The sequence below is a fragment of the Mytilus edulis genome, chromosome 5 (assembly GCF_963676685.1).
Source record: "Mytilus edulis chromosome 5, xbMytEdul2.2, whole genome shotgun sequence".
Classification (NCBI taxonomy): Eukaryota; Metazoa; Mollusca; class Bivalvia; order Mytilida; family Mytilidae; genus Mytilus; species Mytilus edulis.
In genome coordinates this window covers 14,940,293-15,049,354 of record NC_092348.1, presented here as the reverse complement: position 1 = coordinate 15,049,354, position 109,062 = coordinate 14,940,293, and the positions used below count along the sequence as shown (strand labels likewise).

Genomic DNA, 109,062 nt, shown 5'->3' with positions numbered 1-109,062 from the left:
TTATTTACTAATCTTTGCGTTTTTTGCCTTCTATCTTAAAACTATATTAGAAAGATAGAAAATTAGCTAGGCAAACATGATCAGCAAAACGAAAACTAGTACAATGAAGACAATATAGAATAAATGGTCAGACGACTCCTTTTGGAGTTATTGCCCTTAAAAGACGATGTTCACCTTTTTTTTTGCGTTTTGTCATAAATGATAGAAAATGATAACAGATAAAGATACACTTTAAATCACAAAATGATCAGCAAGTCAAGATCTACTAATAATTTAAATTTTGCCGATATAGTATAGTAGACTCACTTATTATATAGGAATGATTGCCTTTAAATTAGAATTTTATTTATCCTCTTTTGTGTTTTGAGAAAAAACTAAAGAAGTTAGAGAGAAACTAAACATGATGATAAATGATAAGCAATACAAGATCATTTAAACTAATTTTTGTCATGAATTCTATTCTTGTCTTCAATGTTGGTGAGTGTCCGTTGTTGAATATGCACATAGACCAAGGTGAGCGACACAGTTAGTTTTCAGTGTTGCTGGTCTATTGTTTATGTCTTATAATATCTGTTTCGGGTTATGTCTTTTGTTCATTAAATTGCCCTTCTTTATAACTATTGTCTTACGGTTGCATTTTATTTGTAAATAAGTCTTTTTGGTTTAGACATGAGTTTTATTACATTTAAGGACCTTTGTCAAAACTACTTTAAATAGTAAAAATATTTGAAATTCGTATCTATAAACATAAGACTTGGAAGGAAATCTACGATGAAGGATGAGTGAACGGGTGTGTGGTTTATTACATGTTCACCGATATCCATAGTTTGTTAGGGAACTATTTTGAGAGGATACGATGCTGCTGGACTTCAGTTCGGTTTTTTTTCATGGACAATTAAACATTATAATAATGAATAGAAACAGTAAAATTGAGAATGGAAATGGGGAATGTGTCAAAGAGACAACAACCCGACCAAATAAAAAACAACAGCAGATGGTCACCAACAGGTCTTCAATGTAGCGAGAAATTCCCGCACCCGGAGGCGTCCTTCAGCTGGCCCCTAAACAAATATATATACTAGTCCAGTGATAATGAACGCCATACTAATTTCCAAATTGTACACAAGAAACTAAAATTAAAATAATACAAGACTAACAAAGGCCAGAGGATCCTGACTTGGGACAGGCGCAAAAATGCGGCGGGGTTAAACATGTTTGTGAGATCTCAACCCTCCCCCTATACCTCTAACCAATGTAGTAAAGTAAACGCATAACAATACGCACATTAAAATTCAGTTCAAGAGAAATCCGAGTCTGATGTCAGAAGAGTATCTTTTTCTGTAAATAAAACTAAAAGCTGACATGGTTTATTTAAAGATAGACAACCAATCTATCGGATTCAAATCATTTAAAAAGAAAAATAATGTATTGCCGTATATGACCTTTTAATTGCCGATAGGGTTAAATGCATTAATTTATTTAAGGGGTAGGGTATTTTTTCATAAGAAAACTGTGTCCGGGATACATTTAAATTAGTTGATATTATCAACGGACGGTATTTACTATTGAATGTCCGGTGGACACTATTTCATGCATTGGCGGACATTATTAAATCTCATAATACTTTGTTACTCTGTTCTGACGTCAAATTATAAACTTGAGTTACTTCATTTGGCCCATACTTTAGCATTTTAAGTAATGTGAATTTAAATGTTAAAAATAGATAAAAAGCCTCAAGGTAAACAATTAATGGAATATGGTGATATGTTCTTTGTTTTTGTTTTATACGTTTTAGCACAAAACTGTTGAATACAACACTGATGCATGCAAAAGGATGAAAACGATTATAATAAGATTATTTTTTTTTTATCAAAGTTGCACTGGAAACAAATTCAAACAGATCAATATTTTAGCTTTTCGCATTAAATGTCGTAAATGGTAATATATATTCGAGATAGTAAATAATGGACACATATCTGTTATAGCTCGATACTATAATTTATGTATCAATAGTTATGACAGTTTACTCAAGCATTAGAATATGCAGCTGCGTTTCACTTTAAAAACATAGTTATGCCGGAACAATCTATCTTTATAATTTCTTTAATATAGAATTCCATTTCTATCGCGCAACTGTTACTCTTGAACTAGATTGGGGTGGGGTGGGGGCGTCTAAATTAAAATCCATATATTTTTTTAATAATTTGTCTAAAAGTAATCTATATCATGCTTTTTTTTTAATTTGATTAAATGTATAGGTTACCGGGCAATCATACCACATCTTCTTTTTTATATATTTTATTCTCACGCTAGTGATTGTTCAAAATTGTCAGATTTTGTATAAATTATGCATGGAAAACACAAATTAGTGCTACATTGAAAACGAAAACTGCAACATATTTTGAGATAAAGTATGAAAAGATAGCTCTAATGATATACTTTGATATAAGAAAAAGAAAAAAATTGGGTCACTAGACTCGTTTTCTTGAAGAAAAAAATCAATTACGTACACAGAATGAACACAATATGGAGCTCTTTTTCGGCAGAGTAAATGCATGATATATAACTGAGCATTGGATCTAAATTGTGTTGTGTACACGGTTCAACCATATACTGAAAATATTTCTTTCAATAATTTCTTTAAGCTCCACCTACAATGTTTTTATGTTTTATGTTTTCTGGTCTGTCCGTTCGTTCGTTAACTCCGTTCGTCCGTCCTTCCGTCTGTCCCGCTTCAGGTCAAAGTTTTTGGTCAAGGAAGTTTTTGGTGAAATTTAAGTCAAATCAACTTGAAACTTAGTACACATGTTCCCTTTGATATGATCTTTCCAATTTTAATACCAAATTAGAGTTTTTACCCAAATTTCACGGTCCACTGAACATAGAAAATGATAGTGCGAGTGGGGTTTCCGTGTACTGTGGACAAATTCTGGATTAATCACTATTTATCCCTGTCCCTTTTTTTCTAAGAGTCCTCAACCCCCGATCTTCTATAAACTGTTCTTGTCTATCAATGTCGATTCAGGAAAAATGGCAGTTTATTGACAGTTCGGTGATTTTGTACAAACTATAAGCTCTGATCAGCGTAACTCTCCATGTTCCGTGCCTGTTATTCCGAGGGCAGAGGTTGTCGTTTGGTGATGATCTTTTTCATATTTATTTTTCGTTCATTGTTTTGTACATAAATCGGCTGTCAGTTTTTCTCGTTTAAATTGTTCTGTTTGTCATTTCGGGGTCTTTTAGCTGACTATTCGGTATGCTCATTGTTAAAGGCCGTACGGTAACCATTAATTGTTACCATGTATGTTACTTGTTATCTGGCGGAGAAATGTCTCATTTATAATCATACCACATCTTATTTAATATATTTACACTGTATTTCACATTAAAGATAACAACGTGCATCAATTAATCAATCAATCAATAAACTTGCATTTTTGTTTTATATAAACTTGCCGGTTGTTATAACACAAATAATAAACTATTTAAACAAATCGGATTAATATTAAGAGTCTTATTTTAAAGTTAAAATCAATACCATCAGAAATTATTTTGACATTTTCCCTACAATAAATTAGATCCGCCCACCTCTGTGTCATGTTCACTTCCTTATGATCCGCCAGTTAACACGGTGACAGTCAAGGAGTAGATACATTCACAATGACAGCAATCGACAGAGAATCTATATATGATGCCTATGAAGAAGTACGAAAAGACGGCTCAGAAACTAACTGGTAAGATTTTTCAAAATAAAAACAAATCTCGCTATTTGAGATTCAAATAAACGAATACCGGCGTTTTGACCTTTGACTTTCGGTCACATGATATTTTTTTTCTTTAATTTGAAATATATTTTTAATATTTCTTTTTTTGCAGGCTGCTTTTGAGTTTTGACGATGCTAACAAAATAGTTTTAGATTCAACCGGTGTAGATTTTGAAGAATTTCGTGAAAAATTTACAGGTGAGCTTTCTTTTTGATTTTGTTCAATTCAATTTTTTCAAATACCTTAATCCCCAAAAATGTAATAAAATACCTGTCTCATATATATGCATGACGTATATAATGTTATTTTTATGATGAATTACAAATCTGTAAAACGTACAAGGCTTGCTCTAACAGATTAATAAAAGGGTGCGGTTTGACCCTTTTCTGTAATGTTTCCTTTTTTATTTCTTATTTAAAAAAAATCTGAAGTAGATATTTACACGCACATTGTACTATTATTCATTTAAGAATGCAATTTACAACCCATACAATTACGTACATGCATGTAAATCATGACCTGTCATTATATGTTAACACCATATATGGTAATGATATTGTCACTATATATAGGAGATACTTTTCCAAATGTAATCATGCGATTTTTCTGTTGTTGTAATTGAAATTCAATGAAATTATACGACCTTGTAATATTTGGTCTATCAGAATTAATTTTTTTAAATTTTTGATCAATTTGAATAAAACAAAATTAAAAATGAGACATTTTTTGTTCTTTTTTCTACATGCATACTCACGGTCATTTTGTCCGTGTACTAAGGGAAAATATCATAAAATATACTTCAATATAAAGATGAAATGTATCCCATAAAATTCAATTAAGCAATATCATTATACTTATCAAAAAATTGGTCAAGGAAACTTAGCTTCTCGTATATTGTAATGTAAAACAAAATAATATAATACCCGAGAGGGAGGCTCAGTATCTAAGGGGGCAATAGAACATAATTTGAAGGAGCGACAGCACGAGGGTTGTATCGCCTACCAGTGGAACATATATATATACAAGCGGTTATGTCCTATAGAATATCCGTGGTTATAATGATGGCGTTCATAAACTTTCGAAAAGATTTTGTCGATTCTTTTCATGTTGTTTTGTATCAAAATTACCAATAGGTTTTGCTTTCTTCCGTTTACAAACAACATATAATAACTGCATATATAGCTGTACTTGGCATACCCTTTGACCTATTAACCTTTTGTACAGAGCAAATATTTGAATTAAATTTTAACGTATTTTTAAAAGTGATAAACTGATATTGATGGTCCCTCGACATTAAATTCATATAAAATGGAGATAACCTGAAGCGGATTATGTTTAAAATATGTTTCTCGAGCTTAGTATGACGTGTTTTCCTGTAACATTGACCGTTTCAGTACAACAATTTTAGTTTAGTCATAAGTACATACTTTTATTATATAATTCTGTTGTTGATAACGTGTTATTTAGTTATTTCAATGATCACATAATTGTACGTCTCATTTCATTGACAGGGAAATAATTGTTGGTGTTTTAAATAAATGCGGTATTTCCTTGTATATCAATGCTTTTTTAATCAATTTCTTAAACTAGTTCCTTCCCTTTTATTTAGGCATATATCATAAAAAAAAAGACTACTTGTGGTAAGCTTAAGAGTTTATTGTTAACTCTGCTAAGCCTATTTTGATTCTCCAAAAGGTCTCCTCTTAAAGTTTTGATTGCACTTTGGGCATATCTTGATATCGATATATACTGAAGGTATAAAAATGAATCCAAATTAATGTGAAAACAAATGGAATTATCCAACCAACCTTTCACAAATATGTGTTGTTAGTCCTCACATCGGTCACTCAAGTTGAATATATGATATACGAATTCGGCCTTGAGTTTAACTGAGTGCGGACAATCTCCAAAAACATATGTCTACGTTTGTCAGGTCGTTGAGTTGTGAATCTAAGTAAATATATGTCAACAAAAAAGACTCTGTTTTTATAAGTTTCCTCCGTCCAGTTTGTCTTCCGATAACTTTTTTTTTCACGAAGATTGTTTAAACATTTTCGGATAAAGATTTTAAATTATTTATGGACAGTTTTAACAAGAATGTTGTTTGTGTAAGTCATACACTGAATTTTCAAAAAAATAAGTGCACCATGTTACCGAGATCTTTTTCAAGCTATAGGCTCAAGGCTCAAGGCTAGAGATCGTCTGAAATAGTGCACACAAATGACTAACGTTAGAGACCACTTCAAAAGTTGAATGTAGGATAAAAAAAACTTAATTCATATAGTTTTTTCACTGACCCCCCCCCCCCCCCCCCCCCAAAAAAAAAAAAAAAACTCGCAAACTATTTGAATTAAGTTTTTTATCCTTCATTTTGATGTCGTCCCTTAGCAAGTCTACCAGAACGGGCTTTGTGTTTAAGATTTTGTAGAAAATTATTTTTAAAAATTACTCTTGGTGAAAAGTTTTGTTATTGCACTTATTCTTGCAATTTTACAATCATTCGCTGTAGTTGAAGCCCTTAACTCGTACTTCCCGCTTCTTCTCTTCTTACGGGAAGTAAAAGTAAAGGGCTACCATGTATAAATCACTTAAATGTTTTAAGTAAAACATATCGAAAAATCTTGAGACACAAACAAGGGGAAAGAATGTTCATGCCCTAGTTTATGTGGCTTAAATAGCAAAAACATCTCTTTCAAGATTAAACTGGCAAGGCGAAAAGTTAAAAAAAATGGAAGATTATATATATATATTTTTAATATATGTGAATGTTTTCTGATTTTTATGGAACATTATAAGTCGTTTAATACTAGTGTGCCTCTAAATGGTAGACAAAACAATTTTGTAAAAGTAAAATAGGGAGGAAGTAAATCCAACTAAGAGACAGGCGAAAAAGATTCAGCATATGATTATATGTGAAATGATATTTTTTAAATAAAGCTCGAAATATTTATGCATTGAAAACATTCTTTTGTAATAAAATGTTGCATTCAATAAAATGTTGCATACGAAGACGACAGAATCGTTTTATTGTAGAGTGATTATTAAATGTTGTCAACTATACTAGTGTATATGAAAAACTTCTTTCAATACAATTTGTATAACTGAAAACGTGGTTGGAATATCAAATTATAGACCCATCACCTTAAGAACGTCAATATAGCATTTGATTATAAGATTAAGATTTGTTGGTTTACAAAGTTCATTTAAAATATTCTCTGCCCCAAAATAAATATATTGATAAAGCAAGCTATAATAACTAATATATGCACGGTACACTATAGTAAAAAAAAACATAATACACACTACAGTAGCAATTATGTAGAAGGGTTAAATTGAACATAATATTTAAAAGGCTTTTGTGATTGAATGACGAATTTCCGTTTTATAAGAACATCCTCTACATTTTCCTGTTGAAGTGTTAAGATAGGACTTGTAATATTTTCAGTATTCCGGTTACTAGCAAATTTCACCCGTGTAGTTAGCTTAAGAGCCAAATAATTTTTAAAGTTTTTAAAATGTATTATTTTGTGTTTATTTTGCATAGTTAGCAAAAAAAGCCGATAGAAATGATCTGTAAAATATGTATAAGATCTATTATTGCATGTATTTAATAAGATATTATGAAAGTACAATTACTAAAGTTTTTTCTTCATACATTCGAAGAAGTAGGGATGTGTGGTATAGGTCAGTAAGACACTAATACAACAACAAAAATAACCATTGTTGAAGATAGTACTTTGACCTATAATTGTTAACTTTTTATACATTTTGACTTGAATGGAGATTTGTCTCATTGGCCTCGTACTACATTTTCTTATTCATATTCGACATAAATAAAGTTGTTAGTTTTCTCTCGGAAAAAATAGTAAATATAACATGTTATGAAACACAAACATTGTGCAAGCATCATACCAAAGATGGAAATAGTGAGAAAGATTTATCTGGGATATCATTGATTAGTTTTTTTTACATTAATAAAAATCCTTGATGATACATACTTTTTTTGCAGATGAGGCACGACTGTTTGGTTACCTGAAAGTTATAAGTGGAGATGAGTTGAGCAAACGATCAAAATTCGTCCTCATCACATGGATAGGTCCAAAAGTTTCAGTTCTGAAAAAAGCAAAAATGTCCGCTGATAAAGGAGTAGTGAAAGAAGTTTTACGAGTAATATCTTGTTCTAAATATTCATTTAATTTCATTAGAGTAACTAGTTTTGCTGGAATAAACCGGTCTAAAGTTATTAATATTTATTAGAATTAGAGTGTCGATATTGTAAATTCATTGTAAAAGTGTGGCGAAAAATACCAGAGGGACACTAAACCTCAAAGATCGAAAATAAACTGACAACGCCATGGCTAAAAAAGAAAAAGACAAACAGACAAACATAATACACATGACACAACATAGAAAACTAAAGAATAAGCAACACGAACCCAACCCAAAACTGGGGATGATCTAAGGTGCTCCGGACGGGTAAGCAGATCCTGCTTCACATGTGGCACCCGTTGTGTTGCTCATGTTATTACAAACCCGTTCTAAATTGCTGCAAAAGAAATAAATATTTGACATGTAATACTCTTAGCTAAAGGATTGTATAACGTGATCAAATTGAAATGTTATTTATATAGCTGTTCTTAACATGTTACCGTTTATTTTCAGAACTTTGCTATAGAAGAATTATTTACTGACCGTAGTGAAGTTAGAGAAGAAAGTATTAAAGCAAAAGTAGCAAAGGCAGGAGGAGCAAATTATGGTACAGGAGCCCGATGATCTCAGTTAATAAAATGGCGGGATGAGAACGGTCTATAACAAACATAAAACCAAAGACTGTGAAATTGTGTTGATTTATATCCCTGTATGTCTCAGAGAGTTTTTAAAATTTTATATGAATGTATCTACAAAATTTTCTCCCAATAAGCTAACAACAGGGAAACAATTGGGTGCTGTAAATACAGGGATAGCAAGTATTAATGGGACATCGAAATCTACTGTTTTAATATATAGTAATATTTGATAAATATTTGTTTTACCCATTTCAACCATTCCTTACTTGTATTTTATATTGTAGGTTAATGTTCTTTCATATTCATATGTCTCATTCCAGTTATTTATGAATATTTTACAAATACTTTATTATTTTTACAATAGAATAAAGTCGTATATGACAATTATATTGTGTCAAGTGTTTCCTTATGCGTCCTAGGCATCCGTGTAAAAGGGCTTGAGATTGGCGATAAAGTGAACACATGTACTAGACATTAATTTAAAAGAAACTGTACATGTATTTGAATACACCACCGACTTACTAAATCAGCGGTACTTGTTTAAAATACAAATAAAATAAAATCTTATCAAAGTTTTATTAATTGTCGAAACATTGCAAACAAAGTAACACAAGCTCTAGTGAGCTTTTAAAATCGACATTATTATATATTACACACACACAAAATGGCATGCAAACAAACACACATATCAAGATAGACATACATATAAAAAGACACAAAACAACAGGTATTCAAGCTCACAAGCACATAAGCAAAATAAGATAATACTTCATGCACTTTACTATATAGTAACCCCCGCCAAAAAAAAGGGTAACTGGGGAATAAGTATGATCACTTAGTCTTCTCCCAATCGGCAGTAAAACGCATGAAAAAGTGGGACGTGCGGGATGTATCAAGTTTGAAGCCACATCCGGCCAGACTAGGCCGTTAGATCCGATGCCTCGTGTAAAGATAGTGCCAGCTCTTTGTATAAACGTTGCAAGGGCCAAAGGTGGCCTGTTGCAAGGCAACATTTCTGTCCCTATCCAATATACCCTCATTTTCCAGTGGCAGTCCCAATTTCCCCGACCCTCATCCCGGATGGCCTCTATTACAAGACCTATCTGTTGTAATTATTGTTTACTTGGTATCGTCCTGAACATGCTTGAAATATTTACCACTGGTCGTTAAGCAACCAGCAACCAATCGATCTATGTAGTAAACAAACATAAAAAAAACCACATCACAACCTAAGGTCTCTCCTGGACATTTGAAGGTCCCTACTATGTAGTGGTTACCTGAACTACACAAAAACCAGTAAAATACCGTTCCATCTCGGCCTCTAGAACGTGTTCTACAACTAATCTTTCAGTGTTTTAACTAGTTCCTTAACTATTATCAAAGAACTTACCGTAAACGTTTGTAATAAAATATATAAAAATAGTGGAATTAACTATTTTCGGAGTTTGGAATATTCTTTGGATGTTTTCGATACATTGTTTGCTTTTGGTGGTCTTTTTGACGATTTTGTTGATAGTTCTAACTTTTCAACTCTTTACACTACACCTCCACACAATATCATACATCAAAAGGTGTCATATTTAATTAAATGGTTGTTTGGTAAATCTGAACGCAAATATATTTGCTGTAACTCATTTAAAGCCTTCTTCACTAATGAGAAAGGTAGATATGCTAGATATACTTACTGGAGGTGTGATGAGAAGATTGAAGCTGCTAATTTTCTCCTTACTAATATTTATCTACGTTTTGGCAACACAACTTATCTGCAGATTGTAGGTATTCCTATGGGCACTAATTGCGCCCCTTTAATAGCAGACTTATTTGTGTACAGTTATGAATCAAAATTTATGACTAAACTCAGTAAAGACACGTCAAAATTGCATTTCATTGACAAATTCAACATCACTTACCGTTTTCTTGATGATGTTTTTTCGTTAAATAATCAATAATTTTCTATACAGCCGAAATTTACCAAAAGAAACTTAAATAAATCAAATTTAAACGCTAACTTTTTTCCCAGACTTATAAATTCACGACAAAAGGAACGATTTTTCGTCCCCTATTATTGATTTTCCTTTTTTGGACTGCCAATACGTATTGAGAAATACTCTTAATCGACACTCAAGATTTAACACACAAAAAGCTTGCAAAATTAAAAAAGATATACAAAGCACTTTATTTTATTTTTTGTAGGTATAAGCGAATTTATAAGTCTGGTATGATCAATGAAAGAATGAGATGATCTGTGATTTCACTTCGGTTATGATGAATAAACGAATCGATGCTATTTAAATCTTAATTGTAAGCACATCGAAGTTGTAACTGAAAAAGCAAAAACAGCTGCTTAAACAAAAAACACGTTCGTTCAAACTTTCATTGAACTCTTTTTCATTCCGCTCACAATGATCATTTTTCTCGAGCCTGCAACTTTTGTTGCAGAAAGCTCGACATAGGGATAGTGATCCGGCGGCGGTGTTAGCTAACTTCTTAAAAGATTAATATTTTATAGTGTGGAAGACCTGGATGCTTCATACTTTGTATATAGATGCCTTGTGTTACGAAGTTTCCGTCAGTCAATGTTCAATGTCCTTGACCTCATTTTCAGGGTTCAGTGACCACCTGAAAAAAAAGTTCAGTTTTTTTGTAATGTTGAATTCTCTCTTATTATAAGTAATAGGATAGTTTTATTTGGTATGTGCGTACCTTGCAAGGTCTTCATGCCCGTCAGACAGTTTTCACTTGACCTCGACCTCATTTAATGGATCAGTAAACAAGATTAAGTTTTGGTGGTCAAGTCCATATCTCAGACACTATAAGCAATAGGTCTAGTATATTCGGTGTATGGAAGCACTGTAAGATGTAGTGGTGTACATGTCCAACTGACAGGTGTCATTTGACCTTGACCTTATTTTCATGGTTCAGTGGTTATATTTGAGTTTTTGTGTTTTGATCTGTTTTTCTCATACTTTATGCAATAGGTCTACTATATTTGTTGTATGGAATGATTGTAAGGTGTACATGTCTAGCGGCAGATGTCATCTGACCTTAACCTCATTTTCATGGTTAAGTGGTCAAAGTTAAGTTTTTGAGTTTTTGTCTTTTTATCTAATACTATATGAAATAGGTCAACTATATTTGGTGTATGGAAATATTTTATGATCTATATGTCAGTCGCGCAAGTTTTATTTGACCTCGACCTCATTTTCATGGCTCATTGCTCAGTGTTAAGTTTTTTGTGTTTTGGTCTATTTTTCTTAACTATAAGCAAAAGGTCAACTATATTTGTTGTATGGAAGCATTTTTAGCTGTACATGTCTGCCTGGTATGGTTCATTTGACCTTGACCTCATTTCCATGGTTCATTTGTCTTTGTTTAGTTATCTTGGTTAATGTTAAGTTTATGTGACAGTTGTAATAAAGCTTTCTATTTAGGACTACCAACATAATATCAATGATTAGTAAAGAAGGCGAGACATTTCAGCGTGTGCACTCTTGTTAAATTAAGGCCTGTACAGTTATAATAAAACATTTTGAAGAGATGTTAGCTTGTTGGATAAAGAGAGATAACTCTAAAGGTACCATTGACACTTTCACCAATAACAGAAAAATTCTTCTTCCAGATTCGGGAGTAGACTCCCAGATAGGAGTGTAAACTTGCCGGAGTCGTTAATCAGTATTAAGCATTTTGTCTTGAAAAATCACACATGAGAGATAAAAATGTTTTGTCTTCGTTATCATTCCTTGTGTAAGCAGAAAACTTTGGGAAGAATGGTTATTTCAAATCTAGGTTAATAATTTTGTTCTCTTAGAAAACTAGTCTTCTCTAGTTATTACGAGGGCACTGGAGTGAGAAAAAAAATCGCCCTCCGCTTGGTATTTACCTTAGTGTGTGTGTTAAACATGTGAATATAAAGCTACTCATATTTAGAAGTTGGTGCATGCATAATAATCAATAATAATGAAAAATGATAAAGAGGGATATATATGATATAAACAGGAGAGAGAAAAAAGTTACGAGTATACATAAACTTTGCAGTTACGTGCATTTCCATTCCACGACTTACTAATATAAGTTAACGAACAGCAACATAACAAGTTTTCTTGAATCATCAGGTCATGTCATCTTTCAATTAAAATGCAGCTGCGATATGTTCTCTGGCTAAATAATTTAAAATTTGGTGACTATTAAACGCATCTATCCCATCGAAATTCACTCAGATACATGACAACAGATACAGTTAAGTCTGCATCAATGAGGATCGGTTGAAAACAAAACTTTTCGACAAAAGAGATGATTTGCTTCCCAATTTTGAACTTTCTATTTCTATGTAGCCATATTCCAGCAGCGCCAGGCTGCATATTGGGTATATGTAATGTATATTATGTATAAACAGCTTCACACTGTTATAGACCACGGTAAACTGCACAAACCATACAATGACTTGAAAACGCCAACATAATCTGTGATGCAATAAATACATTTCTTAAACTTTGTGATTACTGTGCTCAAAAGGGGTTCTAATCTTTTAATTATTGTTCTCAATTATTCATCAATTTCAAATGTATATTCTGCTTTGTTTCAATTTATTTCACATTTTGTACAAATTCAAATCATTTATGAGCAATATTTAGTACATCTTATAACATGTACGAGATTCTTTTGAACATATTTTTACTTGTATTTTTGCATTGTAAGAGTTTTAACATGTACAATATTATAACATGTAAAAAATTGCAACTTGTACACGACATATATATCTCCTGGATGGTACGATATGCTATCAGACCTAAAAACTGTATCCATATTGGTTAATCTTTAGTTTTCAAGGCCTTACGTATGTTGTGTGTTTGTAGACTGTTGTTTGTCGTTTATTGATTTTCTGTCATAGAGGGGTTGCTTCTCACAAGGAAGCCACGGTATTAATTAAAAACAAAGAGTTCCAAGTGGTGAAGTTAAAATCATAATTGTAACCACGACCAACATAGCAATATTTACAAACATACATTCTTTAGATTTAACATGTTTAAACAACATTCATATTTTTTTCAAGTCAAATCATTTTGAATATCTTTCGCCTCTTTTTTAAAGGAGTTCTAGCCATATGCTGATGTTTGAGTCTTATGTATAACTGTATAATATGGAATATCTATAACACTACATAAGAAGTCCATTACTGTCTTCTGATTATATCTAAAATCTTTACCGTGATAAACAGAACTAAGTCATGCAGACATGGTAACAGGTTGTCACAAAATACCGTGCATTAAAGATCATTAAAATTACTCCACTGGCTTAAATTTACCTGCTGTCTCAGTGTCTATAGCAGCCTTGTGTGGGTTCAGACATGTCCGTGCTCTTCCAATCTATTATGAGTGGTTTTTTTTTCTGATAGATATATATGTTATGGGTTTTGTTTTGTCGAATTCAGGCTCCTTACGGGGGAGATGTCTGGTCGGAATGGATCATTTAGTATGCTTTGTAAATTTATTGGCCCTGCGGCTTCTAATTTAATATTTCGCTAGTAAGCAGTCCCTAAGCAGTAGGGCTATGATTTTATTCAGTATGTTTGATGAAGTTCCTATATATTTTTGTCGGAAAAAAAGGGTGTCTACATCATCTTCTTAAGTAAGTATAGATCAGTATACCTTCTGTATATTTCCAATATTTCCAAATATTAAGCTTATCTTTATTTCAATATATTATGATTTTAGTTGCTTAAATCTTTTGATATTGATCAGCATTTTATTATTGTTGTTAACTGACGATTTTTGCAAAAATCGAGTTGCAGTTGAATGTATTTGTATATGAATCAAGACTCTGTAAGTGTTGGCAGGCTCTTTCCAATATATCATATTAATACCCTTTAAAATGAAGTCCGTTATTATACGTTACTTTTCTTCATATACTTTGGTATTAAACTACACCAGATTTGAGGGTCATTAAGGCGTTTAAAAAATAGTTAATTTCTTAAGCCCAAAAAAAGAACTTTTAGACAAAGATTGCAGGATTTCGACAAATTGACAATTTTTGGCGTGGCGTCAACTGTTTTGAAGGAAATATTCGTTTCTTAAGACAGATAATAACACGAAAATGACACAGTATATTCAAGTTAGTGAAGATGAACATGATGAACCAATTGAAATACCGAGTGAAACGGATGGCACTCTCCTTCTTTCAACATTAGCAGCGCAGTACCCAGGGGCCTGTGGACTAAAATACAGAAATCCATCAACCGGAAATTTCCGTGGTGTTCGACTAAGCGAAGGGCTATTGTATCCTCCAGATAATCACTGGGGAGACCATGTTTACATTGTAGTATTCCCTAAAGGTGCTTACTCAAGAATAATGTTTTGGGTTTCCAGATGACAAATAGACATGATAGAGAATCGAACTGTATTTTGATATTAATTTAAATTTTTGGTTGACTGTTTTAGACCACTAAACCAACTTAAGCCTTTTCCTCTAAAACTTTTTAAGATTTAACAAGCGTTATACCCCTTTATTATGATAAATTTACTTTCATTCCATTCAAAACTGAAATAAATACTGATAACTCGTGGATAACTCACAGTTTATCATGTTTGTTTGTATTAACATTAAGGCAAGCACCCAACTTACATTGTAATTTGGATTCTTTTTTGGAATTAATGATTTGTTTTTAAGGTTCCACTAAAGTCAAAATATAGGACACTTCATAACCTCCCCTACATGTTCAATGTATAAATTTAACAGTCATATTGTTAGCTTTTTTCAAAACTACCTGTACCCTTTTTATTGGGAAAATATGCGTCATTTTTATCAAATTGGGAAATTTATAATAAACCATGAACTTGACTGGAACTTCAATTTGCAGACCCCTTTAAAGAGGTAAACCCTCATTTGAAATAAGACCCCTTATTGTAAGTGATGATACATAAATAGATCCTCAAATCTGCAAATATAGTCATTTTAGGCATGAAAATGTATAAATGAGTGTTTTTTGGTATGTATTCATGCACAATTACTACTGAGACTGCACTGTTTGGGAAAAAAGTTGTCTTTTTGGGAATAATTTTAGGCCATTTTTTATTCAAATTGGGATTCTTCTCCAGGGGATAAAGCCTTTATTCTCCGGTATTGTAATTTAAGGCAAACAATATCACTGATAATGATTAAAGTCCTAAACTACATTTATTGGAACATATGTTCATCTAAACATACTTAACATATACACACTGTGTCAATTGTAAATAAACTTGAAATTGTTATGTTGTTCCCAAACCAGTTCTTGGAGGGAACACTAAATTTTCAAAAAATATGGAGGCCTGCGAGGCAACTTTATTTGTTTACAATTGGTATGGACGAATACTGTTAGATGTAAATTTAAAATCAACATTAGTTTGTACTGCATAATTTATGCAGTACAAACTAATGTTGATTTTTCAGAAAATGTATTGATTTATGTGTTTCAGTTAATTTCATGTATTTTAGTGAATGCATACATTTGTATATAAGGTACATGTACATTACAGAAATTGGACAAATAGTATGGCAAGGCTGTATGCCCAGACTAGAAAATATTGATCATTGACTGGTTTAACATGTTTAATGATTTTATATAGTCATATATGGACAAGTTTTGATATTAAGTTTATTGCGCAGACTGTAATAATCTCAACATTTTTGTAAACATTTGAACATGTTGAACTTCTGAAGATTTTTTTTGAGATTTTTTACATGTACATGTTATTTTTGTATAAAAATGTAAACCCTGAAAGTGTTATAAGCATTTCATTAATATTCTAATGTTTTAGATAACAAAAGAAAAGGAGAAGAACAAACAGAAAACCCTTCAGCAAAAACTGTGAAGTTAGAGAAAAAGTGCAGTGATTTGATTGTATTGGGTCTGCCTTACAAAAGTACAGAAGAAGACCTAAAAACCTATTTTTCAAAGTATGGAGAATTGGTTTTAGCACAGGTTAGTTTTAAATTGAATGTAAACTAAGATATGCAGCAATTTTGAATAAACTACATGTAATAAGCAGTGTAAAGGCTGGTTTAATTTGTGCATTTATAAGTGTCCTTGTTTTCAAAATTCCAATAGGGAACATACTTTATATAATTGTATCAATAAACCATTTTTTTCACTATCATTTATAAGTGAACAAACATAATATACTAGTTAACATACACTTATAAATTTACATGTGCATAAATATATTGTATCTCGTTCGACGTTGAACTAGCAGTAATGATTTTGATTAATATAAATGGAACATAGAAACTACTATAAAAAAAAGTTTTCTAATTATTGTTTGTTTACTTGGCATGGAAGTTGTAATGGGAGGGTCAGCAGGTACATTATTTTTCACACCCTGTTAACAAGAGGATATTCTGTATCTTCAAGATTTAACAATGCTTTTTGTAGAAGAATGGACAGATAACACTGCTGTAGTTACTTGCGATCTGATCATAAAAAAGTGTCAATAGAAAATGTCTATGAAGTACAAAAGGACTTCAAACCAAAAAAGGCATAACAAGTACTTTGATCATGTTGATAAGAAACATATATCTAAATAACAATTAAGTATTCAGCACAATTTGTATTGATAGATATAGGAAGATGTGGTGTGATGTCTGCTTTTACTGAAATGCTATTTGAATGATTAAGGGTGGATCAAAGTAATCACAAATGTATAATACTGTACACATTTACATGTATCAAGATATGATACCTTTTATAAAGCATAACATAATTTTATGTACCATGTATTGTCTTTTTAAAACTCATTATAGGTGAAAATTGATCCATGGACACAAAAGTCAAAAGGCTTTGGATTTATAAGGTTCCATGATCATGATGCTCAACTGAATTGCTTGGCACAACAGAGACACATGATTGACGGAAGATGGTGTGAAGTCAATATACCAAACTCTAATGTAAGTCAAAATCAGGATTCTTGAAATTTTTATCATTATGAATAGTTTTGTGAGTTTAAGTTCATGCTTAGAGATTTTAACCAGTGGCCCCGAACAGTCTCTATATTATAAAGTTCATGAGTGTGTTTTCTACAGTGCTGCAATTTTGAAAACAATTTCGATAAAGTGATACCTAGGTTAATAGAGAAGGAAAGTATTGTGTCTTACTCCATTATAGACAGGCAGCTGTTATCCAGTTGAAATTAAACAAAAGATTCGGAACTCTTTATAAATGAAAAATAAATTGATAAGTTGGTATATTTGGATTGTTTACATCTGTTTCTACTGTGATCTTTTCCCATCACTTGGTGTCTTGTCTACTGTTGTTTTCATCTTTTATTGTCGTCCATTTTCTTTTACAAAGATCATCCCTCAAAAACTACTGGGTCAAAATCAAAAACAAGATCATCATTTGAGTATTTAGTCGAAGAAAAAAATATGTCCAATGATTCTATCTAGTCAATGTAATGCAATTTATTGATAATATGTTAGATACATTTTAATATTTTATTTACAATGTATGTCACATGTATAAATTTGAATTACGATACTTGCCAAGAAATTATTTTTGTTATAAATTTTACAACAGATTGAAGTAATGCATTGTGATAAAATCTGATATACAAAAAAGGCTGAACTTTTGAACAAAGGAAGATAACTCCAACTTTTTTATTTAACTGGCATAGGTGGCAGAAACCAGTTATTTTACTATAAATCTTTAGAATTTCATGGATTTATGATTTTATTTTCTTGAAAATTCATTCAAGATTATATACAAATAAAATGTATGGTTTCAAGGAACTAAGATGTGTGCGTGCTTATGTAAATTATATATAGAAAACCTTTAAATTTGGGTGTCTGTCCAGCATGGAGATTTAAAAATTTATAAATGCATTGCAAATAAGGCAAAAAATGTGATGTTCTCATACCAATCTAATTCTCACATGCAGAATTCTGCTTAAAGCTGACAAGAATTTTAGGCAAAATTCAAGAGAAAATGGATATCTAGTGAATTAGAGCCTTGTCCGAACCTTTCCTTACCATCAAAATCTCAAGATATTTTTGTTTACAGAAAAATGAATATTTTCCCCACTTTGATTGGATGCCGTTAAGTGAGGAGACCACCATTGTGACATCTAATTGGACCCATGTGTGAAGGAAATCCCCAATCTGTGTATGCAACTACTTACTTGTGTAGTACACTTGCCTAGAATTTACATTCATTTATTTTTTTAGTCCATATGCTTAACTATAACAAAATTTCTGCGTGGGACACATGTTCTGGTACACCAAAACTGGTACAGTGTTCTCCCCAGATATTTCATATAGCATCCTGGTGAACAGGGGAAATTAGAATACCATCTTGTTTCTAAAATTATAGCATCACATCCATAACATAACCTATAGGAAAACCAATTCAGATAGCATCACATATAAAATTATAGCATCACATAACCATGATGCTAAAAGGCTTTGGAGAGAACACTGGACTGTACCTGCCACCATAGCAAAACACAATTCATTGTTTTATTTAAACATTTACAAAATCACAAAATGAAAGCAACTTGACAGTACCTATTTATTCTTCATTGCTCACAAGCACTTTGATTTCAAACTTTTATTTAGAAAATTAGGATAGAAAGACATAAACTTGATCATTATGTAGCAAAAATGGTCAGCAAGACAGACAAAATTTACAAATAAGTCAATACGGCTAAAATTGTCAGTCCACTCCTTATTTGAGTAATTGCCCGTCCCCTTCATTGACAATTTTACAATTTTTTGCAGTTTTGCCAACAGGGTAATCTGAAACTGTAATAGATGGATAAAACTTAATGAGGCAAAAAGGATAAGAAAGATAAAATCTACAAATAAGTTACATTCCCTAAATTGTCGGTGGACTCTTTATTAGGTGTTATCGACTATAAGTTCTGATTTTATCTGTTGTATTTTTTGTTGCATTTTTATACGACCGCAAAAATTTTAATTTTTTGGTCGTATATTGCTATCACGTTGGCGTCGTCGTCGTCGTCGTCCGAATACTTTTAGTTTTCGCACTCTAACTTTAGTAAAAGTGAATAGAAATCAATGAAATTTTAACACAAGGTTTATGACCACAAAAGGAAGGTTGGGATTGATTTTGGGAGTTTTGGTTCCAACATTTTAGGAATTAGGGGCCAAAAAGGGCCCAAATAAGCATTTTCTTGGTTTTCGCACTATAACTTTAGTTTAAGTGAGGGCTATTCCAGAAAAAAATGTATGGGGAGGTTGGAAGGCACTTTATATTAATAATTCATGGGTGATGGGTATCAGAGCAACTTTTCACACTATAATGCACTATAATTCTCAATTACAATTGTCTGGGTGACGGGTGCTGACAAAAACTGCCTTCCAACCCCCCCATACATTTTTTTCTGGAATAGCCCTGAATAGAAATCTATGGAATTTTGACACAAGGTTTATGACCACAAAAGGACGGTTGGGATTGATTTTGGGAGTTTTGGTTTTAACAGTTTAGGAATTAAGGGCCAAAAAAGGGCCGAAATAAGCATTATTCTTGGTTTTCGCACAATAACTTTAGTATAAGTAAATAGAAATCAATGAAATTAAAACACAAGGTTTATGACCATAAAAGGAAGGTTGGGTTAGATTTTGGGAGTTTTGGTCATAACAGTTTAGGAATAAGGGGCCCAAAGGGTCCAAAATTGAACTTTGTGTGATTTCATCAAAAATTGAATAATTGGGGTTCTTTGATATGCTGAATCTAACTATGTATGTAGATTCTTAATTTTTGGTCCCATTTTCAAATTGGTCTACATTAAGGTCCAAAGGGTCCAAAATTAAACTAAGTTTGATTTTAACAAAAATTAAATTCTTGGGCTTATTTGATATGCTTTATCTAAACATGTACTTTGATTTTTGATTATGGGCCCAGTTTTCAAGTTGGTTCAAATCAGGATTCCATATCAAGTATTGTGCAATAGCAAGAAATTTTCAATTGCACAGTATTGCACAATAGCAAGATTTGCCAATAACTTTATGTAAATAACTTCATTGGAAATTTGCCAATATAAAATGTTGCTGATGAAGCTTTTTTTCCTTATCTTATCTAAAATGTTTTTAGAAAAGGTATGTTGGACATTTGCCAGACATGACTATGATGTCATTTTCTATTTTTATTTGCCAATAACTTTATGTAAATAACTTCATTGGAAATTTGCCAATATAGAATGTTGCTGATGAAGTTTTTTTTATTGTTTTATACAATAAACAATGTATATTCACTTTTACTACCAACCAATCTTTACCATTCAGTGATAACAAGCACTTTACTTTACATTTTAATATTTTATGATGTATTTAAAAGAGTAGTTATTGTTGCAAACTCCATTAGAAATTTGAATTGATATCAGTTTGGAAAAAGGGAAACGGGGATGTGAAAAAAAATGGGGGGGGGGGGGGGGGGTTAAATTTTTCTCATTTCAGATTTCATAAATAAAAAGAAATTTCTTCAAACATTTTTTTGAGAGGACTAATATACAACAGCATAGTGAATTGCTTAAAGGCAAAAAAAAATTTTTAAGTTCATTCATTCTGTGTCAGAAACCTACATGTATGCTGTGTCAACTATTTAATTTTAGATTTAAATAAGTTTGAAGAAGAAGTCTTTAATTGATTTGTAAAATCTTGACATTTGTTTTGTGTAAAAAAAACCATGTAATGTCAAAAATTTGATCACAATCCAAATTCAGAGCTGTATCACGCTTGAATGTTTTGTCCATACTTGTCCCAACTGTTCAGGGTTCGACCTCTGCGGTCGTATAAAGCTGTGCCCTGCAGAGCACCTGGTTATTGCTATTATTTCAAAACTAAGTTTTAACGCCAGAAATAATGTAAGATTTATTTTGTGCAAAGTGACCAAATATTATTTTAAAGTTAAAATAAACCTAGTGATAATAGGAGATTACAATGCAATACGTAGAAGTAAAACATGTACATGTAAATATGTTGTTTTCATGATCTGATTATTTGAGAGACTTGAATGCTGTCATCCCTTCTAATATTATATAATTAAAATGATGTTCTTGTTACAGGAGGCTGGACAACAGACACAATCCAGGAAGATATTTGTGGCCAGAATATCTGAAGGTATCAACACAGATGATCTTCATCAATATTTCTCTAAGTTTGGTTCTGTAGTAGATGCTTTTATTCCCAAACCCTTTAGAGCTTTTGGATTTGTAACATTTGGAGAACCTGATGTTGCAACTGCTTTGTGTGGAGAGGACCATATTATCAAAGGTTGCAGTGTCCATGTCAGTATTGCTGATCCAAAGACACCATCTAGAGATAGGGAGCGTGGAGATAGAGGAGATGATCATAGACGGGACAGGGGTGGTGATCACAGAGGGGATAGGGGGAGGGATTATAGAAGGGATGATAGGGATAGAGAAAGGGAACGATATGACCGTAGAGGAGAAAGAGATGGTCGTATGAGGAAATCCAGAGATGACCACAGAGATCAACCTATGACTGGAATAAATGAGCCAGTGGGAATGAATGGAATGAATTTCTTAAACTCTGCCATGTTGGCTGCAGCACAGGCTGTCCTTTCTGGACAGGCACAAGGGGGTTGGGGTGGTATGCCTTCACAGAATGCAGGGGGTGCTGATTTGGGTCCAGGATACGGAGGAACGCTTGGTTCAAAGTCTGACAGCAACAGATCTTACAGTGGTTGGGGAACTTCAACAGGATATGACACAGGCAGTTCTAGTGGAACATACAGTACGAGTCAGACAGGAGGGTACAGTGGCTGGGGTGGGGGCAGTAGTAGTAGTCGCAGTAGTGGTTGGAATTAACTTTTTACATTTTTTGCAATTCACATTTTCATGTTTTTGTAAATACTTCATTGATGCAAAAATACAATTTGTACAAAAAAATAACCCACCTCTATATTAAGTATTAGTGATTTCAGATTAAAAAAATAGATCCAATTGATATCAATTTTCATAAACTTTGATTCTTTATAAATGTTTCAAGAAATTAGACATAAAGAATCATATCATTTGTGAAAATCATCTAAGAAATCAACCACTTTTATTCAGGTTCATACTATTATTCAAAGCTTTAAATTCTTTCTGTGCAAAAAAAAATGAAGTGCAAAAAATTTATAGGTTAAATAATATTTTTTGTCATTCAAATTCCGTTAATGAAAATTTCAACTTTTTAATTATCTACCAAGCTTCTTATAACTTGAAAATCACAACGATTTAATGAATTGTTACTGCAATTAATGCATTCAGCATTTATATAAATTATTTGGATGTAAAAAGTGTACATAGCTTGGAACACAAGGAGAGCTGAAGTAAGCGAAGACAGACAGTGATGAGGTTTATAAACATGAGATAGTGATGAAAAATACTGTTGGTACATTCAAATGAGAGAAGTTAAATGAGTTAGATATAAGTGATATAACTAGCAAGTCAATGGTTCTTAAAAGTGTGACACAAAAGAAGAGTTTGTATGGAACAGTGAAAAAGGAAAGTAAAGAATAGACCTGGGACAGAGAAAAATAAATTGACACAAATGTAGTTATTGAAAAGTATTTGTTGTGTATAAGATGTTGTTAGTGTCTAAAACATGTTATATGTTAGTGTATTAAAAGACCAGTGTGTGTATTTGTTGTAATGTGATCGATGAGAAATAAGTTTGAGTTGTAAAATGATGAATGAATATTCAACATATGATACCATCCATGAAATGATCTGACTATGAATGATTGAAGTAAGATTGGGATGAAATTGTTGACTTAAAACTGAGTTGTCCCACAATTTTGAAATTCTTGATCCAAAGGATAGTTTATACATGTACCTGTTGTAATATGTATGATTATCTTATGTGACTTTTTGTCTTACCTGAAGTAGTATGGGATACATAATGATGCTGATCTGACTGCAAAAGGTCAACTATATTTGGTGACGCTATGAATGTAAGTTGTACAGGTCCATCTGGAAGGGTTCATCTGACCTTGACCTCATTTCCTTGGATGATAGTAATTAAGTTTGTATGATAAGGTTTAGTCTCAGATACTATATCAGGGCCAGGCCTGTAGCCAGGAATTTCCAAAGGGGGGTTATTTGGACTCACGAACTCAACTTTAACAGTCACAAATCGAACAGAACGTTGACTTTAACAGTGCTTATTTGTTTTCTAGGGAGGGGGTTCGGACAAACCCCCCTGGCTATGGGTATGAGGGCCTTTTCCCATCATGGTTATGTGATGCTCTCTGAAATTATCTTCTATAGTGTTATGGATGAGTTGATATAATTTCTGGAAAGAAGAAGGTATTCCCTGTTTACGAAGATGATGTATAAGGAATTATTGAAATTGAAATTATTGTAAGGTGTTCATGTCCATCTGGCATGCTTAACAGACCTTGACCTCATTTTCCTGGTTCATAGGTCACCATAAAATCAATGTGGGTCAGTCCTTTTCTCTGATACTATAAGCAAAAGGTAACCTGTATTTTGTGTATTAAATAACTGAGGTGTACATGTCTTTAAGGTATAGTTAAATATGTAAGTCTCTCGGATGCTGACAAAAATAGGTAAAAATACGTTTTGTCTACTGTATACAAGGTTGGATCCAGCCATTTTAAAAAGGGGGGTTCCAACTATATATCCCCATTCAAATGCATTGATCGGTGATCGGCCAAAAATAAGTGGGGTCCAACCCCCAGACCCCCCCCCCCCCCCCCCCTCCCCCCCCCCTGGATCCGCCAATGGTATAGATTGATTGTATAGTGTACATGTCTGTCTTGCAGTGTTCCCTAGACCTAAAATTCATTGTCCATTTGTCAACAATAAGTTTTCGTTGTTGGGTCTGACATTTTTATATACTATAAACAGAGGCAGTCAGTGGGCCCTCCACTTATGAAAATTTCTGGATCCGCCACTGATTAACACCAGGGCAACTATGTTTGGTGTATGGAAGGACTAAGGTGTCCTTGTTCCTCTGAGTTCATCAGGCTTAACACCATATTCATGGTTCAGTGGTCATTTAGTTTTAATGGTTATGCTCCTTTCTCGAATAGAATTGCCTCCTGGAATGTTTAACTCAACCTTGGTGATCCTTGGATATTTGATCAATGCTTACTGCATTTCGAAGTATCTACCATATCTATTGTCTGGAATGTTGTAAGGTGTACATGTCTGTTGGGCAAGATTTTGGACCTTGGAGTCTTCCTCCTGGATCATTGATTTAGTAACAATGTTTTCTTTTTTTGAAAAACGCAAATTATAATTATGATCAGTTACGCAGGCGAGACATTTCGGTATCTACCTTGTGTTTATTTCAAACGATTTTAACAAAATTATCTTCACTGGTCAGGTTTATTAGTCGACTGTCCATGACTAGCAAGTTGATAGTCTCTTTGACTTAATCATACTTACTTTTATATATGCTATAAGAAGAGTGATGAAGAAGTTTTATTGGTATAAAGTTGTAATAAGAGTGAACAACACCAACAATTGGGCGAGAATAATCAGTGGGTGAGTTAGTCAAATATATATACTGGTAAGCAGCGTTTGAAGGAACAAAGGGAAATGAGTTTGTAAAAATTGCTTGCACTAGAATTTGAAAAACGAAATTATTAGATGTGTAAAAAGGGTACAAGAGTGAATATATATGATTCTGAAAAGTTAAACATTTCAAAGTTTAATTTCATAGTGAAGGAGGATGAGGATGAGGAGCATTGATAAAACAATTTTACATTTCGTTTTCGGATATGAAGTAGCTTCTTTTTTTTATTTTTTTTTTTGGGGGGGGATTACAGGCGACACATTTTGTATATAAAAAAAAAGAAAAGAAAACAGCGTCTTTGATACTCCCATGTAAAGACCAGATGTGAATAAGAAAGGTTTAATGATCGACGTCGAGTGAAGGTAAAATGATAGAATGATATTGGTTAGAGGATATTTGAAAGTGTTTTGAATGATCCACTGGCAGGAATAGCCTTCGATACAAGGAAACTGGACTAAAGTCTAGTCAAGGCGAAAAAGGAAAAAAAACTTCGGACAACTGTAAAATAGCAGCAGCTTGTTGATATTCCCGAGAAAAGAATTAGTGTATCTCGATCATTGCGTAGGAAATATCGTACGTGTGACATTATCTTTATACTAGATGTATGGTAATTAGTATGTGAAAAAGCGTAGTATGGTAAATTATACGGAGGGAATTGGGTACATATGGTAAAGAGTCCTTATTACAGATATTATTTGCCAAGCTGGACCAGTGAGTTTTAATTTGTGTGTTCAAACTCGTCTTTTCCGAAATTGATGACCTCACTAAACATTACATCTGTTTATAGGGTAACTTCCAATCTTTATACAAGTTGTATTCAATCATTCTTCTCTGAACCATATGGCCAAAGTTCGCTTCTATCATAATGTTATGTTGTTTAAACTTTGTGCTAGCTGATTGGCCTCCGTTGTTCTGGTTCCTGTCGACTACTGATCTTCGTGTTTAATAAGAGAATTGAACACCGGAGTTTATTTTGATTTCAAATTGATAAAAATTCAAAGCACACAGTTCAAAACTGTGGAAGTTAGTCCATCGTAAGATTGATAAGTACTTGCTTGACAACCAGTGGAAAATACTTAATTAAATTTAATTATCAGTCGTACTAAAGGTACGTTAACTTGGATATATATATAACCCCTCCAAGAGTTTAGTGATGACCAATGTGGTGTGTAGCGCTCAACTTACAAGATCGTTGCATAATTTAAGAGCATACCAATCTAATAGCTTCAAGGGAAGATGATGCACCCAATATCTTCGTGTTTAATATTAGAATCGAACACCTGAGTGTAGTTTGATTTCAAATTGATAAAAATTCAAAGCACACGGTTCAAAACGGGAAGTTAGTCCATCGTAAGATTGATCAAGTACTTGCTTGACAACCAATGGAAAATACTTAATTAAATTTAATTATCAATCGTACTAAAGGTAAGTTAACTTGGATATATATATATATAACCCCTCCAAGAGTTTAGTAATAGTCAATGTGGTGTGTAGCGCTCACCCTACAAGATCGTTGCATAATTTAAGAGCATACCAATCTAATAGCTTCAAGGGAAGATGATGCACCCAAATGAAAATGCGTTGTTTTTGTAACGTTGAATGATTTGTCAAAAAATCACTAACGCAAATTTACATCGGTGGGCATACAATTCGAGAAAAACGAAGACAAGTGTCCATCATTTACAAGTTCCATTTTATGACGGTTTGTATAGAACATAATCAAGTTTTGCAGACATAAGCCAGCTGCAATAGGATGTGATGTTAGCTTGCCGCGTGTCAATATATTGCGCGCATTATGAATAAAACTACTAATTTAACACCCAATGCTTTGTTTTGTATATTAATCCCTCTTAAGCATTTATAGCAACGACGTTCATTGTATGTTAAATTAGTAACTTCACCTAGTTTTTATGAGAAAAACACCACTGTGATATGAGAAAACCGTCAAAATCATGCCTTCTACTACAATCTCAGCATTTTGCGAGTTGTCCCAGTTCCTTCAACTTTAATTTCATACCAAAATTATACATATACAAATATACATATTTTGAAAGTTAAGCTATGCATGTGAATGAACTTTCTATACTCTTTCCCTATATGTTCCGTTGAAAATCAAGGCCACAAACTTAAGTTATCTTGATGTATCCTTTCATAATGCCAAATGTTTTGTGTCCATGTGTAACTGCTGTGTGTGCATGTCTTCTTTTTTTCTCTGGAAAGGAGGGGGTGTCTAGTGCTCGCAGTATTTCTCGTTAATCATAAACACGTATAATGTCATTAAAAGCATATAGACATCAAAAGGAGGATTAGCGTAACATGCACTACAAGGCCAAATTAGTATATTTAATTGTTTACATCTGTTTCTATGGACTTGAGTTTTACTAGATCTTAATAAGGTGCATAATTTAGGAATTTATGCATATTGTATGTATACGTGTTTTTACAAGCTTAAATCATATTATAGAGCTTCGAAATATTTGTAAACTGTTTAATTAAAGCCGTGACAAATTTTGGCAGCCCCGATATTCCAACACTTAAATAGTTCCGACACACTATTAGTTCGACATTCCATCAGTCTGACGTTTATGTTTGGAAGCCAAATAAAAGGTTCGTTTAATATTAAGAAGAGGACACTGTCCTTAGTGTGAACAGGTGACTAGCTTAGTACTAAAGTAGAAGAATTTTATCAACACTAAAAGCACAAACTACTTTGTTTTAAAGTATTGGCGAATTGATTAAATATACTTCTCCATACAGCATCTCAGAGATACAGGTTTACAATGGCGTAAGAAAATAAAGAAACCAATGAATCTTAGCTGCATATATATATACACAATTTATATATGTACTTAAATATAACAGTATATATAATGCCTTCAGTTGAAAAAGAACAGTAATTGTCAGTTTACTAGTAGTTTGTAGATAACTAACAAACTAATTAACTAAATTTATTCAGTATGAAATTCAGTGCAAATGGATCATCGATAAAATACACGAAAACATAGGGAAAAATAAATGAAAAAAGAGACCACAAATTTGTGACATATTATAAGATCAAGATATTTTATTTCCTAATCATAGGGCTCATAACAAGCATGTAATCACATAAAGTAAAAATAAAAAGCCTTTCTCTCCCACTCGCATACACTCACACATACAACTATCGTTCTGATTAAGGATGATTGATTTTACATTACAACATGTAATAAACTAATTACTAATTACTTACTTACTTACTTACTATAAATGAAAAAAAAAATACAGATAAAAATACCAATACAAATGTATTTTTTTTATGAAGAGAGTCGGTTGCCTACATTGTATATATGGAACGAAGGATAACTCTTACTGCCCAGAAAAGAACAATTCAAGTAATGTTACAATGAACTGGTGAAGACTATAAATAAGTTTTATAAGTTTCAGTTAAGCAAATATTTAGTTTCTCAATGTTTAAAATTAGGATAGCAATTCACATAATTTAGAGTTAAAATGAAGGCTATCGTTTGACATAAACCAAATAAGCAGATTACTATCGGATATTTGGGATAAATATGGGTATTTTGCAAAGAGTTCATCCAGAAAGGTTTTTCTTTCCTTATTATAAAGGGTACATTTAAATAAAAAATGTTCTTCGTATTCAACCGAGTTCATTGAACAAAACTGGCATGTTCTTTCTGATCTTGGCAGTGTAATATTTTTTCCATGGTCATCAATTTTTCGTTCGTAACGGCCTCTCTCTATGCGGAGACAATGATTACCTATTCTAAATCTAGTTCGTATAACTCTCTTATCTCTGTTCTTAAGTAATCTTCAAAAGTGAAATTATGTTTAAATTTAAAGTAGTTGCTCAATTTACTGTGATCATCTTTTTAAATTAAGTCTTTTTGATGGCTCCAATATGTTAAAAAATCAGTTTTGATACATTTTCTAAGTAAAATTTTGAATTATTTTTTACTGAGTTTTTTTACAAAGTGCTAAATTTAAACCAAGTTTTTCACTAAAAAACTTTATGTTTGCATACCACGATTGATTAGCCACAGCTTTATCAGAGGAGCTTTCAATATAAGCATCACTTAAGAGATCACAGTGGGCGAGTTTTCAAGGCGGTGCCAATACATAAACATTTGAATTACTATGTTAATATATAAAGGAAATATATCTGCCTTTTTCGATGTGTAAATTATGGTTAGAAATTTTTAATATTTCTATGTGACTGTAGTGACTATATACCTTCTTAATGTAATTGTTGCATTTCGGATTTCTTTCCTAAGCGATTATTCGAACAGAGGCATGTATTTATTTCCCTATCAACGACTACCTTTTTGGCTATCGTTTCAATCAAAGTTAAAATAAAATCCTGACGAAGGCACACTGGAGGTCTGTTACTGTCTAGAAAATGTATTTCGGAAAATAACATAGACGCAATGGGAGATGGATCTGTCATTACATTCAGTGACAATTTAATTAAATCGTGCATTGGCTAACAGTATACTTGCGCCATTGTAAAATACACCATCGTTAAAATGTAACATTCATATAATGATACGTTTATGTATCTCAACTTATTCGATTTGTTCGTGTATGTAACAACGTATTCGATTTAAACGAAATAAATCTCAGTTTTACTAAAAAAAAATATATATATACACCAGAGTTTTCGATATCACAAACTCACAAACTAGTCAAAAATAAAGGCAACAGTATTGTCACAAGTCGATTGAGAGAAAACAAATCTGGGTTACAAACTAAAACTAAGAGAAACCCATCAACTATATAACAGGAAAGCAACAAAACAACAGAACACTGAAGTGCAACAAAAAACAAACGACAATGCAACATACATAGAAACAAACTATTAAGGAACAACTGCCATGCACATTCCTGACCTGGTACAGGACATTTAAAAAAATGTGGTTTGACCTGGTATTGTGGCTAGCCAAACTTCGCGCTTTATGGCAATATTAAATATACCGCTAAAATGTCAAGATTATATACATGACGGGAATACACTTACAAATAAATGCAAAAACACACAAGACAGAGAAATACATGTACACAAATAAATATGTTAAAACATTAACTAAACGTTATCATCGATACAAGGACATCATACGTAAATGTATGTAAATCAACATGCAGACATCGTATATGTTCAGGTATTCACACATCCAATCTTTCATGGTAATTTTCTTGACAAAACACAAAAATGTCACCATAAAAACCAAACCTAGTTGTTGGCCTGCTACGGGTTACGTTCTTCTCATATACTTTATAATGGTGTGATACTAAACACCTAACGGGATTGTCAATGTCATGTTTTTGTGTTTATCTGTCATACCGACCGTGCGAGGGCTGTATAGCCAGTCAAAGTCTTTTTAAAAACCTCCTATCATCATGGAGGTTTTGATTAAGTGATTACTTGGTCGTTTTTTATAGCAATTTATTTGATCATTAGACCAAATAATTCATGATTACTACTAGTTTGATTTTTTGATTATCTTTAGAATAAATATATGGTTATATGATTATATTGGCAACAAATTCAAAGTTGTGATTATGTGATTACTTGATCATCCCCACGAGGGGCCTCTGTGTGATCAGTTTATATGGCACTGAAACCTTAATAGGGATATCCCCATAAATCGGTCTGCAGGTTGTCTTCTACTAGAGATATCTAGTTCTGGTTTGTATTATGGTTACTGTCTCAGGCATTGACAAAAATTCCCATTACTCCGATAAATTCTTCAAACATGTATGTAGCTGTAAAATTTATACAAAGGTATGTTTAGAGCTTGAAATACTGCATTGTCTGATGAAGAAGAATTCATGTTCCTTGGGCTTTTTTAATCATCACTCAGGGGTTGCTGTCTCATAATATAAATATTATCAGACATTTACTTCTGTCAAAAATAAACGGAGGATAGTTGTAAAAATTAATGATTTAAGCACTTATCTAGCACTGAGACTACTAAAACTGTGTTGAATCGAGAAATTTTTATGTAGTTTTCTATAGTTTTGGTTTGTTCTGTGACTATTTTAGAGGGGGGGCAAGGGGTTTAACTGTTATGCTGTTATGGGGCAATTTAATTCTTTGTTATCTGTTATTTTGAAAATATATTTGCTGTTAGCTGTTATTGTCTTATTCATTGTTAGCTGTTATTGGGCTTTTAGTTTTTTTGTTATCTGTTATTGTGATAATGTATTTGCTGTTAACTGTTACTGAAAAATGGAATGTTAGCATTTTCTTTTGACAGCCAATATTCGGTAGAAATTAAAGATCATTGGACATCGGGGTCTACCACTAGTAATATGTTGGTCACGTATTCGGAGAAGGATTTCATTAACATATACCCATTACAGAAGTGAGGTCCAGTATATCTTATGATTATCCTTTGTAATAAATTCCATTTTATTTTTGGAACATGTATTAAGAATTATCTTATTTTTTTGTATGAGGATAATGTTCCTTGTTTCCCGTACCAACATATTAAATCAGAACAATTATTAATATGACAAAAAGGAAACATATGGCCAGGAATATCTGACAAGAATCTCAATTAAGGACTTTGTCCTTACAACCACTTGAACAGTTAACCATTTATATAATATGGTACATTGACTCAGCTCTGTGATTCTTTTCAAAGCAGAACCAAACACATTGTACAATGAAAGTTCCAACCATGTACTGGGTCCTGAAGCAGCACATAGCTCATTACAAACAAAGATTTATTTCGTCTTCACTGAGCCATTATATTGCTCCCCTACTAAACTATGTATTCTACTTACTAGTACACTTGGTCCAATCAATAGCCTGATAGAAAATTGTTCAAATTGAGCATTTGAAAATAATGGAATAAATTACTTTTGGAGTGTCAAAATTGGTTCTAGGTACTTGATAAATTGCATGCTTATAATTGGTGCTTTTGATTTTTCTATCCTATATACTGACAACTTTGCCTCATAGTCTTATTAAGAAAAATTCACACACCTCATTAAATGGGCATTTAGAAAAAGTCAGAATGCGAATATATATATTCAAACTCTTTTAGGTCATTTTTTAGTAGCAACAAACACAAGAACTATGTGAATGGAATACCATAACAAGCCCTTGAATTTTTACTAGATATCATTTTTGTCTCTTTGACATATTCCTCATTTCCATTCTCAATTTTATTACACACTATTGAAATTACAAGCATGCGTGAGTTTCTAGAACTGTATAAAAACAAATGCTGAAAAAAAGTATTCTATAACAAATAAACAGCTACGCCATGAGCGCATGATACGCCCGTCGCCCTTTTTGAAAGATTCGATCATTTCTCTATGTCATATCAGATATTTATAAAAATTGAAAGGGAGCTTCAGTCAATATATATAAATAATACACCAAAGTTTCATGCGAACTGCTGAAATATTTTTTGAGTTATTGACCGAAAACTGGAAAATACCACCTTTTTTAATGAACAAAACCCCTTAACTCAATAACATAAAATCTAAAATTAATGAAAATAGAAAGGGAGCTTACAACAATAGCTATAAACAATTCAGCAAAGTTTCATGAGAACTGCTGAAAACTTTTTTTGTGTTAATGTCCGAAAACTGGAACCCCCCTTAGTAAAATCTAAAATTTATAAAAATTGAAAGGGAGCTCATGTCAATAGATAGTAACAATTCACCAAAATTCCTTGCAAATTTGTGAAAGGATTTTTGAGATATTATCAGAAAACTGAAAAAAACACCATTTTTATTGAATAAAACCCCATTAATTTCCAAACGTTTTATGCGAATTGGTTAAATAGTGTTGGAGTTAATATTTGACATGTTGACGACAGACGGACAACAGTATTCCATAATACGTCCTGTAAACGAGCGTATAAAAATATATTGAGTAGTAAACTCATTCTAGATACATAATTTTAAAAACATGTTCAGAGAAAATAGAATGCATTACAAAGGATTATACCCGTAATAAGAAATACTGGATTTGTCAAGGTTCCGACTTATTTTAATATTAAATTTACTGTTATCTGTTTTTGTCCATTTTAATTCCTTGTTATCTGTTATAAGCCAAATCAATTTGCTGTTTTGCTGTTATTGGGACCCCCCTTGCCCCCCCCCATTTTAAACTTGAGGTGTCCCAGCTACTTAGTAGGGTCAAGTGTTGCAGATCCCCAAATAACGATCATCTATTAGGGGGCAAAAAATGATTATATATATTGTTTAAATATTTTTCTTCTTCTTCAGATATGATTTTGGCAACAAACATAATAGCTAGTTATACATGTCCAGTGTTGAACAAATCTCATTTTTAACAGCCCGCTCTCTGGGACGTACTCCGGGTTTTAGATAGTTCAATATGTCAGCCCACACTTCTCCCCCACATGAAGTTGTTTACCTTTTCATTTTCTCGTTTTATATGTCATTATAGATTTGAATCACATTTAAACATGAGCAGTTTTGTCTCCAGTATCAATCATATTAGCGGGAAGTCATCCTGGGTGATGCAAGATGAAAATTATGACTATCATCAAGAAATAGCAAGGTAAGATATTTTTTGTTTAGATCACACTCAGTGGCTCACAGATAGACCGAATTCTTCTGTCCCTATAATGCATACATTTCCTAATTTACATTTGCTTTTTATTGCTTTTGCTATGTTTAACATTTCTTTCACTTTTTGTTTACATGTTCTTTTACTTTTACAGGTCAGCCTATGCAGATATGCTACATGATACAGAACGGGTAAGTGTCATCTCATTCTTGTTATCTACTCAACATCTTCAAGTACATAGGATATATATATCTATTAGATATTTACCTAAACATTGGATATCTTCTTCACCTTACCTGTACATGGGAAATCTAGATATCTACCTGACCTGTTCATTGGATATCTACTTGACATTTACCTGTACATTGGATATCTACCCCATACTTGACATTTACCTGTACATGGGATATCTACTTGACATTTACCTGTAAATCAGATTCCTGACCAAGGACAGGTGCAAACATATGCAGCGGGGTTAAATGTTATATCCTACTTGAGCCATGGTACCAACCCTATCTCTAATAATAAGATTTTAAGTATAAGTTTTTTCAAAGAAGTGAAATTGCCACACAGAAACATCATAATTTGAGGATATGTGTTCTTTGTTGGTAATTGTAGTAGGTTTTACAATATTGTCGTACATAATGTACAATACACAATGCATACAAAAAATCTATACCTTATATACCTATTATTTTCAAAAATGCTTATTTTAAACCCTTTTGTCAATGAAATGTAATAAAACATTGTATGCCCTGCCTACAGAAGAAAGGGCACATTTTGTTACTTTATCTCATTAGACAAGTGTAATATAATGATACCCTTTTGAAACAAATAAACATTTGAGTTTTATTCCAGGTAGATGAATAGGTCTGATGCAGATGTATTGGTTCATTAAGGAAAAATAATAAGTTCCTTACTCATCTTCACTATTATCAAATTATAATAATCTCAAAAATTACATGTAGTTGATTACAAGTGAAACACATTAAAAATCAGTAAAATCTACTAGTTTGAAAACAATGTAGTAAATTTGACATGTCTTATTTTCAGAACAAAAAATATTTCTTAGCTTTGGGAAAGGCTATTCAGTTGAAACGTGATAAAGGTGAAAAAGTACATGTCCTTGACATTGGTACTGGTACTGGACTTTTGTCAATGATGGCAGCTTCCTTAGGAGCAGATACAGTCACAGCTTGTGAGGTAATATAAAAAAAGAAGATGTGGTATGATTGTCAATGAGACAACTCTCCACAAAGACCAAAATGACACAGAAATTAATAACTATAGTCACCGTACGGCCTTCAACAATAAGCAAAGCCCACACCGCATAGTCAGCTATAAAAGGCCCAGAAATGACATGTAAAACAATTCAAACAAGAAAACTAACGGCCTTGTTTATGTACAAAAAAAGAACGAAAAACAAAAATGTAACACATAACCAAACATTTGGATTGGATAATGTCATCAACTTTCATGGCAACAATTCACAATTAATGTTATGGAAATGTTTGGGCAAGCGCAGACGATGTATGACAAATTTTAAATGTATGATTGGACATTGTTCTCTGTCCGTTTCATTATAAAGGAGATAACAATATTGTATTTTTGAGGTTTGGAAATACCCATTTACTAACTCATTGCCAGTAAACTTTATTTGTAACCATCAAATCATCAAATGATGCCGTCGAAGTTCAAAAAGGGAAAAGAACAGGACTTTTTTGTAATCCTTGGCTAGCAAAGATAGGTCATATACTGTTTAAAGGACACAACATCATATAAACCAGAGAGCATTTGAAATATGCTTAATAAAAGACTAAACATTTCTGCATAAAAGATATGCAAAACAACTATCTACAAATATCAAAGACCTTGAAAGTTGCTAAAAATAGCATGGATTAAAAAGAATATACATCAAATGATTTGTTAACAATGAAGGATTGAAAAAATTGTTGATGACATCATTTAGCATTTGCATACCTTAATATATAGATATTAAAAAAAAATAGAACTGATTTGTGATACAGTCAGATCAGTTGTTGTAAAACACTCAGTAATGGATTTCTGTATATATTATTTACATACCAGTATTCATTTTATCTTCTGTTATTTTCAGGCATTTAAACCTATGGCTGATTGTGCTAGGAAAATAATACAACAAAATGGTTATGGAAACAAAATCAAATTGATACCAAAACGTTCCACCGGTGTTTCAGTTGGTCCAGGTAGAAAGTTTACTCATAAGTTATGATAATGAAGCAGATTCTCATTCACAGCTTGGTGACCCCTCTCAATCAATATTTATGTCAGAATTTCTAACTAAAAATGAAAGAATTGCATTTTAAGAGTCCAAATTGAAGATGTAGTTAGTCTCACCTGTGACTAAAATCATAGCATGTCAATCATAGGAATTACGGTTAAGTGACAGAGAAAATAATTTATATAAAACTTTATATTTCAGAAAGTAGATGCCCTGGATGCCTCATACCTTGCATGCAGGTGCCTTGTATGTTATAAAGTTTGTCTTTTGTATGTCCATTGTCCTTTATCTCATTTGCATGATTCATCAACTGCTTAAAAACACGTTTTTTGTCATGTGAAATACAAAATGTACTCACATATCATGATATACAGGATCCTTGCAACATTTACACCGTGGTCAGATTTTTTCCAGATACTACAAGTGATAGGGCTACTATACTATATTTGGTGTATGCAATTATTGTAAGGTTTATATGTCTGTCTAGTCCTCATATGACCATGATCTCATTTTATAATTCATTGATCAACATTTAGATTTCATGTTTTTTTGTCAGTTTATCAAATATTTTAACCAGTAGGTCAACTAGGATTGACTGTAAGGTGTGCATGTCTATCAGATAGGTGTCATCTATAATTAACCTCATTTTCATGGTTCATTGGTAAATGTCAATTTTGATGTTATGCATGTGTCTCAGATACTATGATCAATAGGCTAACTATACTTAGTTTATGGTATGATTGTAAGGTGTCTTATGTTTTTTACGGTTGAAAATCTTACATTGTGGTTTCATGGTTGGGGATCATTGAGTTATCAGGATTTCTACATGATAGAAATCAGAATGGATTGACAAAAACCTTTTGAAAATTTCAATATCTTGCATTTCTTATCCTTAGATACTAAAAAAACAATGCCAGCATGGGTATCCCCAGGCACATTCTACAAGCTGATACAATACTGTTAAAGTTTATTGTGTTTTATGTAAGAGTAAATAAAACCTAATTGATGTACCTTGTGAGAACATATGAAAACACTGTTATTTCAATATAAAACAATTTTATAGATGGAGATATGTCACAACGTGCTAACATCTTGGTAACAGAAGTGTTTGACACAGAACTAATTGGAGAAGGTGCCTACGGAACATATACTCATGCACACAAAGAATTACTAGAGGTAATGGCTGCTTATATTGGTTTTGATAATGTTGTGAAGATAAAGAATATAAATATCCCATTTATTCTTACAACAATTTCAATATGCTTGTCCTTGGTATGATATGTAATGGGATTCAACTAAAATAATGAGATTTTGACCACGATTTCATGTTGAACATGGAATGATTGATTGATTGTTTGTTACTTAACATCCGGTGTACACTGAACATTCTTGTAAAATTATGGAAGGATGTAAGGTTGATACAAAACCTACATGAAAAATCAAACTTCAAAATATTTTAAAAAAAATACTGAGTGATATTAAGACTTTCTCAAAAATGAACCTTTCAAAAAGATGGAAAATTGACAAAAAACATATCACCCTAGAGGAATTATTCTTTAATCAGTGAATAGATAAGTTTCTGCTGTATTGCCAAATTACTTATTTTGCTAAATATTTCAGGAAAATTGTATAGTAGTTCCATCATCATCCAACATGTATGTACAAGTTGTCTCATCAGAGTTCATCAGTCGATGGAAAGACATACAGCCAATCAAAATACAAGGATGTGATGATGTCAGACCCCCTTCAGATACGACCAGTTGTAGTGGAGCTATTGCATTACATGACTTACAACTTCAGGAGCTTCCAAGAGATAAATTTACTTGTCTTTCTGAGCCTTTGAAAGTATTTAGGTAAACAAAATGTTACTTTTTCTTCTTATGTTCATTTATTTTGTTTTTATGAACTTCAAAATATATAAATAACAATATAGTATGATTACCAATGAGACAACTCCACATCATAGACCAAATAATATATAAGTATAAGTATTCAAATGACCATTATTTAGAAATATGACGTTCATTGTTGTTGTTTGTTAATGTGGTTCATAACTGTTTCTTGTTTCTCATTTTTGGAAAATGACGCTATCAGCGGCATGTTTCCAATACCATTGACCAGAACAATCGGAAGTTGATTGTTTTCTCTGCCTTCCACACTCGGTTTCATATTTACAATTTTACATACTAACTGGAATCTGCTTGTATTACGCTTCACTCGAACAAAGTGTTGTAGTCGGACGGGAACAGTTTACATACCTTTTTAGCTCACCTGGCCGAAAGGCCAAGTAAGCTTTTCTCATCACTTGGCGTCCGGCGTCCTTCATTGTCCGTCGTCGTCGTCCATCGTCCTGCGTTAACTTTTACAAAAATCTTCTCCTCTGAAACTACTGGGCCAAATTTAACCAAACTTGGCCATAATCATAATTGGGGTATCTAGTTCAAAAAATGTGTCCTGTGACCCGGCAAACCAACCAAGATGACCGCCATGGCTAAAAATAGAACAAAGGGGTAAAATGCAGTTTTTGGCTTATAACTCAAAAACTAAAGCATTTAGAGCAAATCTGACACGGGGGTAATATTGTTCATCAGGTCACGATCTATCTGCCCTGAAATTTTCAGATGAATCGGACATTCCGTTGTTGGGTTGCTGCCCCTGAAATGGTAATTTTAAGGAAATTTTCCTGTTTTTGGTTATCTTGAATATTATTATAGATAGAGATAAACTGTAAACAGCAATAATATTCAGCAAAGTAAGATCTACAAATAAGTCAACATGACCAAAATGGTTAGTTGACCACTTTAGGAGTTATTGCCCTTTATAGTCAATTTTTAACCATTTTTCGTAAATATTAGTAATCTTATAGAAAAATCTTCTCCTCTGAAACTACTGGGCCAAATTTAACCAAACTTAGCCATAATCATCATTGGGGTATTTAGTTAAAAAAATATGTCCAGTAACTTGGCCAACAAACCAAGATGGCCGCCATGGCTAAAAATAGAACATGGGGGTAAAATGCAGTTTTTGGCTTATAACTCAAAAACCATGGCATTAAGAGCAAATCTGACAGGAAGTAAAATTGTTGATCAGGTCACGATCTATCTGCCCTGGAATTTTCAGATGAATCGGATAATCGGTTGTTAGGTTGCTGCCCCTGAATTGGTAATTTTGAGGAAATTTTGCTGTTTTTTTTGTTATTATCTTGAATATTATTATAGATAGAGATAAACTGTAAACAGCAATAATGTACAGCAAAGAAAGAACTAAAAATAAGTCAGTATGACCAAAATAGTCAATTGACCCCCTAAGGAGTAATTGCCCTTCATTAAAATTTGAAGATTTTCAATAACATTTTCCACAGAAAGTACTATTATAGATAGAGATAATTGTAAGCAGCAAGAATGTTTAGTAAAGTAAGATCTACAAACACATCACCATCACCAAAACACAATTTTGTCATGAATCCATCTGTGTCCATTGTTTAATATTCACATAGACCAAGGTGAGCGACACAGGCTCTTTAGAGCCTCTAGTTTTATTTACCAAAAATAATCTTGACCTGTCCATATGTTTTTTGTTATTAAATGGTGTTTGGAGCTATCCCTTTTTGATAATTTTCATATTTATTCGAGCTTTCACTGTTATGCACATGTCTAACAATTGTAAACAATCGGTATGCATAAATTGATCCCCGTTTTGTTATGGTGTTGGACTTTTTACACTCCAATGATCAGCTAGCAATGGCTAGACCAAATAGATCTCCTAAATAATGTCAGCCTTTCTTGTCATTTCAACTTTACAATCATTGATGAATGCAGTACACTCTACAGTGTCGTCTACAGTTGATTCCATGTGATCACTGTCTTACAAAGAATGAGTTTGCATATTGCACGATGTTTTACTTGGTGGAGTGTCAAAACACTTACAGTTAGAGTTATTTTTCACTTGCTTTTCCACAATATTTGTTGCATGGTATTCTTGAATTTCTCAGCAGTTATGGTTCTCTTTGGACATGCTTTTTTGAGGAATTTGTCTGGTTCAATAGCGGGAATCAGCCCCTTAACTACTTTTTACATAAATATTAATTTCTGGCTTCAACACCGTGTTCATCTTGTCTGGAGATCTCGTTGTAGTCGCAGTTTGGCAAGCATTTTGGAGACGTATCCTTCCTCTCTTGATTAGTAATCTCTGGTTATAAATTTTGCTGCCTGACGTTGTATCCTTTCAAGCTTGTTTATTTTTGTTACCGTGCAGGGGTCCCATACTTTTGCTTTAAGTTACAGAAATAATCAGGTCACTTGTAACTTATTTAATGAGTATGTGGGGTATTAGAGCTTGCTCACAACAGGCTCTTCAAAGTTAAGTAGTCTGTATCCTTGATTTAGAAAAATGTAATTGCAAGAAAAAAATCACATTACTTAGAACACTTTAGACCATTCAGGCACATGTAGTCTTTATTTATGTGTACAAAAGAACAGCCAGTAGTCATTGGATATTTTAGATCATTCAAATAGTCTTGACCTATTTATTAGTACAAAAGAACAGCCAGTAGTCATTCGATACTGTAGATCATTCAGGTAGTCTTGACCTATTCATTTTGTACTTAAAAAACAGCCAGTTGTCATCTTCACTTCAAACACACACATATATGAATATCAATTATATGCTAACGAGACATGTTGCAATGTTAAACTAATTACTGTATGTGAAAATCAAGACTTTAATAAAAAAATATCCCAATATTAGAGGCAGTGGCGTCATTTTCCTCAGAGCTTTCAGTTCTTTGATTATATGAATTAGACTGTTGGTTTTCATGTTTGAATGGTTTTATACTATTCATTTTTGGGGCACTTTATAGTTTGGTGTTCAGTGTGAACCAAGTTTCAGTGTTGAAGACCATACTTTGACCTAAAATGGTTTATTTTACAAATTGTGACTTGATTGAGAGTTGTCTCATTGGCAATCATACCACATATTCTTATATCTAATTATTGCACAGCAAGTTATAAAAATAAGGAAACAATTTTTTTGCACCAGATGCACATTTCCACAATAAATGTCAATACCGGTAAAGTAAGTAACTTGTAATACATTTAAATTTATAGATATAGAGAGTTCTGATACTTATTTGAAAAAAATAAAATCATTGATACGATAATAGTTCTATGGATGTAGTTATAATACAGGTAACTAAAACAATTGGAAATTGAATTGATTTATTCGAGTATATTGTTATACATTTGTATATGCAGTTGTGATATCAACTACCAATTAAATCATAAATTGAAAGTTTTTATCCAGTATAAAAGGTTTTTTTCCAAATACAATGCATTTAATCAAAAATGTGTGCATGAATTACAAATTGTCTTTTATTACATTTGTAGATTTGACTTCAGTGGCAAAATACCTCTAGTTAGTGACAGACAGTCAGAAATCTTTTTTGAAGCTTTATCTAATGGTCAGGTGAATGGCTTTTTAATGTGGTGGGATTTACAGATGGACACAAATGGGGAAATTGACCTTAGTTGTGCACCTGACTGGGGACATCCTAATCCTAAGGAATTACAGGTAAAGAGGGAAGCTAGAATTTACCTTAGTTGTCCACCTGACTGGGGACATCCTAATCCTAAGGAATTACAGGTAAAGAGGGAAGCTAGAATTTACCTTAGTTGTGCACCTGACTGGGTTCATCTAATCCTAAAGAATTACAGGTAAAGAGGGAAGCTAGAATTTACCTTAGTTGATGCACCTGACTGGAGACATCCTAATCCTAAGGAATTACAGGTAAAGAGGGAAGCTAGAATTTACCTTAGTTGTGCACCTGACTGGGGACATCTAATCCTAAGGAATTACAGGTAAAGAGGGAAGCTACAATTTACCTTAGTTGTGCACCTGACTGGGTTCATCTAATCCTAAGGAATTACAGGTAAAGAGGGAAGCTACAATTTACCTTAGTTGTGCACCTGACTGGGGACATCCTAATCCTAAAGAATTACAGGTAAAGAGGGAAGCTAGAATTTACCTTAGTTGTGCACCTGACTGGGTTCATCTAATCCTAAGGAATTACAGGTAAAGAGGGAAGCTACAATTTACCGTAGTTGTGCACCTGACTGGGTTCATCTAATCCTAAGGAATTACAGGTAAAGAGGGAAGCTACAATTTACCTTAGTTGTGCACCTGACTGGGTTCATCTAATCCTAAGGAATAACAGGTAAAGAGGGAAGTTGGAATTTACCTTAGTTGATGCACCTGACTGGGACATCCTAATCCTAAGGAATTACAGGTAAAGAGGGAAGTTGGAATTTACCTTAGTTGATGCACCTGACTGGGTTCATCTAATCCTAAGGAATTACAGGTAAAGAGGGAAGCTATGATTTACCTTAGTTGTGCACCTGACTGGGGACATCTAATCCTAAGGAATTACAGGTAAAGAGGGCAGCTAGAATTTACCTTAGTTGATGCACCTGACTGGGTTCATCTAATCCTAAGGAATTACAGGTAAAGAGGGAAGCTATGATTTACCTTAGTTGTGCACCTGACTGGGGACATCCTTATCCTAAGGAATTACAGGTAAAGAGGGCAGCTAGAATTTACCTTAGTTGATGCACCTGACTGGGGACATCTTATCCTAAGGAATTACAGGTAAAGAGGGAAGCTAGAATTTACCTTAGTTGTGCACCTGACTGGGGACATCCTTATCCTAAGGAATTACAGGTAAAGAGGGCAGCTAGAATTTACCTTAGTTGTGCACCTGACTGGGGACATCCTAATCCTAAGGAATTACAGGTAAAGAGGGAAGCTAGAATTTACCTTAGTTGTGCACCTGACTGGGGACATCCTAATCCTAAGGAATTACAGGTAAAGAGAGAAGCTAGAATTTACCTTAGTTGATGCACCTGACTGGGGATATCCTAATCCTAAGGAATTACAGGTAAAGAGGGAAGCTAGAATTTACCTTAGTTGTGCACCTGACTGGGTTCATCTAATCCTAAGGAATTACAGGTAAAGAGGGCAGCTAGAATTTACCTTAGTTGATGCACCTGACTGGGTTCATCTAATCCTAAGGAATTACAGGTAAAGAGGGAAGCTATGATTTACCTTAGTTGTGCACCTGACTGGGGACATCTAATCCTAAGGAATTACAGGTAAAGAGGGCAGCTAGAATTTACCTTAGTTGATGCACCTGACTGGGTTCATCTAATCCTAAGGAATTACAGGTAAAGAGGGAAGCTATGATTTACCTTAGTTGTGCACCTGACTGGGGACATCCTTATCCTAAGGAATTACAGGTAAAGAGGGCAGCTAGAATTTACCTTAGTTGATGCACCTGACTGGGGACATCTTATCCTAAGGAATTACAGGTAAAGAGGGAAGCTAGAATTTACCTTAGTTGTGCACCTGACTGGGGACATCCTTATCCTAAGGAATTACAGGTAAAGAGGGCAGCTAGAATTTACCTTAGTTGTGCACCTGACTGGGGACATCCTAATCCTAAGGAATTACAGGTAAAGAGGGAAGCTAGAATTTACCTTAGTTGACTATATATAATAGTTGTGCACCTGACTGGGGACATCCTAATCCTAAGGAATTACAGGTAAAGAGGGAAGCTAGAATTTACCTTAGTTGATGCACCTGACTGGGGACATCCTAATCCTAAGGAATTACAGGTAAAGAGGGAAGCTAGAATTTACCTTAGTTGTGCACCTGACTGGGTTCATCTAATCCTAAGGAATTACAGGTAAAGAGGGCAGCTAGAATTTACCTTAGTTGATGCACCTGACTGGGTTCATCTAATCCTAAGGAATTACAGGTAAAGAGGGAAGCTATGATTTACCTTAGTTGTGCACCTGACTGGGTTCATCTAATCCTAAGGAATTACAGGTAAAGAGGGCAGCTAGAATTTATCTTAGTTGATGCACCTGACTGGGTTCATCTAATCCTAAGGAATTACAGGTAAAGAGGGAAGCTATGATTTACCTTAGTTGTGCACCTGACTGGGGACATCCTTATCCTAAGGAATTACAGGTAAAGAGGGCAGCTAGAATTTACCTTAGTTGATGCACCTGACTGGGGACATCTTATCCTAAGGAATTACAGGTAAAGAGGGAAGCTAGAATTTACCTTAGTTGTGCACCTGACTGGGGACATCCTTATCCTAAGGAATTACAGGTAAAGAGGGCAGCTAGAATTTACCTTAGTTGATGCACCTGACTGGGTTCATCTAATCCTAAGGAATTACAGGTAAAGAGGGAAGCTATGATTTACCTTAGTTGTGCACCTGACTGGGGACATCCTTATCCTAAGGAATTACAGGTAAAGAGGGAAGCTAGAATTTACCTTAGTTGTGCACCTGACTGGGGACATCTAATCCTAAGGAATTACAGGTAAAGAGGGAAGCTAGAATTTACCTTAGTTGTGCACCTGACTGGGTTCATCTAATCCTAAGGAATTACAGGTAAAGAGGGAAACTAGAATTTACCTTAGTTGATGCACCTGACTGGGTTCATCTAATCCTAAGGAATTACAGGTAAAGAGGGAAGCTAGAATTTACCTTAGTTGGGTCAGGATCCCTAATAGACCTTGAGATGAGGAACTCAGATGACGTAATTAAAAAAAAATATTAGTCCGCCATACAATTGTGGATGCTGTGATTTTAAAAATGGACATAAATGAACTATAAGAACTGTTTTATAGAGCTGATGTGATGAGAAAAGAAAGATGTAGATTTGACCTGAAATAAATTATTAGAAAGGACAATTTTTTTATTGAATTTTATGATCAGAATTTTGGGATTATTTCATGAGGAGAGTGACATTTTTCACCATCTTCCGGGGTCCAGCAATTTGCGAAAAAAGTAATCTCACTTGCCACCCCGAAAATTTAACCAGACATGTATAAATGTACCAGCTTCGATATGAGCCATCATACATGTTCAAGTAAACGATATGGACTGAGCAATGGAGGAAAACGTTACCATTACGGCCTATGGAGAATTAATTGTAAATGTATACCCATATTGAAATCAATACTTCTGATTTTTCCAAATATTTTTATGTGATCTTCATCGGTATAACATTCTGAATAAATCTGTGTATTTTTGTCCATTTCTGAAAAAAAATAAAGTTGTTTTAGCACTATAAGGCAATGACACTTTCGTCGCTATATTCATTTATTTTGAATACAATGTGTATGTATAATTAATTTCTTCCAGAATACATTCACTAGTCAAAACAAGGACAAAACTTCTGATTATATCCTTTAATTACAATACACAGACCCTGTTAAAGCATTCTATAAAATTTTCTTGTGTCTTAAAGTGCATTTTGGCAGAGAAATTATGCAAAAATGGAGATTTTATAAAAAAACCAACACCAAAATAATTATTCTTACTAGTGGAAATCTGGTATTTAAAACTGTGGAAAGCACTCTAAACTACTGGGAAAGTCATCCTTATCATATAATTAGAGTGCAATATAGTGCAAATTTTCAAAACTTGTCCTTTCACATAATTCTATTTGAGAAAAAATGTTTTTAACATGTATTTCAGTGAAAACCTTTTATCAGTGAGAAATCCACATGAGGTTTTAAAGGAAACATTGTGACATCACATGTATTATGGCGTCATTAAATAACGACAGATCAAAATAGTGCTAAATATAGTTTGCAGTGTTACGTGAGAAACAGTTGCCGCAAGATTTAACTCGAAATATTGAGTCGAAACGATCTGTAACTAAGCCTTTCCATTCAATATCAAGACCATAGCAACAGTTTTCATATTTGCATATTTTTAACATACCGACTGTAATTTCAATTGCATAAATACCATAAATAAACAATTTAGAGCTTGCCTAACAAAACAAAATGCTTACCAGTTATTCAGGACTTTTTAAAACCTCTAGTTTGCCATCTCAGGTTAAAAAGTAATGATATGTCTGGAACTGAAATAAGACAAAAAAAAATTACTCAGGCTGTGTTATCATTTGATTTAAATACATAAGTATTATTGAGAGAGAAAAATCTATTTCTTGAAAGTTTAATTACAAAGAAAGACAAATGCTTCTCCCTTGTGGCTTAGTAACCTTCATTTAAACCTTTTATATTAGAAGCAATGGGTAGTAGCTAACTAGCTTAATAGTTGAATCGGTGCAGAAATATTGTTTTCAAAAAGGTTTGACCCTCCCCCTTTTTCACTGAGAAATGACAATATCTTTTGTTTTGCTCAAGTGCATTAAAATAATAATTCATGATTTTCTTAAAACATGTACATGTGTTTTCTGTTTTTTTGCATATGATATCTACTGACCAGGGGTCAAATCATTGGATAAAAGCACATGCGATGATGTATCTCACTTTACTCGTATGAAGTGTGTTATCTCCCATGATTATCAGGTATTCCTGTAGACCGAAGTGATAATTACATAACAAAGACTATATTGTGTCATGTTTACTTACAATTTAATAATATTTAAAAGTTATTTCTTGCCTTTTTCAATATAGTAAACAAATTCCTTTCGGATATCTCGGAAGTAAACAAAGTTATGATTGTGCCTAAAAAAAGTGTTCAGCCCCATGCCAGTAATGCATTTTAAAAGCGAAAATTTCATTGAGTTTTTGCTGATCTTTATCAATAATATTTATCTTAAACCATTTATAATAACTAGGTATAAATAAAAAACTACTAACCATCATTTTCGGTGGTGTACAAGGTGAAATCATCCATAAATCAGCCTGAAAACTTCTGGAATTAAGCTTCTAATTATATTGGGTCAGGATCCCTAATAGACCTTGAGATGAGGAACTCAGATGACGTAATTAAAAAAAAATATTAGTCCGCCATACAATTGTGGATGCTGTGATTTTAAAAATGGACATAAATGAACTATAAGAACTGTTTTATAGAGCTGATGTGATGAGAAAAGAAAGATGTAGATTTGACCTGAAATAAATTATTAGAAAGGACAATTTTTTTATTGAATTTTATGATCAGAATTTTGGGATTATTTCATGAGGAGAGTGACATTTTTCACCATCTTCCGGGGTCCAGCAATTTGCGAAAAAAGTAATCTCACTTGCCACCCCGAAAATTTAACCAGACATGTATAAATGTACCAGCTTCGATATGAGCCATCATACATGTTCAAGTAAACGATATGGACTGAGCAATGGAGGAAAACGTTACCATTACGGCCTATGGAGAATTAATTGTAAATGTATACCCAGTTGTGCACCTGACTGGGGACATCTAATCCTAAGGAATTACAGGTAAAGAGGGAAGCTAGAATTTACCTTAGTTGATGCACCTGACTGGGTTCATCTAATCCTAAGGAATTACAGGTAAAGAGGGAAGTTGGAATTAACCCACACATCCATGATATAATAACCTTACTATGGACATATTTTGCATTGGAAGATGTTAAACTGTTATTGTACACTTTTAAATCTTGGGAGGGAATTAAAAAGGAATAAAGAACAAAATTGTGATGACAGCATATAAAATTATGTCTTTGTATATTTAAAGTGGAGAGATCACTGGATGCAGGCAGTGTATTATCCCAGCAACATTTTACCAGTACAGAAAGGTGATAAGGTGAAGGTCATCAGTTACCATAGTGAATACAATTTATGGTTTGATGTAGCAAAAGAAAACTGGTAAGATTTAACACATTTTGCTTGTTTATATTTCATATGCAAAAACTTTTTACATTTAATATGTGTTGAGTATATTCAAGGTTATTCACTGATTGCTCCGTATGAACTAAATGTGTGAATAATCAAAAGCATATTCATTGTGTTATAATATCCTCTATAGCATTGAATGGCTATGTCAGTTGATTTAACAAACCATTATGCTTGGCCATAATGAAGGTCTTTTGGCTGGGATACCTTTGTACTTTCAACTATTCATTTAAAGTAAAAGAAGAAAGTGTCGATCTCAATACTTTTGTATATACCTTACCTTCAATTCTTTGAAAAAATGATAAGCAGGACAAATTTAAATACTTTTCGATATGAAAAGTGAACCACAAACTTGAATATTCAACGAATCACAAATTTTCTATAGGCTTGTATGCAGATTTGGCAAAACCAAATAAGTTTTCTTCAATCTTTGAAAATTGGTATCAACTAAAATAAATGAATCCAAAGTAAAGACATTTCAATAAAACAAGATGAAAAGTCACACTGTACATTAAAGATTAAGTTATTAACTCTTCTGCAGTTGCTGGGATTGCTGAAACAATACATGTATAATTTGATTTGTATAAATGAAGTTTTTTGTTGATATTATATTTGAATATTTTTTTACTTTTCAGTAATGGAAATACTAAGATCAGTAGTGGACTAAATTGTTTGTGTGGTATACACACAGCCATAAGTAGAACTAGATTTGGAATGATAAATGACCCAGATAGAAAACAAATAATTATTGATGTGTTGAGAAAGGTAAACGTAACAGTGTTTTAGTCATTATATATATATAATAATCCTTAGTTCCAGACTGAAATTATTATGCATCTAAGACATTAACCAAATATAATCCAATATGATTCCAACTGCAAACATAATGGTTTATGAATGATAAACCAAAAAAGAAACACAAGTATATAAAATAAAATATGATAAAAAATGTTTTCTGATTTATAAGTAGGTACATGTATCATTTTAAAAAAAGCAACAACAAAAAACCAACTTGAATACAAAAAAAAAAAAAAAAATCTAAATTACAATGAAAAATCAAAAAAAAAATCAGCTCAAAGTCAGAGAATTATATTCATAAATGATAAAATATATAAATAAAAGACTTGTAGAAAAAAACACCAACAATAAATTATTATATAAATCTTAAATTGTTTGAGTTATCTCCCATTGTAAAAAAAAATAAATTCTTCATTGTGATAAACTAAAATATTTTTGTATAAAAGTGAATACAACTTTACTAATTATTGTCATCATTTGAATGAGAATTCCTAAAAATCATTTGCATGTTTGTTTCAAGATGTGTTAATTAAGTAAAAAGATATGTGGTACGAGTGAAAATGAGCTAACTCTCCATCCAAGTCACAGTTTGTAAAAAGTAAACCATTATAGGTCAAAATATGGTTATAAAACACCAAACAGCAAGCTATTTCTACAAAAAAAACCTCCAGGAAAACAGAAAAACTAACAGTCTAATCTATATAAAAAAACAAGAAACACTTCAACCATTGACAACAGGTTCCTGACTTAGCACAGGGTCAAACAAAAAAGTCTTACTGTTTAATAGAAATTAAAGAAGACTTAATATTACTTATAAGGTGGCATTAAAATACCTAGGAAAGAAGGACACAAATTAACACTTTTGATTATAGTATAAGTATTCTCAAAATTCAAATATAGAAAAATATTTATGGAATGACCAAACAACACATTAATTCACATAAGTTAGCAATTAGTGTTTTTTTAGTAATAAAGCGAATATTTTTCAATATATTGATTTTTTTATCAGTTATTCTTTTTGAAACATTGATGTTTAGGTTTGAATAAAGTTCAAAATGTAAGGAACTTTATCTTTTTCAATCAATTCTGAATATGTTTGATGCTACGTCATCAACAAAAAGCAACCTGTTGTTGTATGAAGTCACAAGCTAACATTCATTTTCCATATTTCATATTCCTGTAAATTTACTGCAACCAATCATGTAATAAATGAGTTTTTTTTTTTTATTATAGAATATTAAAGATGATACAGTATGTCTATGTATAAGTGATGGAAGCCTTCTACCCCTGATAGCCGCTAGACTTGGTGCTAAACAGGTAATAAACAAAACATCATTGAAATAGAAAGAATTCTACTTATTTATCATGATAACATGTCATAGTGATAGCGAGACTAGAGAATGCCTTGTAGTACAGCAGAACGCATTGAGTGTGTAGACAAAAGTTGAATTTTTGGTTAGGTTACTTGATAGCAGAACCATGAAGTCATTATTAGGTTATGTATACTACCCTCCCTAGTCTAGCCCTACAGACAGATAGATAGATTGGTTATCTGTCGTACTAGTCTACTCTTAAAGGACGGTAGTTTACATAACCTAATAATCACTTCATTTTCATTTTCAACTTAGCAAGCAAGTTAACCAAAAGATATTACCTTTATTTACACACTCAATACATTCTGCTATAATCAAACCTCATGAAACTTGTACAATGTATATGGTATTGGAATTGGTGTAAAAAGATCCTGTTGGATTATGATAATTTTTAGAGTTATGAAACTGTGTCACTATCTGTTTTTATGCCCCACCTACGATAGTAGAGGGGCATTATGTTTTCTGGTCTGTTTGTCCGTCTGTTCGCCCGTCCCTTTGTCCGTCTGTCCCATTTCAGGTTAAAGCTTTTGGTCAAGGTAGTTTTTGATGAACTTGAAGCTGAAGTCCAATCAACTTCAAACTTAGTACACTTGTTGCTTATGATATGATCTATCTAATTTTAAAGTCAAATTAGACTTTTGATCCCAATTAGGGTCCACTGATCATAGAAAATGAAAGTGTGAGTTTCGGGTTAAAGTTTTTGGTCAAGGTAGTTTTTGATGAAGTTGAAGTCCAATCAACTTAAAACTTAGTACACACGTTCCCTATGGTATGATCTTAATAATTTTAATGCCAAATTAGATTTTTTACCCAATTTCAGAGTCCATTGAACATGGAAAATGATAGTGCAAGTGGGGCATCTGTGTACTTTGGACACATTCTTGTTAAATGCAATTTTGCACATGTCACACTATCCCAGTATGCTTGAATGATTACCTTTAAATCAAAAGTTTTTTTGGGATTGATTACCTGTTTTTTGTTAAAGCCTAAAAATTCTAAACGGAAAGTCCTTTATCAAATGGCAAAATCAAAAACTCAAACACATCAAACGAACGGATATCAGCTGTCTCATTAAAAATTTAAAACAGAAAGTCTCTAATCAAATGCAAAATTAAAAGCTCAAACACATCAAACAAATTGATAAAACTGTCATATTCCTGACTTCATACAGGAATTTCTTATGCAGAAATGTCAGATTAGACCTTTTATAGCTAGCTAAACTTCTCACTTGTAAGACAGTCTCATAAATTCCATTATGTTTGAATCTATTTTCTGAAAACTATACACAACTGTTTGAATTATAGAAATTAACATTCCTTTTGAACAGGACAGACATATCATGTGCTCTTGGTGCAGCTGTTAATTTTATGTCATACTTTTGTATAAAGCATCTGTTACTGAAAATTTCCAATTAGAAAAATCCATGTTTGTTTGCCTATAAAGCTAGCTGAATTTCATTTCAGGTTTATACTATAGAATCTAATCCATTGTGTAAAAGAATTGTTGATAGATTCCTAGAAGAAAACAATCTGAGTGGAAAGATCAAGGTGATAGAGAAACATCCAGAGAATGTTACCATTGATGATCTTGATGGAAACAAGGTGGACTAATATTCTAGTAACAAATATACACATGTTACATGGTCTATTGAATATAAAATGTCTGCTTAGTTTATATATTTTAGTCTGATTTGGTCAACCAAGGGTTATTACTAATGGAAGATCAATGATATTTCGAATGCAGTTATATTATAAAAAAAGAACATGTGGTAGGATTTTCAATGAGACAGCTCTCCACAAGAGACCGAACAACACAGAAATTAGCAACTATAGGTAACTGTATGGCCTTCAACAATGAGAAAAGCCCATACCACATAGTCATCTATAAAAAGCCAATATCATTTCAAGATGCCTTGGTTTTAGTACAGGACATTTGTTTAAAATTTTATGGTTCATACATTGATTTTGTTCCATATAGATATGACAGTTTTTTATTGGTTATTTTCTTGGTAGTATATAAGGCATTGCAAATCAACAAATATGTCCATCTGTAATCTTGATGATACTCAAAAGACCTTCTCAAATAAAACTCAAAATAGAATTTCTACTGTTGAAATATTTCAGGTTGACTTAGTTGTTGGAGAACCATATTTCCAAACATCAATGCTGCCATGGCATCATATACAATTCTGGCATTCTGTGAAATGTTTACCCACCATTTTACATCCTGAGACAATAGTTTTACCATGTAGAATGACTATACATGCTGTAGCTGTAGACTTTATAGATCTGTGGAAGATAAAAGCTCCTATTGGAAACTGTGAAGGCTTTGATTTGGATATTTTTGACAAATTAATTGAGGTAACAGATATGATACTGTAACTACCTGGTCCAAGGACACAGTTAGCATTATTTGCTTTCCGTTGTCTACAAATGTAGTCCCTAGTGCTGGACAATGTATAATCGCAATTTTTTTTACACACCTCCCAAATTTATTTCTTTTCATTTCATGCATAAAATTTTATTAGTAGGGGGATGAAATTACATGTTAAAAAAACTGGGTGATGAATAGGTCAATTATTGATTTGGTCCAATCAAAGAAGGTTAAAAATTAGCATGTCTAAAGCTGTCATACTGAATTATAGACCCCTTTAACATAGAGTTGACATCTTCAGGAAATACATAAAGAAAGTAAACTGTTATCTGCTTTTTGGTCGGGTTGTTGTCACTTTGACTTATTCCCCATTTCCATCCTCAATTTTATTGCAATGTTTTTTTCCAGGCATCATCTGATATAGCAGATGAGATAGTAGAGCCACATCCATTATGGGAATATCCTTGTCAAGCCAGAAGTGATATACAGAAGGTCTATACATTTGATTATACAGATTTTATAACCAAGAAATCATTACCTTGTATAACCAACACAGAACTCAACATTAAAAGGTTAGTTCAGAAAATACTACCTATCAAATATATAGATACTGTTCATTTCACATTTGGTAAAAGGACATGCAAATTAATTTTGAATGTTTTTGTCTAAATAATCCATGATTTTGTTGCTTACAAATTTAAGATGTATTTCACAAAAGACACATCAAGCTCTTAATTTTCCATTTTCTAGGAAAGATATGAATAAATTTTATAAAGCTTATCAAATTTTTGCTTTAAACCTCAATTTCTTAAATAACACAACTCATATTGGCTATTAAGAGCTGATAGGACTATTGATTAACAATCTCTTCCAAGAGCTCATATACCAGCACATGTGTCACTGTTAATGCACATACCATACATTGGACTAAATACAGTTGTCCTATAATAAAAAAAATGTATTTCATTTAAATATTTTGTAGCCATGGTAATTGTAATGGTGTTGTGTTATGGGCTGATTTTGATTTTGGAGATGGAAATGTTATAACTACAGGACCAAGGGACATAACTGTGATCAACCAGAAAATAGAATGGGATTATTATTCTAGACAAGGTGTACACTTACTGAAGAAACCAGTACAAATTTCTGCAGAAGATTTAAAGCTTAGCAAACAATGTGTTATTAAAATTGAAACAAAATTTGAACCTTTTAAAAGTGATGATTTTGCATTTGCATTTTCTACCAAATATTGTCAATAAAATAACTTAGTAATTTTATAAATATGTATTGCTAGACCCCCCCCCCCCACACAATATATAACTTTATTTTGTCCTGTACCTGTTGTTGCTTACTATCAGTCATGTCTCAGTCTTATAACAGCTGAATGGAAGTGCCAGGTCAGCTCTCGATTATCAGTCTGCCATGTGATGTTTTCTAATTAGCTGTAGGTGTTACTATGTCTATAAAAAAACATTTCAACACAATGCAATATATAATGTTTACTGTTTGGTAGTTTTGATGGTCTGTGTCTACATTCATTTAATTGCCTTTACCTGTTTGTGTGTCCACAGAGTCCAAAGACCCTGTATCTGTGATTTTGTAGATAGCTTTACCCGACTGCTCTGGCTCTTATTATTGTCATCACCTACTTGTATCCATCAACTTGGACTACGACTGATTGACATGGCTCTGAATATATCTTTTTGAGAGTTTATGTCACCAAAACTAAATGACATCAACAAACCTTTCTCTTTATATCAAAACCAAAAATATTTACCAAAGGCCCATAAGGTCATCTGTAACATCTTATTGGAGTCATTAAAACCCTCCAAACTAGTAGTAACCAACAACTAGCTAAAGTTGCGTTGGTTGTATAGGTCATATGGAACAAAGGCTGAGATTATAAAATAATTACATTAATTTTGCAATTAAGAATCTGTTTACATTTCTCTATAGGTTGCATTTCTGAAAATATTGACAATGCAATTTCCCATAGGAACTCCTTTTACGACTAAAAATGTACCCCTTTTACTATGAAGTTTTGAAAAAAATCATCGTAGAATTGAAAGTTCATATGCACTATAATTTTTTTCAGAGGTCAAAATATAGGGCTGTGCGGCATATTTTCAACGTTTATATGCCCTGAACTTCTCAGAGTTTAAACTAACACTAATTTTCTTAACTACTCCTACCTCGAATGAAAGGTTACCACAGATTTCAATGTAAACAATATGCACATGTTTATTAACTGGTAACATTCCCAAGTTATGTCTCTGTGAGATGGAACAGAGAGCATAACTGGGAACCAGTATGTAAACAAAATTAATTTTCTATGAATATTCAAGATCTCCCCAAAAGAGGTGTGGTTTGAGAAACAGCTGTATTTCAAAGTGCAACCTCTAATGCACCATACATACCTCATTGTTCAACCCAATCTACATAAAACTAGTGCTGGAATATATAAATGTAGTTTGGCTACCATAACAGGATAGTCAGGTGCTTCATTTCGAAAGAATCATTACATTGAGCTGCTTTTTTTACTTTAATGAGTTATACATTTGGAATTTTTATTTTGAGAGAAACATACTGACATCTTTGAAACAACTGTCGATCTTTTCCTTCAGTATAAAAAGCTCTCTTTGATTACATGTAGGTTCTTATCACCTTTATTTTCTTACAGTTGAGTTAATGTTATGAAGTTGTGCATTGTCAGGTTCACAACAACTGTCTTTTTAATTTTTTCACAAAGGGTCACATTCTTTATACATGATATAACTTTTTTCTCCATTCAACAAATAATTATGAGTTTTATCTTGTTTTCTCATAAGTATGGTTTATGTCAGGATTGATGCCAGCTTATTAAAATAGTTTTAACAAATTTTAATGATCCATCGAATTTGCCGATTTTTAGGTGCACTTTTGATATGTTGCAGTTTATTATCAATTATAACTTTGTCCCATCTGGTATGTTAAAAGATGTTTGATTATATGTGTACTGACAGGATAAGAACTTGAAAATCATCTGTCAGACGAAATGTGGTGAAAAAATGTATCCTTATGTTAATGTGTTACCATAACTAATAAATAGATAGAAGAAGATGTGGTATGAGGCCAATGAGACAACTCTCTCATCCAAGTCACAATCTCAGTTGGATGTCCATTTGACTGTATGGTGTATGAGGTTTGCAGTCAACTCTGGTTAGAATAGAGACATATTTTATCCAAACCTCCAGTAAAACATGCCACGTTCTCTGCAAGTTGTAGAATTGTTCTAACAACTATTTTAGGAATCAGAAGGCAGCCTGTTGCAATGTTAAAATTTCTGCTTCGAAAAATCTATCCAATATGTCCCACTTTGGAGAACCTATGTATTGTATAAAAGTATTTTTTCTTGCCCTGTGTATGCATGAAATAATTGCCACTGACTGTTAAGTAACAAACATTCAAACAATCAATGTCTATTAAATATGATCCCACTAACATGTTCAACCCCGCCACATTCTATATGTATGTGCCTGTCCAAAGTCTGGAGCCTGTAATTCAGTTGTTGTTGTTTGTTGCTTTGTTACATGTTTGTTTTTCATTTTTTTGTACATTAATTAGGCTGTTAGTTCTCTTGTTTTCTTGTTTAACATTTGTGATTTTAGGGCCTTTTATAGCAGACTATGCAGTATGTGCTTTGCTCATTGGTAAAGGTCATACAGTATCCTATAGTTTTATGTCAATTTGTCTCTTGTGAAGAGTTGTCTCATTGGCAATTATACCACATCTTCTTTTTTATATTGTTATTGGTAAGGGATATTAAGTCAAATGTAGAGAAAATAAACACAATGCACAATTATAAATATTTAATAGTTATGTATATGCAATTTATACTTGTCATAGACATGATAAACAAATGTATCAAGGCACTAAATGGTCATTCATAATCATTCAACAACATTTGGTGACTCTTTCTTATCTTTTCACAGGAAAAAAATAAAGTAATATCAAAAGCTTAAAGAAGAAGAAGAAAATGTTTTAAAATGATAGGCAAGTGACAAGAAATATGATGATCAAAAGCAGTAGTTAAATTTGTTGAATTTCAGCCTTACTGGTTTTGTTTATTTGCACTTTATCTTTACTGAAAAACATAAAATTTGACAACATATTCCTGTTTTAATCACAATAAATATAATTTGGTTTATAAATTCTTGCATAAAATAATTGGTTTATATATAAAGGCATGCAAGTTTGTAAAATGGCATTTACTTAATAATCATACTGGTAATTTAAAACAGGTTGATGAATTGAGATTTATAAATGGTTACAATCTATACTTTCTTTGGTAGTCAACAGAACCTGTTAATCTGAGTACAGAGTTAATATATGATTGTCTGTTAATATAAGACTATTTCCAGGTTTGTGGTAGATGATTTAATCCCATGAAATACGTTAAATTGGAAGTTAGAAATTGGATGTAAAAACATATCTTGTACTTTTCTGATTCTAGGGTTAAGCATTTGGTGAGCAAACTTTAAAAAAAAATGTGCACATAGATATCTAAATATGTTGATCTCCCTAATTAGTTAAATAAACAGTAATGACACAAACATTAATATAATTTCTGTTTTCTCAAATGAGATTAGTGGTAGATTTGTTTCTGTAACGTAATAGATTTTATATCGACGAAGAACAAAATTAGTGACTTAAAAGTTTGACTAACTACCACAAATTTGGAGGATGCCTTTTATTTTATTAATTTACTTGCATAGTATTACATGTACTGTATAAAATGTACCGGGTATCAACGTTTCAAAAGCATACAGTTTTCCTAAATGTTCTGCAATTAATGGTCATTATTATTCAAGTTTTGTTAAGAACCTTACATGTTTCATGTGTAAATTTAGTCAGAAATAGCTCTAAATTGAGGAAATTTGAAACTTAAAAATTTTGAGAATTAAATTTGGAATAAAACGATAATTACGCTTTCAACAAAACTAATACTGATTACCATTATAAAAAATTTGTTAAAAAGTTGAATGGAAAAAAACTATGAACACAAAGAAAAAAAAAATGTCATAATAGATCTTTGTTTTAAATCTAGAATATACCTTTTACATGTAAGTGATACATCAGAGCAGATCTTGTATAAACACAACATTAAGTAAGCTAATACCAATATCTTTTCATTCTTAGGCCATTTCAATTTGAATATAGATAAGGGGAGACAATCCACAAAGTTCTACGCTGATGTAAACATTTCTGACTGCTTTTTACAAACTATAAAAGTTAATTCATATTAAATCTTGTTGCAGACCTGCTGCTTAGATAAAGAAATAGCCTAAGAAAGAAAGAAACAATATTATCAGCTAGAACTAATATAGCAATAATCATAAATAAATTTGAATTTTTACAATTCCTTTTCCTATTTTACAAGAATTTTCAAAAAAAATTTCTTCCCAATATATCATATATGTAAAATAAGTTCACTTGAATTATGTTATCTGGGAAGAAAATTATTTTAGTTTAATCTAATACATACAAGTTATATAATCATGGCAGTTGATTATACATGTACTACACTACATCATTTCATTGAAAAAATTGTCATAAATAAATATAAATTAAAATAGCACTTTCTGATGCAAATTACTACAATCTGTATGATTTTTAAATTTACAAATTATAATATAAATGAGATCATTTCTGAATAACATACCTTTACTGAATAAATGTACTGCTATAACCACTGACCAATCCTAGCGGTCATAATAACGAGCATTAATATAAAATGCTTTATGTTATCATTTTTTATGAGCACCTTTGAAGAGTGAATAACAAATTTAAACTGATATGTTACTAAAAATTATCAAAAGTTTAAATCTTATCAAAAACGTTTCAATATTTTGGTTACAAAATTATTTTTTTTAAGGTTGAATTGAATTTTGAATGGCCATGAAAACTAAAATGTAAATTTTTATAAAAAAAATATTGTAAGTACCAGTACTTGTACTTCCATGAAACTTTTGTTAGATGATGTATCAAAATAAACAGCATATAACTCAATTAAAATGAATAGATTCCAAAAAGTTCAAAATCAAATTGTCCAAAAAGGGAAATAACTCATTATTTCACAATAGAAAATATATGTATTTATTCACAATTTTTTTTTCGAATTATTGTTGTATTTTAACCTTTGTGGTGGCTTCTTTCTTTTCTGTTTTATCTTTTTAACCTACATGATGGACTAAGTCATTTCTAGAGTGCATTTAGATTATATACCATGTAGGGTAGAATGGTAACAGAGAAACTGAAAAGGGCCCGTACCTGAAACCTTACACAAATTGATAGATTTAATACAATAATGTAAAATATGTCACCTTTTAAAAAAAAATAGCAGAAAAATATACTTTTTGTATTTAGCTTTTTGAAGTGCTGTCAACTGATGGTTTTATTGCTTATTTCTAACATGATCTCCAAAATCAAGGGAATACTGGTACTTAATAACATTTATAAGACATTTATGTAAGCTTAGTATCAAGATAAAAAGAGCACTATAAAGCAGAAGCCTGTCCTATCACAAGTTTCAGTTCATACGCAGCGTGAGAAACATCGACAACTCTATCCACCATTTCCTGCACAGCAGGAATAGATGGGTATTGTAATGCTGCAGTTTTAGTCGCAGATACTGTCAATTTGAGAATATCACATAAATGATTTGCACAATGCATTATTTTATTTCTAACTTCAATATTCATCAGGTTTCTGTGCAGTGTGTCCCCGATATATACAAGTTTATGAGCGGAAACAACAACGAATTTACTGTTTGATATAAATATTTTTGGTCCATGTCCACATTCAATACAAGTGAAGAATGCATCAACAGCATTGGTCAGTAAAGTTGAATGAGTATCTAACTGACTTGAATAATAACAGACCACTTGTTTATCATTTGGATCTAGTTTGATTGTTGATGGTAGGGAAGTTGGCGACGTTAGTTTGAAATTTCTGTCAACTGGTGTTTTCACAAATAATGGTTCAGGATTACCTTTGTTGGATAATATATCATCCATGCTATTTGATTTTTTCATGAATTGTTTTGATGGGGAATTTTCTCGCATCGGTGAGCCTGAACGACTCCCAATTTTAGGAGGTGTTAATTCTCTCATTGGGGATGTTTCTTTCACAGGTTTATCATCCAGATCAGGATGGAGGTTTTGCTGCTCCAATTTTGAATTATCTATTTTTGTTTTAGAAACATCCAAACCTTCAGGCGAATCCAAGTGCACATAATCGTATTCTTCGATAATTTCATTCTCATCTTTAACGTTATCTTGTGCTTTATAGGTATCCATTGACATTTGTTTGAATTCTTCAGATAACCTTCTGAAATCTCCTGAATCCCGTTTAAATTCAACAGAAGCAGTCTTTGAATCAAAACTCATTGACTTTTTATCTGTTGGTGTTGGTGGCAGCGGTCTTGGTGGTGCAGGCAGGGGTCGGCCTTGAACATTAGTAATACTAGGTTTTGGCAAAACAGATGGTTTCTGAGCCACTGGTGGCTTTGGTGGTGTTGAAAAACTATGATTTGAGTCCTGAGCTCTTTTGAACAGTAATGTAGAGTTGCCATGAATGAGTGAAACCATCTTTTTAACATCCGTTGTGAGATCTTTTGAAATTGATCCAATTTTGCCTAAATCATCATCTTTTGAAGCATCATTTGACATCAGACTAGATAACTGCCAATTGATAAAATCTAGATTCTTTAAACATGCCTTGATTTGGTCCAGATTTTGTAACAATGGACATAATTGTTTTGTCAGTTTATTTATGAGTTTCTTTTCTGGCAGTTTAGCAGAGTTTGCTAATGTACCTTGGGCAAATTCAAGAAATTCTTCCAAAGTTGCCTTTACTTTAGTACATGCTGATTTGATATTGTACAAATTAGGTTCCAGAACATCTTTCCTTCGCCAGCTACTACTTATAAAGCTACACAATTTTGTTGTAGCCTTTTGCACATCTTGCTGCAGTTTAACCATCAAATCCATGGCTGCATCAAGATCATAAGGCAATTCATCATAAATTGGAATGTCAGAATTTCTAGAGTCCAAACTACAAATTGATAACCTGTACCCTTCATCTGTACTTTCAGATGAATCTGATTTTGAGGAAAACATGGAGTCCCTTGTCACTTGTGGTGGAATATCATAAACACCACCACATCTCTCTCCCCTAGTAAGAGTTCTGTCCCCAGATTTTTCTCTTCTCCTAGATTTACCATCAAGCTCATCAGAAAGAAAGTTCTTTTCATTTTTACGCACAAGTGTATTACTTTTTGGTACATCATATATATCATCAATATCATGTTCAATGACAGAGGATTGATCAGCGATATCATAAGCATTTTCAGTGTGCTTTCCCGGACTGATAAAAGAGTCGCTGTGAGACTTAGGGATGTCATAATCTGCTTTTGGTACATCATAATCCTCCATAGAATCTGTAACAGATTTCTGTTTTTGTGGAGAATCATACATGTCCAATCCTGAGTCAGCTGATGGCTGTTTATGATGATTAAAAGGCAAAGCTTGCAGTCTTGATGGAGGTACATCATAAAAGTCATGGGGTGAAATATCCATGCTTGAACGAGCAGAATCAGTCATGCTTTCCTGATTGGATCCTTGATTTCTACCACTACCATGACTACTTTTGTTTGAAGCACTACTGGATGAAAATGATTCATTGGATAAATGAGAAAGGTGGGATAAGTTTGACATAATGCTGGAACGATTCGATAGTGATGTTGGAACATCATAGAATTCTGTTGGAAATAAACTCTGTGGTGTCATTTGATTGTTTTCTTGATTGTGCTGGAAATTCTTCTGTTGTGGTGGAGTGTCATAATCCAATTGTTCAAAACTATTTTGGCTGTTGAGTTTTGGTGGTGTGTCATAGTTCTCCTGACCTTCTATTGGTTGGGGACGTGTTTGAGGCACATCATAATCCTGTGTTGGCATTTCGGGAGATTCAAAGATAAATTGTTGTTGGTTTCCTGTCTTCGTTGGTGTTCCAACCTGAAAACAAAAGGGATAAAATTAATATATTGCATGAACTGTAATTCTTAAAGATTTAAAATAAAACTGTCAAGACTTTAAACATAAATGGCAAGCTTTATTCCTGGCTCAGAATATTAACCTGAAAATTCGTGTTGAAGAAACATAGATTCCACAACAGCAACAAGTGCATTACAATATTTCTCCACTCGAGACAGTTAGATTTTAATATTTAAAGCGCGAGGCTTGCTGAGCTTTTTAAATAATTAAAACTTAACTGTTGAGAGTGGAGACATATCGTAATACACAAGTTACAGTGGTGGAATCTGTTTCTCTTATGCTTTTTATCCTTCCTTTTCAAAGATTTGAGGAAAGTTGTGTACTTTTCATGTGACATCATCAGGCATGGTTGCCTTTTTTTATGACGTCACAATAAGAAAATTCAGAAGAAAACAAGAAAATTTAAAGTCATAATTAATTTTCAACCAATCATTTGCCGAGAACATATTTTTTACTGAGTGAGGAGAAATATTTTTCTCACACCGGTCAGGAAATATGAAAATAGCACAAAAATTAAAGAAAGTACATTCTCAATAAATTGAAAAATTTTGTGTGAGAAGATGCACATTCTCAGTAGAAAAATATGGCCATTTACAAGTACCAAAATACAAAGTCTAATTGTCAATAACTTCATTCATCTGGCAGGAGATTTATTACTTTTATCAATTGTACATATTATATAATTTTCATATAAAACCATGATATTTTGTAACTTTTCAAATTGCCAAATCTTATTCTTTATTGCATAACTATATTTCATAATGCATATATCCTCATAAAACTGCCTCAATATCTCCTTGGCTGATTGTCAATATCAACAATCACAATCTAATTATAGATAAGACAAACATATTAAACTTTCTTCAGACAAAATATACACAACGGAATGTTTGTCAGTAATGTTATCATTAATTATAATTACAATATTTACACTAAGTTATTATCAATCAAGCTAAGATAACGAATTAAGCATGGATATAATGATAATTTTTGGCAGTTTTGGCACCTATCTACTTTCATTTTTTGATTGCATAAATTCTTTCTGCTCTGTTGGGTGTCGAAAATAACCACAAGTTATGCATCTGATAGTATTTATAGGTAATATTTATTAGTCATCAGAATTCTTAAACATGTAAACATGTCTGATGTTTGAAAAATCTAATTGAATCAAACAACAAAAACCTGGAATCAGTGTCAAAAATCTGCCAAATCAAAGAATTGTTCTGAGTTATCTCCCTTATATCACTGACAATAAATAACCTGTTTACAGGTCTGGCAGTTTTACTGATATCATGTGATCAAGATAATAACAAATAAACAAATTAATCAATCATTGTAATCAACAGCTTCCAAAAAAACAACCTGTTTATTGTAAACAATAAACAAATATAATACCTGTCCAAAACCATTATGAATACACAGACTTCAACTACCAAAGTGCATTTTGGAAAAAAACAAAGCAATACTTTTGTATAACCTTACAAGAAAGTACAATTCTATAAAAAGGATATTTGTTCACCAAAAGATTATTTCTATGATTCATACCTGAATATGAAATCAATCAAAGAGTGTTTTTTGTATAATTAACTTTGTATTTTGCACTTTAAATTACACAATTTTAATTCATATTGGACTTTTAAAAATTGATCCCTCCCACCCTATGAGATGTAAATATATGTCTCATATAACTTTAAAATTGCAAAATCAGACATGTAATAATTTTGAATACAGAATAGAGAATTTTGCAATACATCATTCTTTACTAAGTTCAAATCAATTCATATTAAACATAATACAATCCATCAAAAACCCTCCCCAAGTTACGTTAAGCTTCTATAAGCCTTCAGAATCTTGATATAAAAAGATGCAGTATAAATAGTGTCATTTCTAACATGTAATTTATGTATTTACCTTGTAAGGATGTATAAAGAAGTCTACACTTTGTAGGTAAATTAGCAACAATGGACAGTTTGTTTTACTTGTGCAGACTTTTACAACTTCTTTTTTTCTGTCTGTGAGAAAAGTATAGAAAAACAAACAAATGCACTTATATCATTAAAAGAAATAAATCATGCATAAATTTGAGTTATCTGCATTCTGCACTGAACAAAACCACTTGAGAAAAAGAAGCCAAGAATTTTATCTCTATTTAAAATCTTTAATGAGTCCTTTGTTTCCTTTAAAACAATGGAGATCAGTCATTGCATATTTGTCAAGCGACAAACCATGTAAATGTGGCGAACATCCTGTGAACAACCCCAAGCACCTCTTTAACCCAGATTTTATTCAAATCCTCGACACCTGAAAAATTGTATTGAAAAGTTGAGTCTAGTCTTCCATGTTTTTGGCACTTGGTATATATGTTTACCTTGTATATACCTAGTAGTGTCTACCACACCTTATTAGGAGAATTTCTATAAGTTCTCAAATATTGGGATATCAAAACGTAAACTTAATACAAACAGAAGTTTATAACACACCTAAACACTTTATGGTTCAATGAGAACTCCCAACAACAGAAAATTTGGTCAAATATCTATCTTAGGTTTTTTTGTTTATGACAAATATGGGATATATACAAATATACATACCAACAAATCTTATGCACAAATAGTGAAAATTTGTTTATTACATCCAAAAGAGTAAATTTCAATGAAAATTTGTTTTTTCACAACCAATAGGAGTATATTTCAAAGAGAATGCATCAAGTTTCTAAATATATCCTGATGGAGAGCCTGACAATTATATGTAGGATAAAGTATACAATAGGAGATATGGTATGATTGCCAATGAGACAACTATCCACCAGAGTTCAAATGAGGAAGATCAAAAAAAATTATAGGTCACTTACAGTATGTCCTTAACAATGAGGAAAACCCATATCATTTAGTCAGCTATAAAAGGCCTGACCAGGATACATTGGAGTGCAACACTTCATTTTCTTCAACTCGAGTTAAATTTGCTCTTTTTAATTATAGTGAAACCTACACTTCTAATAGTCTGCTCTTGTCATTTAAACTTTCCAAGTTCTACCTTCAAATTAGTTTTAAAAGGTTACTATTTAGCATGTTAAAGGTCAATAAATTGAAGAAAACTGCTTTTGGTTATAAAATAAGTGCATTGTCATTATGATCCTGACACCAAAAGACATCACTTCAAATTGTCTGTCACATTATTAAATCAATAACTACTAGTTATTCCATCATCAAACAATAACCTTACTAAACCTCTGCATAGAACTTGTTATACTCCTGAAGGCAGTACAATATCACGTTTTCTCATCCAACTATTGGGTATATAATTACCCCTCCATGTTAGAAACACTTGACAAAATTTGACAGTGATAAATTACAATTACTTCACAAAATGTCATTAAATACTTCTCCAATTTTTCAAATTAAATGCAGAATTGTGCAGACTGAAATAATCCTCTTTGTTTGTAAAGTTCACTAATTTGTTTAATTTCCTCTTTGAAGTTATAAAAATATCTGGTTCCTCCTGAGATCAGGAATTATTGACTTGTTATCTGAATCCTACCATCTGTCAGTTTGTATTTTGTTCTAGCTGATCATTCTATATAGCAGGAAAGGCAATGATATGAGACACATATTGAAACAAGCATGAAGACAGACAGAAACAGCCAAAATATGTCAGAAAGACAATGGAAAAGTTATTAAAACAAGAGGAAATAAAAGAAAAGGCCAGCACATATTATAAAGCTTGCAAGACCAGAGCAGAGAAAAAATGCCTTATTGTAAAGAAAAAGAAAAGACATGATCACATTAAAAAACTTCACTCAGATTGAAAATAAATGCAATTTCTGGTGTTTTTTTTTACTCTATCTATATAGTAAAACTACAATATTTTTTTCCGACTCTCTATTTTTTTAACCTCGATCTGAGGTTGTGATTCTTTAGGTACAAAAAGTATTCTGCAATCTTAATCACTGTGATTCATTTGGACTGCTGACAAAAATGTGACAAGCGAATATGTAATCAGGTCACACCAACTAATTAATATTTTAAGTTATTAATGAATTATATAATAAAGTGCACAATTATTTCAACAGCATGTCATAATGATCATATGTTTCAAAGAAATATTTGACCTTTCACAATTAATTAAAACTAAAATAAGTAATTTTTAAATATAGGTTTCTTAGCATGATTCTTTTAATTTAAAATAAATCATTCCCACCCAGGTAGGCAAATCTACAAAGGTTAAACAGTTTGTGTTAAAATCTGCAACCTATCTGATTATTATTTGGTTAAAATCAAATTAATGTTACACTTAACAGACATATTTTTTTTCTCTGTCTCATGTTTTCTTTGCCTCATGTTTTATTCATCCTTATTAAATGTTTTACCCTCAAATCAATCATTCTACTATTCATATACAGTCTTTAACAATGAGCAAAACCCATACTGAATTGTCAGTTATAGAGCTATAATAGATCTGGTTAATTTGTAAGCTTTCCCTTTGTTCCAGATTTTAAACTTTTCTGGTGAACCTTTTCTGATCCAGTCTTGGGAACTCCACTCCATACACCCCTTTCGCATCCTCTTATCATTCATATAACCCATTTTACATTTAAAATTATTTTACTGACTTTTGACTCTCGAAATCAGTATTTTACTTCAACAAAATTACATCATACAAAAATATATTCTGCAGCAGCACCTGCATGAACTGTCAGATGAAGTTTCAGAATTAATTCCAACCCATTACCAGCCAGAGAACACTTAATGAGATTGTTGCATAACAAATCAATTTCAAAGCTCAAATAGTTTTTTCTTTGATAAATTTCAGGAAGCTCCAACTGTTTTGAGTGATATAGTTATTTGTAGTCAGACAAAAATAAAATTTTGATAATTCTGATATGAATCTCCTACCTGCTTTATCTATAAGGTCTCAATACCAGAACAATGTTTGCTAGGAGTGAGATTGTGTCGAATGCCAGTGGATATATAATTCGTAACTTTTCATAATCAATAACAATGAAACAGAATACATTTATTATTTCATGGTTATGAATACAAATGAGTTGATTTTCAAATTTGATTTGAATACTAAATTTTGATAATGTCATTGGTATACTGTGACCTTTACAGAATTCAAATTAATGTTAAATAGTAAATACACCATGTACATAGCACATAAAGGTCACTGAACACTGATGAATTTATTGAAGTTTTAAAAGTTTGCACTATGTCCACAAAAGAACTATAACTATTTAGTTTGTTCAAAATGTATTTATAGCTCAGAGCCTCAGATATACACATTCTTATTCTGGAGATCATACAGTAAAGTCACAATAAGGCTTGAAATCTGGCTGAATAATTGTCACATTATTTTTCTTTGACCAATGACTTCATATGTTCTAAGGAGTAACTGAATTTATCAACATCCTCAAACTTTCATAAATAAAAGATTGATTGATTGATTAATAGCTGCTTAACTCCAATGCTTAGGTTTTGAGAATTACAAAATAGATCCTCAAAAGAGTGAATCTGTATATCATTAAGTTGGAGGCTGGTATTGTTACCTCACATGATAATTACAAACAATCTAGCCCATCATAACAGGGAAGTTTTCACACCTTTTCATCATATATAACACATCTGGTATTTTCTACAAATTCCATCATATTTCAATCATCTAATGCCATGCATATACAATCAAGGTTAGAACGAACTTAGGATTTTTATTCTGTTACATCTGGAAGTAGCTTACCAAGAATTATAGCTTTTTTTATTTACAACTGAATTATTTCTGTTGCCATAAAGGAGCCGTAAAATGCATTTAGGATAAATAAGCTCTCATCCAATTTTAAGTGCCTACCATTCATTTTATCTGCTTTCTTCCACTAGTACCATCTGAGGTGTCTGCCATATTAAATAAGTTATAATTTCCTATGTTCAGTCTTCAGTGGAAAGCGAAATTGGGGTTAAATTAAATTAAAATTAAAATCATATTAAAGGCAACATGTGTACTAAGTTTGATTGGATTGCAACTTCATCAAATACTATCTTGACCAAAAACTTAAACCAAACACATTAACTTGAAGCGGGACAGAATAAAGAAGAACAAACTGAGGCAGAAACTGAAAAACATCATGCAACTAGGTGGGGCACAAATATTAACAATTCATTAACCCCCTGTGCTTGTTGTCCTTCACCAACATTAGATTCAGAAGTTCTCAAGTTATCAATGGCTCTGCAGATCCTATCCACTACAACTTTACAAAATGTATTGCACTGGCAATCTTGCTTTTACCCAACAAAATACTTCACTCCTAAGAACATAGACTAAGCTGCACTAAAATGTGTATGATTTATGATCAATTTTACTCTTGAGATTTTTTGCGAAAAGAGCTGCTAAATTACTCTTTACTTGAGCCTAATAAGACCATGCAAAACTGCTGTGAAGAATGTTTTTCAGAACTGTGCCAATAAAGAAAGTGCACATTAGTCCCGAAGTGATTTTTCTTTTTCTGAGGTATTTAAACATATAAGTTTTAATAACAGATATATTTCACTGGAAATATTATGAATTTCTGCAACACTAACTTTGTAGGGGCAATCCATAATCCATAAAAAAAAAAGTAACTTCACTGATGAAAGTCTGATAAAATTTGATGTAAAAAGACCAAGGGCTATGAGCCAAAAATTAGGTGTGATAAATAAGTGTAATCTATTAGCTGGACCAGAAAATTTGCAGTTTTGACAAACATTCAAATCAAATTGTATACATATGAATAATTCATTTCAAAGGTGGAGTCATTTCGAGTCAATATGCATCTTCATATTTAATCAAGATCTAAACAGGACATTTTTTATAACTATTTTATAAGTTACAGCCATGGGCAAGACACTAACTATAAAATTTGTCAAACTGGCCAAAATATTATGATAATTATGTCAAGTTCAGTATCTATTTATCAGTCACAGTAGTCTATCTATTGCTTGACAAACTAGGTATTCTAAAAGTGTCACTTATAATTTAAAAGATGTCAGGCTTACCTGTAAAAACTTCGCTATAGTATACAGACTCAGAATATGATATTGATCAATACAATGTCTGCATGGTATTTGTAAGATTTGTACAATAGTCACATAGCATTGCAGATTAGTTTTTGTTTTGCTGGTCAATAATATCAAGATGTTCCCTCCTATGCTTACTTAGGTATAAAAGATTACTTATACTCAGACAGTTTCTTCATAAAATTTGTAATGCTTGAAAAAATATGTCAATATTTACCTAGCGCAATTCTTAATAGTTCAAATTCATCTATTATTAGACTTTTTTTATCATCTTTTTAAGTACTAGCTGTCATAAGATTTAAAATTAGAACAATGAAAAATGAGCTGAAAGTTTTTGGTTTAATTTTATTAGGATAACATAAACATTTCAATTTTAGAAACATCTCCACCCAGATCAAGAAATAACAATATCTATCAAAATAGCTTCTTGATAATGAAATCTTCATGCAATGATGCCTAAATGAAATTTGCAGACATTAAAAAGTTATTTACAGCCAGTCCTCGAAGGGCAAATCAACATTCTATAAAAAAAATCTTACATAAAAATAAGTTTTTAGTAAAAGTACAAGTCTGTTGGCTGGAAGCAGACAGTATAGGGCATATTTTGCATTTGTCACTGAGTGGGGCTGAGATCTATAACACCCTCATCATTTTATTGTATACACATTTTTATACATGTCTAAATTGACCATAATGTGAAATAGTTTTTTATATTGTTGACCTTATTTTGACCCAACTTGCAGGGTTTATTTAAATATTCTGGCAACTCACAGGACTACAGAACTAACTATTGGCACCAACAAACAAAAATCATACACATAAATTATTTTGAGAAGTGCCATGAATTCTGATTTCAACAACAACAAATGGAGACAAGCAAGGCAGACAAGACAAGGCTGCAAAGATACCAGTACAACAAAAACTAAATCAGGGGAGATAACTCTGATAACCTGTTTCTTTGTGTACCATCATAAAACTGTCAGTTTCTATTCAACTGGATGCACATCTGCTGTAAAACTATATCACATAAAAAGAAATCTTGCAGTGTATTTATGTCAATGATTATGTAATAATAGCTTTATGAAGTCTCAAAACACACCAAAATTAATCAAATTTGGTGAAATAATGGAAAAAACAGAAATCTGATGTTGCCTTCCCTACCAAATGTGATTCAGTATGTGCAATCAATTTTCTTTGTTTATTAGTCATAACTGTAAAGATATTGAGTGCTGTTTGAAGTCGATCAAACAGAAAAAAAAGATCGTTAATGATTAATAGAGATTTAAACAAACTTTCTAACAATAGATCTTTCTCTGGGGATATTTGCAAATCTATTAAACCTTAAACTAAGCAATTTAGTAGCTGTTATTAACAAAAATACTGAACATAAAAAGTCCAGGTCAGGGCTAAGCAGCTTTTTCTTTTTTCCTGTGAGAATATTTTTTACTTTTTTTGTTGTTTTCAGTCTTTTTAAATATCTGTACGGGAATACCACAGCATAAAAGCAAAAAAATATGTATTTCCTATACTTTTAATTGTGATTTTTGTATCATTATAACATTGCACTTAAAAAATGGCAGAAAAAATATAACCATCTTTTTTTACCGGTACTCTTTTTCCAGCACTGAGTACTTTATGTTGATAATTTACCTTTTGTTGGAACTTCCTTCAAAAGTAAAATACCCTTACCCATCATCTCAGCATTATGAGCCAGGTAAAGATAATTGTTTACCTTTCAGGGATGGGTTTATGCTAGAATTGTATCATATAAACAAAATGGCAAAAACAAGAAATTTACTAAAAGCTGCGATTCATATATTTTGAGCCTAACTCATTGCTTTTCATGTCAAGGAACAAGTAATGTTCTCAAAGATACAGAGACAACAGGAATGAAATATTATTTTTTTTAAAGTAACTTAACTTTTAATGAAAAGGCTACAAAGACAAAATGTGCAGACAAAGAAAACCTGATATCTTCCTAAACTATTTATTATCTTACAAAAATGTTGTGGTCAGAGTTCTTTACATAAAAAAGTCTACCTTTACATTGTACGAATTCCAATCTGATCCACTATTCATCAACAAATACAAAGATTTAACTGACATTCTACATGGAAATCAATTAACAATAATTGAGGATTTTATCAGTTTTCTACAATTAAATTGTTCCCTGACAGGCCGGTTATCATTGGGATAATTAGTGACATTGACAGAACTCTCAACATGGACATAGTTATTGATGTTCACTCAATCTGTTCATAATAGAACATTTAACCAATCTAAACTGTACCATTCATATTAAACTTAAGTGTATCCATTCTAAACTGTACCATTCATATTAAACTTAAGTGTATCCAATCTAAAATGTACCATTCATATTAAACTTAAGTGTATCCAATCTAAACTGTACCATTCATATTAAACTTAAGTGTATCCATTCTAAACTGTACCATTCATATTAAACTTAAGTGTATCCGTTCTAAACTGTACCATTCATATTAAACTTAAGTGTATCCAATCTAAACTGTACCATTTATATTATACTTTTACAGGGAAAATTGTCCCAGATATCAAATCTAAACTGTACCATTCATATCAAACTTTAGTGAAAATTGTCCCAGCATATCAAATCTAAACTGTACCATTCATATCAAACTTAAGTGAAAATGGTCCCAGCATATCAAATCTAAACTGTACCATTCATATCAAACTTAAGTGAAAATTGTCCCTGCATATCAAATCTAAACTGTACCATTTATATCAAACTTAAGTGTATCCAATCTAAACTGTACCATTCATATTAAACTTAAGTGTATCACATCTAAACTCTACCATTCATATTAAACTTAAGTGTATCCAATCTAAACTGTACCATTCATATTAAACTTAAGTGTATTCAATCTAAACTGTACCATTCATATTAAACTTAAGAGTATTCAATCTAAACTGTACCATTCATATTAAACTTAAGTGTATTCAATCTAAACTGTACCATTCATATTAAACTTAAGTGTATTCAATCTAAACTGTACCATTTATATGAAGTCTGGAGCTGGCATATCAGTTAACTGCTAGTAGTCTTTTGTTATTTATGTATTATTGTCATTTTGTTTATTTTCTTTGGTTACATCTTCTGACATCAGACTCGGATTTCTCTTGAACTGAATTTTAATGTGCGTATTGTTATGCGTTTACTTTACTACATTGGTTAGAGGTATAGGGGGAGGGTTGAGATCTCACAAACATGTTTAACCCCGCCGCATTCTTGCGCCTGTCCCAAGTCAGGAGCCTCTGGCCTTTGTTAGTCTTGTATTATTTTAATTTTAGTTTCTTGTGTACAATTTGGAAATTAGTATGGCGTTCATTATCACTGGACTAGTATATATTTGTTTAGGGGCCAGCTGAAGGACGCCTCCGGGTGCGGGAATTTCTCGCTACATTGAAGACCTGTTGGTGACCCTCTGCTGTTGTTTTTTATTTGGTCGGGTTGTTGTCTCTTTGACACATTCCCCATTTCCATTCTCAATTTTATCATTTATATTAAACTTAAGTGAAAATTGTCCCAGCAGTTGTTAATCCAGGAACTCATCAGATTATGTGTATAGGTATAGATGTTGACCAGGAACTCATCAGATTATGTGTATAGGTATAGATGATGACCAGGAACTCATCAGATTATGTGTATAGGTATAGATGATGACCAGGAACTCATCAGATTATGTGTATAGGTATAGATGATGACAGATATAGAACTTTGCACTAGTCCAGTCATGTCAGATTTCTATATTTCTATATGAAGTAGCAATAGATATAGAACTTTGCACTAGTCTAGTCATGTCAGATTTCTATATTTCTATATGAAGCAGCAACAGATATAGAACTTTGTACTAGTCTAGTCATGTCAGATTTCTATATTTCTATATGAAGCAGCAACAGATATAGAACTTTGCACTAGTCCAGTCATGTCAGATTTCTATATTTCTATATGAAGTAGCAATAGATATAGAACTTTGCACTAGTCTAGTCATGTCAGATTTCTATATTTCTATATGAAGCAGCAATAGATATAGAACTTTGTACTAGTCTAGTCATGTCAGATTTCTATATTTCTATATGAAGCAGCAATAGATATAGAACTTTGCACTAGTCTAGTCATGTCAGATTTCTATATTTCTATATGAAGCAGCAATAGATATAGAACTTTGCACTAGTCTAGTCATGTCAGATTTCTATATTTCTATATGAAGCAGCAATAGATATAGAACTTTGCACTAGTCTAGTCATGTCAGATTTCTATATTTCTATATGAAGCAGCAATAGATATAGAACTTTGCACTAGTCTAGTCATGTCAGATTTCTATATTTCTATATGAAGCAGCAACAGATATAGAACTTTGCACTAGTCTAGTCATGTCAGATTTCTATATTTCTATATGAAGCAGCAACAGATATAGAACTTTGCACTAGTCCAGTCATGTCAGATTTCTATATTTCTATATGAAGTAGCAATAGATATAGAACTTTGCACTAGTCTAGTCATGTCAGATTTCTATATTTCTATATGAAGCAGCAATAGATATAGAACTTTGCACTAGTCTAGTCATGTCAGATTTCTATATTTCTATATGAAGCAGCAATAGATATAGAACTTTGCACTAGTCTAGTCATGTCAGATTTCTATATTTCTATATGAAGCAGCAATAGATATAGAACTTTGCACTAGTCTAGTCATGTCAGATTTCTATATTTCTATATGAAGCAGCAATAGATATAGAACTTTGCACTAGTCTAGTCATGTTAGATTTGTATATTTCTATATGAAGCAGCAATAGATATAGAACTTTGCACTAGTCTAGTCATGTCAGATTTCTATATTTCTATATGAAGCAGCAATAGATATAGAACTTTGCACTAGTCTAGTCATGTCAGATTTCTATATTTCTATATGAAGCAGCAATAGATATAGAACTTTGTACTAGTCTAGTCATGTCAGATTTCTATATTTCTATATGAAGCAGCAATAGATATAGAACTTTGCACTAGTCTAGTCATGTCAGATTTCTATATTTCTATATGAAGCAGCAACAGATATAGAACTTTGCACTAGTCTAGTCATGTCAGATTTCTATATTTCTATATGAAGCAGCAATAGATATAGAACTTTGCACTAGTCTAGTCATGTCAGATTTCTATATTTCTATATGAAGCAGCAATAGATATAGAACTTTGCACTAGTCTAGTCATGTCAGATTTCTATATTTCTATATGAAGCAGCAATAGATATAGAACTTTGCACTAGTCTAGTCATGTCAGATTTCTATATTTCTATATGAAGCAGCAATAGATATAGAACTTTGCACTAGTCTAGTCATGTCAGATTTCTATATTTCTATATGAAGCAGCAATAGATATAGAACTTTGCACTAGTCTAGTCATGTCAGATTTCTATATTTCTATATGAAGCAGCAATAGATATAGAACTTTGCACTAGTCTAGTCATGTCAGATTTCTATATTTCTATATGAAGCAGCAACAGATATAGAACTTTGCACTAGTCTAGTCATGTCAGATTTCTATATTTCTATATGAAGCAGCAATAGATATAGAACTTTGTACTAGTCTAGTCATGTCAGATTTCTATATTTCTATATGAAGCAGCAATAGATATAGAACTTTGCACTAGTCTAGTCATGTCAGATTTCTATATTTCTATATGAAGTAGCAATAGATATAGAACTTTGCACTAGTCTAGTCATGTCAGATTTCTATATTTCTATATGAAGCAGCAATAGATATAGAACTTTGTACTAGTCTAGTCATGTCAGATTTAATTTACCCATTAAAGTAATATAAATGGTACCTTATCAGAAATTTAAAACTCAGCAAAGCTGAAAACTCATACCAACCAATATTACAGACAAAGACAGCCTTTTTATTGTCTCCTAAGCACGAAGAATGATATAGCAAAAATAAATTCACTCAAGAAAATAAAGTTACTTGTCCTTGTTTACAAATCCATTCTTTTAGGACAGACTTTGTACAACTTTTAATTCATAAATAGTTATAGCTATAGTCATAAACATATGCGTATAAATGACAAAATTTATCACAAGACTAGATAGCTCTTCTGATTTCGACTCCTTATAATAACCAAACAAATTGAATTGAAATAAAACATTTCAAGTATGTGAGTAACAAAATGATTCTTCCCACCTGAAAGCTTTAAAAACATTATTTTCAAAAAGAAAACAGGTATTACAACTATACAAATTTTGGATTTGGCCAATCCTAATTTAATATGCATACAAACGGCTATCAATTTGACCTTTAATAACCGTAACTCATAATCCGCATACCACCAAATATATTTGTATTTAATACTTTCATATAAAGGTATGCATAATTTCACACCTTGACGAGCTCGACTGAATTTAACAAAAACAAACAGTTTTTGAGTCCATCCTAGCATGTAAGATGTCAACAATTGTCCTATCAGGATTTATTTATGAGTTTTACATGTGGATCACTTATTTTGCAGATTATTTTATTTATGACCAATACTATTCAGAACTTTCAAGAAGAGCTAATGGATCCAAAATACTTAATATGACATTATATCAGACCCAAAGCCACATCAATAGTTTTTTAGCCCACCTTGAGAGAAAATTGTTGGGAAACTCTAATTGTACAAAAAATGTACTTATCTTTTTTATTTACAAAAATTTGACATGGAGAGAAAACAAATATAACCAACCAATGTCATTCCAGTTAACTTTTTTCTTTATTTTCTTAACAGAAATTTTACTTTCAAAATAAAAAAAAACATATATATATTTGATAACTATACAGTTTCTCAACCAAACAAAACAAGGACAAAACCAGGAAAGAAACACCAAGAGAACAACATAAATAGACACATGAAAATACAAAGGTAATTGCCAAAGAAACAATTCTCCACCAGAGAACAAATAACATTAAAGTCAACCACTATAGATCACTTTAAAGCCTTCAACAATGAGCCAAACCCAAACTGTATAGCAAGCAACAAAAGCCCCCAAAATGACATCTAAAATTTACGTTTTTTTCAAGTTCACTTCTAAACTAGATACTTATGTACCTAAATAATTTAAGGAATATTTTGAGGTGATATAATTTGTCATACTTCAATGTGTTTTATTATTTAGATTATTTGGTGTTAATGGTATTATCTTAGAATATACTTTGATAATCTCTATTTAAATTGTTGACTAGTCTTTTCAATTGGAACAAGTAAGAGCTTGACATAAATGCATGTGATATAAGAGGAAGATGAACTGAAACTATCTTAGAGGATTTGATTTTAGACTAAGTACACTAATAAAGTGCAAAGTTTTAATAAAAGTGTCACTGCAACGGAGTGCACAATATGACAAATTGTCTTTTGTCCATTATGAAAGGTGTAAATAGTTTGTTGTTACGAAATATTGCTTCTAAATCAGAGATGAGATGATTAATTTTGATCTTGTCACGTAATAAAAAGGTATTATCATTTTTAATAAACTGACACCAGGTATACTAATGTTTACATAGGTAAACTATACCCTATTTTAATGTGTACCAAATGTTGACCTCAATTTAAAGTGTTTTTTTCACTGATTACTAGACCATTTCTAAATTTCTAAATTTGAAAAAATAAAATAGTTTTATTTAATATTTATTAGACCAAAAAAGAAAGAAATGAACAGAATAAATTCTTTGATGAGTATATATTTCAATTGAATGTCATTTGAATGGTTTTTACAATGATATCAAGTTTCTACATGGTAGTTGGTACATTAGAGGAAGCAATAACTATTGAAGACATTACTAAACAGTCTATTTGTATTTCAACCTAAGCTGGAGCACCACATATAGTCAGTTTAGCATGTTCCAAAGCTCTATACTCCAATACAAACACTAACACAATGCTAGTGCCAAAGACAAAAATATCTCAAATTCTTCTAATTAAAACATTAAAATATTAAACACACTTTTCTTTTGCATTAAAATAGAAGTAATTTCTAAGTATCTTACTCAGTGTAAATATCCCTGTAAACATATCAGGTTTCATTTAATTCTGTCTGTAGACACTTAATACATTTATAAACTTCTCACACAGACTTTTAAACAGAAAAATGACAATCATTAAACTTCTTTAATTCATATTCAGTTCAAATTTCTTCTAAAAAGCAATAAATCATTTGAGTGAATTTGAATGTACGGCTTACCATTAAATCTATCAGTTGAAAATAATTAGAACTGTATATAGATTGAAAACAAAATGTCATGCAAAGTTATCTAGTGAGTTTACCATTCTGTGCATTCAAATATATCATCACTGGGGGTAATTTTTCTCTATTTAGTAAAGCTCTTTTTATGGTAGCATGCACTGATATATATGATGTGTCAGACTATTTTGAATTATATAACATGAATATTGAAATTTGGGTCTAAAATACGACTGACATAACAAATATAAATTTATAAAAATTCCACTATCCTGCTTTTACAATTTCAAAACTAAACCAAAATTTGATTTGAAAGATACCCAAAAGAAACTTGTATCATGTTTTGAAAGAGTAACTGGTCTTGAAATAATGAGGTCTAATAGACATTAAATGTATTTTCCTTTTATATACATCAATTTTAGCATGCTATCATAATTGAAGGTTGTCACTTCGTTTCTGTCAACTATTCTTTGTTGATTTACCTTTTAAAAGATATTTCTAACAGCAAAAAGAATGAGACACCAGTTCAATTAATCAAAGTACCACTAATTACCCACACACCAACTGTGAAACCAAAGCACAATGATGGCCAGTAATTCAGATCCATCTCATGATGAGCATGAAATCTGGATAATTTACTCAACAGACCCTTAACAATTTTTAAATAGAGGAAACTATTTCCTTATGATTGGAAAAACTGTCAGAAGGAATTAATTTTATTCTTGTGTCAGAAGTTCAAGTCTGCTCTTGATTTAGTGAAAAAGTCTGGTATTACTATGTTATTTCTTACAGTTAAACTGAAAATGAAAAAGCAGATACTTGAAAGAATGCTTTACTTTTCTTCTAAAGTTTGATATACCTATATATATTGCAATTTTTTCTGAGTTGCTTATTAACTGAAATTTCATATTCAAAATTGTTTCAGTATGATTAAGAAGCCAAATATTTTCAACTTTAGTTTTCAATGTACCTAAAGGAATTCAATAAGTGAGGAAAATAATTTTAATAATGTTATTTTTTTTCTCTCTCAACCTTTGATCACTGTAACTGTTGTGTTACACGGCTATAGAAAGATGGCAGAGACCACATGAAATGAACATCTTTTCCTCCAGGAAACTAACATCAAAGCTAAGATGATTATGTAAATTACATAAGATACTGAAATTCCACATTAATTAATGTGTAAATTGTGCAATCATGCAATAACTTCTAGTTTACAGCTGGATTTTCCATTTTTATATCATTTATATCATTTTGCCTGTAGTTGTTTAACATTTTTGTGTTTTCTTTGTTAAATTGGCTTTACCAGTAAATACATGAAATATCAAGTAAAAATATTGACTTTTCATATTTCTTTTTCAATAGGTTTTTGTTATGGCTATCTGTTAATATTGTTCATTCTTTTTATAAAGAACATCTGTACAACATGGTGTATACTATTTTTCATTTCAATATAAATTTCAACAATTTTTAAATATTTTGTGTTGTTGCAGGGTGGCAAATCTGTTATTGTTAATCATCTTCCCACACCTGCATTTTAAATATATTTGTACTCATGCATGTACATGTATTATGCAATGTTCCCCTCTGCTGCATTCTGATGTAATTTTGTATCAATGTTATTCAGATAACTCCATTTATCTATCATTCCATTTTTCCTTATCAAATTAAAAGTCTGTATCTTTTTGCTTTTATTTCAAATACATATTTTTAGTTGCTCAAAGATTTCCTTTGTTTGAAATATATAATTGATTCACTTATTAAAAGAATTTTAACAGTTTGTGCATTTGCTTTTTTTTAGTTTGTCTTCTATATGTATTATAGTGTTACCTTGTTTGGTGTAACGTCCCAGCTTCGTCTATTTAGCTGTTTCTGTGTCATGGGAGACTGGTAGTCTGATTCCTGCATCCCTGTCAGAAGTTGCAGTCTGTTCCCTGGAGCAATTCCTTGTTTTCCTCTGTAGGAGCACAGCCACCAGCCCTCCAGACCACCTGTGTCCTGCTCAATAACAGACAAAACATCTCCTCGTCTGAAGGCAAGTTCATCTGGGGTTTCTGCTTTGTTGTCATAGACAGCTTTAGCAAGTATTGTCTGAAATTGCAAAATAGTCAATATTATGTTTAATAATAGGATTTAACTTGCAACATAATGCTAGCATGCATTACATAATTATATAATAAAGTTGATATCAATATGCAGTTGCATGTTTTATGATTTTGTAGCTATAATTAAATTAAAGTGTCACTCACCATGATCAATTTAATCCGATTACCAAACTATTTTATATGCAAAGACAAAACCACAGCAATATTCTACTGCAACATATTTTTGTGATACAATTTATCTTGGATGAAAGTATTATGGTAACCTCTGTTGTCAGTTTGTTTTTGCTACAGATTTGTTTTCTAGTTTGCTTCTCTTGTCTTGGAAAAGGGGGAGTGTAGGGAGAGAGTTAGGACTGGGGAGGTTAAAGGATAAGCACAGTGTTTCTAGTCCACTCTTGCTTTGAGAATGGGGTGTAGTTAAAGATTATGGCTAGGGAGGGTCAAGGGATAAGTGCATTCTTCTTATTTGTAACCATTGGTTGACCTTAAAGCACAGTTGCAATCATAAATCTTTTTAGTTTATCTGTGTGAATATATTAACCCATCTGGAAAATAATTCAACCCTCAAAATGTCTACTTTCCCATCTGCTCAGTATTAAACATGTTAATTGAACAATTGTAACTTCAAAATGGATATAGGTTTAAATTTGATGAGCAGGCAATTAACATCATCTGCTTTTCTACATCCCAAATAATTCCCTGTACTTTAGAATTTAGAAACTCTGCCAACTTAAACACATAAAAGATGTAATTTTAGCTTCTGTTCCTTTTTTACCTAACTTCAAAACAGATAGCATTGAAGTAGATTTTGTAATTTAATGTATCTTATTTTTTATGTTACAGAAATATCTTCTTACAGGAGTTTGAAATATTGTGTACCTTGTTTATCTTTTGACATGAATAAACAATTGAATACATTTCTTTGAGATATCCATTTCTAATTTTGATTTCCATTTTTTAATTGACAGCAGGGAATGTAAAAGAAAGATAATTTTGGGCAAGCCTCTTACATATATTGAATACTTTCATTAATTGTAAATACTATAAATAACACACATTTTTTTATGTTTTTATGACATAGTTATAAAAAGATGACACAACAGATTAATAAATCAAACATTAAAATGACACTTAGTAATAATGTCATTAAAACTGTGCTATAAGAGCATGATAAGCATGTAAAAGGGCCTGTCCCAACTAGTTGTGTTTAATATATAAAGTGTAGTCAATATTTGAAAAAAAGTTATCAAGTATTTGTATATTAAACAACACATTTCCCTATATTTGACAATAGCTTTGGAATAACATAACAGAAAATCCATAAAAGGTATACAGACTTTCAGTCTACCAACATTTGTAAAAAGGGGAAAGTGAATGGTTCCTGGCATACTTTTAGTTATTGCATTATGTAAAAATTCCATATTTTTTTTATGATTGAAGACCTTTTTCTGTGAAACAAAAAATACATATTGACACTCAAACATGACTGGGTGTATCTAATATAAAAAAAAGTTTTTATTACAGTTGTACTACAAATTACCAACTATAAGCTGTTAAAGGCTGACTAACATATGATTATTTATTATAACAATATGTTCTCAACATATTTATTAGCAATGTATATATCATGTCTTTTTTTTTAAATAAATCAAAATTATGCAAATGTTTCGTCAGTGTTTAAAAAGACAGAACACACAAATTTGACATGGAAGAACTGAATATCTCACAATCTCCTAATATTCTCAAAACTGAATAAATCAACTAGTGTTTGCATGTTTTCAGTTCATGGCCAAACAATTTGATATTTATATTAGATAAGTATATATTGAGAACCTTTAAAGTAAATAAAACATTTACCTGTCCTTGATAACTGGACAGAGGCTCATTATAAACCTGACTGAAAATTACTTGGGTTAAATTAGGACACATTCCACAATAAACCATCAAGACAGCATCTTCTCAAGATTAAAATTGACAACAAATTATCCAACTAAATTTTAATTTCAGATATAAACATTCTCAAATAAAACAAAGCTTATGCCTTAACCCTAAAATCTTTTTCTTCAAATTGTGTAGATTTTGTTATACTTAACTATTGACACAAATATTAGTGAAGAATTTGAGTCTACCTTCTTTGAAGGATAATAATAAAACTTCCAGAAAGACCTTACCATGAAAATAGTCAAAATTCTTTCTTGCAAATGTACAATTCCAGCTACATTTCATCAATACTCATTAAAACTGACCTTTCATCCCATATGGTCATTATGACCCACGGAGATCAAAGTATTAATATGGAATCCATACAGTTACCTAATGGGTCACTTTCACTGACAATACAGATTCAATGTTCTGAATCCCTAGGGAGTCTTTATTAATACTACAGAACAAACAGATTAACCTTATCTGGTTAGACAGTCTCTTAGAGATTTCTCTAATATCATAACATAAATTTCATGCATTATTCAAATGATAACTTTCAAATCCATGCATGATAAAATGATTGTATCAAAATTGATAATCAGCCTTTGTTTACTGTAAACCAACTTATTTTCACTTATGCCTTATTTCACATAAAACACTTACTAGCCAATTTGAATTTTTGTGATTTACAAATTTACTTTTATGTAGCAAAGTAAGGAAAAATCCAAGTTTTACATTTTTGCAACAATCTATATTGTGATATTTTTTACTTGCAAGTCACAAAAATTAGTTGGTTTACAGTAAGCTAAAAACTGCAGTGGTGGATCCAGCCATTTAAAAAAGGGGGTTCCCAACCCAGGACTAAGGAGGGGTTCCAACTATATGTTCCCATTCAAATGCATTGGTCGGCAAAAAAAGGGGGGTTCCAACCCCCGGAACCCCCCCACCCTGGATCCGCCAATGAACTGATGGAAAATGTATTCTCATGTTTACCTTCTTTGGCTGTTAATAAAATGCGGAATCATTCAAAACTCAAAAAACGTTTTTCTACCCTCAGGCATAGATGATTGACCTTAGTTAGATTTGGCACACTTTGGCAGTACTTCGGTTTTCAACACTCATGCAATATTATCTTTTATTGGACAAAGTTTCTGAGAGACAACATGACATCTGATGGAACTCCAACTCTTTAGTCAGACTTAATTCAATCAATCTATAAAACAGTCATAGATCAATCAAAGATCTACATACTTTTTCCTACAAGCATAAACACCTGACGTCTGACAAGATACAGCCGAAGACCATCTTCATCATAAATTTCTGCACAGCAGCTGTCTTTATCATCATTACAGATAAATATTTATTTTTATATAATCATTACTGGTGCTTCCTGTGAGCTGGTTATGTTCCTAAATTAATGACAAATCATAAAGCGGTACCACACTCCTGCACCCACCATCTTGAGGAGTTTAGATAAACGTTTTATTTTCTTCCCCAGCAGGTCCCAACCTCTGATCTTTGTAAATCATATTGTTTATCTATAAATATCTATGTTTCATTCATAAAATCTATGAATCAACTTGGATTGATTTTTTTCCTGATAAAAAAGTAAGCTTATTCATAAAATGAATGCTTGTTTTCAGGTCAGTGTAAAAATATTACATCAAATCTTCTATAGAAGCAATAATTAAAGGATGAGTTCATAAAGTGTCTTGAGATAACTTACTCATACAATCTTTCAGACTGATAGATATATAGTATTTACATTTATTTTTCACTGTTACAAAATAATCAAAACAGTAGCTAAAGGATTTATCCGAATTCAAAAATTCTTATATCTCAATTTCTGACAGTCAAACTTTGAAAAGAGAGCAACTTGAGAGAGAGAGAATAAATAAACAATACATGAAAGACAAATTTATTATCTTTAAATCCTGATATAAGCACAAATTGAAAACTAAAACGAAAATTAAATGGAAAACATAAAGATACCTTCTTGAAATATATTGTACAAATTGTTTATCCTTAACAAAAAACATCTGACTACTTTTGTCATCATAAGAAGCAGTCTAAAGTAATTAATTTGCAAGCTACTGAAGTACCTACACACCATATGGCTGGGCCCCAGGGGCAAGGATTTTAATAAGAAGTACATCTTAAGGTGTTAAATGTATTACACACCACAGACAAAGTAATTAAATAATATTTATCATATGGCGGATCACTTGGATAAATATTAAATAAGATGCCTTTCAAATTTGTTTTTCATCTCTTCACACATTTCTGGAGCTTAGCTATAAAAGGTACTGTGCCCAGTGGGTTTGCAGGAGGTGTCAAAACTGTAGACAAACAAAGTATTTTCTATAATGCTCCAAATATTTATCGACTTCAGCTGACATTCAATATTTTCAATCTAAAAAAACATAAATGGGTTAGGTCAAATAGCCATCTAACACACAAAACTGGTACCACTATAAATATTGTAGTATTAGCTTTAGTTTAAATGGAAATTGTATGCTGTCTAATATGTAAAATCCAAATAGTGTGAAATTTTAGAAAAGTTGATGAGTAAAAGAAGATTATGACAAATGTACCCTTGCCTTGTAAATTTGATCTTTGTAGAATATCTAAATCAGAGCCAAGAAAATTAAAATTGTCCAAATATGTCTGCCTCTGGAAATTAAAAGAATAAACTCTTTTGAATAAAACTCTTCTTAAGTCAAAGAAGCACCATTTTGTATACACTCAGAAAAGCCTGATGCTTATCATTTTGAACTCATTTCCTAATAAATGGCTTGTTAGAATAGCTATAGATAAAACAGTTCAAGTTATTCATACTTAATAATGTTCAGTGATTCTACTATTATACAGATAAACATCTCAAAGCTATATCCTTGCATAAAACAGACTCAAAAGCCTAATGAAACAGCCATTTATTTCTTCAAATGAATGAAAAAATATATTTAGTGCTAATTGTTTTCAATTTGCCTTGTTTCTATTGCCAGTGATTTAGTAGATAACTATCTGGAGGGATCTAGAGATGGAAATCAACCATAAAAACAGATACAAGACATGACTCTATATACATCATCAGATGGTTAGCCAATCAAACGCACCATTAATGAAGAGACAGTTTGTGCCAAAAACCCTACAATATTCATCATCAAATAGAATGGAAATCAAGTACACCATATCTCATACCGGTACATATTCTTTCAAACCAACATCAACGTTTTGAGGGATAGAGCGAAAGGTTCTCTAGTAAAGTGTCTATCAGTTTTCAAGAAAACTGCTTAGTAAGCACAAATGACAAGAACTAACCATATATCTTATCAGCTGATATTCCCACATAATGAAACTTGGATGAAAATGGCAGAATATCAAATATAATTTTTGTGTCATCATAATATTAATCTCCACAAATTGTTGTATCAACTGACAACTAACTTCTTAAGACAGACTTTAAAAATTTGAATTATATCCATCAAAGTAGAAAAAAAGACATGTATATAAATCTGCACCTTTATATCCAAATATCATATTAGTCGAAACAACACTATGTAGTGTGCATGAATACATTAGAACACCTAGAGGTCAAGATATAGTTTGCAACATTAGACAAGTGATTAAATTAGAGGTCTAGCTCTAAATTGTCCTAAGGTTTAGTCTGTATTCTTTCTTTTTCTTCATATGCACTAAACCTTAGCCCGTAAATAGGCCTTACTTCTTTGGTTGTTTTTGTTACTTTTAAAGACGCCACTGAAGGCTAAATTGTTTATGCAACAGTTCAATTAAAATTTTAATCAGAAACAAAACAAACGATACAAAATATTTTGATCAAAGATCTAACAACATTATCTTTTAAAGAAATCTTATCTCAGGTGCAAAGTCTGAGCAAAAGGGTTTATTTCGTAACTTTTACAACTCATTACCCCAATACAAATGTATCAGGAAGATCTCAAACCAACCGCAAAAACATATTTATAATCAGCTAGTCTGTTTAAAGTTCATTCACAGAAAATTTAAAGCCAATGATAAAACACTGTCACAGAAAAAAGAAAACTTTGTCACATTCTATTGTTTTTAAAGAATAGCCCATGGTGAAAAGATTATCATGTCAGTCACCCAGAGACACACACTAGCAATAATCAGAGCGTTTAATTCTAATACTAAGGACATTTTATGTTAACATAGCAAATTTTATGCTTAAAAAAGATGTGGATACAAACAATACAACTGCTGGTACTTCAAAAAAGTAAATTCTTCAATTAAGATATGGTTATATCTAATCTGTGTTTAACCTGGCTACTATTGTACTCAAAATTTGTACTATTGTATGCGATATATTGATGAGACCTTTGTTCTGTGTGAGGTTTATTATATATGTCTGTAAGTCCTTAAGTTACTGTGACTTTATTGTTCTGGTTTGGATAGCAGCCACAAGTGCCTTTAATTAACTTAAGTAGAAAACAATAAGGTATAGATACATCTTGTCATGTTAATGTCGGAAGAGTTCAGACAAAATACTGTCATCTAATGATTCACCAGATAATGTGTACAACAATGTTTACATCTGCTCCAGGAATATTTCTTAAGGCCTGTGACTCATTTTTTTCTTTCATTTTAATAATTCTTGGTCTCAAAACTGTTTAAACCTCTTTGAAATTACATGATAAATTAATGGTAAAAAAAGAATTTTATTCGATTTTTAGAATTTCAATCCTCTTTATTATTTTATATAGTGCCTGTAAAAATTACAAACAAAGTTCTTTATAAGTTAAGAAACTCATTGTGTAGTTTCAAACTTATTCTTAAGAGGGGGACAACAATTATAGAAAATAAATATTTCAATATCATGTTCAAATGTTATATATTATTTGTTTGTTTACGTATGATCCTATGTCAACTCTACGTCACACATTTGTTGATACATTGGTCACTCTCAAGTGCACTTGTCACAAACAAACTAAATGCCCCTTGGTCAAGTAAGACCTAATAAAATATTGATCTTCGTTAATTATCTTTTTATTAACCCCAAAATCAAAAGTTAATTGGTTCAATAAGTAAATGTACACAGGTATGTTTGTCCAGGTGAGAAACAGTGGTAGTAAATACACACGATACCGATGTTAGGTGACGTAAAAATTTAGTTTGGAAGTATAAATCATTTTATGTCACCTCAAGACATAAGTTATTTACATAGGTAAAGGTAAACCACCTATCTATCTTGAGTAGCCAGAACTTATAGCCTTGCCGAAACTTATAAAATATCCCCCACTAGTAGGCCACTACTATTGTCCCTTTAACTCGGTCAGGTCAATACCACCAGGGTAATACCACGGGTGTCTGGAAACTTAAGAGTTTGCAATAGGGTAACGAACACCTAAGTGCTTCTATATTTAGGTTCATGTTTAGAAATTCAATCTTTTTGACATCTTTTCATGCATATTAAAATTCACTATGACATTTCAATGTTACACGAATCATGCATCGATAAATGTATTACGTAAAGAGTGACACCTTTCCTTTAGTGGTAAACCAAGATGTGCCTTTGTGAGCACTTAACTTAGCAAGGGTTTGGTTTTCAAATGAATCAGTCTATTTTGTATAAATTATGTCTGCTCTTAACTGATTAGAATTTATTTTTAATGCTTTAAAATTTTGATAACTGTTAGAAAAAAATAAATTTATCACACCTAACAACCAACATCCTATCTGACTTTTCAGTCTTAAAATATAGATTATCTTCATCATGCCTTTTCAGCTTCCTTTACAGCATAGCCCACAATATTAAACACGCTTCATCGAGGACTTCAGTATAAAATCTCTATTGGTGTGGGTTAAATAAGCTACTCCTTGATAAAGAAATTTTCCTTAATGCATTTGCTAGTTTTCACAAAAATACTTAAGCTGTGGTTTTTGGGTCCATCACCAAAAAAGATTTTTGGATTAACAACTTATATAATGTATTTTGTGATGGAAATAGACCACTGTAGAGAAATGGGACCAAATATCTCAAAAGCCAAGAGTTCAGATGATTGATATATCATTTGTTTCAAATCCTGAAGTAAAAAATGTCAAGTATTTTAACGATATGCAAGTACTTTCAGAAATTGCCATGTCATAACACCATGCTGTGCATAGTACAAGGACATTAAAGGCAAGTAAGATTAGTTAGTATAAACCGCCACAAAAATACCAAAAATATTTTCTAATACTTTTTACTTTAAATAATCTTTTTCAGTCATTATAAGTACCGTTAAACAAGTTTGGCAAGATGAAATGTATATTAATCTTCATAAATTGATTATAGCAGATTATGGCAGATTATAAAATATTCATAATGAACCTAATCATTAACAAAGCTTAAGTACGTTATTAATCAGGTGTTATTGAAACAAGGTCATCTGCTTATGTCACAAATAACATTATAAATTCTCTTTCAAGACAGCCTTGAAATTAGTAAGTCATACCGATAATACATCTGTACCAGAAAAACAAGGATAGTGTCTAGTATGGTCATGTCTATCTAGTCCACTGTCAAGTAAGGTTATGTCTATCGATCATGGTTTGAAAAATATGTGTAAAAACGCCTTACTTCATTATAAGTATATAGAAATGTTTACAAAAAATGTATTACATACAATTTTAACACTATACTTTGGTTAACACCCTACACTTATTAATGCTAACAAGGTGTTACAACATTAATACTACAGAAAAATATTTTAAGCATAACATTTTAAGTAACTTTTTTGGTTAATATTCAAAATTAAGAATTCATGATTAAAAGCTACATGAAAAACTAATTTTCCAAGATGCTATGCCAGTGCAATATTTTTTTTAAATCTTTTTTCAAAACTGTTTTTAGATTGAGAATTAAAAAAGAAAATTTACATGGTTTATATTACCTATAAAAGTACTATAGTATTTTGTTTACTATAATCTTGTCTCTAATATGACAGTGCATGTAGAAGGAAGTGGGTCATATAACACTTTCATAGTATTTTGGCTCACCTTAAATTTCTCACCAATTATAGAGGTAGCTTAAATTATATATACCAGAAAATATATCACTAATTATGTAACTAGATATATTGACCACAGAAGAAATTACCTAAGACTGAGCAATTTTTCCAAATTTACCTCAGTTCATAAAATAAAATCACCATTTCCAATAATATTCCTAGGTCTGTTTAAGGTCAGTTCACTGATATGCTCTTTTCAATATATAACTCTTTTATTCTTTTTTTAAACCAAAAAGGTTTTTCTAAACCAGAGTTTAATATTGCGAATGTGAAAATTTTCCTCTGCCTATCATTGTAATATTTATGAACATGTCCTTATCTTGTCTGTCAGTGACAAAGACAAGTTTCACCATATTTATCACAAATACCCAAAAAATATTATGAAAATCTTGTCACCAAAAGAGTGAAAATATGTTTGATCAAATAGCGATTACAAACCTGCATGTTAACAGTTTCTCCTTGTTGAAGAATTTGACTTGGACTATGAGATCTGCACCTGTCCTTCATATTATAACATTATATAACGCACAAATTCAATTTTTCCACACCGTCACTTCAAATATTTTGATTTGTTTATATTGTAATGTTTATTTTATCCAGGTATTTAACCCAAATTATATATCCAGTATAGAAGAAAAATTCTCAAATCAAATCACTTTCAGAACATTACACTAAACATTCAATCATAACAAATTCACGTTAATAATTAGTTTCAAAAGTCAAATAATTAATAATCCACAATTAAAATCCATTTCAGGAGAAAAAATTTGACCACCTCCTCTTCCCAATATCATATAAATATAAGTGATCGTATTGCACTGTCTACCTTAGTTAAAGAGCCAACAAAATAATTTAACATGTGAGTGACTAACAACACAGATCTATAAATAGAACAGCCTACACATACACTGTACTATACAACACTTAACATTTCATATTAATGATCGATAGAAATTAAAATCTTTAAAATAGGAGAAAAAAATTACAAAGTACAAACAAATTGACTTTAATAAGTAGATCATAGTCTAGATTTGCCGAGGAATTTCATCACATTTCTTCCCCGTTTAGCCTTAAATTCATTCTCCTTTAATAATAAACCAGCTTGAGTTCACCTTGGTGTTCACAGTCCTGACAATAGCGACTCCTGACTCCTTCATTTAGTTTGCAGGGGAAGGGGCAGGGGCAGGGGCAGGGCCAGGGCACTATAAATCGTCTTTCTAGATATATTTTCAGTATTATTAAACAGATGATTGATTGATAAAATGTCTTGTGTGAGAACACTGATTCAATGTCCATACTATTACATGTATTTTCCTTTTTGTTTTAAGAAAACATTATATTCTAAACAAATGTAAAAAGTCATTTTCTAGCACTAAAATAAACTATTTCAATATTTGAAGGATTAATTATTTATAAGATACACAATGTGCTGTATGATATTTTAATGAATGACCAGATGTTCTTCATGTAGGAAATGTCAATTTTAATGTTAAAAAAAATAGACAATCTATAGATTTATAACAAGGTTTCATTTATGATTGGGATATTACAAAGTTAGAGCATTTTTACAAACATAAAGTTAATTTTATCAGACCAGCTAAAGACTATAAATTTGGAAAACAAAACCAAAATATGTAACTACATAAGAAGAAATGTTTCAAATGAGTATGTATAAAAAGATTTATCAAAATCTATTTGCAGGAGAATGTTTTAACTAAGTTTGCATTGTTTTTTCTCAGAACTAACAAATTTATGGAGTCATAATTTATCTTAAAGAATGCATAAATGTTGTAAGATAGATATTTGTTTTTTAAACAAATACAACATACACACATGTCTACCACATTTCCTGTTAGAGTTGCAGAGGCAATATAAAATCTGCACAAAACTTTGAAAGCACAACTGATTATATGTGACCTGACTTCCATGAAGTGACACAGATGTTCTTTCATGTTTCTCTGGAAAGTTAATACATGTACCTGAAATAATAGGGAATAACCGAATTTCCTGGTAGATACCAAATGAATAAGATCTTAGATGATACCAACATACATTATAATCTTAAAACTATCAATTAAACTATTTTCAGACAAATCAAGGCACATAAATCTTGAACTGTATTTAAACAGACAGTACACTTCACCTGCATTTAATAGTAAGTAATTATAACAATATTAATGATTCTAATAAATAAGGTCAAGAGAAAAGGTAAGTAATCATACTAAACAAGCTGTCATAAAAACACGTTTTGTTTCCATCACCAGATACAGGCCACATTCCACAATGCAATACATTTCAATGGTATTCATACATGTACATGCAATAATCCCAGACCTACAAAACTGTCACAATTTGTGGGGAATATTCCAACAGATTTATAGACAACACAAACAAGGCAACATACAAATATTAATAACATCTTCAAGAAAACAAAAGTGTGAAAAAAGGTGAAAAGATATCAAAGGAGCAACCAAAAACTGTAAGACAGTGAAACAGACAACACCATGATAAAAGACAAACACTACATGGAGAACCAATTCAAACCCATAAATGTCATAAAGTCAGCTCAGGTTTTCCAAAAATTCAGTGATTCATCCATCTTGTTGCTCATGTCAAGTAAAACTTTGGTGACAAGTTTCATTCTGTGATGTCACAGTTAAGGAAAAGAGAAGATTTTGACTACAAGTGAAGAATGTCTGTGATCTTGTTATATACCAATAGATATTTCCTGGCAGTCACCCAAAGCATGGTGGCATCCATAAACCTTTAGAAAGGTGAATATACAAGTATAACTGGAAAGACTGTTGTATTTCAGAGGTGGATAGAGAGAAGGATAAACACATGTTAAGTGGAAGGAAGAAAAGGTTAAATAAATGTTTAAGTTTTAGAGCAGTCTCTTGGGATTGTTTAATCCGCACTTACATTGTATTTAAAGTATTTACAACTTTATAGTTTAATCTATATTTATGGCTTTCCAAACATTTTGTTATAGTTGTACCTTAGATGACGATTATTTTAGGAATAGATTATTTTAGGAATCATGTGTACATGTCTTGGTCATGAAAAACCATATCATACAGATTTTATAAGTTGTAAGCATACAAGTAAGTGGACTAGAGTCACTTGGGTCACTATTTTCAGATCCAATTATGATTTGACAGAAGTTAAAATACACTGTCATCACATGTTCAAAAGTAAATAACTTGTGGTTAAAATTTTTATGTGAAACTATCTATTAAGATAAAAAAGATAAAAGTTTAACATTCAATAAAATTCTTTACATGGGTGTATTTACAGTTGAGTTCAAAGTTTACATTTCATTCTTGTAAATATTTGCTTTCCTCCTAACTGAGACCAATTGTACTTGTGTTGTATATTTGTATAGAACATATTGAAGCTATGTTTTCAAAGTTAAATATAAAATGTCTATAAAAAACGACTTGTTAACAACATGAACATTTTTGTTATTAGAAAAAGTCATGTTAATAAGTTAAGGTACATTTTAAAAGATCAATGTACAAGAATAACATGATTCAATTTGTATTTTTAGTCCTAATTGTTAAGTTTAAAGACGTTTTTGTTTAGTTTCAATCATTTTTGTTGTTGTTATTTAGGTTCATTTTTGGGGTGTTTTTTTTTCTTTCTTTTTTTTTGAGAGGGGGGGGGGGTCGGGATTGACCATGTACAAAATACATGAGTTCAGTATGAATTCATGCACGTGACATTCCCAACCAAAGTCGAGTAAAATCATAGAGATCCAAGTTTTATAGTCAAGTTTAGAGAATTGTTCATCCCTACAATATTTGTAAACAGCAAAGTCACATCAGGACATGTAAAAGACACTAGAAACAAAAGTACAACTTGACCAGTAGCAAAACACTGTAGTAAAACAAACATGTTTACTAGAGAGTGAAATTACAGGAAGTGTACTGTAATTATGGCTATTTACTGGCAGTCAAGAAATTATCTCTTAAGTATACGGAAAATGTCACTAGAGCACACTATATTAGTACACAAACATGAATGGATATATTGGGCGTGGGAAAAACTCAAGTGCTCTTCAAAAATAACACATGCTGTAGTCCTGTAGTCAGCTTGAGAAACAACTGACCACATGTATTCACTGACATGCCTCACAAAGAATGTATGGAATGTAACATTGTTGAACCTGCATCATCAGCATGTCAAAGTACGTAGAAATCAAGTACATGTATCAATATGCACAATCATTTAATTGGTTGCATATGAAACAGACATGAAACTGCATATGCACTTAGTCAAATGGTTAAAAGTGTGAACATTTTTAAATGATAGATTATCATGAATTTAAGTTATTAGTCAAGAAATCTGTGACCTACTCCCTTACATTTCATTGTGATATATTTTAAAGGTCATATAAGTAACTTGAACTTAACTGATATACATATATATATTTTGTATTGATTTATAGATAAAACTGTTCCAATTCAAAAGATGTCTGACCTAAAAAAACTTAATAAGTACCTTTTTAAATTGTTTCTCAATTCTACCGCAGACAGTCCTTAATTTGTACTTAGTAATCTTATTACCAGGAAAAAAGACTGTGTTTTAAATTATCTTTTTAATTCATTTTTCCAGTTATATGGTGTTCAAAACTTAAAATTGGTTAAGAAAAGACAGAATCAAGGTAACAGTAAGGAGCAAGATTATGTGCCCTGACAGGGTAAGAATCAGGGTCATCTGCTAACCCTCCATCACCCATCATGTGTTCTCCCCAGAATTTTCAAATAGCACCTTTGAAATTAGCATAGCACTGGTTTTCCCAAAAATTATAGCACAATGGTCCCTATATGTACTAAGACACTTTAACCTGAAGTGGAACAGACATATGGACCAAAGGACAAACGAAAGAACAGATTCAAAAACACAATGCTCATAAATGAGACACAAAAACTGAAAACTGACATTAAAAGTCAGTGGCAGATCCAGAACTTTTCCTAAGGGGGCCCGCTGACTGACCTAAAGGGGGGGGGGGGGCTCCAGTCATGCTTCAATGATTCCCTATATAATCAACCAAATTTTTCCCATAAAAAGGTTGGGGGCCCCAGGGCCCCACCCCTGGATCTGCCTGTGGAAGTTTATGAAAACAAATACTGTTTGAAATTCTCTTAACTGCAATTTTTGACTAAGCAATTACATTTTTATAGATCTAAACAACTTTCAAATTATTGGCCTGTGGTGATACATATTATTAAAGCTGCTGATTTTATAGTGTGTTACATATTGCTGTTATTCATTTTAAATTCACACTCCTAACAATGTACAACAAAGACATGTGAAAAAGAAAACTAGAGGGTCCAAGGACCCTGTGTCACTCACCTGATATTTTTATTTACAATTGTTGCATGATAAATGCAACTGTTGTACTGTCGTTTAGTTTCAGAGATATAATACTAAAAAGTGCATTTGAAACCTATGTTTTATTTCAGCCATGTGGGCAGGCAGGGTCATCATACACAGTGATTCCTGGATATCCTAGTGGTGATTTAAACCAAGTTTGTTTAAATTCAACAGTTGTTTCAGGGGAGAATTTTTGTAAAATTTATCTAACAAGAAATGCAAAGTAATGCATTAATTTGGTCAATAGGTGTTGAACCCCCCCCCCCCCATTTGCCAAAAAAAACAAAAAGGTAATAAAAAATTATCATATAAGGGCAATCTATCCTATTAATGATTTCTGCAAAAATTCAGTTGATTGTGCAAGGGTTGTATAGCCAGCTGAGGTCGTTAAAAACTGTCTTTCTTTTGTTGTTGCAGATAGATCTTGACCTGATAAGGAATTTTACCACATGTCAGATTTGCTCTAAATGCTTTGGTTTTTGAGTGATAAGCCAAAAACTGCATTTTACCCCTATGTTCTATTTTTAGCCATGGCAGCCATCTTGATTGGTTGGCCGGGTCACCAGACACAATTTTTAAACTAGATACCCCAATGATGATTGTGGCCAAGTTTGGTTTAATTTGGTACAGTAGTTTCAGAGGAGAAGATTTTTGTGAAAGATAACTAAGATTTACGAAAAATGGTTAAAAATTGACTATAAAGGGCAATAACTCCTAAAGGGGTCAACAGACCATTTTGGTCATGTTGACTTATTTGTAGATCTTACTTAGCTGAACATTTTTGCTGTTTACAGTTTATCTCTATCTATAATAATATTCAAGATAATAACCAAAAACAGCAAATTTCCTTAAAATTACCAATTCAGGGGCAGCAACCTATCAACGAGTTGTCCGATTCATCTCAAAATTTCAGGGCAGATAGATCTTGACCTGATAAACAATTTTACTACATGTCAGATTTGCTCTAAATGCTTCGGTTTTTGAGTGATAAGCCAAAAACTGCATTTTACCCCTATGTTCTATTTTTAGCCATGGCGGCCATCTTGGTTGGTTGGCCGGATCACCGGACACAATTTTTAAACTAGATACCCCAATGATGATTGTGGCCAAGTTTGGTTTAATTTGGTACAGTAGTTTCAGAGGAGAAGATTTTTGTAAAAGATAATTAAGATTTACGAAAAATGGTTAAAAATTGACTATAAAGGGCAATAACTTCTAAAGGGGTCAACAGACCATTTTGGTCATGTTGACTTATTTGTAGATCTTACTTTGTTGAACATTTTTGCTGTTCACAGTTTATCTCTATCTATAATAATATTCAAGATAATAACCAAAAACAGCAAAATATTCTCAAAATTACCAATTCAGGGGCAGCAACCTATCAACGGGTTGTCCGATTCATCTCAAAATTTCAGGGCAGATAGATCTTGACCTGATAAACAATTTTACCCCATGTCAGATTTGTTCTAAATGCTTTGGTTTTTGAGTTATAAGCCAAAAACTGCATTTTACCCCTATGTTCTATTTTTAGCCATGGCGGCCATCTTGGTTGGTTGGGCGGGTCACCGGACACAAATTTTAAACTAGATACCCCAATGATGATTATGGCCAAGTTTGGTCTAATTTGGTCCAGTAGTTTCAGAGGAGAAGATTTTTGTAAAAGTTAACGACGGACGACGACGACGACGACGGACGACGGACGACGGACGACGGACGCCGGACGCCAAGTGATGAGAAAAGCTCACTTGGCCCTTCGGGCCAGGTGAGCTAAAAAGAATATGTCACTTTGCAAAAAAGAATTTGAGCGAGTGCCAGCATATAGTACATTATACATCTTATTTTCTAAGTATGTCATCCCAATGACCTTTAATGGACTTGTCACGTCAAAAATTAAAATTGATGGAGAAAAAATTGCGGTAAATTTCATTCTAATCAAACTAAGTGTTCAGCCATTAAATAAGAAATAACAAAGGCCACCAAAAAATAAATATTAAGCTACATTAATCAGAAAATAAACTTGACCAATCAAAAAGATAACAAGGCAAGATGCCAAAGAAAGGAGTTACTGACCAGCCATCAAAATAGCCATCTGTCAACACACCATGATAACATCAAATGCTGTTAAAATTAATCTCTCCTCATCCTTGGGGTATTTTTAATGCCAGTGACCCATTCATTACAGAAATGAATGGTTATGATTTTCTATAAATGATTGATTATCGGGGAATATCCTCCCAATTGTTCTGATAATGTCTCCTGGATTACAGAAAAAAATATCACCTAAATGTGATACAGAAACAATCAAATTGGAGTTTTATGTTTTTTTGGCAAACAAATGTTTTTTTATGCTGTGAAAATTATACAATTAGTTAATGTTAAATTCTTTAGCTGGAGACAAAGTCAATGTCTCCTTTTTAAATGGTCGATTATAATATTAGTCATGGTGTAGTCAACCTTATCACCAAGCATAGGAACATACTGAATAAAATTGAGAATGGAAATGGGGAATGTGCTGTTAACTATTTAGTTTAGTAGTTTAGATATCATAGATTAGTCTATATAGTCTTTAGTTCTATTTGTATGTATCTTTGTATTTACAGTGACTTGGTGGGTTTAGATTAAAGTTGTACAAAGAACACTTCAGTCATTTATAGCCAGTTAACATGTGCCAAAGAGACAACAACCCGACCATAGAGCAGACAACAGCAGAAGGTCACCAACAGGTCTTCAATGAACCAATCTATAGGGATGTATTACAGCCCTTTATATTGTTATATTGTTGGGAGATGGTCAAAGACTTCCTTACTCAACTACTTCAAGTTAATATGAAAATCGCAAAATTTAAATCGCTGCAAAAAGGGATAGAAAGAGTGTAATGCAAAATAAAGTAAGGGCGAATATAAGTTGGTTTACAGTATATTACATGTATCTTAATAAGTTGTGCAAATAAAACACCATTATCATATACAGGAAAAATACAAAAATAACCATCATGCAAGTTACTGTGTGGCCCTACATGTCATGATTACAAGTTAGCATTTAGGTTGTTAGATACAGCTGTCTGCAAACCAAAATATACCTAGATGACATGTACAATGTATCAAAATAACCACTTCAAGCAATAACAACACATACCTGGTAATATGTGTATTCAAATGCCATCAATTTGCCAGCAGTAAAACTGAATAATATCCCTTCTAGAAGTATCTAATGCAGTTAAAAACAACACATTTTACTGCAGCAACAATTTATGTGTGCATGTACCTGTACAACTCTGTACTGTAGTAGTGCATGACTGCAGATTTATGTATAGATGGTCACAACACTGGTTAACATAACCAGTACACAGGAAATTTACAAAGTACAAAATAAATCATGTTCCAGATTTCAAGTTATGTTTCTTTATTAAATCAACTGAAATTAATTTGATAAAAGTCAAGGAACCATAAGGAATGACTTAAGACATTTGTGACAATCTTGTCTATCAAAAAAGCAATTATAAGAATACATTGAATATTGGTTTTCAAGGTTTTTTGTCTTACCCTCTTTCATGTTAAAATCTGATATCTTGAAGTTAACAAAACTTCATATATATCTTTATATCTTAATTCATAATTTTTAAAATATGAATATCATTTTTTTCATACCTTTTATATCATTTCTCATGTAATCAATATAAGGTAAATCATGAAAACCTACATTTTGAAAGGGAACAGTGTGAGTATCAAATAGGAACAAATTGTAAAAACATATATCACTTTGTTTTATCTGATGGTATAAGTCCTGTCTATTAAATACCACTTCTGGTAATTTAATAGCTTGACCCAAATATCTCATTAAATATGAACAAAGAACTGTTTTATCGGTATTCATTATAAATACATCAATCTTTAAGTTACCCTTTTATGTAATATCTCCCATTTCAAAAAACTGACAGCACGAAAAATTTACTTTGACATCTCTTTAAGTTCTCATGGCCACACCTTCACCCTCGAACAATACTCTTATTTTCCAAGTCAGCATTAATTCCGTTATTTCTAAACTTTGGTACCATAAAAATTAACACTTACAAAAGAGTTCCTAACTGTACAAATCAGTTGATCTATATTTAAGTTTTTTCAAAGGAGTCATAATTTATCTCTCATTTTGATAAAATACATATGATTTAATGAATTCCTACATACAAGATCATTTACTGATATTTTATTATAGTTACAACCAAAACCATACAATTGTACACCAATAACTATTCTTGCATTATATAAGTAGTCAATTCTATATTTCAATTTTCTCTTTACATGTATAGCAAAGGTTTTACATGATTTTTTAAACAAGGTTTCTGAAAGCATTGCATATGCAATGTCCCATACAGTCTGTATCATGTGTATTGTTAACATAAGTTGTGATTCCATCATGGAAATGATGTATGCCAATGTTAATACAATTGCAACTGCATACCAAATATCAATGACCTTTAATATGTACCACCAGTTCGTATCAAACCGGCTTATTAAAAACTTATATTTCTTAAACTGCCGCCAGAAACTATTGAGTGATGCTTTTTCAACTTTGTCCAGGTGACACAAACATCATTCAACTGGGATCAAATATAATCTGTAACCTCTATCAATATAATACATTCTATTAAACTCAAATAAATTGATTTAGGCATTAAAGAAAAAAAGTGGGGGAAACTGATATTTGCATGCAATTTTATGTCCAAAGGCAACAACGTCAGCAAAAATCAATTCACTCATTTGAAACCAAACTCAGTCTCTATCTCTATTAATATTTCCTATAGAAGGACTTTTATCAACCAATTATAGCTATTTTCTGATATTTTGCTTTGATCTGTGATAATTTTTCATATCTTGCTAATCTAATAATATGGGTTTTTTTCTCAGTGGAGTGAGAATGTATTACAACATGTGCCCTCGTCATTCACACAAATATGTAATTGTTCAGGGGTGGATTCAGCAGTTTTCAAAAGGGGGTTCCCAACCCAGGATAGAAAGGGGGTTCCAACCATATGTGCCCATTCAAATTCATTGATCATAAACAAAAAAGTGGGTTCCAACCCTCGGTACCCCCTCTATTTGCCTCATCTTTTTCAATTATACATGTATATTTTTACATTTAATCTAATTACTTTACATTTTATTGAACATGATCATGATGATAAATTCATTAAAAAAATTTCCAGTTCTAAATTATAGTCCAAATTCTATACACATTTTAAAATCTTTTATTACTGAAGTTGTCTTAAGCACCAAATATATTTATCCTCTACCAAAAACCTGTAACAAACTAACAACACAGCTATTGCAAATTGATACAAAAACAAACTGCTTTATCATTCAAATAAAATTAAAAGCCTTAAATCCTGTTATTGACAAATAAATGGTTGGTATATATGTATACATACAACAGTATACATACAACATGTATTTATATTATTTCTATGTATCATAATATGGTGTAATTTCATGATAACATGTATATAGTTGGCTGACAATATTTTCCAAAGATATGGAAATTAAAAATATTTATGATAAACATCATGTAGACTTGATCTTATCAACAAATGGGGATTTGTATTAAAAACACTCAACAATTTGTATCCACCTATCCATGAAATGTTAACAGACAGACCAATTATGGGATAAACTTTATCAGACATGTTTTTATTGCAATTTTATAGTCTTTATATTTGAATTGTGATGAACTTATCAGAACAAATCTTAATCATGAAATCTGAATTTGAATTTATAAATTATATATGGTTTTATAGATTTTGATACCTGGAAACAACAAAACCTGATTACAAATGATATTATCATAAATAAAACTTTTTTGAAAGGCAGCTTTATAACACTATGAAGTAATCAGCAGAACATAGTCCCACTATAAATTCCTTACAATTATCTAGAGAAAAAGTACATTATTTCCTACATTACCCTTGGATTAATTAATTGACAAACCACTTTCTGACACTCAAGCAATTACAATCTTGTTTTTTTCCTTATCCCATTCTGATACTCTAAACACATAAAGATAAACATGACCTTTAACATGAGGAGCTGGAAGATTGCTTATTTATTTACTTCTGAACCAGATAGACTGTTACAGCAAAACACTTTATAGAAACTGTGTAGCTGTCAATCTTTGAAACATTTTTTTTGTAGACTGTTACATCTCTGAATCATTTTTGAACCCTTGCCTCTACCCCATCATTGCCCTGTGCTTGCTAATAAACTAAAATTCTGTTGGTTTAATAGATATGTATTATACATGTACATGTATCATGAGCAGAACATGACAGTATCAACTTATCTACTTCAAGTCTTGTCAATCAAAATACAAAGTATTGTCTTGGGCTCCAATGCATCAAGCTAGAGTAGGGGATACATGAACTACTAAGTGAGACTTGTAAAAATAGAAAAGCAATTGGAGATGACAGTCATTTTAAAAGTTTTTTTATTTTTGTCATTTTTCAAGAAACCTGAAAAAAATTATTTTTGGTTGTCATTGTTAGTTTTCTGCTACTTAATTTTATCCTACAAAAAAATCTAAGAATAAGTACATGGCGATGCAGTTTGGTATTATTAAACATTGTAAATTTGTTATTCCTGCTATCTTTGGCTTTTATTCTATGCAATGAAATAATAAGAATTGAATTTAACAAAAAATATGATTTTGGTGTTTGTAGACAATTATATCTTCTGGTAACAGTGAAATCTAAATTAAGTCTTGTATCAAATAAACTTGCCTCCATTGATTCGTTACCAAATGTATGTCAAAATAAAATTTAGAATGAGACCTTTCAATTTAATCTGAGAAGTACACTTGTAAACTCATTGCAACAGCAAAATTTCTACTTTTAGCATTAAAAAGCCATGTAATAAAAGTCACAATGGACAATGTTCCTTTTCTCTCAGTTCCAATTCAATACTATAAGTAGAAAACAATTTCCTCCGGTAAATTGGTCTAGTTTCTATAAACATCAATTAATAAGGAAAATCTATTCAGCTCAATAACATAACCCTTACCACAAGAAACAGTTAGTGTAATGTGCCTATAACTATTGTATTGATTGTCTATCACATAGAAGGCTATAAAATAAACAGATATCTTCTTTATTTGTCCAATGATACTTTTATTTGTTCCTCAGGCATTCAAATAATGGTGTTTCAACAGTCAATTGTAGTAATAAAGCCCTAAATAGGTGGAAAAAAGTTATGGGCGACATTTAATTAACTTGATGTACATGTATGTTCATATCCTCTGACAAACTTAGTTGATGTTTATACTTTTTAAAAGTGATCAATATTGTACAGAACACTTGATTCTCTCAATTTTTAAAGCCAAATCCATGTTAAAGTTTCATGTACCACTTTATAATTTCAAACAAAACATGAGTACAACAGTTTGCTTGAAGCAAGATGTCCAAGTCCATGTGCAATGTCTAATGAACGTGTGTTCTCACTATTTTATCACAATCCTTTTCACTTGATTTGATTTTAGGTATTTTAACACTACTTTAAAGCGCCACTTTTGGGCTATTTTGTGGTGGTCAGTTTTTTTTTGGTGGAGGAAGCCGGACACCATACTTGACAACTTTTAACATGTTTAATACTTGTAAAAGGTACAAATTGAATTACCTTAATCTATTGCCTCAGTGTGATTCCTTCATATCTGAGAGGTGAACATACATGTACATTTTATACTGATCAGGTGTTATGAGATTAGTGGAAAATGGACTAAAGCAGTTGGAGGTAACACTGAGAGGTTACATACATTCTATGCTGACCAGGTGTTATAAGATTAGCGGAAAATGGACTTAGCAAAGGGAGGTCATAAAATGACTATCAACTCTTGAAATTTACACCTGCAATTTCTATTATCATTGAATTTTTAACTGTACATGTATTATGCTAAAATATTTAGGTAATACATGTACTGTACTTCTGCTGTTAATAAATGACTGCGTTTACGCCTAGTCCAAATAATTAATTTATTTAATTATTTAATTATTCTTGCGACAGTACACAATGTATATCATAATCCTAATCAAACTAAAAATGTAATATTTATCAAAATATTGAAACATCGTTTACTCTATCTTTTTTTGTAAATCTAATTAGAAGGCTCTGAAGCTAAAAGTACTTTTTATAAAATAATGTGGTATGATTTGTCTACTTTAGATGTCAATGGAGCCATACAGTAATAAAAGATGAAACACAGATTTCAAGGCATACAAATCTAAGTGAAATGTAAATTTTCCTTATAACGAGTTAACACTTTTTAAAAGTGATTTCCCTGGGTGCCATTTATGGTTAAATGCAACAGCAATTATGTTTTTCAGTTTTTCATTGTTTTTTAAGAACTAATGAATACTATTTAATATTATGTAATGTGACCAATTTACCAAAAGTTGCTTTTGTGAATAATTTAAAAAAAAGGTTGCTCAGAAGTCCATTTTTTTTAACTTCAATTAATTTGAAAATATATAGTTGTTCAAGTCACTTAAGTGGTTCAATTATGTAAAATGTAATGTTTACATGTAAACTGTAAAAATTTCAAAACATGTTTACATAACTTTAAAAGGATGTATATACCTGAGGTAAAATGCCTTTTCATTGGATGATTGATCACACAGACATCATAATTATGTACTATTAATCTTTATAAACCAATATAACTTATGGGTAAACACAAAACAGTGTTATTTAATATGTTGCATTTTTCCTGAAGTGACAAAATTTTCAAGTTTTGTATACGTTTGTCATTTTGTGTATATACATAATGTTGAGGGTAAATAAACAAACATTTAGGGCTACAGGTATATGAAAATAAGACAACAACCCATCAAAAATTTAATATTTCTAGAATAAACAACAAGATCTTCAACAAAAACAAGTTTCTACATGATTTTTTTTTTAAAAGAGATATTTCATGAATGCTTTATACAGTATATACATTGTATAAGGGCATACTACATTTGTAAATTAAAAAACAACCCAGGTAACCTGTAGAAAAACTACTTGTTTCAGATGAGGGTGAACACAAACATTTCTGTATAAACTTGGTTAACATGTTTTGTAGATGAATGAATGTACATTTGTACATTTTTATTATATAACTTATCTGTGGTGAAACAGTGGTTAATTGTAATATATGTTAAGTTGTCTTTAGTTTTTTTTCACAATATATGTTGTATCATGATTTATAAAATTGCAACTGTTCTGTTTATCAATTCCACATTCAGATGTTTTTAAACTACAGGAAAAGAAAAATATTCAAATAATCTGATGAATTAGTTTTTAAGATTTATAATTCATAAATTTTACATGAAATTTATGCACCAAAAAAAAATCTCCTAGATATCATTGCTTTTTTATGACCTCTAAATAATCAGTAACCTTGTAAAGGTTAGTTCTCGAGGAGTAGCTAGTTTCGACAAAACAAAATTCAAGAGAAAATTTTTCAAGAGACATAATAGTTTTTAAAACAAGTACAAATGCATCTACATGTACATAATGTACTGTATGGAATGTATGATTTCTGCTCAGTATATAAATCTATCGTTTAAAGTAGTAGTTTCTCAACCTGCTGGGGTAATCCAGTTCAATTACAAATATGTGACACAGTGTGTTTTTATATATATATAGCCAAAAAAGTAGACAGGAACATTAATTAGTTCTTTTAGATAGTCAGTGATCATGACTGTTCAATTATGAAACCAAGAAAAATGTACAAATTTATCTTAGCATACATACTAAAATTGCAAATGAAAGATTATTACAAAACTTTGCTTTTTCCAAATCACCTCAAAAAGATACTTTAAATGAAACAGTTACATTGTTTATAGATTTTTTAATATAAAGATATACAAATGTAGTACATGTAATCTGATGGCTTAATATAGACTTAAATAGAACAAACTTTGAATTCGCTGAATTGTATGAAGTTTGTAAATTGTAAGTATCAGCAACTTCATACACTTGTGTTTGTGATAACATTATCTGAAAAAAAGCAGGATGCAGACACATGTCACATTCTGTATGTACAGTTGTAAATGTACACATGTCAAAATGAAATACTGTTTTTAAATTAAAATCATTGTAGAGTAACGATGTATTTATAGATGTGATATTATTAATAAACATGCAACTTTTATTGAGTTTTTTTTTCTCGAATATGAAATCGACAATCCTTTGACTTTGTCTACAAAACTTTGGGAGATAATATCAAAATGGTTTGTACCACAGATGTCGGATATGACCACCAGCCCCCTTTTCAGATCAAATGTGTGAATTATTACCTTTCGAAAATCTGTAATTCTATTAAACATGTCTATTAGGATTGCAGGCTATACAATTCAACTGTGAACATAGTAATTGAGCTAAGATATGCGGTCCTTAACGTTGTTTCCAATATTGCAACCTGATCGGGACAGTCCGATACGCCGACAGGTACGCTTTTCTGTAACAATTCTGTGGGATCCTTTATTGGCAGTATACATTGATCACCACTTAATTAAGTCATTTTATGTAGCAAATTTAGCTTATATCCCTAAAATACTTGTGAATAAACCCTGAAAATCACCAGCTGTCTTCTATTTGTTTGCCTCGTTCCAAAACAAATTCTGTTGTGTAATTTCCGGATGTAAAACCGGAATATACAGGTAAAATATCCGTGTAAGCTATCAAGATCTTGACCCCTCAAGAGGCATATATACTCAAAATATAACAATCTCACAATGATTATAGCATAATATATCATTAAGGATACATTATAAGCGCAAAAGCACAGGCACTTGTCTCAGAAAATTTTTCCTATATACCTTAATTATATTAAGATATACAGTATAGGAAAAAAATTCTGAGCGTGTGCGCAAAATACAAACAATATGTCTGGTTGGACAAATTTATATATGTTAGCGTAATATTCACCAGGTATTTATAGTAAATATTAGCATTACCGGCAAAAACATGTATTAATATAAATAAACTAGATTGAAAGGTTGTCTAGAAATCGCTTCTTTTAAGGATAATGTTTATATATTCGATTGTCATTGAAGTTTTATATTACTTAAGACTTGAAAAGTTCCGTCACTGAGAAAATAAAGTTGAGAATGGAAAGTAAACCGTCTGGGAATGGTCAATCTTTGGTTACCATTTACGAACTCGTTTTCTAGGCTTATAAAAAACATTGTCTTCAATACCATCAGAACGAAAAACAATAAATGTCACATATTTTTTTATTCACTTAGGCACATATGATTTAGAGACACTTCGATCTTAGATTAGTAGGGATGAGCAGCTGAGACATCCAGTACCGTCAGTGACAATTTTCATATATGTTAAAGAGCAAAAATAGAAAACTTATCGTATATTTATACCTTTAGCAATTATGATTAAGCCGCTATTTCATTGGGGAGATAGATTTTGGTATTTGATATCTGATGCATTTACGACAGTGATTTTAATGATCTTTAATAGCATTTGTGAAACATAGTAAGTGCCCCACCCTAACTCACACACACACTTATTCTTATTTTTTAATATATATACTTTTTTAATCTTGAAAAAAATACCAACATTTCTCACTTTCAAATGAAAATGTAAATTTCAAATTCATGCTTAGTTTCCCATTTTCCATGATCAACTGTTTTTGTTGTTTCTACCCCATCTCAAAATTTGACAGTAAATATAAGTTTGTATCTTTTAAAATTAGATTTAGATTATCAATATTTACAACATTTGGCCGACATATAAAAGATGTACAACATGTATTGCTTGATTATGTAATATGGTATTTTCCAATAGTGATTTTTTTTTAATATAGACGTTTCTATTTGATTGACTTTTTTGGATATATCTATAATCATAGGGTATTGACGTAGATCGCTCATAACAACAAAGTTTGAGCTGTGACAGTGGTGGATCTACGATTTGAAATAAGGGAGGTTGCAATAAAAAATATTCTGCAGTGACCATATTTGATTATTAATAAGAGAAGAGAGTGTGACGGTGTGGAGCAGTTATCTGCCAATGCCCGTTTCAACTGAAATATTCACAACGTAACTAGCAAGTACGAATATGGGCTTTGATTTTAAGTTATCTTATAAACTGGTGATATGTCAGTGATATCAGTGACATACAACACTGGTTATTAAGTATATCTCATAAACTGGTGATATGTAAGGGATATCAGAGACATACAACACTGGTTATTAAGTATATCTCATAAACTGGTGATATGTAAGGGATATCAGAGACATACAACACTGGTTATTAAGTATATCTTATAAACTGGTGATGTGTCAGTGATATCAGAGACATACAACACTGGTTATTAAGTATATCTTATAAACTGGTGATGTGTCAGTGATATCAGAGACATACAACACTGGTTATTAAGTATATTTTATAAACTGGTGATATGTAAGTGATCTCAGAGACATACAACACTGGTTATTAAGTATATCTTATAAACTGGTGATATGTAAGTGATATCAGAGACATACAACACTGGTTATTAAGTATATCTCATAAACTGGTGATATGTAAGTGATATCAGAGACATGCAACACTGGTTATTAAGTATATCTCATAAACTGGTGATATGTAAGTGATATCAGAGACATATAACACTGGTTATTAAGTATATCTCATAAACTGGTGATATGTAAGTGATATCAGAGACATACAACACTGGTTATTAAGTATATCTCATAAACTGGTGATATGTAAGTGATATCAGAGACATACAACACTGGTTATTAAGTATATCTTATAAACTGGTGATGTGTCAGTGATATCAGAGACATACAGCACTGGTTATTTAGTATCTCATGAACTGGTGATATGTAAGTGATATCAGAGACATACACCACTGGTTATTAAGTATCTCTTATAAACTGGTGATATGTAAGTGATATCAGAGACATACAACACTGGTTATTAAGTATATCTTATAAACTGGTGATATGTTAGTGATATCAGAGACATACACCACTGGTTATTTAGTATATCTTATAAACTGGTGATATGTCAGTGATATCAGAGACATACAACACTGGTTATTTAGTATATCTTATAAACTGGTGATATGTAAGTGATATCAGAGACATACAACACTGGTTAATCATATTTCAATTCAAACGCTGAAAGACACAAAATCGAACTAAAACATATCTGCAATTGTTATTACTTATTCTTCTCTGAAACGAAATTATCAAATAATATGAAAAAAAAACCTTACATGTGCATTTTGTTTCAGTTATGATAACGTCACAGAAAATGTATGACTATCTATCGATTGGTCCTAACCTGAAAGTACATTTAAACTACATTTAAGTCTTAAATAACGGTTTGATCACACAGGCACTAGTCTCAGAATTTGTTTTGTATATATACCGTTTACGAAGAAGCTAAGTCTCAAAGCTCTGTTCTCAGAAGAACCTATTGTAGTATAATACTAAACCTGTAAACACTGCTGTGACCTACATTTATCTTTTGCGTAACTAATAAGGTTAATTTTTCAAAGTTATGATATCATAATATATCAATGATAAGTAACCAATTTTTAGCAATATGTTCTTTAATACTACCAACAAAACATTCCACTATTGACTGACCTAGGTCGAGTCTTTCAATAAGGGCTCTTTGTAGGATATAAGGTATAAATTGATAGTGCATTGCCATTTCCTCCTCTATAACTGTCAAGTAACAATATGGTAACTATAACACATATTTTACGTGTTGGTTACTTTGATGAAATAAAGTGTCTATGGCAGTTTAATAGAAACCTATTCTGTGGTGTATATGTTACAGTAAATAGATGAAATTAGGAATTACATGTAATAACTAAAATTTAGGAACTACATGTAATAACTAAAATTTAGGAATTACATGTAATCCCCAATGCACTTAGAAAATACAAGTAATTCCTGAAACGGCCCAGTTATTACCAGTAATTACTAATTTAAAAATGATTTTTTACACCTATTTACTAACTTTTAAAACTATGTCGTAATATGGTCAGCCGATCAAAAGTCATGGTAATACCAACTATAGAAGATCAGTGAGTATCTATACTATTATCTGTACTATTAAACGAGAAGACCTCATTTTGGGTGTCGCTTCTCTTCTTTCCACAATAAATTAATCAACACGCCTCTGTGTCCTATAGGTACAGTGCATAGTCGCATTTGTCATCCATTCATATGATTATTCAGATTGAGTTATTTTGGGAGAAAATCGAGAAAAGGGGCATCCGGATATTGTAGCCTTATTTATGTACAAAAAATGAACGAAAAACAAATATGTAACGCATAAACAAACGACAACCACTGAAGTACAGGCTCCTTACTTAAATGTTCATAACATACTAAATGTATGTTCATATTGAAATTGATAGAAAACCACACATTGGGAATTTTGAAAATAAAGGAGGAGGGATTAAAAAAAAACATTTTCCTGTCCCCAATAACCTATGATTTATGATAATTTTGCTGAAATTCTCCAGTCATTCAATATCTCACAAAATTCTTCCAACAACACTTTACATACTTTAAACTACGCTCTGAATGCCCGCGATTTCGCGGGTGTGTTCTAGTACTCTTAAAAAGTGATTAGCCTAAAATGTACCATTTTGTTATAGGAGCATTAGCTACGAGATATACAAAAAATAAAATATGATTTTTTTTTGTTCAATCATTAATGAAAATGATATAGTGAAATTATATTTTTAGCAGTCAATCTGGTACTGGTGCACTTGCAAGTGAATATTTGGACCTCAATGAATATGTATGCATGTGACCTTCAATTTAACCCCTAGCTGGAGATATGTTACCGATGTATATACTTTTGCTGTTAGTCGCAGGATCAACAAAAATGGAGAAAAAAAATTATAATTTTCTCCAGATACTATCTTTTGACTAGTACTGTAAGAATCTTCTATCCAAAGTTGGTTCAAATCCAGGATGGTTTATGAAATCTAATAAATGTTTAAAAAAAAAACTGCTGAGTGTATGTAAAATTAACTGAGGAAAAAACGAAGTCCATTTATAATTAAGGAATATACGAAAAAGGATATTTTTACAAACTCTACTTCTGGGTATTATCTTATGATCATAAACAAGCTTCTGACCAAGTTTGGTAGAAATCCATGATATTTTGAGAAAGTTATCAAAATTCTAAAATCTTTAACCACAATGTGAATGTAATGTTAACTGACATAAAAACTAAGTCCATTTATAAGTAAAATACGGAAAAATTTATTTTATTTTTACAAAAATTACTTCTTGAAAATTATCTTATGATCATAAACAAGCTTCTGTTCAAGTTTGGTAGAAATCCAGTATAATATAAGAAAGTTATCAAAATGTAAAGAACTTTAACCACATAGTGGGCCCTTTTTAAAAATCCTTGATCCGCACCTGTGAGGCTTGATTTTTGCTAATGTGTCATTTAGGTCTCTTGTGGACAGTTGTCTCATTGGCAACCATACCACATCTTCTTTTTTATACTTATTATCATTGGCAACCATACCACATCTTCTTTTTTATACTTATTATCATAGGCTATGATAATAAGTATAAAAAAGAAGATGTGGTATGGTTGCCAATGAGACAACTGTCCACAAGAGACCTAAATGACACAGACATTAACAACTATTAACAAGGGTTGATACTCTTATTAAATAGTCCGTAAGAGTTTATGTAATTTCACCTTCGTTTTTGTTTTGCAAACCGGTACCATGTAAAAGTATCACTTTATAATATTGGTATATGAAATGAATTTCTTACTATACAGTAGCTGCAATTTAAAAAGAATAGATTGATCTAGGTTCAGATTGCTAGTCCTAATTTTCAAAATAATTGTACTTTAAAAAGGAAGATATATAAGTGTCAAAAGATACCTATAACTTATGACTACATAGATGTTAGTCTTAGCAATATTATATCTGACAAATATTCGGACCAACCTTTATATATATAACCTTTGGGAACCAAGAAAAATTATCTTTTTTGACTGACAACTTTTGAAATATTCTTCCCACTAACTTAACGGTGTTTAGTTAGAGGTGTTATAAACTATCGTATTATGTCCGAT

At 31.8% G+C, this 109,062-nt stretch overlaps 4 protein-coding genes and 1 long non-coding RNA gene across 7 annotated transcripts; 3 read left to right on the top strand and 2 right to left on the bottom strand.

Moving 5' to 3' along the window:
* Nucleotides 1-3,571: 3,571 nt before the first annotated feature.
* On the top strand, nt 3,572-8,939 carry LOC139523057 (coactosin-like protein). The gene is made up of 4 exons (XM_071316814.1): nt 3,572-3,734; nt 3,877-3,962; nt 7,775-7,932; nt 8,428-8,939. The coding sequence occupies exons 1-4, from the start codon at nt 3,661-3,663 to the stop codon at nt 8,536-8,538; spliced, it is 429 nt and encodes a 142-aa protein (XP_071172915.1). The 5' UTR covers nt 3,572-3,660; the 3' UTR covers nt 8,539-8,939.
* A 5,593-nt stretch (nt 8,940-14,532) lies between these two features.
* On the top strand, nt 14,533-23,188 carry LOC139523055 (TAR DNA-binding protein 43-like). The gene is made up of 4 exons (XM_071316812.1): nt 14,533-14,880; nt 16,346-16,509; nt 17,328-17,471; nt 21,605-23,188. Exons 1-4 carry the CDS (start codon nt 14,643-14,645, stop codon nt 22,367-22,369), a joined length of 1,311 nt encoding a protein of 436 aa, XP_071172913.1. The 5' UTR covers nt 14,533-14,642; the 3' UTR covers nt 22,370-23,188.
* Nucleotides 23,189-33,343: 10,155 nt separating this feature from the next.
* On the top strand, nt 33,344-53,403 carry LOC139523053 (protein arginine N-methyltransferase 7-like). The gene is made up of 14 exons (XM_071316810.1): nt 33,344-33,633; nt 33,797-33,833; nt 34,696-34,845; nt 35,759-35,867; nt 36,966-37,078; nt 37,523-37,755; nt 41,287-41,470; nt 47,421-47,551; nt 48,214-48,343; nt 49,610-49,693; nt 51,213-51,350; nt 51,873-52,109; nt 52,531-52,694; nt 53,105-53,403. Exons 1-14 carry the CDS (start codon nt 33,473-33,475, stop codon nt 53,379-53,381), a joined length of 2,148 nt encoding a protein of 715 aa, XP_071172911.1. The 5' UTR covers nt 33,344-33,472; the 3' UTR covers nt 53,382-53,403.
* On the bottom strand, nt 44,911-46,666 carry LOC139523059 (uncharacterized). The gene is made up of 3 exons (XR_011664552.1): nt 46,586-46,666; nt 45,772-45,840; nt 44,911-45,009 (listed from the first exon to the last, which is right to left on the bottom strand). It is a non-coding gene; the product is annotated as an uncharacterized lncRNA (long non-coding RNA).
* A 2,552-nt stretch (nt 53,404-55,955) lies between the features above and the next one.
* LOC139523050 (breast cancer anti-estrogen resistance protein 1-like) lies at nt 55,956-103,642 on the bottom strand. 3 transcript variants are annotated; one of them, XM_071316805.1, is made up of 3 exons: nt 103,263-103,642; nt 78,334-78,594; nt 55,956-61,175 (listed from the first exon to the last, which is right to left on the bottom strand). In XM_071316805.1, exons 1-3 carry the CDS (start codon nt 103,290-103,292, stop codon nt 58,659-58,661), a joined length of 2,808 nt encoding a protein of 935 aa, XP_071172906.1. In that variant the 5' UTR covers nt 103,293-103,642; the 3' UTR covers nt 55,956-58,658. The 3 variants fall into 3 exon arrangements, with proteins under 3 accessions (XP_071172906.1, XP_071172907.1, XP_071172905.1); XM_071316806.1 differs by lacking the exon at nt 103,263-103,642 and adding an exon at nt 96,074-96,227; XM_071316804.1 differs by lacking the exon at nt 103,263-103,642 and adding an exon at nt 87,998-88,434.
* Between the last annotated feature and the right edge of the window lie 5,420 nt (nt 103,643-109,062).

What these genes read in the sequence shown, in the direction of transcription:
- LOC139523055 (XM_071316812.1), top strand. Translation starts at nt 14,643, where the DNA reads ATGACACAGTATATTCAAGTTAGTGAAGATGAACATGATGAACCAATT. An exon ending in GAGAATTGGTTTTAGCACAG is followed by an intron (nt 16,510 to 17,327) that starts GTTAGTTTTAAA and finishes AACTCATTATAG; the next exon opens with GTGAAAATTGATCCATGGAC. An exon ending in TCAATATACCAAACTCTAAT is followed by an intron (nt 17,472 to 21,604) that starts GTAAGTCAAAAT and finishes TTCTTGTTACAG; the next exon opens with GAGGCTGGACAACAGACACA.
- LOC139523057 (XM_071316814.1), top strand. Translation starts at nt 3,661, where the DNA reads ATGACAGCAATCGACAGAGAATCTATATATGATGCCTATGAAGAAGTA. An exon ending in GACGGCTCAGAAACTAACTG is followed by an intron (nt 3,735 to 3,876) that starts GTAAGATTTTTC and finishes CTTTTTTTGCAG; the next exon opens with GCTGCTTTTGAGTTTTGACG. An exon ending in ATTTCGTGAAAAATTTACAG is followed by an intron (nt 3,963 to 7,774) that starts GTGAGCTTTCTT and finishes CTTTTTTTGCAG; the next exon opens with ATGAGGCACGACTGTTTGGT.
- LOC139523050 (XM_071316804.1), bottom strand. Translation starts at nt 88,066, where the DNA reads ATGAAGGACAGGTGCAGATCTCATAGTCCAAGTCAAATTCTTCAACAA. An exon ending in GAGAAACTGTTAACATGCAG is followed by an intron (nt 78,595 to 87,997) that starts GTTTGTAATCGC and finishes TTGCAATTTCAG; the next exon opens with ACAATACTTGCTAAAGCTGT. An exon ending in GGGACGTTACACCAAACAAG is followed by an intron (nt 61,176 to 78,333) that starts GTAACACTATAA and finishes TTTTGTTTTCAG; the next exon opens with GTTGGAACACCAACGAAGAC.
- LOC139523053 (XM_071316810.1), top strand. Translation starts at nt 33,473, where the DNA reads ATGAAGTTGTTTACCTTTTCATTTTCTCGTTTTATATGTCATTATAGA. An exon ending in ATACAGTCACAGCTTGTGAG is followed by an intron (nt 34,846 to 35,758) that starts GTAATATAAAAA and finishes TGTTATTTTCAG; the next exon opens with GCATTTAAACCTATGGCTGA. An exon ending in CTAATCCTAAGGAATTACAG is followed by an intron (nt 41,471 to 47,420) that starts GTAAAGAGGGAA and finishes GTATATTTAAAG; the next exon opens with TGGAGAGATCACTGGATGCA.